General features: G+C 39.8%; 6 protein-coding genes, 2 long non-coding RNA genes, 2 other non-coding genes and 2 pseudogenes across 12 annotated transcripts in view; 6 read left to right on the plus strand and 6 right to left on the minus strand.

Annotated features, from left to right (window-relative positions):
• Positions 1-16,293: 16,293 nt before the first annotated feature.
• Positions 16,294-19,160, plus strand: LOC139649261 (uncharacterized). The gene is made up of 4 exons (XR_011695598.1): positions 16,294-16,380; positions 17,199-17,424; positions 17,825-17,913; positions 19,037-19,160. It is a non-coding gene; the product is annotated as an uncharacterized lncRNA (long non-coding RNA).
• A 2,190-nt stretch (positions 19,161-21,350) lies between these two features.
• LOC139649267 (uncharacterized) lies at positions 21,351-24,488 on the plus strand. Its single transcript, XR_011695600.1, has 4 exons — positions 21,351-21,390; positions 21,506-21,547; positions 22,670-22,774; positions 23,881-24,488. It is a non-coding gene; the product is annotated as an uncharacterized lncRNA (long non-coding RNA).
• A 3,919-nt stretch (positions 24,489-28,407) lies between these two features.
• LOC139649268 (C-type lectin domain family 4 member M-like) lies at positions 28,408-39,621 on the plus strand. Its single transcript, XM_071525623.1, has 7 exons — positions 28,408-28,491; positions 35,059-35,210; positions 35,395-35,484; positions 37,208-37,495; positions 37,701-37,846; positions 38,672-38,778; positions 39,159-39,621. The coding sequence occupies exons 1-7, from the start codon at positions 28,460-28,462 to the stop codon at positions 39,343-39,345; spliced, it is 1,002 nt and encodes a 333-aa protein (XP_071381724.1). The 5' UTR covers positions 28,408-28,459; the 3' UTR covers positions 39,346-39,621.
• LOC139649272 (small nucleolar RNA U3) lies at positions 33,802-33,926 on the minus strand (annotated as a pseudogene).
• Positions 39,622-44,069: 4,448 nt separating the features above from the next.
• LOC139649266 (NLR family CARD domain-containing protein 3-like) lies at positions 44,070-65,669 on the minus strand. Of its 3 annotated transcripts, XM_071525619.1 has the most exons (13): positions 65,589-65,669; positions 64,859-64,961; positions 64,630-64,746; positions 64,218-64,331; positions 60,786-60,864; positions 60,367-60,595; positions 58,307-60,107; positions 58,006-58,179; positions 56,824-56,997; positions 50,778-50,951; positions 48,307-48,480; positions 47,648-47,694; positions 44,070-47,412 (listed from the first exon to the last, which is right to left on the minus strand). In XM_071525619.1, the coding sequence occupies exons 2-13, from the start codon at positions 64,945-64,947 to the stop codon at positions 46,832-46,834; spliced, it is 3,753 nt and encodes a 1,250-aa protein (XP_071381720.1). In that variant the 5' UTR covers positions 64,948-64,961; positions 65,589-65,669; the 3' UTR covers positions 44,070-46,831. The 3 variants fall into 3 exon arrangements, with proteins under 3 accessions (XP_071381720.1, XP_071381722.1, XP_071381723.1); XM_071525621.1 differs by lacking the exon at positions 50,778-50,951; XM_071525622.1 differs by lacking the exons at positions 44,070-47,412; positions 47,648-47,694; positions 48,307-48,480; positions 50,778-50,951 and adding an exon at positions 54,997-56,332.
• Positions 65,670-69,917: 4,248 nt separating this feature from the next.
• On the plus strand, positions 69,918-70,114 carry LOC139649271 (small nucleolar RNA U3; annotated as a pseudogene).
• Positions 70,115-72,037: 1,923 nt separating this feature from the next.
• Positions 72,038-76,243, plus strand: LOC139649259 (CD209 antigen-like protein C). The gene is made up of 5 exons (XM_071525615.1): positions 72,038-72,130; positions 73,854-74,141; positions 74,347-74,492; positions 75,455-75,561; positions 75,942-76,243. The coding sequence occupies exons 1-5, from the start codon at positions 72,058-72,060 to the stop codon at positions 76,126-76,128; spliced, it is 801 nt and encodes a 266-aa protein (XP_071381716.1). The 5' UTR covers positions 72,038-72,057; the 3' UTR covers positions 76,129-76,243.
• Positions 76,244-78,687: 2,444 nt separating this feature from the next.
• On the minus strand, positions 78,688-95,664 carry LOC139649263 (NACHT, LRR and PYD domains-containing protein 12-like). The gene is made up of 14 exons (XM_071525616.1): positions 95,498-95,664; positions 92,104-93,913; positions 91,779-91,955; positions 91,321-91,569; positions 91,067-91,237; positions 87,918-88,091; positions 87,300-87,349; positions 86,623-87,191; positions 86,488-86,543; positions 84,171-84,385; positions 83,746-84,011; positions 83,089-83,208; positions 82,731-82,872; positions 78,688-80,573 (listed from the first exon to the last, which is right to left on the minus strand). Coding segments are annotated over exons 1-14 (4,311 nt in total). The 5' UTR covers positions 95,499-95,664; the 3' UTR covers positions 78,688-80,262.
• Positions 95,665-98,070: 2,406 nt separating this feature from the next.
• Positions 98,071-98,286, plus strand: LOC139649270 (small nucleolar RNA U3). The gene has a single exon (XR_011695602.1). It is a non-coding gene; the product is annotated as a small nucleolar RNA U3 (small nucleolar RNA).
• An 854-nt stretch (positions 98,287-99,140) lies between these two features.
• Positions 99,141-99,356, minus strand: LOC139649269 (small nucleolar RNA U3). The gene has a single exon (XR_011695601.1). It is a non-coding gene; the product is annotated as a small nucleolar RNA U3 (small nucleolar RNA).
• A 4,785-nt stretch (positions 99,357-104,141) lies between these two features.
• On the minus strand, positions 104,142-109,625 carry LOC139649264 (uncharacterized). The gene is made up of 5 exons (XM_071525617.1): positions 109,467-109,625; positions 108,074-108,158; positions 106,010-106,339; positions 105,568-105,714; positions 104,142-105,210 (listed from the first exon to the last, which is right to left on the minus strand). The coding sequence occupies exons 1-5, from the start codon at positions 109,623-109,625 to the stop codon at positions 105,152-105,154; spliced, it is 780 nt and encodes a 259-aa protein (XP_071381718.1). The 3' UTR covers positions 104,142-105,151.
• A 17,553-nt stretch (positions 109,626-127,178) lies between these two features.
• Positions 127,179-144,179, minus strand: part of LOC139649265 (large neutral amino acids transporter small subunit 3-like) — a 20,748-nt gene continuing 3,747 nt past the window's right edge. Inside the window, exons 4-14 of the mRNA XM_071525618.1 lie at positions 143,011-143,087; positions 134,476-134,568; positions 134,069-134,202; positions 132,952-133,094; positions 131,584-131,730; positions 130,486-130,521; positions 130,051-130,183; positions 128,851-128,980; positions 128,566-128,639; positions 128,295-128,418; positions 127,179-127,421 (exon numbers count right to left, since the gene is read on the minus strand). Of these exons, the coding sequence (XP_071381719.1) occupies positions 127,179-127,421; positions 128,295-128,418; positions 128,566-128,639; positions 128,851-128,980; positions 130,051-130,183; positions 130,486-130,521; positions 131,584-131,730; positions 132,952-133,094; positions 134,069-134,202; positions 134,476-134,568; positions 143,011-143,087 (1,334 nt within the window). The remainder of the gene's footprint in view (positions 127,422-128,294; positions 128,419-128,565; positions 128,640-128,850; positions 128,981-130,050; positions 130,184-130,485; positions 130,522-131,583; positions 131,731-132,951; positions 133,095-134,068; positions 134,203-134,475; positions 134,569-143,010; positions 143,088-144,179) is intronic.

Here is a 144,179-nt window from a genome sequence, read left to right on the forward strand (position 1 = left end):
AGAATCGTGTTCTTGTGAAGGTGAAAAAGCCTCTGAATTAATGATTTAAACCATCATGGGACACTAAAACTCTCCACTGAAACTCAGACGGATGAAATTCTTTTAGGAGGCGGGGTGAGGCAGGTTTAATTGCAGACGGACACCCAGGAACCTGTTGAAGAAAATTAATTGGGATCTTCCATCATATCGGCGGTGGGCAACACCGATATCTGACTTTTATTAAAAAGCCAATATTGGCCCGATGTATCAGTCTGGCCCCAGTCTGTTTAAGAGGTTTTGGGTGCTGTATCTTTGGTCACCTTGTATTCACGAGCTACGACTTTAGTTTCATAAGCTCATCCAACCCTGTTCAGTGATGAGACGCATCACAGTCCCAGACAAATACAAAAATTAACTCAACTTTATTTATACAGCACCTTTCATACAAGCATGCAGCCCAAAGTGCTTCACATAGCAAAATTACAACAATAAAATGTTAAAAAAATCAATAAATAAGAGTCAATAAAATAAAATAAAAATACAATAAAATAAACACCAGGGATAAAAATAAAGTAAAAATCAATGATTAGAACTTAAAAACTAAGGCTATAACATTACTCCAAATTAAAAGCCAGATTAAAAAGATAGGTCTTTAATTTCCTTTTAAAAACACAGAGAGCTTTCCATTCTAATACCCAGAGGCAGTGAGCTCCACAGTTCAGGGGCAGAAAAACAGAAGGCGATCTCACCGGGACTTTTATGGGACACATAAGGAACATTTAAAAGAAAAGCGGTGGAGGACCTCAGTGATCTGGCTGGAACGTAACATGAAAGAACATCTCTGATGTAGGGACATAACTTTGTATCTTAGTGCTGTTTATATATGCAGACCCTGTACATTTACATACATCCAGTGTTTGAGATGAGATGAACCTTTAATGATTTCTGCGGGGAAACTTGATTGTTCCAGCAGCAGATAGTAATAGGATACAGCAAAGAAAAATAAAATATCAATTAGAATACATTAAATGGGAGGCCATACACAAACGACAAATATACTTTTGATGGTGAAATGCTTAAATGAAAATCATGAGAGGTTTGGATTACAGCATTATTAGGCTGTGCTGAACAACAACAGTAGAAGTTAGTGATACCAAGAATAAATCGAGTGGAGGATCAGATCAATATGAAGATATACCAAAATGTGGAGAAATGATAAGAAATGTCATATGTGCAATATATAACAAATATGAAGGAAGCAAATATGTGAATTTACTGTATTATATACTGTATATAGAGAAAGTGAAAATGTTTTCATGCTGAAAAGTCTACAGAAAACGTTTAGATGTTTAGTGTTATAAAAGATTGATATACAGTATTTAACCCAAAATTATGAATTCAGTATTTCTTGGCTGCTGCTAGTATTAATTTCTCTTCCGCTGTAGCCTGTAATATGTTCCCTCTGCATGTAAACATCTGTCTTAAAGCTGCTTCACTGATACTGTCCTGCACTGTTGAATATTACTGTGAAGGACAAAAACACTTGCACTTGCTCAGTGTGAAATATAGACTTAATAAAGTACACATATATCAAGTTATTCCTGTGTGAAGAGAGAGAAGTTGTGGGTGAATTTTTTTTTACATCACAAGGAAATTCGAACAACCTGAGCATTATGTGGCATGCATGGGGTTTCAGAGGCAAAAACTGATTATCACACCCACTTCTGTACATGAAAATACATTGTGTGGACTTTCATTAAGCACTTAGCTGGTTGACAGACAAGGAGAATTTTCCCATCGAAGGTCACTGTCAACGAATGCTTATCCTTAATTTGAATTTGATACGCTTCAAAGCAAATTAAACAAATGTGACTGTGCTTGAGCCTTCAAGGACACAGAGGTCAGCTCGGGATGCAAAACCCATTTTAACAATTCACATATGTTCTTCATTTGACAGTTCAATCAATATTTGTGTACTCGCACCACTCTTCCCTAAAGCTAGAAACTGGAGAACTGACTCTTGAATTTCTGATGTCACTGGGATGTAAAATCTGCTCTGGTCCAGACACAGTGAATGAAGCACCAACTTTGTTGATGCAGCAGGTTTTTGTGTTCTTGTTCTTCAGTTCTTGCACCCAAATGAGATTTAAATTATGATTCTTACCTGTTAGCAATGCTAGAATATAAACTTCATTAATCTAGGTGTGACAACTCAACTGAACATATTATGGCTCCACAAAGTCCCTGCTGCCCCATTCAATGGAGCAGCTGCTGATTTTACATCCCTGACATCACAAATTCAAGGGTTTTCTCTCTGATTTCTATCTACAGGAAAGAGTGGCGCAAGTTCACTGACTGAACTGCACTGGGGCACAGGAGGAACATGTGAATACGTAAAATGGGCGGCATTGCCCTTTAAATCCAGGGACAAAGTAATGATTGGTTGTTTAATCCCTTGAAGAAAAGAGTAAGACTAATAAAAAACAGCAAAAATGCCAAAATATTATCTTAAACAAAAGAAAACTGACTAAAAATGATTTGCAGTGACCCAGTGGATACAACCCAGTTGAAGAAACATCTTCAATAACGATAGTAGAATACATGAAATAAATAATAAAATAAATATCATCGGCCAGGGCAGTAAAGTAAGACTAGTAAGGATACAAGTCATCAAGTCAAAGTAATTAAGTCAAATCAAGTGTTGACAGCAGACTGACATTTCTGATTAAAACACAGACTGATAGAATAACAAACAACCAGCCAGTAAGATTCCCTCATGATGATGATGATGACAGCCGCCCTTCATCTCCATCCGGAGGCACATTTGTGTTGTAAATTGACTCTGCTGGCGTGACGGGAAGAGGCCAGATGCCTGTTGCTTCACCTGAGGGAAAAAAAAAAAAGACCTGAGAAACTACATCCAGACAGTCAGGCAGCTACAGAGTCCCCAGTGAAAACAGGACACTTCCACCTTTCTACCAACTAGATGGAAATAAACACTGACCATACAGGATGATAGAAGATTAAGATCATAAGTGGCATCACTGAAGTAGAGACTGGCATTGGAAATACAATAAATTAGAATATGACAAAACAATTGATCTGAACAGGAGATAATAGAACAGGATAGTATAGAAATAGACATTTTGCTGTGGACATCACAGGGAACTTTTAAACATCATGAAGAACAACTCCCTTGTACCGCTCTTCATCTTCATCATCGTCATCACCACCGGTGTGTGTGTGCTGGGTTTAAGAAAGAAGTTCAATCTTGTTTTGACAGCAAAAAGTTGGCAGGAGGCGAGAGATCACTGCAGGAGTCATCACACAGATCTGGCAACAATCAGGTTGGTTTTGCTGTAATACTGTCAGCATGATGACTTGTCACCATTTAAAATACACTTCCATAGTTACAGTGTAGGAATTTGGAGACAAATGCCACAAAATTATGCGACGATAACTTGTGAGCACAATCAACTTCAGATTAACAGATTTAAAAACATCAGAGTAATCAGAGTAATTTGTGCATTTACGTAATTAAAATGTCATTGGACAGTGACAGATTGAAATACAGTAAATTATATGGGGTTATACAGAAAATAAAAAATACTATGACTGCAAGAAAGAGGAAGATTGATTACCTGTTATAAGATCGATTCATAGATAGACATTTTGATAATGTGTGCCCCTCAAAACAAAACAAAACAAACAAAAAAAAAACACAGGCACCACTGCTTCATCACTATAACTTAGGGATTGTTAAATGTAACCCATCTTATTAAAATATATTATTTAAATTACTAATGAAAATATACTGTTTAGCAACTCTTTTCATGTGGGAGCCCACCAGAAACAGGCTGATGATGTACCTTCTACCTGTGACATAATTTGTTCAAATGAGGCCTATAACATTTGTTACCCTTCTTAACTGATGAATTACTTGGCTCATTGGTTTTGTCAGGAGCCAGGAGGAGGCTGACCATCTGCCCAGTCTCGTGGTTGGTGCCCACTATTGGTTTGGGCTGCACCGCGACGGCAGAGACCATACTGTCTGGAGGTGGACCGAGCTAGTCGAAGCCCCCCAGGTCGAAGCCTCAGAGTATACTAACTGGGCCGGACGACACGAGCCTGAGAGCAGGAACTGCACCTGCATGGTTCTGCGCAGTAAGTTGTGGTACAGCCTGCCGTGCCACGTTCACCGTAACGCCCTCTGCTACAACGGCGGCACATTTCACCTGGTGGAACGGGGCAGGAGCTGGCAGAGAGCTCAGGAGTACTGTGAGAATGAAGACCAAGACCTGGCCACCATCACAGCGGAAAACATCATGGAGGTTGATGTTAATGACCATCATGTCTGGATCGGACTGTTTAGGTATAAAAAAGGTTAACTTTCTTTTACACTGTCTGTTTGCGTGCAGTGGAGAGTACATGTATTCACCTTTAATGTGACAGATGCTGTCTCTTTATCTCTGCCTTGTGATATTGTGTATTGCGCAATAACTACAATATATATTCAGGAAAACACAAGAGGGAGCAGCATGTTATTCAAACTACAGGACTAGTTAGATATGTACAGTAGAGTCTGGAGTTTGAATAGGACTGATGTCTTTCAGTTTCAATTCATCTTGCCCAAATAAAAAATACAGCAGTACAACAGGAATCTGTAGTTAAAGATTAAATCTAGTTGTTCATCCTAAAACCTTGGAATCCTGAAAATTCCCATTCCTGTGATTGTGTTCCTCAGAGACGTGGATGATGCGTGGAAGTGGGTCGGAGAGACTCGGTCAGACTTCAGAAACTGGGAGTCAGGGCAGCCAAACAATGAAGACTGTGGCCTCATCAGAGACAAAGGTCCTGCACCTGCTACCAGTTCGGTCAGGTGGCATAGCAGAATATGTCGTACACAACTGTCCTTTCTCTGCTACGAGGAGAAGCTGGTTCTGGTGAGGGAGAACAAGACATGGGAGGAAGCCCTGGACTTCTGCAGGACTCTGGCTCTGGATCCCAGTGTACATCCCGCTGCGTACCGCAACCACCGCTATGACCTGGCCAGCCTGCTGTCTGACGACGACCATCTCTACGCCAGAGAGAAGATCCCGGCAGCCACGACTGATGAGGTTTGTGTGCTTGGTTGCGTTTGTATCTAAGCACTTTGCTGAACTCATATAAAATTAGATCTTTTAGACCTGGTTAACACTGAGAAGACGGGTGTGTTATTGCCTGAAAATCTTGTCTAGTGCAGCTTTCACATTTCAACTTTAGCAAAGTGATGCTGCTATTCTTTCAACACTTGCATGCTGACAGGTGGAGCCATTGCTAGAATTTTCCCCAAGCGTCTGCTGAGCACTAAGAGCTAAGCGTTGGTCAAAGTCAATCTAACATGGATGAATCTCTGCTTCTGTTACCTTGTTTCAAGCGACTCGGGACAGTACCAGAAGATAGTGAGGAATTTGTAATTTGCAGAATAACGGGACTGACCACATTGAAGGCTTCGTTGAGGAGCCTAACAGATGATGGGATGTCTTCTCTGTTGCAGACCCACTTCCTTCAATTGTCTAGTACAGCTTTATAGCTTTTTCAACTTCACTAAAATGCAGCTGCTCTTCAAATGGCTTTCAATACTTGCATGGTGACAGGTGGAGCCATTAGTAACATTTTCCCCTAGCGTCTGCTGAGCACTAAGAGCTAAGCGTTGGTCAAAGTCAATCTAACATGGATGAATCTTTGCTTCTGTTACCTTGTTTCAAGCGACTCAGTATTTTGGATGTGCGTACACTAGCTCTGTGTGTTTTGTCTTTCTCCAGGTGTGGACGGGCCTGCGCTTCCTGGCTGGCCAGTGGCTGTGGGTGAATGGGGACGAGCTGCAGTACCAGGGCCCGCCTCTCCGCCCGGCCCGCTGGCAGCACTGTGGCTCCCTGCCCAAAGGCCGAGCCCGGCCCGGGGAGGTCAGGGACTGCAGGGACAGGAGGAACTTCCTCTGCTTCCAGAGGAAGTGAGCTTCTTGTTAAAATCAGGCTCATTTGAATTAGAGGGAGGGTGGGGAGGTAAAATGATGTTTCCATTTTCTTTTTCCTGAAAATATGCACACTACATGGCCAAAAGTACGCGGACACTTGCTTGTCGAATTCCAAAATCATGGGCATTGATGTGGAGTTGGAACATTGCTGCAGAGATTTGTTTGAGCATTAGTGAGGTTGGGCGCTGATGTTGGGTGATTAGGCCTCGTTCGCATTCGGTGTTCCAGTTCATCCCGATGGGGTTGAGGTCAGGGCTTATCCCTCCTCCACCAAACTTTACAGTTGGCACTATGCATTCGGGCAGGTAGTGTTCTCTCTGCATCCGCCAAACACATATTATGGTGAAGTGTGATTTACTGCTCCAGAGTCCAGTGGTGCTGAGCTTTACATCACTCCAGCCAACATTTGGCATCACACATTGTGATCTTAGGCTTGTGTGCAGCTGCTCTGCCATGAACACCCGTTTCATGAAGCTCCAGATGAGCAGTTCTTGTGCTGACGTTGCTTCCAGAGGCAGTTTGGAACTTGTGTTGCAGCTGAGGACAGATGATTTGTACGTTCTTCAGCACTCGACGGTCCCGTTCTGTGAGCTTGTGTGGCCGACTGCTTCAGCCTGAGCTGTTGTCGCTCCTAGACTTTTCCACTTCACGATAACAGCAGTTGCAGCTGACCGCAGCTAGCCTGGTTCCAGACTCCTGAATCGCGACCCGCCGACTCTTCAGATTTGTTCTAGTGATTCAGGGTCTGGTGTTGCTCTATTCAAAGGTGATTTCTTGATCGGAAAAACGATCGGCCAATCGGCGCCTTTGTGGGCGGGACTAAAGTTTGAACCGTTTGTACAACGGTTTCTGCAGAATAATATTTGTTGAAATCATTCCTTAACATATTTTCTTTGCAAATACGATATTTTTTGTCAGAAACTACTGACATTTTTGGTAAAGTTATTAAATATTCCCAGCATCAGTGTAACTGAAAATAACATCAGAGTGGCCGAATACGTCAGTCACTAGTGATTGGTTCAGGGAAAATCCCCCATACTGAAAACGGATAACATGGAAGCAATGTCAGACTGAATAATGGAGTGGAAACAAAATGGCCATTCAGTCTGAACATCAGGCTAGACTGCAGCTCTAGCAGGGAAAACTTTTGGAAAGTTGGAAATTCATAGGATGGAAAGTTGCCATCCTATGACGGAGCCATGTTGAAAGTCACTGAGTTCTTCAGTATGGCCCATTCTACTACCACTGTTTGTCTATGGAGATTGCATGGCTGTGTGCATGATTTTATATTCCTGTCAGCAATGGATGTGGCTGAAATAGCCGAATCCACTAATTAGAAGGGGTGTCTGCATACTTTTGGCCATGAAGTGTATAGCTAACCATGATGCAGGGTACAGTATGTCTCCCTAACCTGACTTCAACTCTCTCAGTCAGGCAACAATATCTGAGTTCCTTATTTCATCTCATTGGTCCGTTTACATCTGTCCAGGTTGTTGTAGTTAGGGCTTCCCCAGGCTTAATGCCGACATTTTTGAAAAAAAAAAAAAAAAAAAAGAAACATTTTCAAATGGCTGAAAGCAAGTTTAAAAATGAAATCACATTAACTAAAAAATAAAACAAGTATCAAAGATGCATGTATTAAATTACCATCCATCAAAAACACAGAAACAAATTTCACTGATCTGAAATCTATCATTGTTGTGTCTTCATTTAACCAAAAGGTGGCGACAAAACCCCTCCCCACTCCTCCCCACTCTACCACCATACTCTGTACTCTTTCCTACCCTCATTCTTCCACCAGCTTCTCTTTCAGTTTGCCTGACAGTGTCTTTTGCTGACCTGAGATCTTTTTAAAAAGATCTGCAGAGCCTCTCGTGGCTCTGTGACACAACGATAACGCATCCATTTAACATCTATTTATTTTGTTGATAAAACATACAATAACTTTGTCCTGTGTCATTTCTACGGAAGGGATTTCCCTCATTCAAAGGACTGACTGCTTCCTGTTAAAGATTCCGCATCTGGGGTATCCATGGCAACGAGTGAGGGGGGATGGCCCTTCCCGTTTGTCCGTTTTATGCAGTCTCGCACCCCTGCAGCCTTACCAACTCACATAGTCACGCTGAGCGCTTCAGTCAATGTCAGAATACGTAAAACCATAGTCCACGAGTTTGTAGTCCGCACATTCGGATTCAGCATCTATCCGAGTTGGCCCTGTGATGGACTGGGTGTTTCCCTTCCTTCCGCCCAATGCATGCTGGGATAGGCTCCAGCCCCCTGTGACCCTGAATATGGAATAAGCAGGTAAAGGCAAGGCAAGGCAAGGCAGCTTTATTTGTATAGCACATTTCATACACTGGGGCAATTCAAAGTGCTTTACAGGGTGATAAAAATACAGTAAAGGTAAAAAGTGCAAAAATACAGACAAGAGATACAAAAGATAAAAGACTTAAAAAGTAAACTAGTGCAGTTCAAATCAAATGAGATAGAAAGATGAAAGAACACAACAAATACAACAAATACTTCCACTTTTAGATGCACATTGTGAGTGAACCCAGATGTTTTTCTGTCATTTTCTTTTCCCCTGTCCTTCCTGATTCTTGATCTGATATTTACGTCAGATCTCACTGCCTAAGGCAGACGAGAATCACAGATTCTCCTCTTGGTCAAAAACCTCACCATCCAGAGATGGATGAGAATCATACAGGGTAAAGCTCTGTCCCCCCCACATATAGTGTTCACTCATGAGCAAGTAAGCATTACCTGGACAAGACGAATGAAAATTCGTACTTGCCCGTGTCAGCTCTGTTGGGATCCTGAACAGAAAGAGTTAAAATTAAGGTTATTTAAAAGCTGAGCTGAAAAGATACGTTTTTAGCCATTACAGGGTAGAGTTGGCAATGTAAAATAAGAAAGTTTTTAGCTTTGACTTAAAAGCGGTCAGAGTCGGGGCCTGTCTAATATCATCTGGGAGGTTATTCCAGGTCTGTGTTGCATGATAACAAAACGCTGCTTCACCGTGTTTTGTTCTAACTCTTGGGACAGCCAGTAGGCCAGCCCCAGATGTCCTAAGGTTCCTAGAAGGTTCATATGGCACAAGCATGTCAGAGATGTATTTGGGCCCAGAACCACAGAGTGATTTGTAGACAAGCAGCAAGATTTTGAAATCAATTCTCTGAGTGACTGGTAGCCAGTGTAAGGATTTTAGAACTGGTGTAATGTGGTCGTATTTCTTAGTTTTCGTCAGGACCCTGGCAGCGGCGTTCTGAATAAGTTGGAGTTGCCGAAGAGCTTTTTTTGAAAGCCCTGTGAACAGACCATTGCAGTAATCCAATCTACTGGAAATAAAGGCGTGGGTAAGCCTTTCTAGGTCTTGTTTGGACATTAGTCCTCTGACTCTTGCAATATTTTTTAGATGGTAGTAAGCTGACGAAGTTACCGATTTGATGTGGCTATTGAAATTTAAATCTGAGTCCAGGATAACGCCAAGATTTCTGGCTTGACTCTTAGTTATGAGGGACAGGGAGTCAAGGTGAGAGCAGACATTCTGTCTTTCTTTCTGTGCTCCAAAGACAATTATCTCGGTCTTATCTGCGTTTAGTTGGAGAAAATTTTGCCGCATCCAGTCATTGATTTGTTCGACGCAGTGACACAGAGTTTCAACAGGTCCATAGTCACCTGGTGAAAGTGATATGTAGATTTGCGTGTCATCTGCATAATTATGGTAGGCTACTTTATTATTTTGTAGGATTTGGCCTAACGGAAGTATATAGAGATTGAACAGGAGAGGTCCCAAAATGGACCCCTGTGGAACCCCGCAGGTCATGGCCATCTGCTCGGACACACAGTTTCCAATGGAGACAAAGTACTTTCTGTCATGAAGATATGACTTGAACCACTTAAGGACAGTTCCAGAGAGTCCCACCCAGTTTTCTAATCTTTGTAATAGAATTGTATGGTCCACAGTGTCAAAGGCAGCACTAAGATCCAACAGTACTAAAACAGAGACTTTACCTGCGTCATTGTTCAGGCGAATGTCATTTAGTACCTTTATGAGTGCAGTCTCAGTGCTGTGATGGGGCCGAAATCCTGATTGAAAGTTATCGAAGCAATTGTTCAGCATTAAAAAGTTACTAAGTTGTTGGTGAACAACTTTTTCAATAACTTTACCTAAAAACGATAAGTTTGATATCGGTCGATAGTTATCCAGTACAGTTGCATCAAGACTGCTCTTCTTTAGGAGCGGCTTGATGACTGCAGTTTTCAAAGCCGTTGGAAAAATGCCAGATTGGAGAGAATTGTTAACTACAAGTATTAGTTATTTTGCCAGGCTGCTCAAAACTGTTTTAAGGAAGCTAGTGGGTAAAATATCAAGGCAACAGGTGGATGATTTGAGATTTGACACAGTTTCTTTGAGTGTTTTATCATCAATGGGATTAAATTGTGTCATACCTACCAAGTTACATCTGGGAGACTGCAGTGATGATGCTTTTTTGTTTGGCATTGAGGAGTTAATCGCATGTCTGATGCCTTGAATCTTGTCATTAAAAAAGGATGCAAACTCGCTACATTTGCTGGTAGAAACTAGTTCTGGGGATATTGGAACCGGAGGGTTAGTTAACCTGTCAACGGTAGCAAATAAGATGCGTGAATTGTTACTGTTCTTGTTGATGATCTCAGCGAAAAATGATTGCCTAGCGCTTTTCAAGTTCAGACTGTAAATATGTAATTTTTCTTTATAGATTTCAAAGTGAATCTGGAGGCTTGATTTACGCCATTTTCGCTCTGCTTTCCGGCACTCCCTTTTCTGTGCCCTTACAGAATGAGTGTTTCTCCATGGTGCCTTTTGCTTAAAAAAAAGCCAATGAATGAATAACAACCAGGCTAGAAACAGAGAGCAGCTGAGTCAGCTTGTTGTGGTGTGGCTGTAGATCCATTCAGTGACGTTCTCAGTAAAAGTGAATAGTGTGATAAGGTGGATTTGTTTCCAAATGTAGGTTACTGTGACACAGTAAACTGTCTTGTCTTTAGCCCTAGTCTCTACATGTGGGTCTAGTTAAAGTCAATATCACAAATCATATAAGAATTCTTGGAAACAGTCAATTTGCCTTTAATTTCTATGTGCCCTTTGCTTTAAAAGTGTCTTGTTTTTGCAGTAAAAGTTACATTATAAGGGAGGGGCTTTCTCTTAAGGTTAATGTTTTCATGTAGGCTGTACTGTTTATATATACAGTACATTATAGTGTGTGCCTCTGATAATGTTTACTAATGCCTGCTATTGTGAGGGGAAAAATATGTTTAAATAATAGAAATTATTAAAATGAGTCAATTTATCCTTAATCCAGAGTGTAATGTCTTCCTGGATTATGAGCATGTATATGGTTTCATTCACATTCAGAGATGTTTTGTGGTTATTGAGTGATTTTGATATCAGTTCAGATTTCCGGATGTCATAGTCACACCGGACTTTGAGAAAAATAAAAAATTCTAAGTTCCTTATTCCTAATAAAGAATATCTGTTTCGCCGATAAATCGGGTATGATGATGACTAATGACTAATAATCAACATTCAGTTTCAGTTTCAGTTTAGGTCTTTGTCATAATTGCTCCCAGAGAAGCCAAATTAGAGGTGAGGGAGCGGGGGTGGGTGGGAGATTAGAGTCGGCTTTCTCTTTCACAACCACAACAAAAGAAAAGAAAAAAAAAATCTCAGTATTCTCCCTCTCCAATTATCAACATTCTCGGACTCAGATTTATCAGTCGGGACTTAGTAATATTCTCTTCTAACACTTGATACTACTAACATTATCAGTCCCTATATGTGTGGGCTGCCTTGCCTGAGTAGTGGGGGACCATAGTAGCCCACCTGCCAAATATGCTGAGCTAAGAAAGAAAGAAAGAAAAAAAAAATAAGGGTATCTAGAGGTCCAAGCACCCTAGATACAATAAGTAAATACTAAAAATAAATATTGTCGGCCAGAGCAGTGAGGTAAGATAAGATAATCAAGTCTTGACAAACAAACTGGGGCGGCAGACTGACATTTCTGATTAAAACAGATTGACAGAATGACAAACAACCAGCCAGAAAGATTCCCTCATGATGATGATGATGTCAGCCGCCCTTCATCTTGTCCCTGTCAAATAAACAAAATAAAAAAATCTCCATCTGGAGACACATTTGTGTTGTAAATTGACTCTGCTGGCATGACAGGAAGAGGCCAGATGCCTGTTGCTTCACCTGACAAAAAAAAACAAAAACACACAATGACTAGAAAATACATCCAGACAGTCAGGCAGTGAAAACAGGACACTCCCACCTTGCTGTCAACTAGATGGAAATAAACACTGACCATACAGGATGATAGAAGATTAAGATTGTAAGTGGCATCACTGAGGTAGAGACTGGCATTGGAAATAGAATAAATTAGAATATAACAAAACAGTTAATCTGAACAGGAGAGAATATAATTAAACATTTTGCTGTGGACATCACAGGGAACTTTTCAAAATCATGAAGAACAACTCCCTTGGACCGCTCTTCATCTTCATCATCATCATCACCACCGGTGTGTGTGTGCTGGGTTTAAGAAAGAAGTTCAGTCTTGTTTTGACAGCAAAAACTTGGCAGGAGGCGAGAGATCACTGCAGGAGTCATCACACAGATCTGTATTATAGTAAAAATAATTATAAATAAATCAAACATCAGATTCAGGACCAGAGTAATCAAAGTGATGATTACTAACTTTAAATTATGTTTTGTGCAGTTACAAAATGAAAATGTCATTGGAAGTGACAGATTGAAATACAGTAAATTATATGTGGTTATACAGAAAATAATACTAATGATTGCAAGAACGAGGGAGCTCCAGCAGCTTCAGCACTATAATTCACGGATTGTTAAACCTTTTGAGCCCAGCTGATAAAAATATATTCAAATTACCAATGAAGACATACTGATTTGCAAATCTTGTCATGTGGGAAGGTCACAAGTTAAAAAGACAGTCTACTACTCTGGAGCAACTGCAGGAGTCAGTAATACCAGTCGTAAATAGTGTAAACAACAATACTTAATGCTTAATACTAAATGCAATTAAAGGAATAGTTCACCCAAAATGAAATTTCTGTCATCATCTCCTCCCCCTCATGCCAGTTGAAACACAGGTGAAGTTTGTCCATATAACACACAGGGAGGCTGCAGCACAACTCCATAGCAGCCTTCTCCAAAACAACTGAAGTCAGTGGGGACCAGTTCTTCAGAGTTCCACAAAGACCTACAGTATATTTACACCATCATTTAGTGCAAATCTGAACTACAGCTGATTGATTTGCAACAAATAATGGTGTATAGGTCTTTCTATTCACAGTGTGATTGTTTGTCTGTTTTTGTTTTGGAGCTCTAAAGAACTGGTCCCCATTGACTTCAGTTGTTTTGGAGAAGGCTGCTACCAAGTTGTGCTGCAGCCTCCCTGTGTGTTATATGGACTAACACATTTCACCTGTGTTTCATTTGGCATGAGGGGGAGGAGATGATGACAGAATTTTAATTTTTGGGTGAACTATTCCTTTAAGAAATGACAAATGGTAAAATGCTCTATTTAAAAACAACGAGTTTTAGTCCAGTCCAGTCCCACTCAGCTTTAATGTCCTTTTCTCCACCGGTGTCCTGAGTGGCAGGTGCAGGCAGGGACTGGAACAGCCTGTCTGGAGGCAGTTGACACCTAGCAGTTTCAAATAAAACAAAAGGGAGTGTAGTCAGGAGAGACACACTCTTCTCAGTCAGCCATTTAGTTCAATAGGGCTCAATCCTTCACATTAGCTCCAGTCTCATAGGTAGGTAGGTCCTTTGTTCAAATGAAGGCCATAACCTTTGTTACCCTTCTTGGTTGGTTGATTAACTGATGAATTACTTGGCTCATTGGTTTTCTCTTTCTTTAATTAGATAATGTGCAGTGTACATATAGGCCTATTCACCATATTACAGATGTAGTGGCAAACTCATAGCAGACTCTTCTTTTGCCACTCTTGTAGGATGTAATGTTTTTTGACTCACTATGTTTCCCAAAAAATATTCCATAAAGTGTTAGGCTAATAATCCAAACATGAAACGAGGCCCATTATTCATGGGATCCGGGTTATAATGGTGATATTGCCTTTGAAATTTAGATTATATACTAGGTGAAGATGAAAATCTTATTTTTTCCTTTATTGCATCTCAATTTACTCTGGAATGGTAATAGATATAGGTTTACTTAGAATGGATTCATATTCCTTAGCTTCTTACCTATCAAAGGAGCCTTATGGTTGAGGAGCTATTCCTGATTCATTTTGGGTATGTTATTTTAGGCGTTTTTTCCTGAATTTTGGCTAGGGTCTTTTTAAAACCCTGGCTGCTACATTTTGGACAAGCTGCAGATGAGAGACTTTTTACTAATGCCCGAGTACAGAGAATTGCAGAAATTGCGGACCAGTTATTAGGATCTACGTCGTTTTGGCATTCAACTGCAAGAAGTTTTGAGACATCCAATTATGAATGACCTGGAGACAGTTTTGGACAAAACCGATTTCCTTAAAACTATTATTAGGACGACAACTAGAATATATCTGTGTATTGTCCGCATAAAAGTGAAAGCAGAGTAGATATAAGATGTCCCAAAGGCAGCATATAAATAGAGAATAAAATAGGGCCAAGCACCAAACAATGCAGGACCCCACAGAGCAGCCTAGAGCCCGGAGGACCCGGAGTCACCAAGGCCCATCCTAAAGGACCTGTCAGGGAGATAAGACTTAAACCAGTCCAGAGCTGTGCCAGAGATGCCCATCCAATACTCAAGACGGTCAAGAACGATAGAATGATCCACTGTATCAAATGCCGCACTGAGATCTAGCAGGATGGGGATTGAAGGTTTCCCGCTGTCAGCTGATAGCAATAGATCATTCATTACCTTGAGAAGTGCAGTTTCAGGACTGTGATGGGCTCTAAAACCCAACTGAAACCTCTCAAACAATTCTCACTCATAAGGAGTTGATATTTTCTAAAGAACCTTAGCAAGAAAGGGGAGTTTTGAAATTGGTCAGTAATTGTTGAGGTCATTGGGATGAAGTCCTGGCTTTTTCAGGAGAGGTTGAACTGGAGCATTTTTGAAAAGCATTGGGACAGTACCAGAAGATAGTGAGGAATTTGTAATTTGCAGAATAATGGGACTGACCACATTGACGGCTTCGTTGAGGAGCCTAACAGATGATGGGATGTCTTCTCTGTTGCAGACCCACTTCCTTCAATTGTCTAGTGCAGCTTTAACATTTCAACTTCACTAAAATGCAGCTGCTCTTCAAATGGCTTTCAATACTTGCATGGTGACAGGTGGAGCCATTAGTAACATTTTCCCCTAGCATCTGCTGAGCACTAAGAGCTAAGCGTTGGTCAAAGCATCAATCTAACATGCATGAATCTTTGCTTCTGTGACCTTGTTTCAAGCGACTCGGTCAGTGTTTTGGATGTGCGTACTCTAGCTCCGTGTGTTTTGTCTTTCTCCAGGTGTGGACGGGCCTGCGCTTCCTGGCTGGCCAGTGGCTGTGGGTGAATGGGGACGAGCTGCAGCACCAGGGCCCGCCTCTCCGCCCGGCCCGCTGGCAGCACTGTGGCTCCCTGCCCAAAGGCCGAGCCCGGCCCGGGGAGGTCAGGGACTGCAGGGACAGGAGGAACTTCCTCTGCTTCCAGAGGAAATGAGCTTGAAATGAGCTTCTTGTTAAAATCAGGCTCATTCAAAGTCGAGGGAGGGTGGGGAGGTAAAATGATGTTTCCCTTTTCTTTTCCCTGAAATTTTAAATTAGATTTGATTAGAAAATATGTAGTTAACAAGGTTGCGGGGTACAGTATGTCTCCCTAACCTGGCTTTGTCTACTCCAAAAAACTCTTGAGTTGTAGCTTGAGAAGAGTCAACTCAGTTAAAGCTGCAATAAGCAAAATTTTCTGACCACTAGAGGGTGACAAAACAGCAACACATTAATAAATAAACTCACAGCAAAGCTACTTCTCCCTCCCACCCTTGAACTAATGGTATATGTGATACACTGTAAAAACGAATTTGGGCTTTTAGTTACCTCAATTCTTTTTCCTTAGTCAGTTCAACTAAAAATGACTAAAACATTGGGCCTACTTGAAATTTTAAGTTTTAATGTGGTCAACTCATCAGTCAAATCAGAACTGTCCAGGTAACTTAAATTGCTGAGTTGACTCAATTAAGTGTGAGTAGTAGCCCCTGCAAAACTGCCTTGGACAACCCACACACGCCCACATGGACATACCCTCCTGCTCCACATGCATCATCCAGAAAAAAGGACCATTGCAGTTTGAGAGGACAGCAAGACAGAGCAAATCATTTCAGGTAAATATTTTTGTAAGTTACAACATGCAATGCCATCCTACCTAATGTTAAAATTGTTGCCAAATCCTCATATTATTTATAGCTAGCTAGCTAACTACAGAATTCTTTCCTCATTGATTTGTGTTCAGAACATTTTCCTCCTTGCCCCTCACTGATTAAGTTACCGATTTGTTACCGACCGGTAACCAGCTGGGGAACATTAACCAGTCCGGGGCAACGAGGAAAACATCTGCTGCGATTTTATTAATTTTCTAGAAACAACTGACTGCACTACAGTGAAGAATATGAATTCTTCCCCCAGGGTCGCAATATTTTATGGGACATCAGAGTTGCTAAAGGAACCATGGCATGCTTCCCTCAAAACTGGCTAAAATTAGGTCCCTTGAAAGGATGCTTTCTATGGATCCTATACATTTGAGACAACCTAAAATGTGAAAAGTTTCACTTCCTACCAAGAAATGCTACCAAAAATATGTTTTCTTCCATTTGGGACAGAGCCACTGTTTATCTAGCAAGCTTATCAACAGATAGCTTAACATGGATATAATATAAAACAATGTGTTTACTGCTGCATTACAAAGCTTCACTCTTTGTCAGTGCATTGATGTTTAAATTAATCTATGATGATATTAAGATAAAATTTTCTCACTTATTGTCTATCCCTGCATGATATTAGTCAGTGATGGTTTATTTGTTAAAAGGCTGAATTTAGTTTATTAACAGTAATTCTGTATTTGCTGTGGGTGACTTTGTGGATTTGACTGAAATTACACAAGATATGGAGATATCAATCTGACATTGACTTGTTTTCTTTACAGGGCTGGAGGTCATATTGAGTGGTCTGGAGCAGCCTGTCCTGTCCCCTGTTGGATGAAGTTTCTTGTTCTCTTTGCAGATTGCTGCAGAGTTCTGGTTTCTGTTGATCTCCACCAGTCTTTCTTAGATGGACTTGACAAGTATTTTCCAACACTGCTGGAGTTGTACAGAGTGTGAGCCAGCAGCAGGACCAAGCTTCACAGTCTGCTTCAGTCCCTTGATGTTCAAGTAAGGATAGTCTGATCTTAATCAAATTCTTTCTCACCACTGAACAGAGATTGAAGTTGTGACATCACTTGTAAGCGTGGGGCGATGTTACCTTGTGATTATCAGAAACTAACAAATGTCTGCCGGCTCAGTTGCGTGTGTGTTCTCAATCGGTGCTCAAATCACGTTCTGGTTGCGGATGCTTAGGTCCACCAGCTGTGTTTACAGCGCGGCTAGAGCAGTGACAGACAGACTTTAGTTTGTTTGAGGTGTTTTTCTCCTGTGTATTTTGTTATTCACCTTATTGTTACTTATCCTGTCAAAAATAACCTACACAAGCATGCTTACATTCCATCTTCAGGTCTTGATTGCCACAGTTGGGACACAGTGCGTCTTCCTTTACTGTTCTTCTGTGTTATAGACTTCCAACCAGAAGAGCAGAGCTGCAGTGTTGCTTGGACTGCCTCACTACCTGAGAAAGGATCCCTCCAACTTCACAAAGTCTGAGAGGTGCGTTACACATAACACTTTTGAAGAGCACACTAAGAAATGCATATGGAATTTATTTTTTCTTAAAGGTAAAATGTTAATATTTCTGGTTTACTGAAGCATAATATGACTAGAAAATAAAATCAGCAGGTTCCTGAATGGTAGTGAGTAAAACACAGTGAACAGCCACGGCACACGCACTGTGGAGATTAACTACACACGGTCATTTTGGTACTCTATTGGTTGATATTTTCACCCTGCTCCACAATCTGCCCCACCCCAATCTGTGATGTCAGTATACTTCTGTCTAGAAAAAAAAAGGTACTCTGACATCACAGACTGGTGTGGGGCAATATATCAACCACTAGAGCACCAAAATGACCATGTGTGTAGTCACTCTTTAAAACTGAGTTTCAAGGACCACAAAAACCCTCTCCAGTTTCTATTTTCTCTGTTGGCTAATCAGGCGATTAGGATAACTTATCATTGACTATACAGAATTAATATTTTTAACTCAGTAAATGTTGCTAACATTACAGTAACTAAGTCAGCCATTGTTTATATAGTTACAGCGCTAGCTTTTATACCCTAATCAGGCAGCTTTACAGCAAATATGTTTTTACATGACATCTACATGACATTTACCTATAACTTGATGGTACATGTGATCAACTGTCTAGAAATTGAAAATATTTTATTTACCTACAAATTCAGTCAGTCATTCATTCATTCACACTCCATGTTAAGATGAGGGATGTTTTAGACCATGGAGCGGCACCAGTCGACTTTTGTTTTTTTACAGTCTTGTGGTGGATTTTGTTTTTTGCGCTGTCACCCAATGGATGTAACGGCCATTACACAATACAATGAGGGACAGTGATAAAAAAAGACATATAGACTCTGTGTCTTACAACTATTTATTTTCTCATGAAAAAGGGACATGTGTTTTCTCTGCTCGTTAAAGGGTTTTAACTCTAGTCTCTGTGTTAATATAAAAATGTATCATATCGCTCTCCTTCGGAGTAGTCATTTGGTGTTAATTTGAGGATATATCATAATGCTGTCCTTGTTGTGCCAGAGTCTTTACATGATGAAGTTTGGAAAATGGTACACACACAACAATTTAATACATAATGATCTTTAGGCTACTGATTCGGAGGAGGAAGCTGTGAAGGGAGTGGACGTTGGCCTACTCTTCATCACTAAAGAGCCTGGAGGTGAACAAGACCTGCTCGCCAAGGACGCCGTTAACTTTGCTGTGATCCTGGAGGAGAGGATTCTCAATTTGAAAAAATCTTTTAAGATTTGGCATTTTTCTGCATGTTGTTAATAATCTTATAATGCCTGAACTCTGATTTGGAAAAAAACAAAAAACATTTGTTATGAACTTGAATCAAAATAAATACTTTTTTTTTTTTTTAAGTGATTTCTTGTTTATGAATGCATTCCACTCAGTCCTGTTAGAAAATAAGTGATTTAGTTGACTTGGCAAATAATGCTATTCAAGGTATTGATCAAACTTAAGATTGCCAGTTAGGCCAACTTATACTGGAAAAAGTAACCTGGCTGCCTTAAAATATTATGTTGATTAAACTAAGGTGCTTAGTTGAAATAACCTATGTTTCCTTGTTTGTGCAACAAAAGATAGAAATGCATGTTTGTTGGTTTGACTCATAATGTAATGTCACCTCAACTAGGCATTTAGTTCCTACAACTTGAATTTCCTTGTTAGTAGTACTAAAAATGTTATTGATTGAACTTTAAATATCAAGTTGATCTAACTGTTTATCAGTTTCAGATTAGTCACTTTAACTTATTATTGTGAGTGGTAGGAACTTACATGGAAGTGGAAAGAACTAGACATCCTTAGCTCTCTCAAATCAAGATTTTAAGGCAGTCGGGTTACTTATTTTTTTAAGTTGAGCCAACGTGTTCGTTTTTACAGTGTAGAGCTTCCGCATCAACATGTTAATGCTTAAACTTAGGCTGCATGACTGATGTTTCCAGATACCCCACAGTTTTTTGATCATTTTTTGTTAGTGTTCTTAATATTTTTTGATATGTTGTATACAATTTCTGTTTTTTGTACATGTTTAGTAATGTACAAAGCACAAATGCGTCAACATCAGGAATCACATGTTACATCATGTCTTGAGCCGAGTATTTCAAATTTGATTCCTTCACACAATGATCCTTGATATTATTTAGATTAGATCCTGCATGTTTAAATGATATAAGGTATTTTGAAAGTTGTTTCTGCATATATGAAATACTGTGGAGCTTCTTCTTGTGTTGATTCTATGTTGTAGCAAGATCGTGTTATGATGATGAGATCACCTGTGTCTTTCCACACACCTGTGACAATTAAGTCTCCCTAGAGGAAAATGATTAGTTACTAGTAGACACTGAGGAAGGCTGGAGGGCCGAAAATGTTCTGTCCATCATGACATAAAATAAGTGCTTAACAAAGTAACTTTCCATTGTGTGCAATCCCATATTTTTAATTATTTTTCAACTTATAGAGTCTTACTACCTTCCCCAGAATGCAACAGAGACACCTACAAATTATTACTACTAGCTATTATTTCCTATTTATGTCTGAATATTATCTACCAATACAAGGGACAGCTATGGGCGGTAGTATGGCCTCTTATGCAAATTTATTTGTGAGTAGATTGGAGGAACCAATGATCTGTCTGAACACTGTTAAGATTTGGGTTACATTGACTGATTATATGTTTTTCTTTTGGACAGTTGGGAGTGAAGTGAACAGTGAATAATGAGTCAGTTCATATGTTCACTGTTGATTGATGTCTGCTGTTTGGTTTCTAGTTCCTAGCTTTTATTTTTCCCTGGTTCCTCCCTTTAATCTCAGAATTCTCACTTCATTTTCAGAATTCTGACTTTACTCTTAGAATTCTGATTGTAATCTCAACATTCTGACTTTATTCTCAAAATTTTGACTTTAAACTCAGAACTCAAATAACAATCCCCTAATCCTCTTCCGTACAGTCAAGATGTGAAACATGATGTTGCCATATGTGTGTGTGTGTGTGTGTGTGTGTGTGTGTGTGTGTGTGTGTGTGTGTGAGAGAGAAAGGAGAAAGAGACGGAGAGGAGAAACCAGTTTGCCCATGACAACCTTTCCCTTCATTTGTTCATGATGTCAGCACACTGCAAAACATGCTGAGCTCGGAGAGGTTTTTATCTTCCACTCTGCCTCATCGAGCCTTTTTCCATCCAGTTATCATACAATTTGCAGGATTCAAGAAATTTCAGCTGTTTTTTATGACAATATGTCTGGTTTTATGGAAGAAGAATTACATTTTAAGATAAGATGCTTGATGAATCTAAAAACAAGCAAAGCTTAACTTCTCATTTTTTGTTGTGTAGTAAGATTATCTCTTACCCCACCTACTAGAAGAGCAAAGTTAAAGACACTTGTTTTTCATTCCGCAGGAGCCTTCGATGAGAAGACATTCACCAGGAAGTACACAGGTAGGTTAAATAGATACGTTTTTATTATTTATCCATATATTTGTTTTGCTATTTTCCATCCATCAGGAAGTCAACATTTTTGTTTCACTTCAGCTACAACATTTTCTTTTCCTAGGGTTGGATCAATCTTGTACTAAATGGGGGAAATTGATGAAAAGTAAGTTTAACTAAATACTAAACCTGGATTTAATGATGGAGAAGCAATTAAAAAAAAAACATTCCTTTTTCACATTCCATATTACTGCTAGTATTTTTTGGATTATGACATATACTCTATAAATAGAATGAATATGTATGGGTATAAGAGCATAGGTGCACAGGTGAGGTGAGGCTGAGCTATATAGATATATCCACTGTGTATTTTTAGATTTTCACTGAGGTTTTTTCTTTTTTGAAAAAACATTCAAATATACAAACAGGGTTGACATGTGCTCAGCATAGTAGTATACAAAGAAACAAGAATATGAATATAAATAAACAAATAAAAGTAATAATAATAATTATTTACCCCCCCCCCCCCAAAAAAAAAACAACAACAAAAAAAAACAAACAAAGTTGGGATAATTATTCTTCTTTAAAGAGTCCACCGTACAGTTTGACAGTTTCATTACTTTTTTTAGTGTTTATAAGTTTGAGAGTCTTAATATATTCATTAAATTCACATAAAAATCTAGTGAAATTAGGGGTAACTTTTGTTATTTTGCATTTATGGATGTGAAATTTACCATATAGAATCAATAAGTTTACAATGAATTCCATGTTATGTTTATCCTGTTCAAAATGTGTAATGACATTTTTACACTCAATTTTAATATTATGATTAGTTTTACACAATATAATCTTCTATTTGTGTCCAAAAAGTAATTGAATGTATACAGTGGTAAAATAAATGCGTTAAGGATTCTGGTTCATCATTGCAAAAATGACACTTGTTTTCAATATCTAAAAATTTGGAGAAATATTGATTTGTTGGATATATATTGTGTAAAATTTTGATGTGTACTTCTTCAATCTTATTGGTAATACAGAATTGATATGGTAATAGCCATGCCCTCTGCCAATCAGTACTTCTTCTGCTGATTCCAAACAAACCAGAAATGTAAAACGCATCACTTCCTGTGCACCAGAGGATTTTTCCTGAACTGGCTCTAGGTTGAATCACTATTGTGTTATAGCAATCAGATAGAAAGGAGCATATATTTATATGATGTCACCGATTATTACATTAATCGTATTGTGCTCATACATTGTAATAGTAACTTAAAACACCTTTTTTCAGTATAACATGGCCCCTTGCTTCAGACTCCAAAGTTGCTGATCCACCACCACCCATGAGGAAAACCACATCCATGCCAATACCTCCAGTCCTCTTCAACAAGCCAAGGTAGTCTGTCAGCTCTACATCACTGTTTTACTTTCACATCTAGGGTATTATGACATGGAAAATTAGCTAACAACGTGAAAAAGTAATTTTCATTTATCATGTTATAGTAGTGCTTGAGCTATTAAGTAAGGGATAATGTACAGTGAGTTAAGTCTGACAGGGTGAATCATGGCTATGTAGCACAGACAATCATTTGACATGAAATATTGATTTAAAATTATTTCATTACAAGCTAAAGTAATTTACAAGCTTCTGTCCAAAAACTAGTCCAGCAGAACTCTCTGCAGTAAACAAGCAGTAACGTCTTTTTGGCACAAGGTGGCGCCAGTTAAATTGATGAGAAGATTTGACACTTTGCTTGACTGTGGAGTATGATTAGATGTGAAACCTTGGGTTGATGCAATCAGAATTGGCCAATCAGAACTGAGTGTTCTACAAAGCTGTGTAATAATCAGGTGTATATTGTTACGTCTTTTCATAAAGCAAAGTAACTATCAAATTAACTACATTAACTATCCCATCGTGTTTGTAATTTCCTCTGGTGACCAAGCAAGGTTGATGCATTCATTTGCCAATCAGAAATGGCCAATCAGAACTGAGTGTTCTACAAAGCTGTGTAATAATCAGGTGTATATTGTTATGTCTTTTCATAAAGCAAATTAACTATCAAATTAACTACATCCCATTGTGTTTGTAATTTCCTCTGGTGACCAAGCAAGGTCATTATGAGTTATTGTGTGTGCTAACAACCACATTCATAATGCCTTATATTAAATATGAAAACCCTTACATTTATACGGATGTAGTGGAGGGTAAGCCCAAATAAACTCAGTCTACCTTTTTTAATTGGACATGACAAATTTGTAGTGTATATCAAATGAAGTAGTATCAAACTGATGTCATGTATTTGAGGACAGGGTCTTTTAAGGAAAAAAAAAACATAATGCTTTTTCTGTAAATATAGATTTTTTTTTGCATATGGGCACTTGTTTGCCTTCTGATGATTAAAAGTCATGTTACCCACCTTTTGATTTACTACTCCATCATTGGTATATTAATATATATTTCAAGTATTGCCAAATGAGATACAGTTTTCTTCTTGTCAGGCCCAAACAACATGTGAAGAAACCTTCTCCTGACCCACGAAGCCGCACCGGTCAACCACCACCTTCGCAGTATGGGATGAAGCCTGTTGCACTGCCTGGTCTTGCTGATGGGAGGTTGTTTAACATTTACCCTCCCTTGGTGCAGCCGCCAAAAACCAGACGACATTAAATTTAAGGAGAAGGATGGACTCTTGGCCCAGTGTTCCACTCTGGAGGGTTGCTGGTCAGGAGCCTATAAGGGCCTCCCTGCATTTGAGTTTTCTGTTTGGTTTCTGTTAAAACTGCCTTGTGGTTTAGCCTCTATGTTTCTCTGCCCATCCATTTTGGGTCAGCTTTTAAGATTTCCTTATAAACCTTTTTATTGTTTTTGTTTTTTTGTAACTTCTTGTTCGTTCCCCCTTGGAGAAACACTTCTTGTTTTGGGGTTTGGCTAGGGAATGTAACAGTTGTAGCCAACATACTGTATTTCTACTATTCTGTGTTTAATTTGCCAACCCAGAGGCCTCTGTAATGTCATGTAATAATCTCAAAATTAAACAAAACTTTTACATATGAACTGTGTTGATGAAGTTTGTAGATGAGGATGTATGTTTTGTATATGCAATATTAAATTCAATTCAATGGTGGAAGTAACAAATTACATTTCCTCTCATTACTGTAATTGCATAACCTTTTTGTGCACTGTGTACTGTTTTGAGTAGTTCTTAAAGTCAATGTTTTTAAGGATTGTACTTTGTTACATTTTAAATCACATCCATTACAGAGTACAAATATTGTGGCTCTCCATAGACATTGCATTAGAAACCTTTACCTGCACCTTTATCACATGTGTTCAAGCTTGTAGAGGAAGTGAATTTGCCCATGATAGTAGCTGAGTTAACATGCGTCCAGTTACAGTATTTGTGTTTAACTGGTTGTTGATAGCTAAGAGCAAAACAAACAACAATGGAGAAACTCAATAACTTCTAGTCTGAATACATTTTAAATGAGCTACTTTTTACTTTTACTTAAGTAGATTTGTACACCAGTAATTATACTTTTACTGCAGTAATATTTCAGCAAAGTAACAGTAGCCCACTTCTACTCTACCTAGAAGTTAAGTGGAATAAATGCCAATTAAATGTAATAAATACATAAATAATTTTGTTAGATCAATACATATTTGCACTAAGTGACACAAATAAACTGAATGAATTCCCTCTTTGCACACTCACTCCCTTTAATAGATATAGGATAGATAGGAGGGCTACATTAAATTATTAAAACATCTATCAAAGGACTGCAGCCTACCTACTGCATATACTGACTTCTGGAGAACATGACAAAGCAAGAAAAATAGAAGATTGATAAAATAAAGACACATGCAATATTGAGATTTTGAAATAACAATGGTAATCACTATACTCTGTAAAATCTTTAATATTTAGAAGTCTGAAAGAAAATAATACATATTACAAAGCAAGAGAACACAAGCAAAATATGACATCAAACGAGAAAAGAAACTAAACAAAAGAAATATCAGAACAGGTAAGTGATAATATCAGAAAACATATGTCAGAAAGAAAAGCTGTACACAAACATATCAGCAAAGTGCAAAATTGATATCACAGGCTATAATTTGTTAGAAATAAGAGTGCATGTATATAGAGTGTACAGTCTGACAGATAATGTTCCCCAAGTTATAGGTACACAGAAATAAAACACTGTATAGTACATTTGTAATTGTTTATACAAATTCATTTTACCCAATGTTACCTCCATGAGGGTAGATCTCAACTGAGTTAGACAATATAGTTCAAACATAGAACTTGAATGGATAGAACAGTCCTTCCATTGTTTGCTATGGTAATTAACTCAACTATAACCGCTTCCACTAACTGTGCAGAGATGTCAAAACTTTTGACCTAGGCTACTTAAAAAGACAGCAGCAACTGGAGCTCCACCTAGTGGTGGAAAGACTGACAACTTCATTCAGCTGCAATGCCAGTTTTCCACTGCTTTGGTCCTTGCTGCAAAACGTCTCACCTCAGTGACTTACTGTGAGTCGGTTTATACAGAAGCTACTCCAGCGGTTCACATAAAAATGGCCGCCGCTCTGACCATCCTGGAACGTTAATTTGAATGGGAATGACCGTTCTATCCATTCAAGTTCTGTGAGTTGAACCCTTTAAGATATGACATCTTGAATTGTGACTTAATGTAACGTGAATGAAACGTCCTTACAAAAAAAACCTTGACTACTTTAATAGCCTAGTACTTAGTCTACTCATCCTATGTGGCAGGGCACTTTTTCCAGTTTCATACTGTCTAGTCAGCTCTGATATGATTACATTGTACAATTTATCAATACTACACTGGTTGTCTATGTGAAACCCTTAATCTTAAATGATAGTGACACATTTTGATTGGATTCCATACAAGAAATAATGTTAGATTAGTACTATTATTATCATTGGTATGAGTATTAATATCAATAGTAGCAGTGGTAGTAGTAGTATCCTGTGTTTCAATGTTGAGTTTTAGTATCTCATGGTCTAAATGCTGCTTCAGAGGCTTTTCCACCCTGACAAGAATACAATTCTGGGGGAAACACTGAATACTATTTTTGGAATAAAAATGGTCAAATATCTATATTGGCCTTCAAAATCCTAAATCACTGTAACCCTAAATGTAACATGATTATATCTTAGTAAATCTTCATAAGGTCACCCTTAACATATGCAGCCTATCTTAGTGCCCACTATGCTAACTCTCATAAAGGTTTCCTTAGCCGAGGTACCAGTTGAAGGGATGATGCTTAGTTGTGTCCGTGGTTGTCAGCTATGCTTTTCTGCTCAGCCGGTCACATGGACGAACTTCAATTTCAGGCCTGAAAAGCAGATGACAGAGAAATTATTCTTACAGCAGTGAACATAGATATACATAGAACATAGGATTTCCACTGGTTATCTGTTAGCTTCAGAATTGATTTTCAGATTTTACTGATCACTTTTAAGGCAGTGATGGGTCTGGCATCAAGCAATCACAGACCTTTTAACCCCATATGAGCCATCTCACACCCTGAGGTCCTTGGACACGTTCCTATTGGTTCCTAATGTCGCTTAATAACAAGAGGTTCCTATTGGCTGTTCCAAAGTCTAGGTTAAAAACAAGAGGTTCCTATTGGCTGTTCCAAAGTCTAGGTTAAAAACAAGAGGTGTTGGTTGTTTTCCATCAGGACTCCTGGACTTTGTATCAACCAGTCTGAGGAGCTCAGGCTGCTAAATCTGTATAATCTTTTAAATCACCTCTTAAAACTCACTTTCACAGACTTGCTTTTATGAAATAACCTTTATTAATTGTCTTTGACAACAAACAAAACAAATGAAAAAAGTAAACTAGTTTAAAAAAAAGTAAACTACTTTTGTTTCTTCCCTTGTTTTTGCTATATTTGTCAATTTTATCTGTTTTTGTTTGTACTGCTTTGTAAAGCACTTTGCAACTGTCTATAAAGATTATGATGATTATGATTATGATTATTGTTATATAGGCTGTAATATTTAATACAATTTAATGTATTTAATACAAGACAAAACCAAATAGGGCAAGAGGGCACAAATGTATGAAAAAAGATGAGCCATGATTGCTGTCAAAATGTTCCTACATGGCGTTACAACTGTTAATGTAATAACTTCCCATTGTCCCACTTTTTTCTGTAATAATTATTACAAGGGATGGGATGATATGCTTATCTCATGATATGATTTGATACGCAATACGCGGTTCACGATTCGATACAATGATACAATGTAATAAATAAACGTTTAATGACAACAAAGTATGACTGAATATGACAGAACTATGTTTTTGTCTGAGCCACAAATCTAGCCATTATTGCGATTCATTTTTCTACCCCATGATACGTATTGTCCCATTTTTGTATTGTGATAATGGCTAGATTTCTGGCTCTACATTTAACAGGAAGACTGACATTTTGTATGTGATCCATGCACATGTGATCTTCACCAATGTAGAGCCTTAGTTAATGATCAAATTTGTGAATGGGTGACAGTTGTGTATTGAATTTTGACCATCATTACACTATCAGTTGAATATTAAAATTTTGAAAAAACAAAATTCAGCCAACTCATTAATGTAATAGAAACAAAGCATCCCAATCAGTGCTCAAAATGATTATTTAAACAAAATGAATAGCAGAATTTGCCTTTGTAAACATACACACTTTGTTACAGGGTCATTTTTGACAGTTTTTCCAACATAGCAGGTCAGGTATACCCATGCAGGCTGGGGTTAACAGGATTATCACACTATTAACTGCAAATTGTTACTGCCTTAATGGTTTATTATGGGAATGTATGGTATTAACAGTTGTAACATGCATTGACTCCAAAAGTTATGTGCTGTATGGTGGCTGTTAAGAGTAGAGCGTGTGAGGAATGCTGCCAAGCCGGTAGTTTTACCTGGTTTCAGGCAACGTGAGGCAGTGAAGAAGAACAATACAGAGCATGAATTAAAGGAAGAACAGGTTACAAACCACAAGTGTGGTACAGTAGGCTACCACAAACTCTGTATTCTTCAGATGGAGGAAACAGCTCACCACACAAAATGCTGGTGAGTCAAATAAGAACAGAAGAGCTTGTACCCAACAGAGAGAAAGAAGAACAGTGTGTGTTGTCCAGCGCTCACAGAAACACACTTGTGTGTGTGTGTGTGTGTGTGTGTGTGTATACAGCAGTATCCATTAGTGTCTTTACACAGTTCTTCATTTCTTTGGAACGGAACACTAGCATGACAATGTGATTCTTTGCTGAGGTGCCATCAGAGTGATTCAACATGACAGAAGCATCTCCACGTGTGTGTGTGTGTGTGTGTGTGTGTGTGTGTGTGTTAAAATAAGTGCAAATTATGTTTCAAAAAAGCTCCAGATGACAGGGAACTGGCAGCACCTAACATGTCGCTGTTCCAGGTGCAGCACAAAAGCAACTGTGGGTGAAAGTGGTACCGAGGAGGCGGAGATAATTCATTAGAATGGTGACTGCGCAAATATAAGCCAAACAATGCGCACAATAGCCTATTTGCGGCAACGTAACGATGGGCAAAAGAAGTGCAAATGTCTCTCCAGTGGAGCTGGCAGTGTCAGCGGCACCAGAAGTGTGATTTAGCGGAGGTAAAAAGTGCTGGTATGATATGAGGAGGTGAACCAAATAAAGCCAAAAAGGAGCCTTAATTCCATTGGAGGCTTAAATGGTGCATTTTTAATTCAGCATACTCGTTTAAACCTAATTGTAATTGTAATAGGGATGCGATCTAATGAGCGCATGTTATTATGTTGTGTAGATGACTGTGTGACTTTGCTCATGGAGCCGGTTCCAGAGACAGTTTCGGCAGAGCTATCCTATGTGCAAAATGATAAGACAGGCTTTTCCTAGGTCTTAAATTACGTGCGCAATCGACAGGTGTTAACGGCCACCGCCACTTGATAAATCACGTCCACTGCCAATTTCCATAACTCACTCCCTTTATATTTTTATTTATGACTCACTCTCTCTCTCTCTCTCTCTCTCTCTCTCTGTGACAAACTTTATTTACAGATTTGTATTTTTAAATACAAGCTTTCCTTCACTGTTCCAATCATATAAACTATTGATGATTAATTTACTTGTCGATCACTTTCATTGCTGAGTACAACAAGGTCAGAAAAATCCAATACTGATAGTTGACTGGCTGAACCGACATCAATGTTTTAATTCATTATTTCTTTATTCTTTAGTTTACTCATATTTATTTTTGTAAACATATAAATGACAGCAGTGTTTTTATTCTCTGAAACTCACCAGGCTCTTATCTACTTCCTTCAGTCTCTGCAGGTTAAGTTTGCCTTTACTTTTGTCTCACTCCTTCCTTCTCTATGCCTACTGAAGGGGGTGGGACTGTTTAAATGATTACTGGAAAACAAATACCTCCAGCATGCTCCACCCAAACACACCTCATGGCCAAGGTTTTGTAAAAGCACTTTGTAACAATTGTTTTGAAAATGTGCTATACAGTTTTATTATTATTATTATTATTGTCATTATTTAGTGTGTGTCTCTGTGTGTGCGTGTATGTGTCCATTCTACATTTTTTAAAATTTTATAATCCAAATGTCCCAACAAGCCAAGGTCCCAGGATGTGACTCAATTCACTAAATTTGGGTCCCAGGATGAAAAAGTTCAACAATTCCTGTATCACAATAAACAGCGATACAAAGTCACATTTATTATATGAAAATGTTGCCAATTATTACTTTAAGACCTTTAGGTAGACAACAGTAATATTTTAGGACTTCCCAGAGATCACCTGTCAATCAAACAGTGTGTCCAGTACTGTGACGTCTTTTTCCTTTTCTGTTGATTAAGTTTGAGTTTCTGTAAGTAGCAGCACTCTGTTTTCTTTCTGAGATCAGTCTTTGGTGTGACAGGCAACAACGTGATGCAGCGTTACAGATCACTTTAGATCAGTTTCTATATATGACCTATCGGCCGCCTTTGACACGGTGAACCACCAAATCCTCCTCTCCACACTCGCAGAGCTCGGCTTCTCAGGATCTACCCTCTGCTGGTTTGAGTCCTACCTCTCAGGGAGATCCTTCAGAGTGTCTTGGAGAGGGGAAGTGTCTAAATCCCACTACTTGTCCACAGGGGTACCTCAAGGGTCAGTGCTTGGACCCCTTCTCTTTTCATTATACACCACCTCATTGGGTGCAGTGATCCGCTCACATGGCTTCTCTTATCATTCATATGCTGACGATACCCAGCTCCTCCTGTCGTTCCCGCCAGACGACCCCACAGTCTCGGCGCGGATATCGGCATGCCTCGCCGACATCTCGGCTTGGATGAAGGAACGCCACCTTCAGCTTAACTTGTCAAAGACTGAGCTCCTTGTCATCCCAGCCAGTCCCTCTGTACAACAACAGATCAGCATCCAGCTCGAATCAACTGAGCTCATACCCACAAAGTCTGCCAGAAACTTGGGTGTCATGATTGATGACCAGCTAACCTTCAAGGAGCATGTGACTTCTGTTGCTCGGTCATGCCGATTTGCTCTATACAATATCAGGAAGATCAGACCCTACCTGTCTGAGCATGCAGCACAACTCCTGGTACAGGCTCTTGTAATATCACGCCTTGACTACTGCAACTCCTTACTGGCAGGGCTCCCGGCCTGTACTTTCAAACCTCTGCAGATGATCCAGAACGCGGCGGTGCGTCTGGTCTTCAACCAGCCCAAAAGAGCACACGTCACTCCGCTATTCATATCCCTCCACTGGCTCCCAGTTGCTGCCCGCATCAAGTTCAAGTCCTTGATGCTCGCCTACAAAACAATAACCAAAACGGCTCCGACCTACCTGAACTCCCTCATTCAGGTCTACGCTCCCTCCCGCTCACTACGCTCTGCCATGGAGCGGTGCCTGGTGCTGCCACCTCAGCAAGGCCCTAAGTCTCTAGCCAGACTCTTCTCTTCTGTGGTTCCCCGGTGGTGGAACGAGTTGCCAAACTCCATTCGATCCGCAGAATCCCTCTCTATCCTTAAGAAAAGGCTAAAGACCCAGCTCTTTAGCGAATACCTCCTTTCATAAAAAAAAAAAAATTTTGATGCACTCTACGCATTACCTCATAGCACTACCTTGTAGCACTCCCTCGTAGCACCTATGTCCTGTTGGACCAGAACTTAGCTTGTTGCACTGTCTCGTAGCACCTTTGTCCTATTGGACCAGAACTTAGTTCTATAGCACTTACTCTCGTTGTTCTCTCCTATCTAGAAACTTGCTTGTGTTGTATGCAAATCTCATGTGTAAGTCGCTTTGGATAAAAGCGTCTGCCAAATGTGAAATTGTAATTGTAATTGTATATACTGACCAACTTTTGATTTTGTAAAAAAAAACTACCTCTCTTTGATCCCATACATTTAGTACTTAATCCATTTGATCACAACACAAAAGTTCTAAAAGTTATTAAGTACTCAGTCATTACAACTGCCATCAGCCATTTAACCCCCATAGACAACATAGTGTAAAGAGGCTGAGAAGTAAAGAGCAGGAAGTGCTGCTGGGAGGCTGATGCAGTAGTATGGGTGGAGTTACTGTAGTCACTACCACTGCTAATGTTCAATCACGTGATACACTCTGCCAGTCTTATGTCTTTAGCAGGAAATCATTCATAAAGCAGTTCCTATTACAGCAGCAAACAGACAGAGAGCCCAATCCAGCCCTGGTACTCATCTAATCTACTATCCAAACTGTCAGGATACCACAATGTTGAACTTGAAAAAAATCATATTCAATACCACAGCAACAAATAAATAAAAACACACACTTCACCCTTGAAAATAGTTTCAGGCAACGTGAGGCAGTTGGCCAAGTTGTTTTAGTTGCCTAACCATAACCATAACACAAGTAATTTTATTTGCCAAAACGTACATTTTCAAATTCGTGGTGGAGGAACATAATTCAGGTCGTGGTGGGGGCAGGCTTTTTAGGTTGTGTTCATTTCACACACAAAAAAAAGGGCAAAAGTCCATGTAGATTAAATTTCCGTGACTACTTCACAAACTGCCGTGAGACCTTGTTGGTGTGTGTGTGTGTGTGTGTGTGAGAGAGAGAGAGAGAGAGAGAGAGAGCATACACCTTGTTGTTTTGGGGTATAGCATTATCTCTGCTAAAAGTGGTACTAATAGCATATGGCGAGCTGGAAATTAAGTTTATGTTTCTTAGATTCCCTCTGGGTACTTGAGGCATTTTGTGATGTCACAAAAAAAAAATACATATGTGTTGGGTTAGGTTTAATAGATACTAGTTACTGCACACTGAAAGAAGCTGAGCTACAGCAGCATAGAAAAATATAGTTTTGTTAATTAAAGGAGACAAAGGAGTTCAAACTAAAATGATCATATCTATAACTGTAAGATCCAGAGTCCAAACCAATTATGTGTCTTCATCACAATGTTAACTTCCTGTTGGCTCTAACTTCCATCACTTCTACATTTAAACCCAAACTAAACTATGTGGCTTCTTCACAGAAATTTATCATACAACAGAAAGTTTACATACAACAGAAAATTATATAAAGAAATAAAAATCAAGGCATGAGAGGCAGAGATAAAAAAAATAAAAAGGTAAAAAATATGAATCCCTCCTTTTCTTTTAAAGTCTGCACAGCTCTATCCTGCTGCTGTCTGGAACTGAGACACTGAGTCTGTTCATGTTTTGTTCACTTTTCACACATCAGTTGTTCAGTCAGCAGGTCCGACTGGTTCAGCAAGTTTATTCACCTTGGGTTCTAACATACAGCCCATGCACCTTGCTGCATAAGAAATACAGTAAAGACAAGTAAACACAGAGCAGAAAGCTCTTCTGAATCTGACAGAAGCTAAACCTTCATCCAGACATGAATCCTTCCTTGTTGAGTCCAAATCTAACAAAGAAGTGAACAGTTGAGCTTTGCTCTTCTGCTTGCTTGTACATCTGATCAAGTACGACTCACCACACACACACACACACACACACACACACACACACACACACACACACAGCTGCTTGAATCTAGCAGACTAACATAGGAGTTGTTCTGGAGCTGCACACTATATTTCTAAACCCAATCCAGAAAGCCAAGCTGTTCCATGCAGTTTGTTCTTACCTGCAGTCAGATGAGCAGCAGAGCAGCAACTGGTTACAGTGAGGAGGAGTTAGTGATAATCAGTGAGGAGGAGTTAGTGATAATCAGTGAGGAGGAGTTAATGATAATCAGTGAGGAGGAGTTAGTGATAATCAGTGAGGAGGAGTTAGTGATAATCAGTGGAGCAGTGGCTCAACACGAGGCTCTGTCATCATCTCTTCACCTCTGTCATTGTGAAGAGAGGAGGGAAAGTGGAACTGCTTCTCTCTCAGCTCAACTTAATTTGGGGGGAGAAACATTTTCCACTCCTTTCACTGTAATGGTTTCAGTTTTCATGGTTGGTACATTTCTCCAGTCAGAAACTATAGAAATGATCCCTGAAAGTAAAGTCTTAACTGAACAGTGGATGAAACCTGGAAGTCATCATTAGGAACGTTGACCTCAGTGATGGTTACTGTTCACAGCACAGTTATGATGTCAGCATAGGACTGCAGTGTTATGTCAAGCTGCAACCACAACTAAGCCTCACACAGGAAGAAAGGAGTGTATTCTCTGAAGCCGCTGCATGACAGAGAAATACATATTGAATGGTGTCAACTTTCCTGAACCCTGTTTATTCCTATCAAAACGTCTCTTTTTGAAAATCTCCTTCTTTTCATTGAGAGCGGTGAAGATGAAACTCCTCTTTAATAAGTGTTGAGCTCTTCCAGGATGAAAACACTGAAATATTTGGTGCTGCAACTGATCTTGATACAACTGAATCTTTTCTTGCTAAATCACAGAAAAAGCGAATGAACTTCTCCCTCCATCTCTCCTCTGCCTTATTGCTCAGCTGCACATTTTCATACTTTATCACTTCCTCAAACCGTCATTTGTTTGCCTCTCCTTTGGAGTGTTCTTCTTCCCTGAGTGAAAAGTAAAGTTAATACACCAGTCATAACCTCAGCCAGTGGTTTCTGACACAGCGGCCACAGCTCCATGATGAATCATTAGAAAACCAAATCAAACATTTCTGACCATTTGGTATTAGCTTCAAATATCAGAGGTCTTGACATTTTGGACATTTGTTCACAAAGTCACTGTTAGAGACATACAGACTGTAGTAAAGAAAAGGGTAAAAATCTAGTCAATTCTGTTCAGTCTGTGCAGTAATAGGTGGGGACTTTTGTATCTTTAAATGTCTTTAGTAATGTTGAACTTGTGTAATATCAGAATGTAATATCTTTTTAAATAATACACCTAAAATGTACGTGTCTGAGTCAATGTGTATGGAGGCAAAAAGAGAAAATGGATTCATGTTGGGTGCAGATAAACACACCTTATCCTCATCTGGGATCAGCATGAAGTTGTTCTTAACCAACTGAAGGGGAAACATGAGGAGAGATTAATAAGGTCAAGTTATCAGACTTCCTGTCTTAAAGTCGAAACAGCCAATAACCCAAGTAAAGCACCCTGAGTGTAGAGGGAGATGTGTATCTTCATGTTTTAGAGAAAACCAGGCTTAAACCCAGACTGACACTGCCAGTCCAAGCAGTACTCTCTCCATACTGTATCAGCTGAAGGTCATGGCACGGTCTGCTGGGCCTGGTGGATCTGACATCATCGAGGAATATGACAAAAATCCTGAAGACTCAGCCATCGATATGACTTTGAGGACCAGCAAGGACCAAAAATGTAGTAGGCAAATGTTTTTTTCTTCCGCAAATTAAGAAAAGAAATTATGAAATGACATTCGATAGTATTTCAGTGAAGATGCGAAACATGAGGTTGAAAAAAGGTTAGTGGTTATGGTTTTTCATATAATTTAGTTCACTTGACATATTTGTGTGTGTGTGTGTGTGTGTGTGTGTTGGCCTTACAGGGAAGGTCCTCTACAGAATGCTTGCTGGGAGCATTGGGCTGCTATTTATCCTACAAGCTTTGCTCAACATCTCTCTAAGACTTCTCCACAGTGAGTAAACACTTTTCTAAGCATTTCACTCAAATGAACACCAGTTGTGGCACTTTGCTTTCAAACTATATCATTTTTCATCATTCATTCATCATTGTTTCTCACTTCTATACATATGAGTATCTGCAGCTGAGGATCCCCATCAATGTGGATCTTTAATCAAACACTACATTGAATACAGTGAAGAGTAAATGCTCTCAGCTCACAGTCTACTTCTACAGTGGATATCAATAGTCTACACACCCTTTCAAATTTTCTAGCTTTTACTGAAAACATGAAAACATGTTACATCAATCCACTGTGTATTACTGCACTCTGTTGAGTAAGTTTGATGTTTCCGCTGCAAATCGCTCTTCCTCTTTAGCTTCCTTTAATTGATATTAATCACCTACACAAACATAAATTAGTCACCCATTCTGCGGTGAGTCCTGTGATAAAAATTCTACACAATAATTAAACTTGTCTGGGTCTGTGAATTATAATCCCTCAAATTAGCATTAGTTATGACCACAGAACTTAAATGGATACAACACTTCTTCCACTGTTTGCCATGGTAATATATGGCTAGTAAGCATAAAATGTTGACTATGACTAGTCTGTTGCACGAGTGTTTAGCAAACTGTCAAAACTCAACTGAAAGCTGATGTTAGTGAGGAGGCTAACATAGCATGGTCAAAGATTGTGCTTCTCTCACTAGCTCCTCTAGTCAAAATCAGCATATTAGCAAGCTGGTAAGCATCATCAACTTAACTTAATATAGCCACTTTAATGCTATAAACTAACGTAGCTTAACACATTTGCTAAATTCCAACAGCTAACGGACATCGGCAGAAACAGATTAACTCACTTTTGACCTATTAAAAAGACAGCAGCAACTGGTAAAAGAGCACCACCTGGCATGAGTGACAACTTAAAAGTCCCATATCATGTAAAACAGGATTCCCCTTGCCTCTGTGATCATAAAGGAGTTGGATGGTCTATCTAAACATGGTGAAAGTATCAGAACGCACGGTCGCCAACTAAATCCACACAATCCATATTAGAAAAGCAAGCCTCTAAACGAGCCGTTTGGACTTCCGTAACTTTGTGGTTCGCTCATTATCATTTTTGTAAGAAATAATAGACTAAGAAAGTGTTTTTTTCAAAGCGGTTGAGCGGTTGTCATTGTTTATTACCAGAGAGTTTTCCCTACCTGTAGCTGCCAGGCCGCGGCGTCTCACGTTTCACTCTTGAAACGGTTAGCCAATCAGAACAGAGGGTCGTTAATATCTTAAAGACATGGCAACAGAAACAGCCTGTTCTTGGTAAAGCTCAGAGAAATGCCAGAAAATGAACGTGTAAAATGGATTGAGAGTGTTTTTGGTTCATGACACCACACACACAGCTTTGAATGGACCTCAACACATAAAATAAAACACTGGAAAGTGTAGAATATGGGACCTTTAATTCAGCTGCAATGCCAGTTTTCCACTGCTTTGGTCCTTGCTGCAAAACCTCTCTCCTCAGTGACTTGCCATAAGTCAGTTTATACGGAAGCTAGCCCAATGGGAAAATGTCCGCTGCTCCATCCAGGAACATTGATTTGAATAGGAAAGACCGTTCTATCCATTTAAGTTCTATAGTTATGACTACATTCCTGTCAGAAATACAGATTCCTGTTTCAAATTTAAGCTCAGTTCAGCTCGGTTTGTCATGTGACCACTTCCTCTCTCTCCCTTCCCAGCCAGCACCGACACCCAGTGGGACCGAAACTGGACTGAACAGACTGGAGACAACAACCTGACTGAAGAGAGAGACCAGTTGCTGACCAGTTACAACCAGCTGATTAAAGAGAGAGACACGTTGCAGACCAGTTACCACCAGCTGACTGAAGAGAGAGACCAGTTACAGACCAGCTATAACAATGTGACTAAAAGTAGAGACCAGTTGCAGACCAGTTACAAAGAGTTGCTAACCATTTGCAACAAATTGACTGAGGATGAAGATTGCCAGGACAAGCTGCTTTGCTCTGGTAATGGTTATATATTCCTTCCTTCCTTTCTTCCTTCCTTCTGTTCTTTCTATACAAACTCACAAAGGTTTCGATTTTGACATGAACACTGTTCCCTAGGCTTCATGGTTTGACACTTCCCTTTCCATTCCTTTTAGTTTCCTCCTAATGAATCTCCTGTTGTTTTTTTTCCACCTGCCACTGTATCTCATGTGATGTTGACCAGAGGAAGCCAGCTGTCCAGAGGGCTGGCTGAAGCTTGACTGTAGCTGCTACTACGTCTCCACTGGGAAGAAAAACTGGGACAAGGGCAGACAGGACTGTCTCAGCAGGGAAGCTGACTTGGTCATCATCAAGGGCTACCGGGAAAAGGTGTGTGTGTGTGTGTGTGTGTGTGTGTGTGTGTAAGCAAGAGAAAGGAAGATGTGAAAGCTGCGATTGTCATGTGAACGCCTTAGTCTGATTATCTTGGCCAGAGTAAAGTCATAATCAATGTAAGAATAACCTGGTTGAATACCTGATACTGATGATTAGATTTCAGAGCAGATCTTTCAATTAATTTCTCTATAGAAACCTCTTAGTCTGATTCCAGTCTGTTTTTTAAATGTTCCCATGTGTCCAAAAGGTCAGAACAGTCAAAACAGCAAGTGGTGATGCAAAAGCGACTGTGAAACCCTCTTCATGCTGAACCAAATGACAGAAATGAACATCTTCAAGTTTTTACATGGGTGTAAACACCAAAATGGTGAAAGCTGCACTATGCAACTTTGCACCTTGGCGGCTCCAAATAGCAGTGAGATGTAACTGTTGGAAAGATTTGAACTTCAATACCCAGAAATCCTGTAAGGTGACGTCAGTGAACTGCACACGGCTCGCTCATGTTTACCAACCGGGCCGCTCTGTGATGCTTCATACCAAAGATACCAAAGAGACGAGAGAGGGAAAAGATTTCATGTTTAATGTTGAGATGGCTCAAATCTGACAAATAAAACTGCAAAACCCACACAGCAGGGCTTTTATTGTGTTTTATTAAGGGATTTGACAAGGAGTCAACATAGGACGAGTTGGGAATGAGAACGGGGTGCAATAACACAAGAGTCTCTGCTGCCATCTACTGGCAGCCTGAGGTAGGAGCAGGAACTGCCACTGTGTGCATGTAAACAAACCCACAGAGATCTTTGTAATCGTCTTTGGCAGGAGTTTCTGAATAGACTGAACAAGGATGCATGGCTTGGTCTGACTGACAGAGAGGAGGAGGGAAACTGGACATGGGTGGATGGGACACCAATGAGAAGCCCCAAGAGGTATGGAAGATGAATTTCAGACATTAGTTGGTGTTCAGCTCACATGGGCACACAAAGAGGTCTACCGCACTGAATGAAAGGCAGAACTAGTCAATGAGCTTTGGCATAGCAATGTCATTATTTTCCACAACTGTTCCTCTCTATACCACATACCAGATTTTCAGTCCAGCATAGCTTTGTTTAACAAAATCCTCTAGCATTGGAGGTCAGAGTCATGAAATTGTTGCTGAAAGAAGAATGGGGAAATCATTTTAGAGCCCTTTAAAATGCTGTTTGGGACCATTTCTTTTATGTGTCTTTAACTTATGGCCTATAGCCTCAATGAGGATGTTAAAGCTCCTGTGTTGTAATGTAATGTAATGTGCTCTAACCCTTTGTAGCTTCTGGAGTATTAATCAGCCTGATAACGGCGGGATCGGTGATGCTAGAGAAGAAGACTGTGTCCACCTTCGTCACTTGGTGGTGGAGAATTTCATTGGCTGGAACGATGCAGTTTGTCACTTACCCAAACCTTGGATCTGTGAAAAAAAGATTGCCATTTCCAGAAAGATTGGCATCAATGGCTGAGCTAAAATGTGTTGGAGCCCAAACTGGTTTCTGTGTTTTCACATACAATATATTCCCAACTCTTTTCTCCCTGTCATTGTCTTCTCACTTGCTTGATTCTCTATAAAGAGAGAACAAAGACGCTTTTAGCAGTTCTGTATTTCATTTCGTGTTTGCAAAATGAATGGCAACTATGTAATGCTTCATAAAATCTCATAGCAAAGTAAAAGTGAACTGGATTTGTATTTTTGAATCAAATGTATTATGTGTCTGTTGATGAAGTTTGAGTGTTTCTGTAGGTGGCGCTCTTTGGAAAAGCTTTCATGAACTGGCTGTAAGTTGAATCACTATTGAATTATAAGAAAGATGTATTATTAAGAAAATGTTGTGGATTACTACTTTCATCATGTTTTCTTCTCATGATTTCACAGTAGCCAAGCATTTATCACAAAGACTATTGATATAATATATTTGAACATTAGAGATACATATTTGTCCCACTCCTTAAATCACTTTCTTTTTAATTGGAGGTGTTACCATCACTACAAAGCGCTCCACAGTTTCAGCTGCTTCATTCTCTCTTCTGACACTGGCTACATTGGCATCTTGTCCATTTGTGTGTGCTGTTCTGCACTATTGTGTGTGTACATTTCAGGGGTGTGTGTACATTCTACTTTAAGGGGCGGAGGGATGTTTAATTGTATATTTATTCCGGTATTTTCCTCTTGGAGGGGGGCACCAGGTGTGGCAGTTCATGTCCCTCCAGCTTCACCTTAATCAGGTGATTGGCCAAGGCAGACTCCTCACCATCAAGCATCCCATCCTCATCTATATCTGCCAGCTTCCAGGTCTTTCCCACCACTGTACCGGGCAGTTTCGACTTCACCATCTGCTTCTTGGCCTCCAGGAGTTTGGGTTTCAGAGGCTGGAACTTGGTGAGATCCTGAGCTTGGAGCCGGTCCTGGGAGAGAGGCGGAGATGGAGGACAAGTCAACCACATCACAGCTGGATTAGGTCTCCCAGCTGACACTTGAAGAACTCTCCTCTCTCTGTCCTCTCTCTGTCAAGATCGATCCATCTATCTATCTTCTTCAGATTAGGAAAACCTCCAGGTGATATCTGATGCTCCTTTTTCTTGTTTTCCTTCCCAAACACAAAGGACATCTCTTCCTTCAATGAGCTGATGATGTAGGCATGGACCCTCATATGGAGATGAGATAAAGCCAGAGATGCACATAGCCTACTGTAAAGTCAGTGGAAATGCACTGGGATGTGAAAGTATTTGAACAGTGAACTAAAGCCTAATTATCAGTACAATGAGCTAAAGTTAACATCTACTTTTTGTCACCTGATAGTTGGTTGAGTATCAACATTGGACTGCCCAAATACAGTGTTACCATAAAAACCTGCATTCAACCCTCAGGGATGTGACTGGGTCATGATGACAAAGAAAGTGGAAAATCAGCGGCGTTAGCAAAGACTAAGAAATGAGACCTTAGTCACATGGCGGCCATTTTGAATAATCTCTACCTGAAAGAGCAAGTCCAGTCCGCTCTTTCCTACTGTTGTGTACCAAGATACATGCATTTATCATTTCACAGATTCCCCACTGAAAAACATATCTGAAACCAATAGAGCAAGAATCCAGAAAGACATGTTTACATTTTAATATAACGCTAGCTACCAGAGTCTAGCTGAGGTGACTAGCTAGTAGCCTAGCTTACCAACTAGCTATCTTACCTGCTGAATTCAAAAAGTCATTGTTCTCAAGATTGTTAGCTAATTTGCTAACTGTTTATCTGTATTTTGTCCTCACTTGTGTTTAAGGTATACTGTGTTTAGTCCAGTCTTCTGGGTGGAGTTTCATACCCCAAGTGTTCAAAATGGCTGCCGTGTGAAAAAGGCCATAGCTCCTGCCTTCCCCCTGGGATGCAGCACTGGAAGTTATAGCCCCCTAGGACTGCTGGGAAATAGGGAGTTTGTAAAACCAATCAGAGGGAAGTGGTCAGTGTATACAGTGTGTTGTGTGTTGTACACCCGTTGGTTCACAGTACAAAGTATTGTAATAAACCTTATGATAAGGGTTGAGGCCAATTCAATTAAGCTGAGCAGCGTTTGCTGCCACCACCTTTTTACCGGTATGGCCTGAGGTTAGATCCAGCACACAACAACCACGTTAGAAAAATACAATGCTTTATTAGAAATGCATACTGTACAGCAAATAGAGCAACTGGCCCAGACAGCTATGGGAGACAACACCCCGGGACCGACTACACCCCGCCCCCACTCAATGCATCCCCTGGTTAGCCATTACACACAGGAAGCATATTAAAGTGTTCAAACTATACATCACTACACACAGGCACACCCACTACAACCAACGGCCTATCCAGCTTAGACTGACAGGCAGAAACCTTCAATGACGTGCAACACACGTGATTCAGAGCACACAGGGACCAATGGATCTACAGACTAAGGGCTGTGCGGTCAGCTGATAGGGTCCCCTCCCCAGCTATCCGACCACCTCCCACCTGCTGTAACGGCCTTTAAAAACTCATCGGAATACAATTAATAAACTAGAAGACGCAGACTAATCAATTAACATACAGTTTTGTTTAAAACTTTGGGCTACTTAACTCCCCCGGCTGACAAGACCCTCCCGCAGGGTCTGAGCTTTGGCGCTGGTCCGACCTGGCTCTTCAATAGCGGGAGCCCGTGGGGTGGAACCGTCGGTCCAGCGCGGAACTGGAAGCACCCGGGCACGTACAGGGAGCCTCCACACCACACTAGGGAGCGGCTGGGCACTCCTAAAACCCCCGGCCTGGCTGCGCTTTTCCTACCGCTGGAACGTCTCCCTACCTTGGCTATCTTCGCCGCCGGCAGCCCTAACCGACTGCGAACGGCACCCACCCCCCGATATGAGTGCAGAGCTCAGCTTGGCTGGGTGAACAGACCCCGTAGCGTCCACCAAGCACCACTCCCTAGAACCCTCTGCCGGGCGCCCGGCTCTGTCCTTTATTTCCCCCAGAGTCACTGACAGTGCCCGCAATCAGACGCAGGTGAGCTCAATCAATCATTAGATTGTCAATCAAGTTCAGCAGGGCCACTAAGCCCATATACCCCACATACTCACGACAGTATCATAAGTGGCCTGCTTCTACATTCTACTGTCCTCTTCCTCCACTCATTTCAGTTTAAGACATTAAAGAAACAAACTGACATGAAATCAGCATGATGCTCATTTAAAAAGAGACTTTTTCTCTGTACTGGGCTAATGTAGTTTACTTTAATATGAATAATGTAGATGTTTATTTTATTCCAATGAACGTATATCTCTCATTTTTGTCTTTTATCTTGTATAATGGTAAAAAAAGTTAGTTTCAGCTGATTTCATGTATCCTTTACCTATGTATTTATAACTAGGATCTGTGGAATAAGAAGGCCATTGTTTGCATTATCCATCATCCATCGCACGTTTCAGCACCATACCATGGTGTGTCTTTGTCTCGCTGTGTCTTCTTCTCGATCATAAACAAACATTTACATGATTAAGGTGGGGCGTCTTCTCCTTTCTTTCCTTTCTCCTTTCTCCTCCTCTATTTGCTTCACGTACATTTCACATTTGTACATTTAAATTTGTACATAAATTTGTACATTTCACAGTGCAACCCAGTCAGCAGAATAAAATGTTGGCATTGTACGTTTCTGCAAACCACGGATACGTTGAATCTCAACGTTCCTGAACCAAAAATACGTTTCATATCAACATTTCTAGATACGTGTATATCAACTTTATAGTGTTTTAACCACTCGTGGTGCTTTTGAGGCGCTTTTGGCGTTTTGAGGGAATAGAATTAGGGTAGGCTATAATAACATAAATTATATATTTTATTACACACCACGTATTTCGAGCATGTGGAACAATGAGATACATTTTTGTTCGGAATCCCCCAGCCCCCCAGTTCTCGTATATGCGCTTGTTTACGGCCTATGGCCATAATTTAATTTTCTGTGACATGCACGCATATTTCCTTTACGAAATATGAACACAATATTCTTAACAACCCCCGAAATGATTGGTTCGTGGTTCCTTAATTTTATATATTGGACCTTCAAAGTGCTCTCTGAAACTAGGCCTGATACGGCTTCTGTCCCTGAAATGAGAAAATTCAAACTTTGTCATAGAACTAAACCAAATACATCGTTGGAAAGGTCTCGACCTGGAGAGTAATTATGTCAGTATGAAGATTCTACATGGCTCCTGCTTTGAAATACTGTCCTTTGAACCTTGACCTCGGTGTATGTTTGAAGGCTTATAATTCAGCAACCAAAGGGGTTACAGACATGGGACCAACTTTTATAGAGAGCTTTTGCCCTCAGCTATCATGTGAGTATAGTTAACAACTGGGGGCGCTGTCAAATATGGGTAAAACATGGTTAAAATAAATTTTCACCCATTTAACAATTAGATATTTAAAATCTGATTGCACAAATGTGTTTACCATCCCCTTAAACTCCTCAGTGTACTCTCAATTCAGTATTTAACAAATGACGTCACACTTGAGAGACAATTTGACAATGTAAATCAGTGATGTCATACATTACATTTCCCATGATTTTGAGATGAAATGACTCACAACTTATAAAACAACAGAACAACAAATTACTGTTTTGTATTGATATTTTAAAACGGACCCAGGAAGACTAGTCTGTCGCTTGTGCGTCGACTAATGGAGATCCACAATAAACAATAAACAATAAACAATAAACAGAACAACAAATTAATTTATTTTATAGTAATTAACTGCTTGTTGTAAAAGATGAAGACCAAACAATGTTCATTTAGGCAAAACCTTATTTCTGAGAAACAATTATAGAAAACTAGATAAATGTTTAGCTTGGAATGATGAGATGAGAATAAAATACCAAATAAAACAAATTTACAAAAGAAAGATATTTTGTGTGTGTAGGCACATGTATGTGGGCGTGTCCGTGTGTGTGTGCATGTTTCTGAACATGACTGACCATGGATCGTCTGTTCAAACTGAAGTGGCTGAGACAAAGTATAATATGTGAATGTAATGTTAAAACTGGCAGTTTGAAAACACTTCTGTGAAGGAGCTGTAATGAGTGTCCAAGTGATAAGTAATAATGTTAGAAACTAAAATATTTGGGAAGGCATATTTGTAAAAGCTGGGAGGTGGCAAGATTATAAATAGTATGAAGAGTAGGTGTATTTTGATTTGAAAAAACCTGAAAGTATGGAAGTGACAAGTAATAATGTTAGAAATGTATTAAAATGTAACAATAGTGAGAAGAAAAGCATAAGAAAATGTGAGAGACAGACAGAAGTATTTGAAGTAGTAGTAGCTATAGTAGTAGCTACAGAAGTAGCTGTAGTAGTAGCAGAAGTACTAGAAGTATACAGCCTCCCAACAACGTGAGAAAGAGAGAAGAGAGACACAGATACAGATAGATAGATAGATAGATAGATAGATAGATAGAGACAGAGAGATATATATAGAGAGAAAGAGAATGAAAAGTACTTAGTAGTAGTAAACTGTAGTAGTAGTAGTACCAGTAGAAGTATTAGAAGTATAAAGCCTCCCAACAACGTGAGACAGAGAAAGAGAGGAGACACAGATACAGAGAGAGAGACAGAGAGAGAGAGACAGAGAGAAAGAGAATGAAAAGTATTTATGTATATTTATTTAGTAGCAGTAAGCTGTAGCAGCAGTAGCTGTAGTAGTATAAGTAGCTGTAGTAGTAGCAGTAGAGGTATTAGAAGTATAAAGCCTCCCAACAAAGTGAAAGAGAAAGAGAGAGACAGAGAAAGAGAGGTAGTGGAGCCAGTGTAAGCAGCCGATAAGCAGGAAGAAAATATTTAGGAAGGCTTGTGTGTAAAAGCCTTGTCATGGAAATCTGTTGAAACACTGGACACATGCACAAAATAAAGACACAAGCCACTTACGACTTTGAAGATTAATGAGATTATTATTGAGTCAACAATAAGGAGACATAAGATCACACCCAAAGCTTACATCAGTATATCAGTAAGAAATTATCTGTGGTTGGTCAATGCATATTTTGATTAAGTATTTTCAACCAATTGGCACAAAGCCATGAGAGAGGGCATCCCTTGATCACGCGTCTACCACATGTGTATGTCATACATATAGTCATGTTACAGGAGACCTTCAAAACAGGGCCTCAACATCTGGTTACACTTAAATGTCTCTACCAAGGTCCCTTTGCTTCACAATATAGGTGAAAGGTAAATCAGTACAAAATGAATAAATGATAAAACTACATATTTAACTTAGTTTACTTTCACAGCCTGAAGGTATAGGGAGTACAAATGTTGAGTATAATGTATATTTTGAGTAGAATAAAACTGAAAGTAAGGAAGTGACAAGTATGAAAATATGTAAAAGACATGTTAAAATGAAGAAGACTGAAAAAAGGAGAAGTGGAGAAGAGCTGCATGTGTAAGACAGCAGCAGTGGAACAGAAAGTACTGTGACAGAGTGGAGCCCTAGTGTCGAACAAACGTTAATAACTCAAAAACTATACATCATATTGCTTATATATTTAGGTTACATTGTGAGTGAGAGCAGAAGTAGCTGAAGAGTTTAATATATAACATATGTATGTAATGTTAAAGTTGTGGAAGTTATTGAAGGTTAAAGGAAAAAATCTGTTCAAAAAAAGGCACACACGGTATAGCACTGGTGCCGAACAAACATCCATATCTCAAAAACTACAAATCCCATCACTTAGATATTTACATTATGAGACAGAAGAAGTATGTGAAGATTTTGATATATAAGTATGTAGAGTGAAAATTGTGGGAAGTACTACAGTTTAAATACTGCAAGTGTAAAAAAAAAAAACTGTTTAAAGTAGGCAAAATTACTGTAAAGCAGTGTGTTGAACAAACGTCTCTCACTCAAAAAGTATAAAAGCTATGCCTCTACTCACGTGCTCTAGTGTAGCTCCATAGGCTGCCATTATAAAAGTTGAAAAAAGTATAAAAAAAACATTCCGCCCATAGACTTCCATTATAAAAAAAAAGTAGAATATCTTAAAAAGTAAAAGTCAGATCACTGAGAAAAGTAATAGCACACCATTCCTAATGAAGCTGACCATTTTAAAGTTTGAATAGAGTAGGTGCAAGTATGAAGGAGTTGAAACTCGGCAAAAAACGTACAGAATAATAATAAAGAGCGAGAATATTATACCTGTGATTGCTGACTCAGCAATCACACAATGAACAACCATAACTAGATTCTGTCTGGTTTCATTTCTCATTCATTTCATTTTCACAATAAAATGTTCATGTTCTTGTACGTGTGTTGTTAAAACCCTGTTCAGTTTCACACAGAATACACTCTGTTTACACTGACTGATGGATGTTTGTTTACAGTAATCACATGAAAATACAAACATTACTATTCTCACATTAAGATGTAGGGGTGTGTGTGTGTGTGATCCTGTCCAGAGTGATCTATAATTTCAGCAGCTGTCTTTGGTCAGCAGTCTGAGTGTTTCTCTCTCCCTCCCTCAGAGACACTGAGGAAACAGTCGACCAAAGCCCAAACCCAGGGTAGAGTGGTTCAGTGAATGTGGAGTGGAAGGTGTGGATGTGGATCAGTGTGTCAGAGGAAACACTGTAGAAGGACAGAGAGCCAGCAGGCCAGTCCAGATACACTGCTACTCTGTTAGAGCCAGAGGAGGAGGGGGAACATATGAGTGTTTCTCTGTTATTGTGACAGACAGAGTAACTGTTATTATAGCAGAACAGACTCCAGGACTTTTCATTCCTTCCAAGCCTGCAGTCAGCACCCTCTCCTCTCCTGCTGATTCCTCTGTAAGTCACTCCTATATAAACATCTCCTTCCCTCTCGACCTCCCAGTAACAGCGACCAGTCAGACCATTTCTACACAGCAGCTGTTTCCAGAAGTCAAATCTCTCTGGGTGATCAGGATATGGCTGCTCCTCTCTCACTGCTGACACCTTTCTGTTGTCTTCAGACAGGAGCAGCTCTCTGTGTGCTGTGTTTGGGTCCAGTGTGAGTTCACAGGCATCTGATGGAGAGAACAAGACACAATACGGCATCAGCTTCTCATCTAATACACCTGTTGTGTTTATTATTTGTTGATTTATTAACAGATTGACATTGATTGATGGCACATTTTGTCAGCCATCTCTTTTCACAGCAGGATTTGAATAAATAGATGTCACATACATGAGCTTTCTATTTAAATAGGAATTGAATGTGCTGCTTTGTTTTCATGAATATAAAACTAAATACACACTTACACTTCCTCAGGCCTGGTTTCAACATCTGCACTCCACCATGGTCCACACTGTGGGGTTAAATAAAGTCAGATCAGCATAATCTCTTTATAATGGAAACAAATAACCTTCATATCCTTGAAAAGTGTTTTTCTGATTTTCCACACAACGTCACTCATATCCACCATTAAACATTAAACAGTATGTGTAAGAGACATCTCTTGTTAAAATATATAAAGATTATATAGATTTATTGATTGTTTTTATTAATATTGATAATATTTAACATTTACTTGTGTAACATATAGTTTATATTGCCTTAGATTGATGCTTGTCACTCTTTAGCTAATAACTGTCAGCAGAGGAGCATCAGGTGGATTGTGCATTTACATTTTCCTTCAATAGAGAGAAGCTGTTGAGCTAGAGCACAAATTAGTTTTGACCGTGGCTTTGAACATGTCCTTTACTGTGCCTTTTTCCCCATCCCTTTGTTTGATTAAGTAAATGGTAAAACAAAGACTGTGGAGTGAAGGGCCTTTTTTAGAGTCACGAATCAACAGTTTAAGTGAGCTTGATACATCAAGAATCAAGAAAGCTGAACTTTCAGTGTTTCTCATCTTCTCACTGTCACAGAGAAAATGTGTGTGACTCTCAGCCTTCTAGCAGACATTGCCTCTCCATACCTGAGAGAGTCCAGTCTCCAGTGTGGATCCTCCAGACCAGCAGAGAGCAGCTTCTTTCCTGAGGCTCCTGGATGATTGTAGCTCAGGTCCAGCTCTCTCAGATGGGAGGGGTTGGAGCTCAGAGCTGAGGCCAGAGAAGCACAGCCTTCCTCTGAGAGCAGACAGCCTGACAGCCTGTACACACACACACACACACACACAAAACAAGGTACATAGGTAGATGTTTTTTAGTATACAGCTGTGAAAATACTTGTGACAATGCAGTCAAATTCTGGCAAAAAGTGTAACTGTCTCAGATGCAAACAGTTGACCCAGTGATCGGCTCCATAGGCAGATTATGAGACAAAGGGCCCCTGGGCACCAGTGTTGGGCGGTAACGCATCAGGCTACTTATTGACACGTTACAGTAATGTGATTACTTTTTCAGTAACAGTAGTGTAAGGGATTACAATTTAATTACATTACAGTTTTTAATCCCAGTAACGCTCTGTTACTGCGTTACTTAAACCTGAACCTCTGTCAACGTTTTCTGTTCTCTCCTTTGAAATTTTCAAAGGTTTTTTGTTTTTTCAAATCCCTGTTTGTTTTTTCGTCATATCTTCAGGACATGCAGCAGGTTTACGTCGCTACTCGCTAAAAAAGCAAAACAAAAGGGTGGGTGGTGGAGGGACACAGACTTTCAGCAGCTGGAAGTTTTCCCATTACTTTGAATTTATCTCAGTCAAGGATGCAAAGAACATTATCGTCCATTGTAAACTTTGTGTGGCAGCAAAACTCTTTCCACAGCGCAAAACACAACATCCAGTTTATCAAAGCATCTGATACACAACACAGCAATGTCAATGAAACTCAGGGAAAAACAACCTGACAAGGAGCCTCCACTGCCAACAACAAACACACTCCTACTAAACAACAGATCTGGATTTCAGAGCAGGACGCTGGTGGACAAACAGCTACTCAGCAGGAGAAGAAGTGGTGGATTATTTGAGGTCAGGAGGATCTGGGATTGAGACCCTCAACCAGTTCTCAAACATCCAAAACATTTACATGAAGTACAAAACCCCAACCCCATTTAGCGCCTGTCGAGCGGCTGTTCAGTTCAGGAAGTTTGCTGCTCACCTAGGACCCACCACGTAGGAATTCCTACATTATGGCTATAATAAATCAATAAATATAAATAAATAAACATACAGCTGTTTTTTTTTTAATTCAAACAAGTCATTACGTTAAGGGACTAGTAACATGGGCCCTTTAGTAATCTAGTAGTTAGTAGTTATCTAACGGCAGCCACAGGAACTACAACAACATCGGCAGACGTGTCCCAAGGAGGTTCTCCTCCACCAGTCACACAGCCCAGCTCCACCCTCTCTCACCCCTCCTGTCCCACTGAGCTACGGTGGTCTGAAACTGACAAAGTATGAACTGCTGTTTTAACGGCACCTAGGCAAGTAGTGTTAAAGTTCAGCATGTCAAGTGAAGAGGAAACATATCCCATTGTAAACTGTTACAAATGTTTAAAACATCCCACAGAGTTACAGAACTATCATGAAGTCAAGTAACATGGAATCAACAGATAGCGATGCTCTGTTATCAGCTAACCCAGAGGTCTAGCAGCTCAAGCTAGCTAACGCTAACCAACCACATCCTTTAGCCGCTTACTAGCAACATCGTGTCATCATATTGCTTGACAGATATTTATGTGCAGTGAAGTCATTCAGTAGTGCCGCTGCTGCTGAAAATCCGCTAGATTTTTTTTTTCATCAAATGTATTTCTGCCGAGACGCATCTTTATGGTAGAAATGACAATTAGCGACATGTGGTCGTGGAAAAAGCGTCAACGCCCCCGCGAAATACAGGGGAAACACTGGAGCTAAAGTTTGCCATGTGGCCCGTGGCTGACTTTAGCTACATCATAAGTAGTTTACCTGTCCAATAATCACAAGGCCAACTCCACATCGCTCTTGTTTTCAGAGTCCAAGCTCCTCCACCTCCGCTGCAATATTCACTCTGGTTTTGGAGCAGCTTTCTTACTACGGGCTGTCAGGCTTTTTAAGCTTACTGCAGTTCGTTCTGCCATGGTTGCACAAATGAAACTGAAAGGAGTCCCAACCTCAAGCGGGGCGTGGATCATCTCCACCGAAACAGAGTATGGGACTGGACTGCTTGTTTAGGTAACATTGAGGAAACAGTGGAGTGACTGGCATTGATCAACAACACTTGCAAACCCCCTCTGATATATTATAGTTATTTTGTGCAACAAGCCAGTAAAATATTACTCAGTATTGCTAAAATGATAAAGGTCTTAATTTTCGCAACATTGTTTTTTTTATGACCCGCGGATACCCTGCTGCATGTAAAGCAGGATTTAAATCTGTTGAACAGATTGAAGAATCCTGACCTGAGAGACTGTTTGAGAGCACAGACCTTAGTTTGGAGAAATGTGTCAAATAATTAAAAAAAACTGTTCTTACCTGAGAGTCTCCAGTCTACAGTGTGGACTCTCCAGTCCAGCAGAGAGCAGCTTCACTCCTGAATCCTGCAGGTCGTTGTTACTCAGGTCCAGCTCTTTCAGACTAGAGGACTGGGAGCTGAGAACTGATGACAACTCCTGACAGCATTTCTCTGTGAGTTTGGTTTGATTCAACCTGACAAAATTAATAGAAACATTTTCCATTATATTTTATCTTTCCAGAGCGACTCACTGTCAGTGAGCAGGAAGGGCTCAGTACCTTATTCAAGTTCATTTGGACAGGAAACATTTTGTTTCAGAGCTCAAATATGATGCTCTAACTCTGTCCATCCTTTTAATAGAATTAAAAGAACAGAGTAGTAACGCTAGCAAGAGGAATACAACACAATACATTTTTATCATACAGGGTTTAAACCATACAAAATGATTTTGTTTGATCAATGCAGAAAATGTATATGACCACTGTGGCATCCCAGGGGGAACTAAGAGAGAGGAGCCCAAAAGCAGACAAGGGGTTCAGTACCAAGGCCAGTACCGCAGGCTTCCCCTGGGACAGGTATGCTGCAGAATCAAAAAAAGGAAGGATGTCCGCACAACCAAATGAGGGTGTTTTCATACTTGGTCCCTTTAAGCCCTCCAAACGAACTCAGAGCGATTAGTCAGCATGTTTTGCGCATATGTGAACACTCCAAAAGAACTCAGACCCCTCTGAAACGAACCGTACTCAGACCTCCTCGGGAGGTGGCCTGAGTGTGGTTCGCTTCAAGTCCGCGTTGCGGTTCGCTTACCCTGTGCATTGTGAACACAAAGCGCTCCAGGTTCGCTTGGCTGTTTGCCATTGTATTTTAGCCCTCTAGGCTTGCCGTAGACAAATCACATGCTATTGCGCCGGGACACTCGAAAAAACAAATAGATGTAACCATGGCAACCATGGTAACGCTAGCAAGACTAGTGGACGAGGAGTAGTTTGATCTGAGGATGGAACTACTGCACTTCTCCAGATATGGAACGAAGAACACATCAAACGGCAACTGTCTACAACACAGAAACACTGAGGTTTTCCTCCAATTTTCAGTTCATATGAAAGTGAGGGGCTTCATTAGGACCGCACTGCAGTGCTGTGTGAAAGTAAAAAAAAAAAAAAAACTACGTCAAAAGTACTTTACCACATGTGATCAAATGAGAAAAAGCGGAGAATCTTCTGAAATAAAAGACACATCTCTCTCTCTCTCTCTCCCTCCCCCCCTCTCTCTCTCTCTCCCTCTCTGTAATTATAAGTCATAGACACAGACCCCGTAATCTCTCTGTAACATACAGGAATCTAAACAATTTATTACTGGTTCGGACTCCAATTATCAATCCCCCACAAAGCCATGCACCTCGAACAATAAAAATGGCTTTATTAAACGTCAGGTTGCTAACGAATAAGTCATTTTTAGTTAATGATCTTATAAGTACACATAACCTAGACTTCACTCTACTGACCGAGACCTGGCTGGATAGAAATGGCGCAGTCGCGCTCATTGAGACTGCACCTCCTAACTTCAAGTTCATCCATACCACTAGATCTGATAAGAGGGGCGGTGGAATAGCTACTGTCTTCTCTGATATATATAGCTGCAAGGAAATCTCCCTCTGGGAATTCACGTCTTTTGAATACCTTGCTGTATCTATACACTGTAGTGCTGCGATTTTAATAATTACTGTCTATCGGCCACCAAAATCTAAATGTGGCTTTCTTGATGAACTCTCTGAGCTACTGTCCAAGGTCTCCACTGACTACGATTGTTTAATTATCTCAGGTGATTTTAATATTCACGTTGACAATCAAACAGACCCTGATGCCAGAAACTTAATTAGCCTACTGGAGGCATTTGACCTCACTCAGCATGTTTCTGGCCCCACCCACAATAAGGGGCATACTCTGGACTTGGTCATATCATATTTTTTGATGTGTCTGCTTTTCCTGTACAACAGAAGAGTACTCGAACAATCAAAAAACGTACCATTGATAATAATACAATTGAAACCTTTAAGAAAACTGTAAATGAGTTACCATTGTTCATGGCATCACCAACTGAGGATCCTGTGAACAACTTCAACTCAAAAGTACGAAATATCATTGACAGCATTGCACCTGTTAAAACTAAAAACATAAAAAAACAAAAAGCCCCCTGGAGAAATGGAGTGGTTGTTAGGCAGTTTAAGAGAAAGTGTCGCCAGGCAGAACGACAGTGGAGAAAGACAAAACTTCAGGTTCACTATGAAATCTACAAGGATAGACTGAGTTACTACAACAAAGAAATTAAACAGGCCAGAGAATCCTTCTTCTCTAAAATCATTAATGAAAATATCAACAATAGTAAAGTGCTCTTCTCTACTGTTGATCGACTTATTAATCCACCATGTCCAACCCCATCAGAGATGCTGTCCACTAAAAAATGTGAGCAATTCGCCACATTCTTCAATAACAAAATTATTGCCATCAGACAGAACATTACTGCCTCAAGTTCTATAAATGAACCTACCCTCCAGTTCTCCAGGAATATTACTTATGCCATGTCTCATTTTGACCCTCTAGACCTACAACAACTAGACAATTTTGTTGGGCAGCTCAGGTCCTCCACCTGCTGCTTGGATCCTCTCCCTACCACATTTTTTAAAACTGTTTTTGACTGCTTAGCACCTGAGGTATTGGAAATGATTAACTGCTCTCTTCAGTCAGGTACATTTCCTGCAGCGCTTAAAACAGCTGTCATTAAACCACTTCTGAAGAAGAGTAACCTTGATGCAACAGTTATTGCTAACTACAGGCCCATCTCCAACTTACCTTTCCTCAGCAAAATACTTGAAAAAACAGTTTATTCTCAGCTTAATAATTATCTAACATCAAACAGCCTTCTAGACACTTATCAATCTGGTTTTCGATCCCACCATAGGTTCTAAACTGGTTCAGATCCTACCTACAGGATAGGCAGTTCTTTGTGTCCATTGGTGACTTTGCCTCGGAAAGAGTGAGTATTATGTGTGGAGTACCCCAAGGTTCGATTCTTGGACCACTACTGTTTAATCTCTATATGCTCCCACTCGCACATGTCATACAGAAACACAAAATAAACTACCATAATTATGCAGATGATTCACAACTGTACATATCCCTGTCCCACGAGGACCTAGATCCCATACATTCCCTAACTCAGTGTATTGATGATATTAATCTATGGATGTCACAGAACTTTTTACAACTGAACAAAGACAAAACAGAAATACTCATCTTTGGTGCAAAGGCTCAGAGACAGAAAATTGCAGCTCATCTCAGTTCTCTGTCTCTGGAGAGCAAAAGTGAAGCTAGAAATCTGGGTGTAATCATAGACGGCGATCTAAATTTTAAGAGCCATATCAATCAACTCACAAGATCAGCCTTCTACCATCTAAAAAACATTTCAAAACTGAGGGGCTTTCTATCAAAATCAGACTCTGAGAAATTAATTCATGCATTTATAACAAGTAGACTTGACTACTGTAATGGTCTTTTCACCGGCCTCCCGAAATCAGCTGTGCGGCGACTACAGTTAATTCAAAATGCAGCTGCACGCGTTCTCACCGGAACTAAAAAGTCTGAACACATTACACCGGTTCTTAGATCCCTGCATTGGCTCCCTGTCAAAACTAGAATCGATTTTAAAATTCTACTACTTGTTTACAAAGCTCTAAATGGCCTTGCACCTCAGTATATAACAGACATGCTAATTAGATACAAACCAGCAAGAACTCTCAGGTCCACAGGCAGCGGTCTTTTAACCATCCCTCGTACTAACTCCAAAGCAGGGGATGCTGCCTTTTGTATTTATGCCCCAAGTAGATGGAACGCCCTGCCTGAGGACCTGAGAGAGGCCCCGACACTGAACACCTTTAAAACCAGGTTAAAAACCTTTCTTTTCACAACAATCTATGGCTAAGTTCTTAATGTGTATGTGTGTGTGTGTGTGTGTGTGTGTGTGTGAGTCTGTGTGTGAGTGTTTTGTATATTTTGACATTGGCATATTCTGCACTGATTCTTGTGTAACTGCACTAACACTTGTTGATGCATATTGCATATGCATACTGTATTGTCTTTTTATGTAAAGCACATTGTGTTGCCCTGTGTATGAAATGTGCTGTATAAATAAATTTGACTTGACTTGACTCTCAATGTATTTAATCTACTTTTATTGGCATGAAGTACAATTGATTATGTCAGAGGTTTTGTGATAAACGAGGATGATGGTAAAAGTAATAAATGAATAGCAAATAAGTAATAACAGTAGGCTAATAATAATACATAACAGTAAATACATAGGCTACATAGCAGTAAAGGTCTGAGCTCCAGAGGAACTACTATAGTGTGAACAGAAAGAGGACTGAGGCCCCATCAGAGCTGAAGTGAACCAGAAAGAGAACTGAGTCCTCTTTCAAATGAACTGACAATGTGAACGCAAAAAGAACTGAGTCCCTTTTCTGTTGGTCCACTTTTTGGTCCACTTTAAGAGGACTGAGTTCGGTTCGTTTAAAGAGGACTATATGTGAAAACACCCTGAATTACAAAAGTTTATTATATGCACATCAGCAAGCTGAGAAACGAACGTGTTTCAGCACTAAGCCTTCATCAACGCTTCCACTCCCATGGGGAAGTGACCCATATTTATAGACAATTCCCAATATTCATATATTAGCAACCATGTAATAAATTAAGATGAACAGTAACAATATAATATAGAACAGCAAATATATAGAGAAAATACAATATCCAACAACAACAAAATACATTAGAAGATAATAAAAAAAAGATGAAAAGAAAAAAAAAGCTCCTCAAGTTAGAAACGCTCACTTTACAAAAAACAATTTAGCAGTAATTCTTCATTGAGAGCCCTTGGACACTCTCTGTAGAGAGTGGATCCAAAAGGCCTCTCTTTGTAGCAGAAACCAGTCTTTGTCACCCCCTCTCCTTAAAGGTTTTACCACTTCCACACCTTGGAATCTCAGTCTGCATACTTCATGGCCAGTGGCATTAAAATGTCTAGCCACCAGAGATTTTTCATCATGATTTCTGATATTGCTTTGTGTTCAGATATTCTGATTTTCAACTCCCTTCTGGTTTTACCAACATAGTAGAAGCCACATGGACATTTAAGTATGTATACAACATACTTGGTGTCACATGAAAACCTGCCTCTTACTTTTATTTTTCTGCCAGTATGTGGGTGTAGAAAGAAATCCCCATTTATCATGGCATTACAGTTGTGGCAAGGAAAGTTACCAGAGGGAGGAGAAGATCAGAAGTGCTGAGGTGGTATATAAGTGTCATTTTTTACCAGTGTGTCTCTCAGATTATTGGCACGCTTATTGGTGAATCTAGCTGGGGAGAGAAAGCAGTAATTTCTATACCCAGTTGAATGGTGACCCCACCATCAGATTTCGTAATGAAATTAAGAGTACACTTGATAGAGCATTGGCTGACCAGCTGGTTGTGCGGACATCCCTCCTTTTTTTGAATCTGTATGCACAAGAGTCTGCACCCTAAAGACAACAAGAAGAGTTTGGAGTTGAGCGAGCTATTTCTTCCTTTTGTTACAGGTATGCTACATTCCATTGTACTTGGAACTCGGGGAAAAACACGACTTCCAACTTGGAAAATTGCAACAGAACAGTCGTTGAAGTCAGAGCTCCCAGAAGGAAATTCGAGCAAGACTTTCCGACTGGTAGCTCTGTTCGCCGACATCAACACACCTGATGTCACAGCAGTATGGCGGCGCTTATGGTGAAAGGTAAACTGAATTCTAATAGAATTTTAATAGAATTAAAAGGAACGGAGTAGAAAAGAAGAGAAATACAACACAATACATTTTTATAATACAGGGTTTAAACCATACAAAATGATTTTGTTTGATCAATTCAAAAAATATAAAAAATAATAATACAAAAAAAAAACAGAATACAAAGACATAAATCAGCATGCAGGTAACAGTTGCAACATATTGTTACACAAAAGCATCATAACCTGATCTTACCTGAGAGTTTCCAGTCTGCAGTGTGGACTCTCCAGTCCAGCAGAGAGCAGCTTCACTCCTGAATCCTGCAGGTCATTGTTACTCAGGTTCAGCTCTCTCAGACTAGAGGACTGGGAGCTGAGAACTGAGGCCAGAGCTTCACAGCATCTCTCTGACAGCTGACAGACACTCAGCCTTAATGGACATGAACAGAAATACAAATTTTATTCTCTTATATTTTAATGTCAATGTTGTCTGTGTTTTTTCTTTCAGATTACTACTAATAATAATGATAAACTTTATCTAAAAGCAGAGGTTAGAGGTAGTGTACTTTGCATGGTGCTGTAGCTCACTGAGCTGAGTGTAGCACTAACAAAGCCAGGGATGCTGGTTTGATTCCCACTGGAGTCACCAATGATAAAAATGTATTCACACATGGTACTGTAAGGTGATTAATACATCCACCAAATGGTACATGCTATGTTATGCTTTACAAAAAGCCATAAAGAAGAATAGTGAGATATATAAAGCAGATTTAAAGTGTTTTAACAGATGAGCCTAATCCCTCAGGAAGGCATTCCACAGTCTAGAGGCCCTGATGGGAAAAGTGTTTTCACCTTCAGTCTTGAGTCTAGACTGAGGGAAAGTCAGAAGGACCTGAAGATCTCAGCTTGCTATCCGGCTCACAGGGAACTAAGAGCTCTGCAGTGAAACTCATGGACAAAACTAGCCATGCTTTAAATCAGTGAAATCTTAATATTAAATCTGTATCTTAGTGGTAACCAGTAGAGAGATGGTACAAATGGGGATATATGATCTCTGTTTAACACTAGTTAAAATCCTAGCGGATCTATTCTGAACAAGCTGGAGATGTGACAGTGAATTATGAGACAGGAATAGAGAGAAGTGCAGTAATCTAAATTACATGATATCAGAGCATGACTGATCTTCTCTAAATCCTTCATGTGCATGGCTGTGTATTTGAATTTGAATAAAACAAGTGCTGGAAAATGTCCAAACTTTCTGTAAAGTTAAATTAAAATTGAAGATGCCGATGTAAAATGGCTCTGAAATCCTGATGTAAAACTGGCAGAGTCACACTCTGCAGATTCAGGAATCCTGACCTGAGAGACTGTTTGAGAGCATGGACCATAGTTAGAAAATGTGTCAAATCAATTGAAATAAACTGTCAACTGATCTTACCTGAGACTTTCCAGTCTGCAGTGTGGACTCTCCAGTCCAGCAGAGAGCAGCTTCACTCCTGAATCCTGCAGGTCATTGTTACTCAGGTCCAGCTCTCTCAGACTAGAGGACTGGGAGCTGAGAACTGAGGCCAGAGCTTCACAGCTTCTCTCTGACAGCTTACAGTCATTCAGCCTGAAGGAGAATTAGTGAAAAAGACAAACAATAACTTAAAAAAAACTTTAAAAAATATTCATTTTTTTTCCTCTCTATAAATATTAGATTTAGTAAATTGAATCTATCCAGTTTTCTATGCACTTACAAAGATTTATTGGAGGCTTTGACCACTGGCAGCAGCCTCAGAAGAGTCTCCTCTGAAGCAGAGTATTTCTTCAGGTCAAACACGTCTAGCTCTTCTTCTGATGACAGTAATATGAAGACCAGAGCCGACCACTGAGCAGGGGAGAGTTTCTTTCTGGAGAGACTTCCTGAACTCAGGTGCTGTTGGATCTCCTTCACTAGAGAACGGTCATTCAGCTCATTCAGACAGTGGAACAGATTGATGCTTCTCTCTGGAGAGGGATTCTTCTTGATCTTCTGCTTGATGTACTGGACTGTATCCTGATTGGTCTGTGAGCTCCTTCCTGTCTTTTCCAGAAGGCCTCGTAGGAGAGTCTGATTGGTTTGCAGTGAAAGGCCCAGGAGGAAGCGGAGGAACACGTCCAGGTGTCCATTTGGACTCTGTAAGGCCTTGTCCACAGCACTCTGGTAGAGGTGACTTACCTGAGATTTGTCTCTTGGTTGAGATGTTGTGGAGGTTGATTGTGGTTCTGACAGCAGATTGACACCAGAGTCGATGAATGAAAGGATGACATAAACAGCAGCCAGAAACTCCTGAATGCTCAGATGGACAAAGCAGAACACCTTGTCCTGGTACAGCCCACGCTCCTCTTTAAAGATCTGTGTGAACACTCCTGAGTACACTGAGGCTGCTCTGATATCAATGCCACAGTCTGTCAGGTCTGCTTCATAGAAGATCAGGTTGCCTTTCTCCAGCTGCTCAAAAGCCAGTTTTCCCAGAGAGAGAATCATCTTCCTGCTCTCTGTATTCCAGTGTGGATCTGTCTCAGCTCTCCCATGATACTTGACATTCCCTAGTTTGGACTGAACCACCAGGAAGTGGATGTACATCTCAGTCAGGGTCTTGGGCAGGTCTCCTCTGTCACTGGTTTTCAACACATGCTCCAGAACTGTAGCAGTGATCCAGCAGAAGACTGGGACGTGGCACATGTTGTGGAGGCTTTGTGAAGTCTTGATGTGGGAGATGATTCTGCTGGCCTGCTCCTCATCTCTGAATCTCTTCCTGAAGTACTCCTCCTTCTGTGGGTCAGTGAAGCCTCTCACCTCTGTCACCATGTCAACGCACTCAGGAGGGATCTGATCAGCTGCTGCAGGTCGTGTGGTTATCCAGAGGCGAGCAGAGGGAAGCAGTTTCCCCTTGATGAGGTTTGTCAGCAGCACGTCCACTGAGGTTAACTCTTTAACATTAGTCAGGATCTTGTTCTTCTGGAAGTCTAGAGGAAGTCGACACTCATCCAGACCGTCAAAGATGAACACAACCTGGAACTTGTCAAACCTGCAGATTCCTGATTCTTTGGTGTCATTAAAGAAGTGATGAAGAAGTTTCACCAAGCTGTACTTTTTCTCTTTCAGCAGATTCAGCTCTCGGAAAGTCAGTGGAAATATGAACTGTATATCCTGGTTGGCTTTGTCTTCAGCCCAATCCAGAGTGAACTTCTGTGTTAAGACTGTTTTCCCAATGCCAGCCACTCCCTTTGTCATCAGTGTTCTGGTTGGTTTGTCTCTTCCAGGTAAGGGCTTAAAGATGTCTTCACATTTGATTGTTGTTTCTGGTCTCGCTGGTTTCCTGGATGCTGCTTCAATCTGTCTGACCTCATGTTCATCATTGACCTCTCCACTCCCTCCCTCTGTGATGTAAAGCTCTGTGTAGATCTGCTTCAGAAGTGCTGGGTTTCCTGCTTTAGCAATCCCCTCAAACACACACTGAACCTTGTCCTTCAGATTAGATTTGAGTTGATGTTGGCAGATGGGAGCAAACGTTTCTGAATGAACAAACAACAAATAGAATCAATGAGTGGATTTCAGTGTGGATGTATATATTTTCCCACTCCATGATATCTATTCACCTCATCAGTGGTGGACAAACATGTTCTGACTGTGTGTGAAGCCCAGAAGAATTGTATAGATCTGATGCAGATATTTGTACAGCATTATTTAAAGCAGAGTTTGGAAATGTAAACATCTCTCATTTTCCCACCATTTCCTCTTTCCATCATGTTAAACCTGTTAAAAGCCTCTTACTGCTCTGCAGAGAGTCAGCCAGCTCCTCCTGCTTCATTCTCCTCAGGAAGTGCAGTGTGATCTCCAGAAACGCCTCTCTGCTGCTCCTCCTCTGCTCTTCCTCCTCACCCTCCACCACCTCCTCATCCTCCCTCTGCTTCTCTGAGCATTCTGGGTAATCTGGACTCAGAATCCTCTGGATCCTTTTCAGCTCATTCTTCATAAAAGTGGCAATGTTCTCCTCAAGAAGCTGGAACAGAATATTATATAAATTCAAAATTCATATATAGAAATCATGGAACACAACATCACATCCATCTTGCATGGTTTGAAAGCCCACTGGTCTAAAGAGAGCAGCATGGAGACTATGACCGGTTGGAATGGTTGTTTTGCATTTTCTTTGCAGCTGAAGTAAAAGGTGTTGTTGTACATTTACACACCATAAATATGGAGTCCAGGTCTGTTTGATGCTCCTGAGCAGACTGACCACTGGGAACCTCTTTCCTTTGATGGTGAACTCTGTGGAGAAAACATTAAGTATTAGGTCTCCAGATATCAACACACACACACACACAGGTTGTTAAAGGTGTTGTGTTCTGTCATGATGAATCCTGGCAAAAACACAAGGTGAACTGCACTGTAAATGTTGGCGTGGCTTTCCCAAAGCATGTCCTAGCACTATCTTGAAGTCATTCTTTAAGACATTTGTTCATTTGAGAAGGCTTTCCCGAACTTTATTTGTGTAACACTTTTCTAACGTTTACAATAATAATAATAATAATAATAATAAACTTTATTTGTATAGCACCTTTATACAAGAAATGCAGCTCAAAGTGCTTTACAACAAAGAAATTACATACATGAAAATAGACATAGAATGAGCATAACATAAAATGGAAAATAAAACCCACTGAATAATAATAAAAATAAAGTCAAATAAAATAAAGAGTACATAGAATAATTAAAATCAAGTAAAACACAACATTTTAAAAGAAGTGCAGCAGTGCATAAGTGCGAAGCAAAGTGTAAAAAAATAATAATAATAATAATAATAATAAATAATAATAATAATAATAATAAATAAATAAAAAAAGTTTAAGGCCTGTATCAGGAAAGTCGTAGCTAGTTAAAGGCTAAAGGGAAGAGATAAGATTTTAGCTTTCTTTTAAAAATACTTGAGCTGGCTTCCCTGATATCTATAGGCAGAGTGTTCCAGAGCTTTGGGGCGTAATTGACAAAGGCTGCATCCCCGATTTTCTTTCGGCTGTTGCTGGGAACCTCCAATAAACCAGCAGCAGATGATCGCAGTGTTCTTGAAGGCAAGTAGTGAACAAGGGAGTTAGCAATGTAGCTTGGTCCTAGCCCATTAAGGGCTTTGTATATAAGGAGGAGGACCTTAAAATCAATTCTAAATGTTACAGGAAGCCAGTGTAGAGCAGCTAAAACTGGACTGATGTGCTCTCTCCTCTTGGTTCTGGTTAATAGCCGAGCTGCAGAGTTTTGAATAAGCTGAAGTCTCTCAGTGTTTTTTTTCGGGAGACCAGTAAAAAATGCCTTACAGTAATCGAGTCGGCTTGAAATAAAGGCATGAATCAATTTTTCAGCATCTTTTTGATTTATAAATGGTCGTACTTTAGCTGTGTTTCTAAGGTGGAAAAATTATGTTTTTGTCACCTTGTTAATGTGGGACTTGAAGCTTAGATCTGAATCTAGGATAACACCAAGACTTGTAACCTCAGATTTAATCCAGGGAGTCAGTGTTCCCAGATTATTAAACAGCATTTCCCTTTTTGTTTTAGGGCCGACTAGTAGGATTTCAGTTTTGTCCTCGTTTAACTTTAAAAAATTTTTGCTCATCCATTTATTTATTGCCAAAAGACATGTAGTAATGGAGTTTATAGCTGCAGCATAATTTGGTTCAGCAGAGATGTAGAGTTGCGTGTCATCCGCATAACTATGGAAACATACTTTGTGCTCTCTAATGACAAAGCGCTTTACATACAATAAAACCCAGAGACAGTGATGTAAAGGTATCACAATTAAATAAATAAAATAAAGTTGAATAAAAAAGAATAAGTAAATAAAAAATAGGAATAAAAGGTAATAGAAAAGAAGCAGATACGACTAGAAAACAGATGGAAATTTACATAAAAGTGTGTGACAAAACACATGAATGCCCAGACAGTACAAGCTGTCCCCAAAAAGGACAGTAATAAATAACAAAACAAGTAAAAAAGTAATAAAACGAGAAACACAATTACAAAAATGAAAAATAAAATGGAGATACAATTATAAGGAGCAATTCACATAAAAGCCTGTCTATAAAAGTGTGGGGTTTTTTTTGTAATATTTTTTTATTACAGCCTTATGGTACGCACTCTACTCAGTGAGCCACCAGGGCGCCCTAAAAGTGTGTTTTTAGAAGGGATTTAAAAGATGAAACTGATTTAGCTAGCCTAACTTCCTCAGGCAGGTCATTTCAAAGACTAGGGGCTCTAATAGAGAAAGCAGAGTCACCTTTAGCCTTGAGCCTAGACTGTGGAACCTTGTCTGAGGAACGAAGGCTGCGTTCCAGCTCATAAGGAGTTATAAGGTCAGCAATGTAGCTAGGGGCTAGACCTTGCCGTGCTTTAAATGTAGTCAGTAAAATCTTAAAATCAATGCTAAGATTGGGGTAATATGGTCTCTACGTGTCTATGTCAAAATAAATAAATAAATGATGTTACCTCTCTTTCACCAATGTATTTATTGATAGGCTACATCAAATTTCAGCGTATGCTTTAGTCTACATTAATACCCTATGCCTTATGCAGTCAGCTATTTTGCACTGTTCTAAGCAAATCCCAGACAACAGGCCAACAACACAAACAATGTGGTTTATGAGCCTGCAAATTCAGTAAATATTTTCCCTCAACAGGTGAAACTATAATGGTCAGCTGGGTCAATATTACACACCAGCCTACATCCACAAGGCAGCCTGTCAGTCACAGCTCTACTGAAATGGCATTGGTGTCCCCCTCCAATAAAAGTAATAAACAGAACAATAAAATCTTTCTGAGCTAAATTATTAATTAGATCATCTTATGGTTTCATATTATCCAAGATATAAATTGCAAAAACAATTTAATAAATTTGTTAAAATTTAACAATTATACTCATACCCCCCATGTTTAAGACAGCTGTCCCCACTATCAACCCTTAAATTTATGTTCAGAATTAATATCTAAAAATGTTTCCATTTTTGACATGTCTCATTGAACAAAGCATACTAATGTCTAACAAATTTAAGTTGAAATAATGCAATCAATTTTGTAATAATTTTTATTATTTATAATTTAAGGTTTTGGCATTTTTTATATAATTGTCCTTCAAAGTCTGAAAATCAGTCTGTAGTTTTAAGAGATGTCACACCCAAGTTTTCATAAAAGACAATAAAATTTAGATTTCATAACAATTTATTTGATTAAATTGAAGGTGCATCAGTGTAGAGAAGTTGTTGCTAACTATGTGCTAGCTAGCTGTTTTGTGGCCAAAAATAGCCAAAAATGTCCTATCAAGTAGGGCCTAACACATATGCAGTTCCCAACATACAATTACCATTGTGACCAAGAGTTACAATAGTCTGCCATTGTGACCAAAGGTCAACTCCTGTTCTTTAGGCCTACTCTTGTTCAGTAACTAGTGCGTGAAGTATGTTGTTAGTTTTCAAGATACATCGTTATCAGGACATTCAGCCCTGATTATTGGATGTGATGTTTTGAAAGAGGAAACCTAATCAACAGAGTATGAAGGGCCAGACCAATTCTATATCTCATGACTTGATACCTCTCATGACTTGGATAATAACAAACTCATCTATTACAAATTCTTACGTTTGCTTAGCGGAGTGGTGTCCATTTTTGAAGTCAATAAGGCGATGAATAGACCAGTCACTCTTCATGGACACACAGCTGGGTTCAGGGGAGTCTGGTCTCTCCTGCTGGATCCTGATAGAAACAACATGATCTCATAAAAAGTTGTGAAATGAGCACAAACTCTGAAAACCAGATTTAAGGTTAGGCAACTAGAACAACTTGGTTAAGGTTAGAGAAAGGCTTTGGTCATGGTTAAATAACAAAAACTTTAACAAAAAATGTTAATTTGACTCACAACAGTGAACAAGTTGTGTTCATTTCACACATTTGTGTAAGATCAGGTTGGATAGAAACATTATGAACACAGTGAAGGTATCTGTGTCCTTATGAAGAAGACAATTTTACACACTCATCTGTTTTAAATTCTTACCTTTGCTTAGCGGAGTGGTGTCCATCTTTGAAGTCAATAAGGCGATGAATAGACCAGTCACTCTTCATGGACACACAGCTGGGTTCAGGGGAGTCTGGTCTCTCCTGCTGGACTGGGCTTCAACACAACAAAGACAGAGTTCTTACTCTGAATAGTGATGCTGTAATGATTTCACTGCTGAGCTCTGAGATGGAGAACAGTCATGGACAGTTAGAGATCCTCAACTTACCTCTCAGCTTTGGTCCGGCTGTCATGTTCCCCAGACAGAGTGGTTTTAGAGGGAGGGAGCCCCTCCTCTCTCTCCTCAGACTGACTCATAGTAGAGCCAACACCTTTACACAAACACACCCAACATGCTGTTAGCTGGACTGATTCATTACAACAAGGTTTCCATTACAGGATATATCACTTCTGCTGTAAAATATATAATATTCACTCCTGACTGTAAAATGCCAAAGGAATGTGTGTTAGGAATGTAATGAACATTTGTGACACAAAAATGTGAAAAAAAAATGTTTGCAATTTCAGCTGCCTATTATCTAACAAATGAACTTCAGAACGGTCTTTTCTCTTTTGCATTGTTTGAAGACTACAGAGTGCAAGGCTAGTAAGTTTTAGCTTTGGTCATGAGAGGTCCAAGTTGTTTCTGTTCACATTACTTTTCTAGTGAGAAATTTCCCTGGAATTTCCCTTTTGTTTTCTCTAATTGATTTTTTCACTCACTCACACATGCAATGTAGATTACAACCTAACTAGTGTTTATCAGACTTCCACTAAAAGTCACAAATAAAACACTGTTCTTTATGGCCACAAAGAGAACAAATGTTGGATATCATGGCACTATGAACACCATCTACAAGCAGCAGGTGCATGATTTGAAAGAGTTTAGCCTCTTCACATCGACTATACAGTCACATCATACAATGTCAGCTAGTGTATTCATCAAACAGTAATGTTACCGTGGAAGATGTTTGCCTGGTGAATTCACATCCAGAACAAGTCAGGGAGACTTTCTACCTTCATCTGTAGAGGAAACACTGACAGAGAAGACGTTGCTTATTCTCCTTCGTCAGTTCTGGGTGTCTGTGTTCATTTGATCTGAGGCTGCTGTCACATCCTTATAACTTCACTATCAAAGTCTAGAAACATCAGTCTGACACCAAACCGGTCTAACCTGAGGCCAGAAACCAAGTCTGAGGCAGAGAAATCACAGATCAGGTGATGTAGTTCTACTGTGTGTCCACTAGATGGAGACATTAACCACATCATCTACAGTGAACTAAACAGCAGAGTAGCAGAGATGTAATGCATGGAGGAGGAGAGGTTTATAGCCTATCGCTTTAAAATTCAATGACAGAGTGAGACTGAGAGTGTAGATCTAAAATCTGTCTGACTTCACACAAAATGACAACTGCAATATAATTTTACTGTCTTTTGATTACATTGTTTTACTTTGCACTTTATTTTATGTGACATTTACTATATTTTAACGTATGTAGGCTATTGCTTCATGTTGTTGGTTGTAACTTGCTTCCTCAGGTCTTGAAAACAGGAAGTCATGAAACCAGCCAGGTTAAATAAGTAAATATAATACATGAAAATATAGTTTCCACAAATTGTTGGTGAAGCATCTTTAACCTTATTAACCTAATTAATTAACCTTATTTTAACTTGTGTTTTAAAAAATCCCAAAAATCCACTAATTTCTGTTCAGAAGACACATCAGGGAAGCTTGCTTATATGAAATTATAGACCTTGGCATGTTTATCATCTAGTCATTAATGTAACTAAAGAAGGATACGTTCTTTTTTTTAGCTTAAACCAAATGTTCCCTGTCATCGAGGAATTGCAATTTTTGTGTCAGATCACAAGGAAATTATTTGATGTGCCATGCCTGTGAAACTTTATTTGAATAGTCGGTAGTAGGAGCTCAGTAGGATATGCTTACCTCACATGCCGCCCTCTAAAGATAGACTACATGCTGGTTGTAAAACATGAAATTACATTTTATATTTCTCTACCTTGACTATAGGGACATACGATGGTTATTTTGCGCCTCAGCCTTGGAACACCCACAAATGCACATGCAACTACGAGCCTAAAGCAGTGCTGCTGGAACAGGCTGTGTGGCTCTGTGCAGACTTATGGCGCTTTTCCGCTGCATGGTACCGGCTCGAAGCGACTCAACTCGCCTTTTTTGGTTTTCCACTGGCCAAGTACCAGGTACCAGGTGCCATGTGCCATATTACGTAGTACCTGATACTTTTTTTGGTAGCACCTCCGTCGAGGTTCCAAGCGAGCTGAGGCGAGCTGAGGCGATACCAAACGGTGACGTGAAAACACTGCAGACCACTGATTGGTCAGAGAATCGTCATCGCGACACGGGACGTATATGCTAACGTTAGCTACCAGGCTAGCTTACCCTCTTGCGTCGCCTTTAGCAGCCAGAGAGCAGTCTGCTGTCTCGCTGCCTTCAGCCTCTTCTGAAATAAAATCTGTTCCCAAAATCTGTGACCAACAGCCACACACCGAGAATCAAGAACACCATCGCTTCGATATCCTCCATTGTAGCTGTGTGTCGCGTTTCATGCAGCGTCGCAGCGTCGCTATGACGACCAGTTTGGGGGGTGGGGCACATTGAGGGGGTACTATCTGCAGGTTACCTACAGGTTTGATATTCCCACTGCTGACTCCCCCCCCCCCGCCATGCCTCCGACACCCATGCATCAGACGCGCCCCTGTGTCTTTGTCTTTCTCCTCCCCCCCTCAGAGTTCAACACCATACAGACTTGGCACTGCCAGTCATTATCAGGAAATGATTCATGAAGCAGAGCAATACTGCAGACCACATTCAACCCAGAGCTGATTGTCATCTAATCCACTAAACACAACAGTAAAGCAAATAGAGCTGCACTTTCTACCTGAATGTGACACACAATAAAACAAAAAAGATTTATTACCGTCAGCACCTGCAGAAGATAAGCTTCCCTATCTGCTATGACCTTGTCATGAACTTGAACTGTCACAATCAACAACTGCTCACAGACAATGAATGGAGTTTTCATTCTGTGGACTGACAGATTGTTTGGCTTTATATACTTACAATATATATATATTATATTCATTCTGTAACCTTAGTTTGGAGAAATGGGTCAAATCAGCTGAGAAAACTGCTAGAAAAACTGCTATGTGTTTTGGGGAGTGATGGTTGGGCACAAATATGGAGGAGATCAGTGAAATAGAAACATATAAGCAGGCATGGTGTTTAACTGCCAGAGGAAGCAGGCAGAGAGAGAAAGTAAGACAGAAAATAATAATAACCTGAATAAATAGGAGAGAATGTGTTCCACTGAGAATGAAGAAGATTAGAAGAAATTGTAAATGTGAACAGTTTATCATTATTATTATTGATATGATTGTGTGTCTCACACAAGGACAACTCTCTCCCAAAGCTAAACTATGATCTTGTCATGAACTTGGCATGGATTGGGTATGGCAGTGTATGGCAGTGGCCATACCTTGGCTTCATTAAGCAATTCAGATAAAGTCTATAGTAATTAAACAAACAAAGAATTAAATCGACTTTCCTCTAAATGAAAAATAGATCAGCCCAAAATAAATTACTTTCCTTCCCTTCACTGCAATTAGTGTGCAATTTCCCTGCAGATGGATAAATCTTTTTCAGGCTTCTGTACTGTAATCAGTTGACAGAATAGGCGCGAGTCTGCAAATCGCATGATGAAATGAAAACAAATTCATGTTAACTAAGGTATTAATTTATACATTATTTAATAGTCATCTTTATAAACTATTAAATAATTAGTTAACTAATTAGTTAACTGTTAATTAAGGGTTAGTTAATGCTTGATAAGCATTGACTAACCCTTAATTAACAGTTAACTAATGTGTCTGGTAATCATTTACTAATGGTGTTCATGTTAACTAAGGTATTAATTTATACATTATTTAATAGTCATCTTTATAAACTATTAAATAATGACAAATATAACAAATAGAAGAAACATGACATATTCAGTTCTTCATTTATGCCAAAAGGCTAACATGTCAGAAACAAAAGAACACAAACCTCTCTTAAAGTTTTTTATGAACAATCATCTATAAGGCCAAAGTGCATGCAGGAAGTGCTGCTTGTTGTGGTATAGTTATAAAACCTGTTGCTGAGGAACGTTTGCTTCCTCATTTGGTTATAATTTGCACAGCTCTATCCTGCTGCTGTCTGGAGCTGAGACACTGAATCTGTTCATGTTTGTTCACTGTTCACATCAGTTGCTCAGTCAGCAGGTCCGACTGGTTCAGCAAGTTTATTCACCTTGGGTTCTAACATACAGTCCATGCACCTTGCTGCATAAGAAATACAGTAAAGACAAGTAAACACAGAGCAGAAAGCTCTTCTGAATCTGACAGAAGCTAAACCTTCATCCAGACATGAGGCAGCTGCACCCTGGCTGAGTGCAAATCTAACAAACAAGTTGGAAGTGAACAGTTGAGCTTTGCTCCCCTGCTTGCTTGTACAGCTTATCCAGTATAATGACTCACCACACACACACACACACACACACACACACGTTTAGACTTACATTAATTTCCTGGAGACTAACCCTAAACCCTAACCATAACCACTACTTGCCTAAACCGAACCCTAACCTTAACCTAACCCTAACCTTAACCTAACCCTAACCTTAACCACTGACCCCAAAATCTACTTTTTACCAATTAGGGACACAGCTTTTGTCCCCGATTGCACAAGCCGTCCCCAATCAACTGCTCTTAAGTCTGGTGTGTGTCACTGAAAGTAAGTTAAGTCATACACACACACACACACAGCTGCTTGAATCTAGCAGACTAGCATAGGAGTTGTTCTGGAGCTGCACACTATATTTCTAAACCCAATCCAGAAAGCCAAGTTGTTCCATGCAGTTTGTTCTTACCTGCAGTCAGATGAGCAGCAGAGCAGCAACTGGTTACAGTGAGGAGGAGTTAGTGATAATCAGTGAGGAGGAGTTAGTGATAATCAGTGAGGAGGAGTTAGTGATAATCAGTGGAGGAGTGGCTCAACACGAGGCTCTGTCATCATCTCTTCACCTCTGTCATTGTGAAGAGAGGAGGGAAAGTGGAACTGCTTCTCTCTCAGCTCAACTTCCCTTCATGTTCTTTATTCATTCATTTGGGGGGAGAAACATTTTCCACACTAACCAGACAACGACAGAAACCGTCACAGAGAATGACTTTCACTGTAATGGTTTCCAGTTTTCATACTTGGTTCAGTTAAGACTTTACTTTCAGGGATCATTTCTATAGTTTCTGACTGGAGAAATGTGTTTCTAAAGTGTTTGGTCTCATTAACTACCATGATGAGTTGTGGTATTTCCTTCTGATAGTGAAGTGGACAGTGAATAATGATTCAGTTCATATGTTCACTGTCACTGAAGAATATTTATCTTGAAGGAATACTGTTCTCCTAAGGATAGTCTGGTTCCAGGAATATCACCAACTCAATGGCTTGTCTGGTAGGACAGATGAACAAAGGCAGGAGTTCCAGTCCATTCTTTTATTATGGGATATAGTTTAAACTGATTTCTCTGATAAGAGAAGAAAAAGGGATAAAGGATATTAATCTAGACATCATAATTCCTAATTTCAATAATTAACAATCCAACAAAGGTAATCTAACTCCAAACACAATTAATATAAAAACCTAGGAATGAAATAATAACTTTACCACTATTAGAACTTAGTCAGTACAGCAAATAAATCATAAACTACTAAAGCTGCTATAAATGCATTTCAAACCAAAGGAAACTTACATATCATATACACAGATCAAACTATTGGAGGGATGAGGCATCCACATGCAGCCAGCCAGCTCCTTTGTTCTCAAACATTTGCCATAGGTGAGCTGGCTGTCTATATTGATTCTGAGGCTCCGCCCATCCAGGAAGCAGTGAGGCAGGTAGAGGAAGGTTAAAGTGGGAGGGGATTTTCCACAGTCACTGATGACTGTTCTTTGCTTCCTAGTGGAACATTGAGGAAGGGAATATAAACAGGGTTTAGGAAAGTTGACACCATTCAATATAAATATTGAATGGTGTCAACTTTCCTGAACCCTGTTTATAGTCTCTTTTTGAAAATCTCCTTCTTTTCATTGACAGCTGTGAAGATGAAACTCCTCTTTATCAAGTGTTGAGCTCTTCCAGGATGTTTCAGAATGTAATCTAACTGATGTGGAAAAGTTTGAGAGACTAACTTCAAACACTGAAATATTTGGTGCTGCAACTGATCTTGATACAACTGAATCTTTTCTTGCTAAATCACAGAAAAAGTGAATGAACTTCTCCCTCCATCTCTCCTCTGCCTTATTGCTCAGCTGCACATTTTCATACTTTATCACTTCCTCAAACCATCATTTGTTTGCCTCTCCTTTGGAGTGTTCTTCTTCCCTGAGTGAAAAGTAAAGTTAATACACCAGTCATAACCTCAGCCAGTGGTTTCTGACACAGCGGCCACAGCTCCATGATGAATCATTAGAAAACCAAATCAAACATTTCTGACCATTTGGTATTAGCTTCAAATATCAGAAGTCTTGACATTTTGGACATTTGTTCACAAAGTCACTGTTAGAGACATACAGACTGTAGTCCAGAAAAGGGTAAAAATCTAGTAAATTCTGTTCAGTCTGTGCAGTAATGTGTAGGAACTTCTATATCTTTAAATGTCCTTAGTAATGTTGAACTTGTATAATATCTGAATGTAATGTCTTTTTAGATAAGACACTTAAAATGTACGTATCTGAGTCAATGTGTATGGAGGCAAAAAGAGAAAATTGATTCATGTTGGGTGCAGATAAACACACCTTATCCTCATCTGGGATCAGCATGAAGTTGTTCTTAACCAACTGAAGGGGAAACATGAAGTGAGATTAAGGTCAAGTTATCAGACTTCCTGTTTTAAAGTCAAAACTGCCAATAACCCAAGTAAAGCACCCTGAGTGTAGAGGGAGATGTGTATCTTCATGTTTTAGAGAAAACCAGGCTTAAATCCAGACTGACACTGCCAGTCCAAGCAGTACTCTCTCCATACTGTATCAGCTGAAGGTCATGGCACGGTCCGCTGGGTCTGGTGGATCTGACATCATCGAGGAATATGACAACATTCCTGAAGACTCAGCCATTGATATGACTTTGAGGACCAGCAAGGACCAAAAATGTAGTAGGCAAATGTTTTTTTCTTCCGCAAATTAAGAAAAGAAATTATGAAATGACATTCGATAGTATTTCAGTGAAGCTGCGAAACATGAGGTTGAAAAAAGGTTAGTGGTTATGGTTTTTCATATAATTTAGTTCACTTGACATATTTATGTGTGTGTGTGTGTGTGTGTGTGTTGGCCTTACAGGGAAGGTCCTCTACAGAATGCTTGCTGGGAGCATTGGGCTGCTGTTTATCCTACAAGCTTCACTCAACATCTCTCTAAGACTTCTCCACAGTGAGTAAACACTTTTCTAAGCATTTCACTCAAATGAACACCAGTTGTGGCACTTTGCTTTCAAACTATATCATTTTTCATCATTCATTCATCATTGTTTCTCACTTCTATACATATGAATATCTGCAGCTGAGGATCCCCATCAATGTGGATCTTTAATCAAACACTACATTGAATACAGTGAAGAGTAAATGCTCTCAGCTCTCAGTCTACTTCTACAGTGGATATCAATAGTCTACACACCCTTTCAAATTTTCTAGCTTTTACTGAAAACATGAAAACATGTTACATCAATCCACTGTGTATTACTGCACTCTGTTGAGTAAGTTTGATGTTTCCGCTGCAAATCGCTCTTCCTCTTTAGCTTCCTTTAATTGATATTAATCGCACCTATACAAACATAAATTAGTCACCCATTCTGCGGTGAGTCCTGTGATAAAAATTCTACACAATAATTAAACTTGTCTAGGTCTGTGAATTATAATCCCTCAAATTAGCATTAGTTATGACCACAGAATTTAAATGGATACAACAGTTCTTCCACTGTTTGCCATGGTAATATATGGCTAGTAAGCATAAAATGTTGACTATGACTAGTCTGTTGCACGAGTGTTTAGCAAACTGTCAAAACTCAACTGAAAGCTGATGTTAGTGAGGAGGCTAACATAGCATGGTCAAAGATTGTGCTTCTATCATTAGCTCCTCTAGTCAAAATCAGCATATTAGCAAGCTGGTAAGCATCATCAACTTAACTTAATATAGCCACTTTAATGCTATAAACTAACGCAGCTTAACACATTTGCTAAATTCCAACAGCTAACGGACATCGGCAGAAAGAGTAACTCACTTTTGACCTATTAAAAAGACAGCAGCATCCGGTAAAAGAGCGCCATCTGGCATGAGTGACAACTTAAAAGTCCCATATCATGTAAAACAGGATTCCCCTTGCCTCTGTGATCATAAAGGAGTTGGATGGTCTATCTAAACATGGTGAAAGTATCAGAACGCACGGTCGCCAACTAAATCCACACAATCCATATTAGAAAAGCGAACCTCTAAACGAGCCGTTTGGACTTCCGTAACTTTGTGGTTCGCTCATTATCATTTTTGTAAGAAATAATAGACTAAGAAAGTGTTTTTTTCAAAGCGGTTGAGCGGTTGTCATTGTTTATTACCAGAGAGTTTTCCCTACCTGTAGCTGCCAGGCCGCGGCGTCTCACGTTTCACTCTTGAAACGGTTAGCCAATCAGAACAGAGGGTCGTTAATATCTTAAAGACACGGCAACAGAAACAGCCTGTTCTTGGTAAAGCTCAGAGAAATGCCAGAAAATGAACGTGTAAAATGGATTGAGAGTGTTTTTGGTTCATGACACCACACACACAGCTTTGAATGGACCTCAACACATAAAATAAAACACTGGAAAGTGTAGAATATGGGACCTTTAATTCAGCTGCAATGCCAGTTTTCCACTGCTTTGGTCCTTGCTGCAAAACCTCTCTCCTCAGTGACTTGCCATAAGTCAGTTTATACGGAAGCTAGCCCAATGGGAAAATGTCCGCTGCTCCATCCAGGAACATTGATTTGAATAGGAAAGACCGTTCTATCCATTTAAGTTCTATAGTTATGACTACATTCCTGTCAGAAATACAGATTCCTGTTTCAAATTTAAGCTCAGTTCAGCTCGGTTTGTCATGTGACCACTTCCTCTCTCTCCCTTCCCAGCCAGCACCGACACCCAGTGGGACCGAAACTGGACTGAACAGACTGGAGACAACAACCTGACTGAAGAGAGAGACCAGTTGCTGACCAGTTACAACCAGCTGATTAAAGAGAGAGACACGTTGCAGACCAGTTACCACCAGCTGACTGAAGAGAGAGACCAGTTACAGACCAGCTATAACAATGTGACTAAAAGTAGAGACCAGTTGCAGACCAGTTACAAAGAGTTGCTAACCATTTGCAACAAATTGACTGAGGATGAAGATTGCCAGGACAAGCTGCTTTGCTCTGGTAATGGTTATATATTCCTTCCTTCCTTTCTTCCTTCCTTCTGTTCTTTCTATACAAACTCACAAAGGTTTCGATTTTGACATGAACACTGTTCCCTAGGCTTCATGGTTTGACACTTCCCTTTCCATTCCTTTTAGTTTCCTCCTAATGAATCTCCTGTTGTTTTTTTTCCACCTGCCACTGTATCTCATGTGATGTTGACCAGAGGAAGCCAGCTGTCCAGAGGGCTGGCTGAAGCTTGACTGTAGCTGCTACTACGTCTCCACTGGGAAGAAAAACTGGGACAAGGGCAGACAGGACTGTCTCAGCAGGGAAGCTGACTTGGTCATCATCAAGGGCTACCGGGAAAAGGTGTGTGTGTGTGTGTGTGTGTGTGTGTGTGTGTGTGTGTGTGTGTGTGTGTGTGTGTGTGTGTGTGTAAGCAAGAGAAAGGAAGATGTGAAAGCTGCGATTGTCATGTGAACGCCTTAGTCTGATTATCTTGGCCAGAGTAAAGTCATAATCAATGTAAGAATAACCTGGTTGAATACCTGATACTGATGATTAGATTTCAGAGCAGATCTTTCAATTAATTTCTCTATAGAAACCTCTTAGTCTGATTCCAGTCTGTTTTTTAAATGTTCCCATGTGTCCAAAAGGTCAGAACAGTCAAAACAGCAAGTGGTGATGCAAAAGCGACTGTGAAACCCTCTTCATGCTGAACCAAATGACAGAAATGAACATCTTCAAGTTTTTACATGGGTGTAAACACCAAAATGGTGAAAGCTGCACTCCACTTTAAAGCTGCACTATGCAACTTTGCACCTTGGCGGCTCCAAATAGCAGCGAGATGTAACTGTTGGAAAGATTTGAACTTCAATACCCAGAAATCCTGTAAGGTGACGTCAGTGAACTGCACACGGCTCGCTCATGTTTACCAACCCGGCCGCTCTGTGATGCGTCATACCAAAGATACCAAAGAGACGAGAGAGGGAAAGGATTTCATGTTTAATGTTGAGATGGCTCAAATCTGACAAAAGAGTTGTTTTTCTCCACCCTCAAATACCCCAGTAACAATATCAATTCCATGTTTACAACATCCACTATGGGAGAAACAACAATAAAACTGCAAAACCCACACAGCAGGGCTTTTATTGTGTTTTATTAAGGGATTTGACAAGGAGTCAACATAGGACGAGTTGGGAATGAGAACGGGGTGCAATAACACAAAAGAGTCTCTGCTGCCATCTACTGGCAAGCTGAGGTAGGAGCAGGAACTGCCACTGTGTGCATGTAAACAAACCCACAGAGATCTTTGTAATCGTCTTTGGCAGGAGTTTCTGAATAGACTGAACAAGGATGCATGGCTTGGTCTGACTGACAGAGAGGAGGAGGGAAACTGGACATGGGTGGATGGGACACCAATGAGAAGCCCCAAGAGGTATGGAAGATGAATTTCAGACATTAGTTGGTGTTCAGCTCACATTGGGACACAAAGAGGTCTACCGCACTGAATGAAAGGCAGAACTAGTCAATGAGCTTTGGCATAGCAATGTCATTATTTTCCACAACTGTTCCTCTCTATACCACATACCAGATTTTCAGTCCAGCATAGCTTTGTTTAACAAAATCCTCTAGCATTGGAGGTCAGAGTCATGAAATTGTTGCTGAAAGAAGAATGGGGAAATCATTTTAGAGCCCTTTAAAATGCTGTTTGGGACCATTTCTTTTATGTGTCTTTAACTTATGGCCTATAGCCTCAATGAGGATGTTAAAGCTCCTGTGTTGTAATGTAATGTAATGTGCTCTAACCCTTTGTAGCTTCTGGAGTATTAATCAGCCTGATAACGGCGGGATCGGTGATGCTAGAGAAGAAGACTGTGTCCACCTTCGTCACTTGGTGGTGGAGAATTTCATTGGCTGGAACGATGCAGTTTGTCACTTACCCAAACCTTGGATCTGTGAAAAAAAGATTGCCATTTCCAGAAAGATTGGCATCAATGGCTGAGCTAAAATGTGTTGGAGCCAAAACTGGTTTCTGTGTTTTCACATACAATATATTCCCAACTCTTTTCTCCCTGTCATTGTCTTCTCACTTGCTTGATTCTCTATAAAGAGAGAACAAAGACGCTTTTAGCAGTTCTGTATTTCATTACGTGCAAACTGAATGGCAACTATGTAATGCTTAATAAAATCTCATAGCAAAGTAAAAGTGAACTGGATTTATTTGTATATTTGAATCAAACGTATTATGTGTCTGTCGATGAAGTTTGAGTGTTTCTGTAGGTGGCGCTCTTTGGAAAAGCTTTCATGAACTGGCTGAAAGTTGAATCACTATTGAATTATAAGAAAGATTTAGATTTAGAAAATGTTGGATTACTACTTTCATCATGTTTTCTTCTCATGATTTCACAGTAGCCAAGCATTTATAACAAAGACTATTGATGTTGTCTGACACAAATAACAGAACAATGATCTGACAAAGACTGACTGGGGAACAAGACTAATATACACATGGGGGGTGATTACAAATTAGACATAGCTGGGGCAGACAGGAAACATGGTACACATAGAACTAAAAGAACTAGACAGGGAAAGACACAAAGAAATACAAAACCTAGACAAGGCAAAAAGTCACAACCATGACAGATATATTTGAACATTAGAGATACATATTTGTCCCACTCCTTAAATCACTTTCTTTTTAATTGGAGGTGTCACCATCACTACAAAAAGTTTCTACTATTTATCTGTTCTGGTATTTTCTTCATTTCTCTCATCAAGGCCTTTTTTTTTTTTTGCTATAATGCTACTGTGGTAGATTCCATTATATGGAATGATATGTTTTTCCTGGGGGGGGGGTCTACTTTAAGGGGCGGAGGGATGTTTAATTGTACATTTATTACGGTATTTTCCTCTTGGAGGGGGGCTTCTACATTCTACTGTCCTCTTCCTCCACTCATTTCAGTTTAAGACATTAAAGAAAGAAAGAAACTTTTTCTCTGTACTGGGCTAATGTAGTTTACTTTAATATGAATAATGTAGATGTGTTTTTTATTCTAATTAATGTATATCTCTAATTTTTGTCTTTTATCTTGTATAATGGTAACAAAAAGTTAGTTTCAGTTGATTGTATGTATCCTTTACCTATGTATTTACAATTTTCCACCAAAATGAGATGGAAACGTGTCAGTATGGCTTTTATGAAAAGAAATGGTCAGAATACAAAAAAGAATTAAAAGGAACCAGCAGAATAAAGAATAGAGGAGTTGGAGCTTGTTGTCAGAGTTGAAGTGTTGCTCCTGCCCTAGTTAAGGTGGTTGTTAGTTTTCAGCTGTTTTGATGGCTGGTGGTTCCCCAACACCTTATTGATGGTGTAAGTCAGTTGGTGATTCGATTACATCTTTATTGAGTCAGATCCATGATAGGCTGCATTTGCACAAGAGCAGAAAAACAGTGTTTTACCTCTTTATCTTTCTCTTATGTCCATCCATATGTGAGAATAAATAAATAATGAAATAGTGCCAGTCTGTGGCATTTATGATTTTCACCAGAGGGGTCAGAGTGCACCGGCGGCCAAGTGGAGCTCCACTGGGGCAGGTAGAGCTTTAGTGTCTTGCTCAAAGACACTTCAGCAGGCAGCAGTCAAACCTGTCACACTCCAGATACAGGACAGTCTCTCAGCTTTAGCCCACCAAGCTGCCTTCAGCATGTTGGCTCAAACAAAGCTTGAAGCCCAGAGCCCCAGTTAACCTATCGGGGCTCTATTACTGTTAATGAGAAAGGATGTTACCTATAATACAGATTTCTTGCATTCATTGGGCATCGAGTCATTTTTGGTGAATCTAATTCTATTTATAATAACGCCGCTGCTAATACTCATTACTGAGAACACTGATGTTAATGATCTGATAGTGGGAAAAGATAGAAGTATAAGATTTCAAGTCAATGATGTTCTCTCAATTCCCATATTAAAAATGTATGCATGCACAGTATTGTAAGTTTGTATTATGATATATATATAATAACAATATAATAAATATAGCCGCAAACGGCCATGAAATTGTCCAAATATATTCCTTGATATATCTGCCAAGTTTCGCAATCATTGAACAAATGGGTGTGGAGTTACGGCCGTTTTTGTGTTAGGCCACGCCCATTTTTGCCGTTTGCAGCGCCCCCTTTTGGTCGAATCGCACAAAATTCGGTACGCATGTTACAAATGCCATTCCAGACGAGACTGAGAAGTTTCGGACCGATTATGGGAATGGGCTTTGATTTACCGGCTGTTACATTGTTATTACACTTTAACCAATGATTACAAAACTTCTGATTTTGACTAGTACAGCCCTTAAAGTAAAACCTTTAACTATAGCGCCCCCTTCAGGCCGATTGGGTAAATATTTCTTGAGCAGAAACTAGCCACCAATATCTGTCATTGGGCCAAATTTCATGTCCCTGCGACGTACCAGCTCACAGGAATTTGTGTTGTGGCAAAAGAACAACAATAAACCGGCACAAAAACAATAGGGTTTCAGCCCTACAGGTTTGAACCTCTAATTAAAGCCCCAATCCAGAGTTCCTTTGACAATTTAAAGTACATTCACATCAATTGTTGAAGAGTTGGACTTTTGCATGGAAAGATTTTGCACCTCTAATAACCAAAATACAGGTCTGTTTTATCCATAAAAGGGTTGATCTGGTTGATCCAGTGCACATCAGAAGACAGACAGACACTTTTTATTAATAAACTACAAAGTCAGCGAATGTCACATTTTGCAGGTCTGCTCCACACCTGATCAGCATCAGGTGTACATATAAAAAGGTAGGCAGGTGGGTTTAAAACAGACATGTGACCAAAGCAATTCATGTGACCACACCAAATATCCTCATATTCAAAATGGATAAACTCTTTGTGGCCTACAATAAAAAATAATCCAGTTCTACATCAAGGAGAACATCCAGCACATAGTATTCTCAAATAGTATTCTCTCTATATGAACATGGGTAACTATATTACTCTTCTATTTGATATTTTATAATACACTGATTACAGAAAAAAACATGTAAATTAGAACTTGCCATCTGATATGAAAGGATGAACCATTACATTTTATATAAAAATATACATTTATATCTTAGAATAAAAAAAAATACATTGAAAAATATAATTTAAAAAAATCTCAGAAAATACTGAAAATATTGAAAAATGTTGGACATATGACCAAAGGAATTTATGTGGCCACACCAAATATCTTCATATTCAAACTCTTTGTATCCTACAATAAACATATTACTCTTCTATTTGACACTTTCAAATTGATTAGAGAAAAAAAACATGCAAATTGGAACTTGCCTTCTGATATGAAAAGATGAACCATTACGTATTATATTGAAATATCTGTTTATATCTTACAATAATATAAAAAACGACACAGAAATTACACAGAAAAAGCTCAGAAAATATTTCGAAAAAATGTCAGGAAGGATATCAGACAATTCTATTAAAAAAACTATATGTAAATATATCACACTTAAACAGCTATTATTATACCTTTACCTTTTGGAAACTTGATAAGGGGGGGATCATAATTCAGGATGATTATATTCTGACACAAAGGTGACCCTACTCTTTTTTGGCTTCTGAGAAGGATGTAGTGACTTGTACCCTGTTCACTTTTTTAGATTTATTAATAGCTTCATCAATTAATTTCTCATTACATGACCCTCTTTGGATGAATGGTTCTTTCATTTCACTGGCTTTAAAGTGGATACAGACAACTTTTCAACTTTCCCCCCATTGTCCCCCCCTAGCGTTTCCAAGTGGTATTGTTTGTTGTTTGTAAGTTAAAGCAAAAAAGTTGTCTATAGGGTCTTTAAGTTTTAAATCTTAATATCTTATTTCAGTGTTTGAAAACACAATTACTGCACATATAAAACATAAAAAATAAGGTTGAGCTTTCCCATAGTGTCAGTCTTGTATGAAAAGGTCAGTAAATCACTTTCAGAGTGAAAATCCACTGACTCAACAACATGGGCTTCAAAGGCAAAGCTTCTCAATAAAAGACTTAAAGATGTGTTGATATACGACTGTCTCTGCTGCCATGTTTCATCATCATACTCCGTACAGTTTCTCATTTCTTCAGCTTAAGTTCAGCTCTTTGGAAAGGTAAGGGTCCCGCTCACAGAAGACAGCGATCATATTTGAACTGGCTTCTGTTCCTTTCCTTCGCACCATGTCGATCACTTCTCGTGCTTTGTCTGGCCTGGCTTTTGTTCTGGCCGACTCCATTTCTTCATCATTTATTACCATCCGTCGCAGAAGTTCATCCAGCAAATTGTCTAGAACGGGTTCAGACACTCGCTTGATAAACTCTGGTCGAGCTGAGTCCAGCCTCTCCTCTGCTGAGAGACTCGGAGCCCTTGGTAGATTTTCCCTACCTGGACAAGGACCTGGAAGGTAAGTTGGAAGAGGACTTTTATTCAATAACCAGAAGTCCCATTTTAACAGAGATCTCTTAGAAATGAGAAGAATTTGAATAGGACCAAATTAAAATATACACTACTATGTTAGATATAATATAGTATTTAAACCACAGGCTAACAGCATAACTAAATTGTAGCACTTGCATGGCCTAAAATGTTCTTCCTTCCTGGTTTGTTAGTGTTGATTTTCTAAAGGGATGAACAGTTTGTGTCCACTTGGCTTAATTCCTACTTATCTGATAGAGCGCATTGAGTTTCTCACAACATTATCTCTGAAAGCTCTAAAGTTAACTTTGGTGAACCACAAGGTTCTGTGCTAGGACCTTTGCTTTTCTCTAATTACATGCATGGCAAAATTTTCCGTAGCCATGGTATTAAACTTCACTGTTACGCAGACGATACCCAAATCTACCTGCCCATTAAGCCTAATGACCGTTCACAACTCGCAAACTTAGAAGTATGCCTATCTGCTGTCGAAAAATGGATGTTATCTAACTTCCTGCAGCTAAATGCCAACAAAACTGAGATGCTAGTTGTTGGCCCAAAAACACAACGGCCCCTTGTTGCAGATGTAAAGTTTGGGGACGGCTTAATTACCCAGAGTCCCACAGTTAAAAATCTTGGCGTTACATTCCACCCGGCTCTCACATTCGACTCTCACATTGAGGATATCACAAAGATAGCACTTTTCCACCTTCAAAAATCTATCCTTTGCTAAATATGGCTGATGCCGTGCTTTTGTTTAATCAAAACCTGATTATTGTAACGTCTTATTCTCTGGCCTACCCAACTACAGTATTAAAAATCTTCAACTTGTACAAAATGCTGCCACAAGAATATTAACCAGAACTAGAAGATTTAACCACATTACACCCATCCTGACCTCCCTCCACTGGCTCCCAATTCAAGCCAGGTCCAACTTTAAGGTGATTTTGTTAACATATAAACCGTTGCATGGGCTTGCACCACCCTCTGATTGCAGGACGCTGGTTACCTTACTGTCCCTAGAATCAAGAAAAAATCAGCAGGCAGCAGAGCGTTCTCCTAGTGAGCTCCAATCTCTGGAACCAACTCCCTCTTATGAACAGGGAAGCTAATTCTGTAGAAACCTTCAAATCCAAATTGAAAACCTGTTTATTCTTGCAATCATACGACCTAGCACTATCTAGCTTGGGATCAACAGTCTCTTCCCCTACTTTAGCTTAGACAGTATTAACATAGGAATCTGCCGTTAGGAACCCAGGATAGGGCTGCCTCCTGGTTACTGTCTGTCTTTCCTCCTTGTCAGACCCTGGTCCAGTGTTTCTACCTGGCAGTGGACGGGTGCTGCCCTCGCCCTTACAGTCATCAGCACTGGCCAAAGTCCCATCTTTGATGCTGTGTCTACCTGGATGTGAATCGTGAGTGCTGTTGTTGTGTCTATGGTTATTAGCACTGATCTTGGGCCCATCATTGTCATTGTCACTGCGTCCAAAGTTTTCTTCCTTTTTTTTTCAACATTTTTTTTTCTTTTACACTTTTCCTTGTATGCATTGAGGGTCTAAGGCTGGTGGTGCCAGGTAAGTTAGGCTATGTAGACTAGGTGGGCTGTTATGTCTAAATCTGCTTTTGTGTCTCTTGTGCTCTTCCTGATGTTTGTCCTATATTATTCTATTCTATGGTTGATTGATGATCAGTTAGATCTAGTATGCTCATTCTCTGTTCAGTCCTTTGAGACATACATGTGATAAAGGGCTATATACATAAATAAACAAACTTGAATTTGAACTTGCACTATTGTTGGGCTGAAATCCATCTAATGCAATGAATGTGTGACACAAGTTGGAAGATACATTCTTCTATATTCCTGTAACGTCACCCATTTGTAAAATTCCCTCAAACTTGCAGGCAATGTGGTGAAAAACTGGTAAACATGTGGATTGTGAATTGAATGCAGCCTGAGTGAAGAATGATCTAACACAGATCATGATGGTCCCAGATCTGTATCAATCACTATGTGCACAAGACCCACACACAAGCATTACTTCACACACTATTCTATTCTATTGTTTCTATTCTAGTCTATTCTATTCTCAACTTCTCTATTCTAACAGACTGAGTGGTGCTGGAGGATTAAGGCTTTACCAGTCAGATCAAGCTCATGTTCCCAGACTTGTGTCTTCTCTTGATTTTGGACCATCAGAGTCACTTCCTCTGTGCTCGTATTCAGGAGAATCTCAAATGTTGGGTGGTAATTTGGTCCATAATTTAGATAAAATGGTGCACGCTGAAAACAAGGAGAAATAATGTTGTTGCAATAACAATAATAATGTTTGTGTTTTGCATTTAAAACAACTGAATCTATATTCAACATGTAGCCAATGATATATATATATTTTTATAATATCCAAAGTTAACCGGAGGAACTGATTTCATGACTTGTGTTTTTCAGCACTAACAGAGACATTTTGAAGGCACCAGAAGTTGTATTTGACACACTCACCTTAGGCTGGACTTTATACCCCTCAGGATCACAGTGGAGACTGTAACTTTGGTCTTTGGTGAGATGACAGTAGGAAGGAGTCTGGATATACTTATCATCATTTTCTTGTTGCCTTCCCACCTTCAGTGACATCAGAACATTTTCATTAGAGGGTTTATGCTCATATATAACACATTACATACATGCACTGCTTATACAACAGTGTGAACAGTATGAACAGTTATTGTAAAAAGCATGTCAGGATCATAAAAAGATGTAGTTATATATGCCACCATACATCACTGTAAGGCAGCAGTCTAAAATAAACCTAAAAACTAAACAACTCAGAAGTACGTTCTCCCATCATGTGTTATCATAAATTAATTTGCATTCAAGAAGGGGATTTTGGTAACATGAAAAATTGCTGCAAAGAGGTGAAGATTTAAAGTTACATTTCGACAACAATATGTTTATTTCCTTTTATTATGTTCAGACTGGATTTGTAGAGAATGATTCTTACCACACCGTGACAAATTTTGATAGCAGGTATAGAGGAGTGAAGTGTCTCACTGACTGATCAACCTGAATTTAGCTTTTCATGAAAACGCTGCTGTGATTACATTAAAAAAAAAAAAAGTGTGGACTGATGGTAAATTATTATGCGACAGGGAGCTTTACCTCCTGAACAGGAACGTTGTTTGGCAGCAGAAACAAGTTGAGTTTTCGTCTCTGCTTTCTGCCTGGTGGTTTGAGGAACAGCAGAACTTGGCCACAGATTGGCTTGGTGAAAGTCAGAAACCTCTTAATGTAATCCCACACTAGGCCAAAGGCAGAGAGGTGGGGGACTTTCACACCCACATGAGTTTCTGTAATCTCCAGTGGCTGGAGGATGCTCATTCCATCATCAGTGATGTGGACAACAGACAGGCTTTCAGGAAGCGGTGCTGTGAATACACAGAGACATCCAAGATTTAGTTTCACTGGTGTCAACCCGTTACAATTTCATGTTATGTCCATGTCAGTAACTCTAGGTCTTTTTCATTAAAAAGGAAATAATGTTCAACAATAATCACTTCATAATCTTCACTGAATAATGTGCCTACCAGGGTGGATTTCACAGTGTGGGAGGTGGAGCTGACGGACAGAGTCCTGAGGACACTGGATGCTGAACAGCAGGCCTGCAGGTGTCTTGCCAGCTGAGTAGAGGAGGCTCTCGTCCCACTGGACGGTCCTGTACAGCACCTCCCCCTCCTGAGCCATAGTAAACACCAGACCAGTCAAAGTACACCGGAACACACCGGGACCAGGGGACTTGAACCTGTAGGACACACAATGGTTAAAGGAATACAGCCGTTTCTAGGAGATAGACCGGTCAACTTACCTGTTAAATGATGAGAACATAGACACCAAAATCATCCACGTGTTCCTGGTAGATCATTCACTCCGGTGCTCCACGCTAACACTGTAGCACACACTATGTTGAGTGATAGTGTACTCCATGCCAACACTTTAGCACAGAATATGTTGAGTGATAGTAGCCCACTAGTATTATCCAAAGTAAGAAGACATACTTTTTAGAAATAAAAAGGTTGATAGCGGTTTTGATTATGTGGCTTGTTGATTCATACATTTAAAAAAAATTAAAATCAACTTAATATAGCTGATAAGTTAATTTTTGGAATTATTTCAGGTGAGCAACCATGTTTTCATCTACTGTGCAGTGATTTTTTTCCATGTACACCGTAGTCTCTGAGTAATGGAGTAGTGTAACGAGTTACTGTAAGTGAAGTAATATTATTAAGTGACTTCCCCAACACTGCCCATCACCCCTTTTCACTTCCTATATAAACAGGGAAAGTAGTCCCTGGTAATTAAATTTTTGTATGGTCTACTGTTACTCAACATAGTGTATGCTGAAATGTTAGCATGAAGCACTGCAGCCAATGATCTACCGGTGACTTATGGATGATTTTGGTGTCTATGTTCTCATCACTTAACAGGTAAATTGACCAATAGAGACAGTGCATGAAATAGGCCACGTCCATCGTGGGGGAAACCGCTGCACCGCTCTCCATTCACCTTGTGTGACTAAATGTACATCATTGTCATTATTGCCCAAATTAAACATGCCTAAAAGCTGTTGTGTGGTGGGCGTCACAGCCAACAAACTTAAAAACCAAGAATTACAGTTTTTTGTGTTCCCGAGCAAAACTAGGAGCCGTTAAGAGGTGCTGACAGTGGCTCATGGTAGAAGAGGTTTCCCCTCTTCTACCTTGGGACCCCGAGACTAAGTACACTTATAATGTGGCCAGTATTTTGTCTCTGGTCAATAATTTACCAGTAATTATCTAGTTATATTCTTGTAAGATAACCTGAATGTTAAAATGTGTTTAAAAGCTACCATGCTGTCCTAACGTTAGGCTGCTACTAAGCTAACATTACTGAGCCAGTTCCTCTCTATACAACAGATGAGTTGTGTTCATGTGTGGGTCTCAGGATAGTTTGTTGTTGTTGCAAAACTAATGAGAAATCTCACTGACTTGTTAGCTAATAAGTCGCCGCTTTTGCCGGTTTGTTAGCGATATCGTTTTGCCCCACGGTGGGCGTGGCTTTTGAAGTATGACGTGCTCCACAGTGTGTCTATGGGATAATCCACCAAAACTTGGGTATTCCTCTAACAGTTATTAGAAAGAAACAACCATGATGTTACCAGGGATGTAGTAGGAGGCTAAACCCACCTAAAGTCAGTTTACCCACCTTTCTATTTGCAGAATAGAGTGTACCACCTTTCAGGCCGACGTACCTTGGGATATGAAATTCATAGTATGGATATTATAGTAAGTAGTATCAAACTGATGTTGTTTAAGGAAAACAAAAGCATAAATTAATTATATTGTGAAAATAGAAAAAATATTTTGTTTATATTGGTGATTGGTGACCAACCTTTCTATACTGCTACATCACTGGTCTAAAATATAAAGCAAACATAGGCAATGATTTAATGTAGTGCTAAATAAAAAGTGGGTACACTATGATCTCCAACTGGTGATCACCATATGGCAAACAGCACCATTATAATGAAAAATCAAAAAATGGTTTTAGAAAAGCATTTATAGCAAGTATTTTTATTTCCCTTAAAAGACCATATCCTCGCCTATCTTACACCAGTTTGATACTACTTTATTATGACATATACTATGAATTTTATATCAGCCTGAAAAGGTGGTAAAATCTATTTCTGCAAATAAAAAGGTGGGTAAACTGAGTTAAACTTAAGGAGGAGCTTACCCTCCACTACATCCCTACACTATTAATGTATTAATCAGTGTTCAATATACATGCTATTGCTCATTTAGAATAACAGTTTGATAATCATGAAAGCAGGGGAAATAATCTTTTGTCATTTTATGATAGGATTACCTGTATAAAGTGTTTGCAGATTCAGTGAACAGTTCAGGTGTAAAGTTTGTTTGGGCCTAGAATGCAGAAAGGCACAAAATTAGTTGTTTTTTCGATACACACTTGCAGTGATTTAAAGCAACCATAAATACTCACCCTATCCGTATTCAACTCAAGTACATTGGACAGAGTCAGAGAGGATCCACCACCAAGGCTGAACGCTGGGTACAGAGGCTCAGTGAAAGTGGTGTGGAAGGTGTGAAGGAGAGTCTTCTTGTCAGAGGAAAGCCAGTAGAATGACAAGATGCCAGCCGGCCAGTCCAGATAGACTCCTAGTCTACTGGGTCTGGCCTGGAATGCCTTGACGTCAGTGATCAGGGCAGGTACAAAAGTCTCTCTACGTTTATGTCGGAAAGAGTAACCATTCCACACATGCATACTGAAACACCAGGTCTTGTCATTTAATCCAATTTCTACGTCCCTCCATCCTTTCCTCTCAATACTCTTATATGCCAGTCCAATTAACATAAATCCTTGCCACTCCACCTCCCAGTAGCAGCGCCCAGTCAGACCCTCTCTACACAGCACCTGGTTCACTCCATCAAATCTCTCTGGGTGATCAGAATATGACTGCTTCTCTTCTACAAACTCCACTCTCCTGTTCCCCTCTGAGAGGAAAAGGTTTTCATTTGCTGTGTTGGGGTCCAGCGTGAGTTCACAGGCATCTGTCAAGAAATAGGTCATAATTTATCATCACTTATGCCAGTTTAACAGTCCAGTTAAACAATTGGGTGGATAAAGGGGTTCAGTGAATTACATCTTCAGTAGCTTACACTTGTTCAGTAGCTGTGGGTTTACCCAGTGCTCCTCGTCTTGGTCCACACTGAGGCAGAGGAACAGACAGTGAGACAGTGATTTCAGCTTGGATGAAGAGCAGTCTGAGAAGCAGCTATACTAATAAGCTCATCAAAAGTGTTAATAATAATAATTTATTTGTAGAGCACTTTTCAAAACCAAGTTACAAAGTGCTATAAAGGTGCAAACAAATGAACAATGTAATTGATACACACTAATTGATAAAGAGCACACACCTGTCTTTCCTTTCCTGTGGTGTCAACTCAACAGCAAAAAGGCAGTGAAATTGCTTTTTTATTTATTGCACTTCAATGAGTAAAATGATTGAAGCGAAGGTACATGCATTCTAAGCAAGCTATTTGAAGTCAGTAGCGTCAGCTACCCATTATCTTGTAATGGAAATATATACTTGATAACCTTAATGACTTTTCTCTAACATCCAAATCAGGTTTCTTCAGATATTATGTTTTAGTAAATGCTTTGGCATCATGGTCATTTTTTTTAATCATGCAACCTCCCCACCCAACCATCGTCTATGAACTGTAGTGGAAATAGGCATATCTGCACAGGTATCTGCAGTTCTACACTGTACTAACTTGAGTTTTTCCAGTCTACATGTTGGGTCCTCCAGTCTTTCAGACAGCAGCTTCACTCCTGAGTCTCCTGGGTGATTATAGCTCAGATCCAGCTCTCTCAGATGGGAGGGGTTGGAGCTCAGAGCCGAGGCCAGAGAAGCACAGCCTTCCTCTGTGATTCCACAGCCTGACAGCCTGCTCGGAAAAGGACACTTATTAAACAAGCACAGATCCTGTAGAGCAGGGGTACTCAAACTTTTTTATTGAAGGTCCACTTTGAAGGTCCAATTTTACACAAATTCAATGGTCCGGAACAATGCTAGTAAAACGCACCTACATCAACGTCCATAACTTGTCCATAACATAACTTAAACATAACTTTAAGTAGGCCTATATACATCCAATAGTAGGCTACAGAATGGTGGCTTGAATCAGTGGGAGAAATGGCTGTTTGCCTGTAACCAATTCCTTGAACCTGGGCACAAAGGTGTGATTGCCAGGCCGAGGTACTGACCCAAGTGTTCATTGATCAAACTGCTGTGGTAGAAATCCAGACTCATATCGATATGTGGAACCAAACATGGTGAACACATGAATGGCCTTCTGAAGGTGGGGAACATTTGCTGCAATAACACAATTGGCGGCCTTGTTTTGAAAAAAGTGGCAGAAACAAAGCGGTAATGTGTTGTTTGTTGCCAGGCAACCAAAGTAGTGCCTTGAGTTGTTCTCTTGAGAAGTGACGCATGACGCGCGGATCTTATCCACTCAAGTAATTTTCAACTCTTTGCGCGACCAACCACGGTGGAAAAATCGTGGCTGCACAGCCGGCGGTGAGCCGGCTGTGCAGCGGAAATCAAGGATGGGCTCGCAATGTGTCACACATGCGCTCGCACACAAGTAAATATATTCCTACATTAACTAACGTTACATTACCTTATGTCTAATATGACACAAGGTCTGGTCCGGATTGATGTGTAGTTCAGCCCAGATCTGGACCTTGGTCCGGAGTTTGAGAAGCCCTGCTGTAGAGGCCCACGGCGCATGTGTTCAATTTAATTCAATTCAATGAGATGCACTGAAACATTAGGATGGTTCAATTCCTTAATTCCACTAACGTTACTTAAAGGGCAACTTCGCCGATTTTCAACCAGCTTTGTATCATTACAATGTCGGTAGTAGATGCAAATGAACAATGTTTAACTTCCCTCCATGTTGCCTGCAGCCAGAGCTCTCAGTTCATTTGCCGGCAAAAGGCCCCCAGGTGACGCGAAACGCGTCATCCGGGGGAACGTTTCCGCATTTTCTGTAGTGGTGCCTTCAAGGACGGTAAAATGTGGGTCTCCCAAAACACTCCCGTCCCATGCTACGCTAGCGATAGGGAAAAGCAGACACTAATATAGCATACTACTAAATACTTCAAAATATCAGTATATTTGGAAGAAAACTAGTTTCATGATACGAGGCCAAATATAGCGCTATTAAATCAGACACAACAGAGTCTGGAAGAGGAAGCGACCACCGGAGCGACATTTCAGCTGCAGCTAAACTAAGCTAAGCTAAGCTAAACTAAGCTGCTAAATTTCTCTGTGATTCATGCAGAAAAGCTGAATCTAACACAAAAAAACAACTAGCTATTAATGTCAGAGCAGAGATGTGGCGCCACTATTACAACTTATGAGGCCGAATATAGTGCTGTGGAATCAGACAAAACAGAGTGTGGAGGAGAGGGCGACCACGGGAGCTGTGACAGCGTCAGCCGAGAGAGACGCTCTGCACCGGGGGCTGAACACCTGTGAACGCCCGGTGATGATCGTCAGGGGGACAGACAGAAAACTCTGCGCTGCCACAAACTTCACGGTGCTTTGGTGAACCTGACTTTGTTTTCTGAGAGAATATTATATCGGACTTTGCCGACTCTGAATACAGAACGACAGCGAACAGCGACTGTGTTAACTTTACCTGTAACGTTAACTTGCGGCTACATCCAGCGGCACCGTTCAGCACTCGGTGAGTTGATCCACAGAACATAACTGACTCCAGCCCGCTGGTTTGTTTTATGATCCTTTGAAAACAGGTGCGATTTATCCAGACTCCATGAGGAAAAACGTTTTGTAAATGAAAATAAGCCTGAGTAAAGAGATATAATGCTGCTTTCTCTCTGCTAACTTTGTCTTTGGTGCTACACTGACCGTGAACGCACCGTCAGAGTCAGTGATGCGCGCAATGCATTCTGATTGTTCTAGGATTCCCCCTTAACAACGATATGGGGAATCTACAGCCGTTTTCTCAGTTTTCTCTGGTCATAGGGCTCCAATTTCAAAAAATAATTGCACATTTCTACTACATGGGTGACTTAGTTTTAATAAATCATCATATTCACAGCAGTGAAATAGGCCTTTAAAGCTGCACTAAGCGATTTTCCGACCACTAGAGGGTGACAGAAACAGCAACACATTTGTAAACACACACAGCAAAACTTCTGGGCTTCGGAAGCCCTTAAAGACAAACCGTGCATAAAGGAGACCGGTACCAGTTTCGCTTTGCCAGATTTTTCTCCTGCGGAAGGTCACATACCCCACAATGACAAGTGAAGAGGTAGGTAGCCAGTTTACAACTGGAACAAGTTTACTCGCTCGCTTCATTGATTACGCCATTACGAGATTTCTTTCCAGGGATGGGAGGGGGAGAGCGCTGCTTTCAATCAGCGAGGGAGTTTTAAAAAAAGGAAAAGCTACTGCTCGGTCCAAACATGACAACAAGCTTTAGAAAAGAGGTGAAAACAACAACACAGCTGGCCCGACTGTGCGGCTATTTGTTTATATCATTACGTCTCATGGAAATCTCCACATAGCACACGTTAGTTTCAAGATTGGTTATAGGGTCTGAAATCGCTTATTGCAGTTTTAAATACCACAAGGTGATGATGTTGCCTACCGTTATAGTTTGTAGGGCAGCAGAGGATGTGTTATCAAGTCACTGTTTACAAATACAGTTACTAACACATGCAAGTTTGGAGTTAAAGTTTCACTTTAGATTTCACAACAGGACGCTCTGTTGGATTGAGTACTATTGCAGTGAATTGTTGGTATGTCATTTTTACTGCAGACAGATATTGTACAATATTTGATCATGCTGAATTTGTTATCTAATACCAGGATGTGTATTAGTACCTCAGTATCTCCAGCCTACATTTAGGACTTCCCAGTCCAACAGAGAGCAGCTTCACTCCTAAATCCTGCAGGTGGTTGTGACTTAGATCGAGCTCTCTCAGGTGGGAATTTGAGCTGAGAACTGAGGCAAACACTTGACAGCATTTACTTTTCAGGAGACAACCAGACATCCTAAAATAAAGACAAAAATTAATAATAAAGAATATGTAAAGACAATTGTGATGATTGTCCCATCACCAAAGACACTTACTTACCTGAATTCCACCAGTTTACAGTCTGGACTGATCAAGACAGAAGGGATAATAATCAACGGGCTCTCATCATTGTCATCGTCATATTTTTCTTTTTTTTCCACCTTTTCAGAAAAATAACCAATGAAATCATACTGGTAATTTCTATATGGGCAGTATTTCAAGTCCAGCGCTCTCAGGGACAATTGTTTTGATTGAAGGACAGAGGCCAGTGCGTGACAATATGCAACACCTAGCGCAAATCCAGACAATCTGTGGAAACATGAAGGCATATCATTCATAAACAGAGCTGTAGTGCAAGTCTATCAGATGTTCTGATGTGCTGGGATGATGAGGATTAACTGCATTAAGTTAAACATAACATACTGTAGTTGAGAATATCTATGTCTAATATTCTGAAAGGATTAATCTCCATAAGTGAATGTCTGGACTAACAGTTCAGACTTTGATCTACCACTGACCTCAGTGTCTCCAGTTTACAGTCAGGATTTCTCAGTGCATCAAAGAGACGGCGAGGGAGAGGAAGGTTGCAGTGAGCAACACACTGCAGACACAGCTCTCTCAGAGATGAGTCCGTCGATTGAAGAATGGAGACTAGTACATCAAGGCATTCATTTTGTACATACTCATTCTTCAGTCTGTAAAAGTAGAAAAAGTCATTACAATAATATTGGTAATGCTGAGACTCAGCATTTGCCACGTAGCTGTCATGGTGTTCTTGTTCAGGTGTAATGAATGTGCTACAAACCAGAAGTCATGTACTGTCTTTTCTAAGGTGTTACTTACGCTGCCCGTTTGCAGTTCTTTATTGGCAGGAGAAGCTTCTCACTCCCCACTAATGGTGTACGACAGTTTGTCAGATCAAGTTCATCAATCACTTCTTCTGACATCAGCAGCATGGTGGACAGAACTGAACAGTCAATGGGTGAGAGCCATACTCCTGACTTAAGAAACATTTGGATTTCATTCTGGACTCTGTGTTCTTTCAGCTCATACTTGCAGAGGAAAAGATTCATGCACCTCTCAGGTGGGATGTTCCCTGCGTTAAAATTCCGAAGGTATCTCTTCATCTCCTCCACAGTCTCTGAGCTGTTCTCTGTCTGTGGCAGTAAACCTTGTAACATAGCCTGATTGGACTCCAGTGTGATGCCAAGTAAGAAGCAAAGAAACAGGTCCAAGTGACCATTCTCACTCTGTAAGGCTTTATCCACGACCCTCTTCAGCAGGTCATGCAAGGCCAGATCAGTAGGGTCAACCTCCAGAAAAGACTTCAAAGTGCTGATGTTCTTGGTCACACAGCAGTGGAACATGTAAACAGCAGCAAGGAACTCCTGAAAGCTGAGGTGCACAAAGCTGAACATCTTCTTCTGGTACAGCCCGTACTCTTGCTTCAAGATTTCTGAGCAAAATCCACAAAACACTGAAGCTTTGTCAACATCAATGCCACATTGCCTAAGGTCCTCTTCAAGGAATAAGATGTTCCCTTTCTCCAGTTGTTCAAATGCCAACTTGGACAGTTTAAAAAGCATGGTATAATTCCTTGATTCAAACGCCTCTTTTTCAGTCATGTCACCTGGCCTATTCTCCTCATATTTCTTTGTTGTTCGTTGTGTTTGAATTAGTAAGTAATAAATGTACAACTCTGTCACCGTTGTGATCATTCTACTCTTCTGGTCGCTCCATCCTTTCTTAAAAACCTCAGCGGTGATCCAGCAGAAGATTGGTATATGGCTCATGAAATAAAAGCTTACCATCCCGTTGAGACAAGATATGACTTCTTTGGCCTGCTTAGCATCACTGAATCTCTTCCTGAAGAACTCTTCCTTCTGTTGGTCAGTGAACCCTTGCACTTCTGTCATCTGGTCAATGTATTGAGGAGGAATCTGATTGGCTGCTGCAGGTCGGGAAGTTGTCCAGAGGAGAGCATTGGGAAGTAGGTTCCCCTTGATGAGGTTTGTCAGCAACACATCCACTGTCGATGTCTGATCTATATCACTCACTCTCTTGCTATCAGCAAAATCCAGTGGAAACCTACTTTCGTCCAAACCATCAAAGATGAACAGAATTTTCTTGTTACCAAGTTTCTGTGGTTCTTGAATCTGTTTCAGTTCAGGGTAGAAGTGAAGTAGAAGTTGGATCAGACTGTACTCTCCCTCTTTGAGCATGTTCAGCTCTCTAAAAGGAAGCACAAAGATGAAATCAATGTGCTGGTTGGATTTTCCTTCTGCCCAGTGAAGGGAGAAGTTCTGGACAGCAACTGTCTTTCCAATTCCAGCAATGCCCTTTGTCATTACTCTTTTGATGGACCTTTCTTTGCCAGGTGGGAGTTTGGGGTTGAAGATATCAAGGCAGTCGATCTGTTGATTCCACAGACTCCAGTTTAGTGACTGTGATGAATTCTCATCTGGGAGTTTAAACTGATGGAGAATCTCATGTGAATTGCAACCATGTCCCTCAATCTCTTGAGTAATGTAGAGTCTTGTGTAGATCTCTTCAAGTCGAGATCGACTGGCTGCTGTACCTTCATATATACATGTCAACTTTTCCCTCACATGGGCTTTAAGCTCCTCTTGAACATTCTCCATGATGTCAGCCACTGGAAAAAAGCAAAGTTCTCCTCATTACAGTGTTTCTTTAACAGCTGTTATTAACCAATAATATACATGGTTTCTGCACTTCCATCATCACATTCTCTAAGTATTTCTTTATTGTTAAAGAGAATGAATAGTAGCATTCCTAACCGATTTTTACCATGGAATGTTTCAGGTAAAGAGGCTATTTTTCACATAGGAGGACTATCCTATCCTTTCAAGTGAGTTAATCTGTCTATTTTGTCTCCTCATTCATTTATTACACATGGCCTGCATCCATTATCATCTTGGTGCTGCACTGGGGGTAAATGTGATATAGTCTATGAATGTATGAAAGCGAAATTGAATCTACAGAAGGAGAGGAATAAGAAAATTGTGTGGGGCCACTTACAACATGAGCCGTATTCATTCATACGAATAGAGAAGAGAGAAATGCACTATATCTACATTCAGCTATTGTTGTAAATGGCCCCACACTTCAATGACAATAGGTTTCTTAATATCCATACATTTTCTTATTCCTCTCCTGCAGATTCAATTTCACCCCCATTTCAATGGGGCACAACTTGTAGTTTTCCCAGCCACACTAGTTGAATGTGGAAATGGTGCTTTATGTTTCACTCTATTTGTATGAATAGACAAACATTGTAAATTAGCTTAGGCTATAAATGTTATGATATGTGACATCAGACTATTTTCGTTTAAATGTTTTATGTCTAAGTATCTGTCCCTATTCAAATAAACATTGAAAATGAATACATTAGGCTACATGTTGTTAGTGGCCCCACACTTAAAATGACAATGGGTTTCTTAAATAGTGCATTTCTCTCTTCTCTATGAATACAGTACATGTTGTAAGTGACACACACACATAAAAACAAAACGTTTAGACTCATGCTGCTGTATATACTTACCTCTTGTACCAAGAGCTCTATCAGTGAATTTAAGAATACAATTACAATTAAATCACAATTTTTGGTTTTGGGTGGTGGGGTTATTCGTAGTTCTATGGGATTCTCCATATCCAATTGTAAAGACTTTTGAAAGTAAAAAAAAATTGTTTTATTGTTCTACATTGTTATTTCAAAATCTATTTGACACTCTGTTATATCAAAGTGACAAGGAAATGATAGACCTACTATTAATTAGGCTACAATAAAACTCTACAGTAGGCCCCCAACTCTCTATTTGTTATTCCAGCTCAGCATTAACTTGATTCGTGGACATGAAAGGGGGGTTTCTGCACTCAGAAATAGCCTACGTCGTCCTCTTAAACATTTCACTAGGGAGCTTTCACGACTCACAACCGTGCTTTAAGTGGCAGTCTCGTTGGGCCGTTTTTTTTAAAAAAGAAAATGCGCTTCGGTGACAAAACCCGGAAATTAAATTCTGGCCAGTTTCACGAATTTTCACGAATGGAAATGGCAGAAGCTCGAGCTTCTGCCATTCTACCAATTCTGCCAATGGGAACCGAATACTGAAGTATTTGAGGAAAAAACACTTGGGACCGAACACTAATAAAAACAGAGACGAGTAGGAGAGATAGGCTATGACCAAAGTTAAGAGCGGTAGGCTAGGCATGCACTTACTTAAGGCTCCAGAGTAGTTTTCAGTATTTCCATCCGTTGTAGGCTACAGTGGAGAAGTTAGCTATAGTTATGCAAACCAGTGAAAAAGACGCTTTAACTCCGTAAATCTTCTCTATGAAAACAAGAGGCCCAGTTCGTCTCTGTTGTCTCCTTCTGTGTGGACTTTCGACCTGTGCGTGACAAGCTCGCTGTAATATGATTCAACCCCGCTGGTTTACAGTAGAGTGACAGCAGTATTGGCTAGTGACGTGACGACGCTGCAGCCATTTGCTGCTTCACGTGCTGTCGGAAATATCGCAATTCAGAGTGGAGCGCACGTGAACGTCTCCACGGAGCGGTAACCTGTGCTGCCTTCAGGTGCTCCTCATACGCTCATATTCAGGCTGCTCTTACCGGATGATATACCGTGTCTCATATGTTCCTCGCTTTCACAGTCAGACCTGGTTTTATAGCCCATTGTGATCTAATTTTACATATTTAAAAAGATGTTGTCATCATCAATGTTGTAGTTGGCTCTGCGCTCAAGGAGTTGAATTTCTAAAGCAAGTTTGCGCTTTTCAAGCTCCATTTCTCCTTTTCCACTCGCAACTTCTCCGTCTCCGTCTCCACTCCCAATATTCCTTTCTCTGTTCAAATCTGGTGGAGATCCTGACTTGGTCTCTTCGTTGCTTGGGGTTTAGGTGAGGGGCTGCTGTGTCGGCCTGAGTCTGTGTCGCCGTCGCTGTCCTTGGTGCTGAAAGCGGGCTGGCGGGATTAGTAGGGGGGTCACCGGCGTCTGTAATGGATTCATGCATTAATTATCATTCAACATAGGCCGACCAAAAGGCTACTTTAGTGACTTGTGTCCACGAGACTGCCGCCACCAGTTTGGGAATCCTGTAGGAGGTCTTTCCATTTTTCTTGACCTCCTCTGTCCTGCACCCTGCTATCTCCATACCGCCTGGCATGTACTTACTGTATAACTGAATAATTAAATTATCTTTCTTGTTTCTGTATCACTATAGCTCATTTTTATTTTTATTTTTTATTCTGTGTCCATTTTTAGTATTAACATAATCTAATCTGCCTACCTGCCACAATCAAAGCTTCAAAAGAAACAATGTCCACAATATCCAGAATTACCACCAGGCCTACATGCAGGACTGGCCTCAGATTGGACATGTCTGTCATATTCAGTGCAATATAACTATTTCCTCTTTCAGCAATTATTGTTAGACTCAAAGAATATTCATGAATACTGACTCAGTCCCTATGTAGAATTTTTTTTAGGTGTTCAGTGAAAACGTGTCTTTTGTGAAATGCCAACGGAACATTATTAAGCAAAAATTTCCAAACTGAAGTCAATCTTGGCAATTGTCATTTTTAACTGAGAAATATGGCTTGGCTTCAGCCATGAAAGTTTGGGTTTTGAAGCCTGTTTTCAGTATTATATGCTGAGGTGGCATATTTAGGTCCCAACCAACGTCTTCTCTTTTCAGTCAGGGCAACTGGCCACTCTGCCCACTGCCTCAGACGCTGCTAAAAACAGCAGCCAGAAGCTACTAACTGGCTTGAATAAACTGGTTGTGGCTACAAAGCCATATTACATTATACAGTACTGCATTCTTAGCTACAAGTTGAGTGAATCTAAGCTTTTCTTCTTTCATATACCTCATATCCCCCAGATACAATGAGCAGATGCCCTGAAAGTAAAGTCTTACCTGAACAGTGGATGAAACCTGGGTCCTGCGGTCCTCACAGGTTGATGTTAAGATTTGGTGAAAATGGCTCAAGACTTAGTAGTATTAGTATAATTTATAGACTATATTGGCAAGCCTATATGAATAGGATTTTTGAACAAGAGTATATTGCAGATGATGCGGACATGTGTCTGTCAGTGACCAGACAATACAGAGAAAACTCTCTAGATCCATAGCTGCTGTTCTGCTGATGCACGATGATTTAGGTTTATGTAACCACATAGTAGAATAATCACACAAACAATCACAGCTCCTTCACAGACTCATACTGTGATACAACCTGTTTAATTCCAACTGGCCGGTTGCACCGTGCACCAACAGAACAGCAGCTATGGATATATAGAGTTTTCTCTGTATTATCTGGTCACTGACAGACACATGTCCGCATCACAAAAGATTTTGTTCAATGAGGTCTATTTTTATTTTGTTTTCGATAGTATAAGCAAACCACGCGTTAATATCGAGTAAATTGTGTTTTATCTTGTGTGATTCCTTGTGTTCATTCTGGATGACAAAAAGAGGCGTGTTGATTTTTCTTGATCAACCAATGACAGCGTCCAAAGAGAGCATCACACCTACCAACGGGGTCGACCACACCTCCTCACTGAGATAAAAGTTCTTGTCAATTCCTCGTTCAGAGTCGCTCTGAGATCTTTCCTAAATCACTCCTAAGCTAGGACTCCTTGCTAAGGGATTTTAGGCGAAGATAAGAGTCTCTGAGAGGACTCTCAGAATGTTTGTGGATACGGCCCCTAGTGTTTAATGAAGAGCAGAAACCCCGAGTGAGAAGGACTTTCCCATGAATGACTTCCAGGTTTCATCCACTGTTCAGTTAAGACTTTACTTTCAGGGATCATTTCTATAGTTTCTGACTGGAGAAATGTGTTTCTAAAGTGTTTGGTCTCACTAACCACCATGATGAGTTGTGATATTTCCTTCTGACAGTGAAGTGGACAGTGAATAATGATTCAGTTCATATGTTCACTGTCATTGATGACTGTTCTTTGCTTCCTAGTGGAGCATTGAGGAAGGAAATATGATCTGAGTGGCTACTTTCAGTGATGTGGAAAACAAAAACTCTTTAGAAAACACAATCTTTAGTTGGATTCAACCCAACACTGAAACAAAACATATACATATATATATTTGTAACATATCCAATATGTAAGCTATAAAAGTTGTAATCAGTATAAAGTGTTAACTGTGCAGCAGGATTTGAACTCTCTAACTTGTCAGCACTTGAGTTGACATTATAGTTGATGAAGCTCTGAATGGATCAGTGTTGAACTGCCTGCTCTGCATCATCAAACAGTCAAACAGCAGACCAGTTCCAGTTCAGTCATCAGTATCTTTATATGGAATGATTTATATTGTCAGTATACAGTTTCTTTGCCTGCTCCTGACTCTTTGACTCTTTGAGCCAAAGCTACAGCAGCTTATTTCATATGACTCTCAGCAGCTCCGAACAGCTTTTCATACAATTGATTATTTTATATTGGCTTCATTTCCCTTAACAGTAACAGGAGGCTGTTTCCCTCGATGCTCCACCAGAAAGCAAAGAACAGTTATTAAAGACGGTGAATTAATTAAATCATTTTCACATCCTCCCAGTCTTCAGTTTGATTACTGTATGTTTCTGATGGTGTAACAGCAGTTCAACACTCATTCATTCAAAGCATCATCCAACTATAATGTCGTCACAACTACTGAAGATTTTCAGGATAGTTGAAGTACAACTTCTCTTATTGAAGCTACGGTTAATCAACACTTCAGGAGTTCATATTCCAGTTACGGGATTTATGAGCTGGTTTAAATTTAGTGAAATAGTTAAACACCTTATTACACACAAAAGGATTAAAATCACTATCTGCATCTGGGATTTCTTTTCCACAACATTGTACATAACCACTCAGATCATGTTTCCTTCCTCAATGCTCCACTAGGAAGCAAAGAACAGTCATCAATGACAGTGAACATATGAACTGAATCATTATTCACTGTCCACTTCACTGTCAGAAGGAAACATCACAACTCATCATGGTGGTTAGTGAGACAAAACACTTTAGAAACACATTTCTCCAGTCAGAAACTATAGAAATGATCCCTGAGAGTAAAGTCTTAACTGAACAGTGGATGAAACCTGGAAGTCATTCATGGGAAAGTCCTTCTCACTCGGGGTTTCTGCTCTTCATTAAACACAATCCATCTTAAGTTTTCCATACAAGTACAAAGTACAGTGCTTCACTCTCAATATAAGCTCAATAATGTAAGTCCCAAGCTTTGAATATTTATGTTAAGTGACAAAGACAAGCTGATTTCCATGCAGATCACATGTTGTAACAATTACAGTCATTAAAAATTTCAGCAGCTGACATTTGAGCTGTGTTGCTTTTAAACAGCTTTATGTTACACTATAATTTGCAGGTTTATACTTTGTTTCACCTTTATTAAAGAAAGATATCAGATTTCATTTTAACACTACTTAAGAGCTGACACTGATCATATTCCCTACCTCAATTTTCCACTAGGAACCAAACAGCAGTCATCAGTCAACAGTGAACATATGAACTGACTCATTATTCACTGTCCACTTCACTCCCAACTGTCCAAAAGAAAAACATATAATCAGTAAATGTAACCCAAATCTTAACAAAGTGTTTAAATTTAGAATTTATATATCAGACAGATCATTGGTTCCTCCAATCTACTCAGAAATAAATTTGCATAAGAGGCCATACTACCACCCAATGCTGTCCCTTGTACTGTCTTGGTAGGCAATATTCAGACATAAATAGGAAATAGTAGTAATCATTTATATGTATCTCTGTTGCATTCTGGGAAAGGTAGTATTTCAGATTCTATAAGTTGGTTGAAAAATAATAAAAAATATGGGGTTGCACACAATGGAAAGTTACTCTGTTAAGCACTTATTTTATGTCATGATGGACAGAACATTTTCGGCCCTCCAGCCTTCATCATTGTCTACTAGTAACTAATCATTTTCCTCTAGGGAGACTTAATTGTCACAGGTGTGTGGAAAGACACAGGTGATCTCATCATCATAACACGATCTTGCTACAACATAGAATCAACACAAGAAGAAGCTCCACAGTATTTCATATATGCAGAAACAACTTTCAAAATACCTTATATCATTTAAACATGCAGGATCTAATCTAAATAATATCAAGGATCATTGTGTGAAGGAATCAATTTTGAAATATTCGGCTCAAGACATGATGTAACATGTGATTCCTGATGTTGACGCATTTGTGCTATGTACATTACTAAACATGTACAAAAAACTGAAATTGTATACAACATATCAAAAAATATTAAGAACACTAATAAAAAATGATTTAAAAAAAAACTGTGGGGGATCTGGAAACATCAGTCATGCAGCCTAAGTTTAAGCATTAACATGTTGATGCGGAAGCTCTATCACATATACCATTAGTTCATAAAAATCATTTATCTTTTTATCACTCATCACATGCAACACCACCAATGATACATCGATTTTTTTTTTACAGTTTTTTGTTACTAAAAGGCAAATGTTGAAAGATTTATGCCCCAACCAAAAGTGTCAGCTTGACTTAACTGAACAGCATAAGTCTAGCAGTTAAAGGTTGCTATTAAGATCAGATGGAGAGAGGGCCAACAGGAGGAAGAGGGCCAAAGATGAAGACTTGGGTGGTGAGTGTGATATGTGCCCATTGAGTTGACCTGCAGAGGATTCACCAACCACCAACCTTTATACATGTTGCTGGTACACAGCCATGCACAAGACTGCAGAGCCACCATAGAGCTTGCAGGGACGGCCTCAAGATGAAGAGACATCATTGACTATCCATACTACATGGACACAAGCTGGGAGCTGATCTCCCTGACTGGGTTGGCTGGGAAAGAGACAAAAAGAGCCAAAACATCCACCCAGGTCACCTCACTTATGATGCGTTCAGGTGCATCAGAAGCATCTATAAACCAAACAAAGCTCATCATGCAGCTGTCTAATTTTCAACAACTATCTTCCAAATTTAATTTACCAAGAGACAATCTCTTTAAATTCCTTCAAATCAGACACTGGGTCCAAGATAACTCTATAGACTTCCCATTTATTCCAAATAAATCCCCCCTGGAGGATCATTTGCTTAACATACCACTCTCCTCCACTAGGGGGCTGATATCCTCCATATATAACATTCTGAATGGTAATCTACCAATTTATGACAGGCTGTCTATTAAACACAAGTGGGAGACAGATCTAGGACGCAATTATGATGACGCCGATTGGCAAAATATCTTGGAAAGAGCTCAGACAGTTTTAGTCTCCACAAAACATCGGCAAATGCAAGTCAATATTTTTCACCCCGCACAGGCTACACAACATCGATGGGAATATATCTGCCATGTGCCAGAGGTGTAAGATAGCTGAAGGCAATCTGTTTCATATGCTCTGGAGTTGCCCTTACTTGGAAGATTTTTGGAAGTTCGTTATAAGCCACTGTTTCAGATGTCACAGAGTCCGAAATACCATGTGACCCCGGGATTTGGCTATTGGGGGATGTCGATATGCTTAACGTAACTCACCATAAAGAGCATGTTGTGTTGCTTGCCGGCACGGCTGGGGAAAAAAATGATTCTTATAGACTGGAAATCAGAAAACTCACCATCACAAAAACACTGGCTGAATGAACTTCCGTCGTATTGCGCTCCAGAGAAGATTTTGTACAATGTCAGGAGAAGACCTGCAATATATAACTAAATCTGGGGCTCCTTTCTGGTCTCTCTCCCTTCAATAAATCCCCTTAGTTGATGCCATATTTATTCACTTAGTGGACCTGCTATCTTATTTTTCTCTTTAACATATCCTTAAAGGACTTGGTGTTGCGAATGATGTTGATTATTGTACCATTCTCTCTCCTTTATTTTCTTTTTCTTTTTTCTCCTTTCTTTTTTTTCTTTTCTTTCTCCTGTATTGTTATTGTATTAAGTGTACTTGTTTGGTGCGTTGACAACAAATAGACTTAAAAAAAAAAAAAAAAAAAAAGAAAAGCTCATCATGCAGCTGAAACACTGCACCTCCATCACCAGGTACAATGTGCTGCTGTCTACTGAATGTGTGCTGCACTGCACTTCATCCTCTCAGACAGATCATTTGCCATATTAATCTGTTTGGCAGTCAATATCATTTGCATGGGAAACAAAAAGTTGATCTGGATCGACTGATCTGATCTAAAAATCCACCAGAGGGAAGCATTGGACTGTATGCAGCAAGAGGAAGCATCATGCAGACACACAATATAACGGATATGATGAAATAATACCAGCTTCTCTGTAAAAGACTTCTTTATTTACTGTAAATTATATTAACAGCTCTCTTACCTATAAATGTGTTTGATCTCTCACTCCAGATGGTTCACAATTAAATACAACTGAACAAGAAAAGAAATACAACTGTCCTCCTGTCAGTTTTACCATCATACAACTGTCCGTCTGTTTTTATGTCACCCTTTCTTCTTCATGCTGATAAAGGCAAACCCAAAAAGGAAAAAAAAACTGAAGATTATGCCTTATGATTATGCTTCATCAGTGAGTCGTGACATAGGCTACCAGTTGCTAGTAATGCTATATCAGTAGCACATGCTAACATGAGTGTTGTAAAGTTACTGTAAGCTAACAGCACTGTTTGCCATCCAGTTAGTTGGTCTCAACTCTCCAGCTAACTGTGTTAACTTTCATTGAGTCACAGATAATGCTAACAGTGGGGTGAAGAATAGACCACAGAAACTAATAGTAGACCTAGCATACTTTTGCAGCCATGTAGCAAGCAGGGCGTGATAGCCTGGCTGGTCCAGTATGGGTTTATAAGGCCTCAATTCCTTACACACTAAAATGACTAATGCTATGTTGCAGTAGCACATGCTAACATGAGTTTTGTAGCCTGAATGTAAGCTAAAGCACTGAAGTTTGCAAGCAAGAGGGGAATTAGCCAAACTTGAACTTGAATTTTCTGTCCAGTTGGTCTCAGCCAACCGTGTTTTTTTCATTGAGTCACAGATAATGTTATAGAAGGCTGTGTGGTGTGAAGAATACAGACCACAGAAAATAATATGTATCTAGTAGACTTATGCTGCCATGTAGCCAGACCAGGAAGTTGGCAGGAAGTTGGTAGGTTTCAATATTATCCCGTCAATGTAAGAGTGGTTGTATGCTAAGTAGCTGTAGCTTTAGCTGTAGCTTTAAGTTGCTGTTGGTTGCTGAGTAGAACAGATTTCTGTGAGAGTTGGCCTATCTGGGCTAATGTTGTTTTTTTTACTGTTCAGTTAGCTCAAATAACCTCAATATGCCACTATCATTTCATTTGTACAGTAGATACTTAAAATCAAACAAAGCTCAAGTTGGTTTCTGAGCTTCTTTGTGAGTTAAAGGGGGGGTATCCTATAACAAAATGATTTTTACTGAAAAAAACTTAACAGATGTATTTTATAGACACCAGGTAATTATATAAAATTGCTGAAAAAGCAAATGTTACCCCTCCTTTAAGGGAAAATTCAAGGGGAAAGCTAACCCGTTTGTACATATTTTTCACTTACTAAGTAAAATTATGTTACATATCAATAAGACAGGTAGTCACCATGATGTTAATTGTGTTTTCTGTGTAGGAGGAGAGGATTTGGTTCATGAGGCTGGAGAGGAGAAAAAAGAGTTTTTACGTTTTTTTTAAATAGTTTCTTCATAGATATTTCCCAGTTTTGAATCCACAAGCAGTTTGATCTGGGATTTCTCATCCACTGTCTTTATAGCTGAGCCTTCTTCACCTGTAGGAATCTTGTGCTCACATTTAAACCCACTGTGTCGTGCTTGTGTTAAATCAAGGGACAAGAGAGGCTTAATTTGGTTTTTTGTTTTATTAAATAAGACATTGTCCAATACATTTTCATGCACATGATGAGAAACTATTAGTGATTTGAACCCAGCACCAGAAGATGTGCTACAGTTGCAGCGCTTTTGAAGACAAAACTTCAAAGGAAATTAAGACTTTATTTCTCTCAACCTTCTACTTTATCACTGGGTCTTCATTACCTACCTTGCTGGAAATTGACTCTGGTGTAAAAACCCAACTCCCAAACAATAAATGAGGACTGTGTTTTATTTTATTTATCCTTTATTTAGCCAGGAAGATCCCATTGAGATACAGGATCCCTTCTTTCAGGGAGTCCTGGTCAAGATGGCTATGGAAGCCCATTTCCACCAGTGTGATGAAAAAAACGGTCCTGTAAGTCATTATAATGAGAAACTTTCTCAAAATAATGACTTAGTATCTCAAAACAATGAGTTAATATCTTAAAATAATGAGAAATGTTCTCAAAATAATTAGTTAATATCTTTGAGATACTAACTCATTCCATGCCCAAGGTGCATAAAAGGAGAAAGCGGTGTCATGTTCCTGTTGGTCCAAAGGTGAACAGTAGCCATTTTGGATGAATACACCAGACATTATCCTCTACTAGAAGACCCACTGGCTTCCTCACTGCATATTTCAACTGTAAGTCCCTCTGAGATGTAACACCTAATGCAGTATATAGCTATTTAGATAAGGTGAGACTTCAGACATCACATTGTGACTTCATTTTCTCCAGACAACATTCCTTGTGACACTGTATGATCACTGGATAAAAACACTCCCTTCTTCAGTGCATTAAGGATACTGTATAACAGCAGCCGCATACTACACAAAGCCCTGAAGTTTGTACCTAAAAGTACATTTTGTCTCACATTACAGCAAATTAGATTACAACATAATAGTAAACAGCAGGAACCATTTGTAAGATGGACTCCACTGTAATCCACAGCTGCTCTTTGCTTCATTTCCATAGAAAAGTGATCTGAAGCACAGGCTCACACTCTGACATCAGACTACTTCCCTGTCTCCTGGACGGTTGGTTCTGCTGGCAGAAGAGAGACAGTGTCCTGTGCAGAGAGAGGAAACATGAACAAAGCAGATGTTAGCACTGCTGCTGAAATGAAAAGCTTCATTTTGAAGACTATCTTCTTCTAAGGGTGTCATGCCAGAGCCCAAACTTTTATCGAAGGAAGCATGTTAATGTTATATTTTAAGATAAATCACGACTTCATGTGTATGATACATTACAAATAAACACTGATAACAGAATATCTGCAGATTTCAGAAAGCCAAATTTAAAACTTTTTATACGGAGAAAATGTGATAACACATATTATATGTGTTAATAATATTGATGATAACTGCAGTGAGAAGAAGAACAGCTTCTAGTTTCATACAAAGGTCAGAAATCTCTTAATACTAACCTCCAATTTTCTCATGTTTTGCTGCATAGAGCAGCAGCACTATGCCAACAACAGCAAAACCAACTGCTAGGCCGGCTGCTAGATGAGTCCGGGGAGCAGCAGCAGTGCTAACTGGGGCTGCAGAGGTTGGTGGTTCAGGATCAGGCTCTGTGAAACAGCAAACAACAGAGTTTGAGGTCAGGAGGGGGACTGGACTCTTTTGCTCTATTCCATTGGAGCAAATGAGTCCAGTCCAGAGGATTATATGAACAAACAACACAGACATATTAACATAGAAAAAAATGGAACTGCACAAAAAAAGTATGGGTTCAAGCATTAACAGGTTGTGCAAAATAGTGGCAGTAGTATCATATGCAGCGTGTCAGTTGACTTGCAGCTTTAAAGGTCATATTGTTCTTTGGGTGAACTGTTCCTTTGAGAATTCAAGTCTCCTACTACTCACCTGAGACCGTCAGATTAAAGCGGTGAGTTGATCCGGCTCCATTGATGATCTGTCCGAGGTAAAGTCCGCTGTCGTCGATGTTGAGGTTCTTGATGGTGAGAGATCCGCTCCCTGGGTCCAGCTGGAGTCTTCCTCTGAACCTCTCCATGTAGTCTAGCTTCAACTTGCCCTCATTATAGTTGACTAGGACAGATTTGTCTGAGTCATCTGACCAGAGGATCTGAGAGTCACCTTGCAGTCCACTAACTCCAGTTTGGAGACTGATGGTCTCCCCAACTTTCCCCGACACATTCTGGATTTTACTCTGTCCCTTTGACTGCACAGCTGTAACTGCAAAAAAAAAAAAAATGAATCAGATGCATGAAATACACAGCATGAATGATGAAATTATATCAAATAGGCCTATATGCCTGTAGAGATAAAGAGACAGAGCGAGACAGAGAGAGAGAACTTATTCATCCCACTGTAGTGAAAGTCATAGCTAGCATTATTATAATATTCATTATTAGACAGTATAAAGAGTGACAGGAAATATGGCATGTCTGTGACATGACATATGGCATTTGATGTAATCATTTGTCAGTCATTTCATGAAGGGTTCAAAAGAATGGAATTAGTATAAAAAGCACGGTAAGACTTTATTTGGATCGTCCAATGTTGATACTCAACTATCAGATGACAAAATATGGATGTTCAGCAAAGTGCTACTAGCTGATTCACTGCATATCATATCATATAATCACTTGATAGTAAGTTGAGTATTAACATAGTAAGTTGAAAAACATTCAGAATGAAATGTCAGATGATTATTTCACATATGTTATTCCTGTGCCCCAGGACAGCTCAGACAATACTGCACCACTCTTTCCTTCTGATAGAAACTGACCCTTGAATGTATGATGTCAGATACACAAAGAAAGTGGCGCTGACTTTTCCACCATCAATGACTCATCAATGTTGATGAGTACTAGGCCTAGTAGCCTAGATCAAAGATCACTGACAGGATTTTTGACAGGACTTTTTATCCTTCAAGTTTCCTTTGAGTTTCTCCCTCAGTTCAATCCTTTCTGCTGAGGGACTGTACTGTACGTCCTGGTTATCATTTGTCCCATCAGCAACAACATAAATAACAACATAAATGTCTTTACAGAAGCTGTTTGACTGGTAAGTTATTGTGTTGCTATTTATTGTATCTGTGTACAGCTGCAATAACCTGACAGATACTGTTGGTAATATTCCTTTCATGTACCCAGCTGGCTCCAATAGTGTTTTGGTAAGACCAAGACCAAACCCTCTCTACTACTACTACTACTCTCTGTAAACCACATGATAATGGTCTGCAGACTCTATCAGTTGCTTTTTGTAAATCACCGCAAAGATTTGTGTCTGTTTAAATATGGAACAAAAGTGGAGTTCACACACTGAAAATGTATTAGTGTATTAATGTATTACAGTAACAGCTAGACAGACGATTGATAAATGTAGGCATTTTAGCAGAAGCGTTCAGTGTGCAGACTCTAGTTGTGTTCCATGTTTTGCAGGTTAATGTTGGGATGTTTGTGCTGCTCTTGTGTATTCAAATAACTCTACTGTTAGTCAGTTAACACAGACACACAATGTGGGTGGCATGGCTGAGTTTTGAGCTCAGAGAGAAACACACACATGACTCATCAGTCAAGTAATGGTGAAAGCTTGTAGATCCTTATCAGTTGTGGAGGTCCACACACACACACACACACACACACTCACACCATCCTCCTAACTCCATTTAACACTGTACATCTAGTAGTGCATAGAATAATAATGTCACCTGAGTTCACTGCACATATAAATTCTACTATGAAGCAGAAATACAGCCTGGCTCTAACTGAACTAATCTGATAACTTAACTAATGTGAAGACTGGAGCTGGAGCTTCTCTGCTCATTTTGTTCACTGAACTGTTTGACACAAACTACCAGCCTCTGTTTGATCAGACAGACAGAGGCAATGGCATCTCAATAAAAAGACCAGTACTCACTCAAGATCTATATGATCACAATACAAAAGATCAGTAAGTACTCACTCATTACAACTGTGATCATCCCCATAGACAACATCATAGTGGAAAGAGTCCGGCTAGAGAAGAGCAGTGCAGCAGACAGGAAAAACTAAACCAAAGTGCTGGGGGAGAGAATCTGAGAGAGCGGTTCTAAATGCTGTGGGTGGAGCTACAGAGAGGGTGACACACACCGTCTCTCCTCCCTCTCACTAAATTCCCTGACATGTTTTTAATACGTTTAACACTTGAGACACTCTGCCAGCCTTATGTCATTAGCAGGAAATTCCTATATTTCATAAAGCAGCTCAGATTACAGCAGCAAACAGACAGAGAGCTCAATCCAGCCCTGGTAGTCACCTAATTTGATTTGATTTTGTCAGGATCCCCATTAGCTGATGCAGAAAACATCAGCTACTCTTCCTGGGGTCCACACAAAACATATGACAAGGAAGAAACCATCAACACACAAAAAAGAAAAAAAAAACAAGTAACAAAAAAATAATAAAAATAAATAAATAAAATAATAAGTCAGCAATGCACACTAAGATCTAATGCGAACAAAGCATATGACAAAGAAAAAACCAACACACAAAAACAACAAGTAACACAAAAAAAAATAAAATAAATAAATGAATAAAATTAAAATATTAAGTCAGCAATGCACACTAAGATCTGATGCAAACAGCCATGAGGTGTTGCTCCACTTGTTTTTTTGAAACTAGCTTTATTCTGAGTTTTAGAAATATGACCTGGAAGGGAGTTCCATTCAACCATAGCTCTATACAGCACTGCACATTGTTTTGAGTTTGTTTTGGTTTTTGGATTTGTGTAGTTACCACTGGTGGCATGTCTGGTGGGGGGTGTGTGTGTGTGTGCATTAGTCTACTAATCTACTATCCAAACTGTCAGGATACCACAATGAACATTGATACAATTACAGTACAAAAAAACAAATCACATTCCAATACCATTTTCAATGGCACAGCAACAGATAAATAAAAACACACTTCAGGCCTAGCTTCTATCCAACAGAGAGAAAGAAGAGCAGTGTGTGTTGTCCACCGCTCGCAGAAACACACCTGAGTGTGTGTGTGTGTGTGTATGTGTTCAGAGAACTGCACTCCCCTGCTGTGTGCCTCTCTCCATGAGCCATTCAAATCAACCGCTCTGCTCATCTGAAGACAGACATCTGATGTTTTATCTGAAGGTTTTGTTGTATGAAGTCTATCAGTCACAACACATTTCCCTTTGTGATGAACATTCAGGGCGTTTTCAGACCCGCAGTTCGTTTGCTTTGTTTCCGAATCGGCGACTAATTTGTTCCAACGTTGCAGGTCGCCCCTTGGTTCGGTTTCCTTTCACACCGCAGTGTTTCTAAGCGGACCGAGATTTGTACAAACGCCACGTGCGATCAAACTGGCCCCTCATTGGTCAGAGTTTTCGTGAGGGGAATTCTGTACTTCCTGGAAAACAAAACCCCAAAACGGAACACGGGAACACAACGGAGCAGAGGCTTGCGCACCAGCAGCGTGGACAGGTTATCGTCTTTGTAGTTGTTCTCTGGTTTGTATACCATTGTTTATTGCGTGAGCAGAGTATTCATTTCCAACGTGAATCAAGGCTGCCTCTGGGAAACAATGCGTTGCTCCATTTGATTCAGCTGCCACCCACCAATTTCTGTTCAGAAGACACATCAGGGAAGCTTGCTTATATGATATTATAGACCTTGGCATGTTTATCATCTAGTCATTAATGTAACTAAAGAAGGATACGTTCTTTTTTTTAGCTTAAACCAAATGTTCCCTGTCATCGAGGAATTACAATTTTTGTGTCAGATCACAAGGAAAGTATTTGATGGGCCGTGCCTGTGAAACTTTATTTGCATAGTCGGTAGGTGGAGCTCAGTAGGATATGCTTACCTCACATGCCGCCCTCTAAAGATAGACTACATGCTGGTGGTTGTAAAACATGATTCATAAAGCAGAGCAATACCGCAGACCACATTCAATCCAGACCTGATTGTCATCTAATCCACTAAACACAACAGTAAAGCAAAGTTGCGCCTGTTTTGAAAAAGCGAATCATTCTGTTTGGCATGATGGATTATTTTTAAGGTTCTTAGACAGCAACATGTTAAATCCATGTGTACAAAAAGTAGCTCTGCAGTTAAAACTGAGACCAGATGAACAGATTTCTTCACTCGGTGGAGTGAGACAGAGCTTTTTAACATTTATACTGACAATCTGGCACAATGAATAGAAAATTCTCATCCTACAACCCAAAGTAAAAACCTACTGTAAAAGCTCCAGATATCAGGGAATTAGCAGTACACTTAGTGTCTGACACTGTGACCTAGATCAGACCACAAATGACACTTATTTAGGTTTAAAAACTAGTTCAGCTTCTCTTTGGCTGTGAATGAACACAAGGAGAAAGCAAGAAGGGCTTTCTATGCTATTAAAAATCTATAACAATGGATATCCTACCTAACATGTCTCTGTCTGACACAGCAGCAAAGTGTCTGACTAAGGTGAACTAAGGTGAAGAGTTGAAGCAGACCTTAACAAAGTACACACTCAGGAAGTAAACCTCAGAGAGAGCGCGGATGATCAGAAACAAACCCGAAACACACAAACAGAAGCATCTCTTGAAAATAATCCCGCTAACGCATTAATCAGTAACAGCAGCATAATGTTACGAAAGACTTGTGCAAGTACAACTTCAAAATAAAAGGCACCAGTTCCATTAAATGTACACATTTACAAATTTACAAAGGTTGAATGTTATAAATATGAATAAATAGATGTTAAATCCTTGTGTTTCTAAGTTGTGTTGTGGTAGGTGTGTATGTCACAGTCCTTGATACAGTATATGTGTGTGTGGTGCAGGTTGTTATTGTCCTGAACCGTTTACCGGATGGCAGCGGGTCAAACAAGGAGTGGCCGGGGGGTGTGGTGTCCTTGATAATGCTGCTAGCGTTCTTCCTCAGTCCACTGGCATAGATAGCAGATATTCAACCAAGCTGATAAATGATCATTCCTGAGTCAGTACCTGCTAATGTTCTACGTATTCTTATTCAATCAGTTTTTAATTGCAGTAACACTTTAGATTAGGGAACACATATTAACTATTAACTATGGATTTTCCCTCAATAGATAAGATAAAATAAAATAATCCTTTATTAATCCCACAACGGGGAAATTTATGGTGTCACAGCAGCAAAGGGGGATAGTGCAAAAGCAAGTAAAAAAAAAAGGCATCAGTAAAAGCAACACATAATAAATAAATAAATAAATAAGTAAACAGTTATTACCCCAATATTGCACATAAGGAAACATCGGTATTGCACAGTTGGTATACATTCAATATTGCACATGAGTGAAATTGTCAGTCTTGTTTAGTTTAATAATTTCTCTCAATAATGTGTGATACTAGCACCTTATAAGCCCTATACTGAGCAAAGCAGACTAAAAGCCCAATTCATATGCAAAAACTTCTTTACTGACTCTGTAAGCACTAATTAGGATGATTGAGGGAAAAGCCATAGTTAATGGGCTATACTTGTAGAATATGATAGTACAGAATAAGGTGCTAATAAGTGGTTTGTAATGACTAATAATGAACCCAAACACTACTAATATGCATGTTAATAAGCAACTCAGTAATAGATAATATGTGTTCCCTCATCTAAAGTGTTACCTTAATTGAATATTAAACCAGGTTTAACAATGTACTTTTTAGGCATTATGTAAATGTCAAATATTTCAGATGGTTTACTGCTTCTGCAAGATATGCATAACAACAAACAAACAAACAAAGCCGCAATTTCCCTTCAGTGGGCTGACACTTGAACAGGCTTTTAGGGCTTTGACAGCTCTAGAGAATCTCTCAGTTTTGTGCTCAGTCAGGTGACAAACCGACTGGACATGGTGGACTGCACTGAAGGGTTTGTGTGAGTAATAAGTAAAAGTGGATGAGTGAGTCTCTCTGCTCTCCTGTCTCTCTGCTGGGAACTGTGGAATGAAGCAGAAGAGCCGTGGAAATAGTCTTAAAGTCTCTCCCTGAGCACGAGAAGAGAGACAAGACTCACTTTCCAATGAACATGGCACATGTCATGTTCTGCTTCACAAGTGTCATTACTCATACAAACGCTGCAGTGCAGTCTACCATGTCCAGCCGGTTTGTCACACAACATCCAGTCCTGTTCAGAGTCACGTACCTTCAAACTGCTTGGCATTCCATAGGCTACACGGGCAACAGTTCACCCAACAAAGTTCATCATCATTATGACACCCATAACTTTAATGATGCTGCAGAGCCATGGTTAGCCTGTGCATAATGTCGAGCAATAGCATAGTCCATGTTTTGTGTGTGTATTGCAGTCTTATGTTCAGATATGCAAATCTTTAAAGCTCTTTTTGTTTGTCCGACATAAACCAGACCACAGGGACATTTCAGCATAAAGACAACATGTGTGCTGTTGCAGTTAATGAAGGATTTAATGGAGTGTTTTTTACCAGTACGTGGATGTGTAAAGCACTTGGTGTCTGACGAGTTAGAACAATGTGCACAGTGGCCACAGCGGAAAAAACCTATAGGTTGATTAGGCAGCCAGGAGACAGTGTTAGGTGTTTTTTCTTAGTGTCAGAATGAACCAGTCTGTCTCTCAGATTGCGGCAACGTTTAAACATGATCACGGGAGGCACAGGGCTGATATTATTTAGAGATGGGTCACTTTTGAGTCACATTCCAGTGTTTAAGGATAATACTCTTGACTCTGCTAGCCAGAGGAGAGTACTCAGTAGAGAAAGTGATCCGTGAGGAAATAGTAGTAGCTCTAGTTTTCTTAACTAACAGGGATTCCCTCTCTGTGTGTAGGGCCCTCTAATAGGCCGAAGAGATATATGATGTAGGGTAGCCCCTATGCTGGAAATGCTCATACATTTCAACAGCTTAAGACTGGAAATCTGTAACAGTACTGCAGTTTCTGCGCAATCTCAAAAACTGACCAACAGGAATATTGCGAATGAGTTGTTTTCGATGGTTACTCTCAGCTTTTAGAAGTGCTGGAATTTTGCTGGAAGATGCGCTGAGAACCCTGTTTCAACTGTGATATATCTCCTCTGATGGCTTATGTTTATTATTTTTCTTATTAGTACTTTTTTTATGATGCCTGTTTGGATGATTTGTATCGGCTGGTTGCAATCACCAGCAGGTTTCCTGGCTGCTGTTTAGGGTCACACCCACAATTGTTTCAGTAACGCTAAGGAAAGCCTATACGGCTGAAACGTTTTTTTTTTTGCTGCTGTGCATCATTAAAGAAGTGATACACTTGTGAGTGCTGACAACTTAATTTGTTATTTTTGTGATGGTAGGGCACAAACATGGAGGAGATGAATGAAATGGAAACATAAACAGGCGTGGTATTTACTGGCAGAGAGAATTAAGAAGATTAGCTGTAAATAGTTTATCATTATTATTATTGATATTATTTTATCACTGCAAGAACACCTCTCTCCCAAAGCTAAAACTATGAAACTATGATCTTGCCATGAACTTCTACTGTAACAATCAGCAGCTGCTCCCTGACAATGAATGACATGTTACTGTTTGACTTTTTATACTGATCTTATTCTATAATAGTGTTATTAGTTATGAACCCAGACAATCTCAGTCACTTTGACCTGAGAACTAAGACTTGAGCCTGTGTTGTGATAAAGTTGTGATCCATACAGAATGAATTGAGACGGATGTTAAGTCATTTTCTTTTAAGTCCAACTCATTCAAAGGGTTAGTTCTCTTCCGCTCTTAAAAGTCTCTTCCATATGTTTTGCTTTACTCCATATACTCATATGTACTCTAACCTGTCCTTTCCATTGAAGTGAGCATGACTTCTGCCGCCGCTGTGGAACTGCAGCAGTAAAGTCAGAACTGAAACAATGCTGCCATCTAGTGGCTTTACAGAAACACTGCTAGTGAATATATCATACTAAATAAAAACCCAATATGTACAGTGTTGGGTAAGGTGTACAAGGTACTAGTTACTGTGCACTGAAATAAATTGAGCAGCTTCACAGAAACTTACCATACAACAGAAAATGTACATACAACAGAAAATTATAGAAAGAAATAAAAATCAAGGCATGAGAGGCAAAGATAAAAAATAAAAAGATAAAAAAATATATAAATCCCCACTTTTCTTTTCCAGCCAAAAATAACTGGCAGTTGCAGTAGTCACAAAAAGTACAAAAAAACCCTAACCCTAACCCTAACCCTAACCCTACAAAAAGTAATAACCTACAACACAATCCACGTTTGAATTGAGTTGAACTGCTAACAAGCTATAATACAAAATACACATCAGCTACTGATCTAAATCCATGTAGTGGAACTTCTCTTCAACATTAATAAGTATTGAGTTGAATTCTTTCACATCAGTTCCACACATGCCCAGAATGACAAACCGTATATTGGACCCATATATCACTTTATGAAATATGTCATATCGTCCATCTGCTCCCTCACAGCTACAGAAAACACATTTAATTTGGTTTAATTTAGTCACTTCATTGTTCAGTAATGTTTCAGTGAATTCACTCTTCATGTAAAGGCAGTAATTGATCTATTGAACAGGTGCAGATAGAGAGCTGCTAACACTAAAACACTTTCATTAGTCTGGTTTCAGTGGAGAGTTTTAGTGTCCCATCAGGGTCTAAATGCTGTTTCAGAGGCTTAAGTGAAAACTCCTTGTATATGAGTGGCTGTAACTGCACACTCAAGGCTCAGGACTATAGATTCAATACAAAAAAGGATCTTTATTGAAGACTGTTACAAGCTGCATGTTTCACATACAGCTCCATCAGGCTCATGTGAGGAACAGAAAGTCAGGTGTACAAGTAGGACACCTCATCTCATTGCCTAATTTGCATACAAAATTCAATTAATTCAATCAATAATATTACATTGACAGAACCAGTGTTCAAGATGATCAGACAGCTATGTACAAAATATAAATGCATATAGACACTACATTAGTATAATATTAGAGATTACATCAATATCAACACATTAGACATGCCAAGCATAAAGTCAGCTAGTATCCAACAATGCAACAATACAATAACAGGTTCATCTACTGAAGCTTCATCATCAATAAAACATACAAAATATGCAAAATATCATCAAAGAAAGCAGCTACAGTCCAGTGTCTCATTGAAACCTCCGACTCAACAAATCCTGAATCCATTTGGATATGAGAATAATAAACATGGTACAAAACCCTAACCCTAACCCTCCAACATGGAGGACACCTTGATATTCAACACAAACAATGCAGCAGCTGTCATGTGACTTCACAGATTGGTTTCAAAGGTCAAAGTCACATGCTGTTTGGACCTGACTGGAACCTTTTCCTTACCAACAGTCTGTCAATCAAAAATCCTTAGAGATGGAATCTAGTTATGAATAGACAAAATGCAAGTTGTGTCAAATTAATTTATTTCCATGAGAGATAAATGCTGTTAATTAAATACAACTGCAGACTTTGCTACTCACCTTTTCATTTCTCATAGCAGACACACTGTACTAAAAACAACAGAGGAAGACAACAGAGTGTTTTCATAAAAACACAGTGGATCTTACTGCACTGTAAGCTTTTAACACTGCAGATACCTGACTGAACATTCATCTATAAGGCCAAAGTGCATGCAGCAAGTGCTGCTTGTTGTGGTATAGTTATAAAACCTGTTGCTTCCTTAGTTGGCACAGCTCTATCCTGCTGCTGTCTGGAACTGAGACACTGAGTCTGTTCACGTTTGTTCACTTTTCACACATCAGTTGTTCAGTCAGCAGGTCCGACTGGTTCAGCAAGTTTATTCACCTTGGGTTCTAACATACAGTCCATGCACCTTGCTGCATAAGAAATACAGTAAAGACAAGTAATCACAGAGCAGAAAGCTCTTCTGAATCTGACAGAAGCTAAACCTTCATCCAGACATGAGGCAGCTTGCACCCTGGCTGAGTGCAAATCTAACAAACAAGTTGGAAGTGAACATCTCAGCTTTGCTCCTCAGCTTGCTTGTACATCTTATCAAGTGCAACGACTCACCACACACATACACACACACACACACACACACACACACACACACACGCGTTTAGACTTACATTCATTTCCTGGAGACTAACCCTAAACCCTAACCGTAACCACTACTTGCCTAAACCTAACCCTAACCTTAACCTAACCCTAACCTTAACCACTGACCCAAAAATCAACTTTTTACCAATTGGGGACACAGCTTTTGTCCCCAATTGCACAAGCCGTCCCCAATCAACAATGACTCAAGTAAGTTAAGTCATACCCACACACACACACACACACACACACGCACAAACACAGCTGCTTGAATCTAGCAGACTAACATAGGAGTTGTTCTGGAGCTGCACACTATATTTCTAAACCCAATCCAGAAAGCCAAGTTGTTCCATGCAGTTTGTTCTTACCTGCAGTCAGATGAGCAGCAGAGCAGCAACTGGTTACAGCGAGGAGGAGTTAGTGATAATCAGTGAGGAGGAGTTAGTGATAATCAGTGGAGCAGTGGCTCAACACGAGGCTCTGTCATCATCTCTTCACCTCTGTCATTGTGAAGAGAGGAGGGAAAGTGGAACTGCTTCTCTCTCAGCTCAACTTCCCTTCATGTTCTTTATTCATTAATTTGGGGGGAGAAACATTTTCCACACTAACCAGACAACGACAGAAACCGTCACAGAGAATGACTTTCACTGTAATGGTTTCCAGTTTTCATAGTTGGTTCAGTTAAGACTTTACTTTCAGATATCATTATCTCCGCCAAGGAGGTTATGTTTTTGGTGCTGTTTGTTTGTCTGTCAGCAGGATTACGGAAAAACTACTGGCCTGATTTTCATGAAGCTTGGTGGAAGGGTGTAGCATGGGCCAAGGAAGACCCCATTTTTGTAGCGGATCCGGATCTGACTCACAAGCAAGCAATAATAGCACAAACCTTGACGGAGGTCTGCGCTCTCCGAGTGCCCTTCTAGTTTCTATAGTTTCTGACTGGAGAAATGTGTTTGGGCCATCCTTGGCTTGTCTATCATAATCACATAGACTGGCCTACAGGCACCATTTTAGAGTGGGGCCGTTCCTGTCCAAGCTAGATGTCTGCTTTCTGCCTCCTGTTCTCCCGAGTTTCTCTCTCCAGATTCCTCTGAGCCACCAGATCTGTCTAAAGTGCCTCCTGAATATGCTGACCTCTAGCCACTACATTGCCTCCTCACAGACCTTATCACTGTGCCATTGACGTGCCGCGTGGCACAGTCCTGCATCGACTATCGAGGTTTGAATAAAATCACTGTCAAGAATCGTTACCCTTTACCCCTCATCTCCTCTTCCTTCGATCTCCTAAAGGGGGCCACTGTTTTCTCCAAGTTGGATCTCAGGAATGACTACAACCTTCGGATCTGTGAAGGCGATGAGTGGAACACTGCCTTCAATACCCTCACAGGCCATTATGAATGTCTAGTCATGCCTTTTGGGTTGACCAATGCTCCAGCTGTGTTTCAGGCCCTGGTTAATGATGTCCTGAGAGACATGCTTAACAAGTTTGTGTTCGTCTACCTAGATGGCATCTTGATTATCTCCAAATCCCATGAGGAGTACATCCATCACCTCCGGCAGGTCCTGCAGCGCCTTCTGGAGAACCAGCTTTATGTCAAGGCTGAAAAGTGTGATTTTCATGTTGACACAATCTCTTTCCTGGTGTCGGCTGGCAGTGTCAAGATGGATCCAGTTAAGGTCAAGCCTGTCTCCGAATGGCCCCAACCCACCACCAAGAAAGAGCTTCAACGGTTCCTGGGGTTCTCCAACTTTATAGAACGTTCATCCTTTGGTGAGTTAAAGAGGCTCTTCGCTACTGCCCCTATTCTCACTCATCCTGATCCTGTACTCCCTTTTGTGGTTGAGGTTGATGCCTCAGATAGTGGCGATAGCTGAACACAGCTGAACACAACTATGATGTTGGTAATGGAGACTTGTTGGCTGTTAAAGTGGCATTAGAAGGATGGAGACAATGGCTGGAGGGGGCAGAGCATCCATTCATCATCTGGACAGACCACAAGAACCTCGCTTACATCCAGTCATCCAAAACACTAACCCCAGGCAAGCCCGGTGGGCCTTGTACTTTGTCCGATTCTGTTTCACCCTGTCTAATCGTCCAGGTTCTAAAAATAGGAAGCCTGACACCCTCTCTCGTTAGTTCAACCCCTCCGAGAAGGATCCTGAACCCGAGCCAATCATCACCAGTTCCCGTATCGTTGCTCCTGTTTCCTGGGCAGTTGAATCAGTGGTCCAAGAGGCTCTTCATTAAAATCCTGGCCCCACTGGAATACCTCCCAATCGCCTGTTCGTCCCTGACACTGCCAAAGCTCAGGTTCTCCAGTGGGCTCACTCATCCAACCTGGCGTGCCATCCTGGGGTCTGGCACCCTCTATCCCTCACCCATCGATGTCTCTGGCGGCCAACCATGGAGGCTGATGTCTGCTCCTTTGTCTCGCCCTCCTTTGCTCTGTCTGTGCCCAAAACAAGGTCCCCAACCAGAAGCCACCAGGCCTCCTTCATCCTCTGCCAGTGCCTAACTGCCCCTGGTCACATATCTCCATAGATTTTATTACCGGCTTGCCCCCCTCTGACGGGAACACAGTTTGTCGTCTTTTGAAGGTGTGCCGTCGGGGCAGAGGAGTCCAGTACCTGGTCAACTGGGAGGGGTATGGACCTGAAGAGCGTTCCTGGGTTCCGGCTCGTAAGATCCTGGACCCTCAGTTGACCTCTGCTGTCTCCCCTGACTCCACATCTGGCCCTGCTCCAGTTTCCCTTGTTTCCCCCTCATCTGTCCCTTAGTCTGCCTTAGTTTTCCAGCAATTGTCCAGTATTTAAGTTCTCACCACCCACCTTTCTATGCTTGTTTGTTAGTCTAGACTTATGTTCTGTATCCTTTGCTTGCTGAGACTACCACTAAAACCCTTTGTTGATCTGCAAGCCTGTCTCCTGCCTTGCTGTTCTGCATTTGGGTTCACCTGATCTGCAAATCTCTGACACCGAGCCTCTAAACGAGCCGTTTGGACTTCTGTAACTTTGTGGCGTCACGAATGTTCTCTCATTATCATTTCTGTAAGAAATAATAGACTAACAAAGTGTTTTTTTCAAAGCAGTTGAGCGGTTGTCATTGATTATTACCGGAGAGTTTTCCCTACCTGTAGCTGCCGGGCTGCGGTGTCTCAGGATTCACTCTTGAAACGGTTAGTCATTCAGAACAGAGGGTCATTAATATTAATGAGCCTTAAAGGCACAGCAACAGAAACAGCCTGTTCTTGGTAAGGCTGGAAAATGAACGTGTGAAAATGGATTGAGAGTGTTTTTGGTACATGACACCACACACACAGCTTTGAATGGACCCCAAGACACAAAATAAAACACTGGAAAGTGTAGAATATGGGACCTTTAATTCAGCTGCAATGCCAGTTTTCCACTGCTTTGGTCCTTGCTGCAAAACCTCTATCCTCAGTGACTTGCCACAAGTCGGTTTATATGGAAGCTAGCCCGAGTCCATTCAAGTTCTATAGTTATGACTACATTTAAGCACAGTTCAGCTCAGTTTGTCATGTGACCACTTCCTCTCTCTCCCGTCCCAGCCAGCACCGACACCCAGTGGGACCGAAACTGGACTGAACAGACTGGAGACAACAACCTGACTGAAGAGAGAGACCAGTTGCAGCTCAGTTACAACCAGCTGACCAAAGAGAGAGAGAAGTTACAGACCAGCTATAACAATGTTCCTTCTTTTCTTCCTTCCTTCCGTTCTTTCTATATAAACTCACAAAGGTTTCAATTTTGACGTGAACACTGTTCCCTAGGCTTCATCGTTTGACACTTCCCTTTCCATTCCTTTCAGTTTCCTCCTAACGAATCTCCTGTTGTTTTTTTCCACCTGCCACTGTATCTCATGTGATGTTGACCAGGAGAAGTGTACTTATAAGTTTTTTTTTGTTACTCTTTAGGACTAAATTGGCCCACTTTTTAGTTTAGAAAGGTAAACTTGTAATTATACTTAAAGTTAACTACCAGTATAATTGATGGGAGTGAAATAGTCAGTTTTAGTTTATATCTGTAAGCTAAACTTTTAGCATACTTTAGGTTTACTAACACAAATATTTATGTAATTTATGTTTAGCAGAGATTAAAAAAAAAAAAAGACCCAATTTTCAAAAGGCAAGTGATAATTCAAAACCAGATAGATCATCATGCTACAGTGTGTTGGATTTCAAACTTGCATCAGTGCAGATGGATTAATCAACAAGAGTGAAGACCCTGGTAAGTTGATCATTTAATATATTTGTGCTTCTGTGGTGATATAATGGAGATATGACCATCTGTAGTGTTTCCATGTTCATAAGTGCAGTTTGTGTTGCCTATGTGTGATTTTAACATGTTTAATTCCAACAAGTAGCCACTATAGCCTTTATTAGGGCTCTGTTCCAATAAAAAAAAAAAAAATGTTAAGTAATATTGAGTTGTTGGGGAATACTGAAATGGCTCACTTTGCCCCAAAGTTGCTCAATTTACCCACTTGCTAGGATCCACTTACCCCCACCCTGGGGCAAGTTTTTAAGAAGTTGTATTTTCATTCTCCTTTCGTTTAGCTGCATTCTTACCAGTTAATTTGAAAGTCAACATCCTGAAATATGGGTGGAAGCATTTGCTTTAGTTCTGTCTCATGTTTCCTTGCCAAGATCACCAGCTGTCATCCCTCCAACGGTGTGCCAGGCCAGCCAGTAGAGCTAGGAAGTCATTGATCTCAGCCTGAGTGTAAGAGGTTCCTTTGAAATGAGCTTACATTTATGGATGACATATTTTATGGTGCCAAGCATAGACGGTCGAAGTAGGGTGCAGCAGCACCCCCTATTGACAGCTTCCCTTACTGCATCTAACTTTTTTTTTAAATAAAAAATTGGTGCTTAAACTTTCATTTCTTTCTTCGACATTTCCCTGCAATAAATACTGTATGTTTCCATAGCATTATGTGCATGATCTTATATATCCTCTCTGCAGAGAAATGATAAGCCTTTCTCCTGCTAAAAGCACTTCACATGTCTAGTGTAGACTACGTTTACATACACACAATAATGATGCTTCTCTTTCTTATTTAAATCTCCATCATATCTACCCACTCCCAAATGTCACATCTATCTGACCCATTCCCCCTATATACTGGTGGTTCCTTGGCATCAGAAGTTAGATCATCAGAAGTGTCCCCAATGTTACAGCCAGACTGGGGACCCAGTTGCAGCCAGATTACTGTAACTGTGTCTGTAACTGTGTCCCCATTGTTGTTCCCCATCTCCTGTTTCGTGGGTCAACCTCACTCTGCACACTGTCAAGATTAGTAAAATCAACTGTGACGTACTCAGTGTTTGGGAGATTCAAATGTTAGTAATATTGATTGTCAAATTAAACAAAAATAACACAGCTAAAAGAAATACAGCATTGAAAAACAACTTTTTAACACATAAATTGAGCTAATGAAACTACATAGGCTACCATCTCTGCTGCCATACGAAGGGACAGAGATTGGATTCTGCAATGCACTTGACCAAGACCATCACCAGTAGGAGGTGCTAAGTAAACGATGCCAGATTTGAGGACAAAATCTCATAATACTCTAAGGTAATATTACTAATTATACAGAGACGCTGTACTTACTAGCATTTAAGCAAGAAATTGCACTTACTAGTTAATACCAGAAATTACCAATCACTTTCTGATAATTGCTATGTAATTACACAGTTATCACCCTGCAATGTGTGTAATGTAATGTAAAGTGCTACCAATACTGCCCATTTGAAAGCGTCAGGAAAGATTAGGATAATCAGAGATACTTGCCTTCAAATTGTGACCCTTTTGGCTTTCCATACCCACACACACACACATTCTTTTTTGACAGTTTTTCCTTTATTGATTTTTCATTCTTTACATTTATCCACAACCAATCACAGCAAAATACATAAAACCAGAATCAAGTCAGAAATCAGATACATTCAACACAAAATGTTTATATCTCTTGAGAAAAGTTATTTACAGTGACCCATTCTTTTCTACTGTAGTCTGTTCATTTAGTTTTAAAAGATGAACATGGCTCTTTAATATTGATTATCTCTGACATTTTATTTGGCAACACTTTACATTACAACTGCCTTTTCATAATTACCCTGAAAATGGACAATAATATTACACAAGTTGACAGTTGATTCTCAATAACAAATCATAATTTGTCATATATTATTTGCACTCCTCACGAACACCTTTATTACAGAAATCACGCTGATGCTTTTGGCGATTTTTTTGACTAACATATTTAACATTTCTGTGACATGGCACATAGATTACTACACTGAGACAGTACAGTAGGCCTGTGTTACATATCTGTGCATAGGAAAAACTCTACAATATGAAAAAGTGTTTTTTTTACTCCAAAATGGGAATTTTAACTGTAGATGTCAAACACTGAAACAATAAAATATGTAAAAACAGCACAGATTAGAAAATAAATTAGTTAACATAAAGCACAGGAAACCTTACAGCCCAGTGAAAAGTCTTTTCCACCTGCCTTTGGACTCAAGGCACTTTAACTCCGCAGCACGCTCCTCTTCTTCATCTTTTCATGGAGTAACCGTCCCATTTCATTCTCCCCGTCTAGGCAGCCATCACAAGATCAGATGCATGCCGCAAAGAACACATATGTTAAAAAACTTATTATCTATTTTTGTGCATATGCTGCCTAATTAATCAAGGCACTTAAACATCAGCAGATTGCACTTTTTCGGGAGTTAACCCAAGGCGTTTCCAAAGCATGCACATCATGTCGCACACACAAACACACACTCTATGTATTGTACATACGCTTACATTATCATTAATTCAATCTAATGCTACATGTGCTTCATATACAATTTAAGCATTATCTATCACATTTTCTGTGAACACTGTAAGCTCTCTATTCACAAACTGATTCCACAAGCCCCAACGCATTCACAGCAAAGCACACCATATTTTCCGTTACTTTCTTCAAATCCAAACGCTTCTCAGAAGAGGCATACAGTCACACTTGACATAAAGTAGCTAGCTGCTAGCTAATATTTCTACAGTATTTCTTTGTACATGCACATCAGACTTTTTCATTCTTCTCATACGCATCAGTTCATTTGAAGTATTTCCTAAACATCTAGATTTTCTCCAAAATTATGGCTTATTTTCTCTTGGTTTTTTTGTTTTGTTCCAAACAAGTCTGTGCCTGCACAGAACCTCAGAAAACCTAGGAGAGGAGGAATAATTGTTGTCACAGTAATCTGCCGGGCTAAAAAGCGGACTTAACAGAAATTCAGCACTAGGACCAGCAGGTGTTTTGTTTTTTGAATTGATTGATAGCCGATATTTTGTGCCAGGATTCAATATCTTCAAATTTGACCTTTTCAATGCCCCAAAATGCCCAAAATACAAGGATTCTCTGAAGCATTTACTAGATTCTCTGAACAGCATTTAGACCATCATGGAACTCTATAACTCTCCATTGAAACCAGACTAACCAGCTCCTTAAGGCAAAGTGAGGCAGGTTTCACTGCAGGTTTTACACACTGCTGAGTAAAATCCTCCCACACCACACTGGAATGATTCCTCTGGTCAGACATCTGATAGAAAAATAATAATAAAAAGACTGGACCAGATCTGGTTTTTAATAAAAGGACAATATCAACCTGATATACTGGCAAATCGATATGTTTAACCCTCCTTGACTCAACCTTGTAACCCCCAACCTAGACGTCAGAGGGTATGGGATTCTTAAAATTTCTGCTCTAATTTCAGTAGCTGACGTACCCCTGATTCCTGTGACATCAATGACTCCTCCTTTTTTATACCCCCCCTAGAAAACACTGGCCTGAACAGAGCTGTGATTGGCTGAGAAATGTCCCTGGATGCTGATGTCATATCAAAACATTTCAAGATCAAGTGCAGCAAAGAAGAGCCACCACCAACACAAAAAGACAACAATCTTACTAAACTGACAGAAAAAAAGAAAAAAAACGCATAATGATATACAGGCAAAAAGGCTACTACACTACAAAACAATATAAACTAATGTACAGCTCATGGGATAATCTTTAAGTGTTGTGAACGGATAGAGTCAAATCCAAATCTAACAGAAATACAGAGAGATGTCAGTGTTGCGTTTTGATTGTCAAGGGAATAAACTGCTAGGCAAAGAGAAAACAGAAAAAAATGCTGCTATGGATAGCACCATATATAAACTTGACGTTAATCTACACTATGACAGGTGGCACATAGGCATACACCAGGCTGCTGAGTGCCAAGCAAGGTATTGAGAGGAATATGAATCCAATGAAAGAGCAGAGACGGCAACATCCGTAAGTAATCTTGGCATAGTTTGGGATAAATAGGGAAATTCAGTTGGCAGTTGAGAATAAAAGATTGCGAGGATGCCCCGCCTCAATTAGCATTTTGTTTCCCTTCATTCGAAAGAAGTGAGTGGAGCTGAAGAAAAACAAACGAGGAAAAACACTGAAGAATTAAATACTATACACAGAGCTACCAGGCTGGCAGCAAGGCCTAAACGAAAGGACCTTTTGATCGTTTTGGTGACAGATGGGTGGGGGAGGTAGTTCAGCGTAACACCGGCCAGCCCAGTAGATGAGAAAAACAACTTGCTGCTTATCTGGAGGGTTCATTAAGGATTTTTATGCTTCGTGTTTGGGTTAGGTACATCCAACTGGATTCAGTTTCTTCCATCTCTTGTAAAGTGACTTTTGGTCACAGAAAGTTGCTCTAAAGCACTTTTGGCCCATCTAGTTTTTAGTTTACCGCTTGATATTGTGCAATGAATGAAATTACACCACAAGTCAAAAGTTCCAGTGATTGTCAAGTTACATTCAAAGACGTTGTAGAAGAATTCTTGGTAACACTTTACTTGGATAGTCAAGTGTTCATACTCTAACCCTGACCCCATTTTTCAACCTAAACCCAACCTAGCCCTGCTGACTCCAGATTCTTTTTTACTGACACTCGAGTCCTGCTGCCGCAAACACTGTGTTTGGCGTTAGGAAATGGCGTTACGCAGAGTTCAAAATTCTGATGCAACGCTCTTGTAGTGTACAATTCAAATAGTCCACATTGGTATGAAGCATGCACTTGCCCGATTTCCATACAAAATTAAGGTTAAAAAGTGACTACAGCCACATTGTAGTCCAATGTGGGACTGCACTTCATAGGAAGGAAGGAAGGAAGGAAGGAAGCAAGGAAGGAAGGAAAGAAGCAAGGAAGGAAGGAAGCAAGGAAGGAAGGAAGGAAGCAAGGAAGGAAGGAAGGAAGGAAAGAAGCAAGGAAGGAAGGAAGGAAGTCACTTGACAGGAAGTTGAGTATCAACATTAGACTATCCAAATAAAGTGTGACCAAATTCTTTGGTAGCCCACTAGCTAAGGAGGTAAGGACTTGTTTGTAGGATATTATGTGTGATGTTGATCATAACTTTGTTATTATTATTGGCCATGAGAATGAGAATATGTGAATCAGCTACAGTACATAAACTTATGAATATAACCCTGTAATATTACTGGCCTATGGCCATTACAGTCATCGTAAAAGAAGCAGATCCATTTTTCACCTGATTTGTAATCTCAACTTTTGAGATCAAAACTGTGATTTCTAAAAGAAAAAAAAAAAGATGGTAACACTTTACAATAAGGGTCACTAAGTTAAGGGTTAGTTAATGCTTAATAAGCATTAACTAACCCTTAATTAACAGTTAACTAATGTGTCTGGTAATCATTTACTAATGGTGTTCATGTTAACTAAGGTATTAATTTATACATTATTTAATAGTCATCTTTATAAACTATTAAATTAATACCTTAGTTGACATGAACACCATTAGTAAATTACACATTAACGCTTATTAAGCATTAACTAACCCTTAACTTAGTGACCCTTATTGTAAAATGTTACCAAATAGATTTTGGTGCCAAAATGAGTGGGTTAAATAGATTTTTGCCAATATCTCTGTTAGATAATAAAAGATACAAAAGGAGCAATAAGTAAGATTTTTACTGTCCCATAGCACAAATTGACCCTTATATATTGGGGTTTTTAGTGTTGTTGATCAGTACTACTTGTATTGATTTCTGGCTTTCAAACTCACCTACCGGGCCACACTCTGAGCAATAGAGATAAGTTCTATCCATGTTGTTGCAGTTCCTACTGGTCGGCAATAGAGGTTGATAAAGGTCATAGATTACTTAATGCCCCTTTAAATTCTGCCTTCACCCAAGCTATGAATGCAACAGATGCTCATTTTCATTTTTATGTATAGTTTTTTTTTTTTTTAAATGATCGCATAATCTAATATTAGGAGCAAATGAGGTCCCTGACCTGTGTCACATACAGTAGGGTTAAACATCTGCCACCAGCAGCTAGTATAAGTCACTGTCAGTCAGTCGGTCGGTCCCAAAATAAAAAAAAATAAAAACTTAACTGCGCATGTGCCATTGCGGAACACAGCTATAAAGACTCTATGAGCCCAAATGCTGTCTCACTATGTGTTTAGCTCAGTTGGTAAAGCATAGGTTTGCCATACCACAGATCCTGGGATGTAATCCCCAATGAGTCGATTTAGCGCAAAACTGGTCACACTTTATCACAAATGACGTGCTTGTTTTTATACTGATACCAGGTTCTGATACCTCAGATTTGATGCGGGTTGTAAAACAGCATCACATTTTATTTTCCTCTTCTTTCTCTGTTGTATGAAAGTGCATTCTATAATGCAGTAGAGCTAATTATTTTCTGTTTAAAATTTGTCATATTATTTTCTGACTAGAATTAGGCTCAGAATACCCATAAACTAAAAAAGACTTGAATTCTCATTGTAAGAATCCGACATTTTGAATTTTTTTGATTTTTGTTACAGCACCAATACGCATCGTGTCTCAATACCCAGCCTTAGTTACAACCCAACACTATGTAACATTACACTTAAAAATTAGATCAAGTGACCTAGGCAGCGTGCCCATTTGCTGTGAGTCCATTTGCGGCATGTCCATTAGCTGTGTGCCCATTGGCCTGGTCCTTAGCATTTCCGCTATCTGATTGGGTTAGAGGAACTCTTTCTTTGGCTGATTGGTTGGCAGCCTGCCTGTCGCGCTCTGTCTTTTCCCTCCTCAGGTTTCTACGGTGATAGAACAGGTAGCCCGGCAACAGGAAGCCAGCCACTGAGAAGATGAGAAGGCCGACATTGATCTGTTGATGGAAGGAGAGTCACGTCAGTTGAGGTGTGTCAGTTTTGAAAAGATTCTTCACATTAGGGCTGAACAATTAATCGAAATTTTATTGAAATCGCAATATGGCCTACTGCAATTTTCAAATCGCAGGAGGCGCAATATTTGTTAAAGGCGAAATGTGTGTCAAAATACCATTTTAAATGAAATATTTTCGTGCTGCAGAGATGTCCTGGCCTACACATCATATTCTACAGACTTAAGAAAACATCTTTGTTTGGTACAGATCCCCGCAAAAATCACACCATAATCATTTTAATACGTTTTTCAATGAAAATGAGAATAATGATGTGAAAACTATCATTCCCTCTAATATCGCAAATCATATTGCAATTGCAATATCAGTCAAAATTTGATATTTTTTCAAAATCGTTCAGCCCTACTTCACATGCATCCATTTGTCTAAAATGGAAATGTAAAAAGTGAGTGTGTTCTTGTATGTAGCGGAAGTAGGGAGGGAGTACCACCCTCCAACCAACTGTATTAGGCTTGGGCGATACCCAAAATGTAATATGTAATATCTAATATTGCAATGCTGTTATATTGCAATATTATATATTTTACTGTATTCTGTTTCTTCTAAATTACATCAAATTTGTGGGGTACTGGGAAATATCACAGGAAATATCACGATATTCAATATTATCAAATATTGGCCAAAGCCTAAGGTGTATATGTGTTTATGGTAGTAAGGCTAGTAGGTGGTAGTCAGAGACAGAAGTGGGTGTACTCTGTATGTCTGTATGCCTGTGTATACTCTTGATTTCACTACATGCATAGGTTTGTTTGTGTGTGTGTGTGTGTGTGTGTGTGTGTGTGTGTGTGTGTGCCCTACCCAGTAAGGGTCTCCCTTGAGGTGCCCCACCATCAGTATGAACAGTGGTTGTTGGAGCAGAGCGAACACAGCACTGATCATCGACTGCATGCCTGTCAGTGTCCCAAAGTGGTTGGCTGGATAACTAGAGCGGTGCGGGATAAAGGAATTATTAACAATTATCAATCAGGATAAGAATAATAAATGTTTCAAATTTGGTAAATAAGTTAGAATTGGACAGCCAATAAATCATTTCTATTAGGGCAATAATGATTAGTGAAAAGGTACTTACACAGCAGCATAGAGACCTCCACAGCAGGAGTGGATGAACCCTCTGACTACGGTATGGAGAACAAAAGACACCACCTGATAGAGAAAAACAGACATGGATTTATAAATCAGTCAACAAATAAGTGTCCCTGTCTGTGTCTGTATGTTTTTAAGTTATATGTGTTTGTATGTATACTGTATTAGCACGCATGAGAACTTTTGTACGTTTTTGCACGTATACACGTCTGTAGAATTTTGATCTTTGTATTCCTGCATGTGGACATGTATAGATATATTTTTTTCTAACCTGAATGGCAAGGTTGTCAATCAAGGAAATGATCCCAAAGGTGACCAATAAGAGGTTGGTGAAGATAAAAGCTCTGATGGCATTGGTCAGCTTCTGGATTCTTCTGTCTCTCTTTGGGGGAGCTGATTGGCTGAAGGGGACAAATGTCAAAGGTCAAAAGAGGTGTGTGGGACAGGAAGAGGTGTGAATGTCCCAGGCTGATTATCAGTGAGTGCGTAGTATCTAACCGGCGAAGCAAATCAAAACGGCAGGACGGAGGACGGATAGAAACCCCGTTAGTTTCCTTGCCAACCTCAAAATATCGAGGATGCATCAGATGGTGAGTTGACCGACGAGAACAAAATGAAAGCCTCATCTCAAACTGTAAGGAAGCTTCTCTGTGCTTACTTTGATGAGAAGATCGTTCTCCCCAAGACGACTTGGGAAGAACGTTCTCCACAAGGACACCAGTATCGACTTGCCGTTCTTGGATTTAATAATCCCAGAGTCCCAAGAAATTTGCCTGGGACTTTAGTCAAGTCCAAGACCAGAGGGAGTCCAAACCAAGTCAGTTCCATCTTTACTATTTTATGGTTTCATTGATTTTATCCTCCTTTTACTCTGCTTTTATGCATCTTGAGCGACAGTGTTTTTATTGGATCCATTTCTTTTGGATGGATTAAGACAGAATCTGAACTGTATTGACAGACTGGCTAGTGTGGACTCTCCTTCCCAGGGCTACTGTCTAGTCCTCACACCAAACCGTATGGAAGAATTTAATGCCCGAGTTGGTGATTTCTGCAACTCCCAACTGGCAAGATGAAGATCAGGATGTACATGTAACCAGTTGAACGTGATCAATGCACTGATGCACTGCTATGGAAGGCTATGACCACAATGCATACATCGGTATGTATGCGTCCAAGGAAAAGTTTTTCCAGACAATCAGTCAGAAGAAGAAAGCTCTTCCTATTGACTACTTGTGCACAAACATATGAAGCCACATCCATTTTGCTTGATTTTTCAACATCCTCTGTGTCTTCAAGGGGGTAGAAGGCAAAAGTTGTTAAAATGAATTTACTTTTGCCAAGTTCCATATGCCGGTGGTAGGCAGCACTTGCGTTTAATATCATTCTCCAGTTAAAAACAATGAAGATGTGATTTGCCATCTACAATGTGAACCCTAAAAAGAAGCCTTTTCTCAATAAACTCTCTTTGTACCTCTTCTCTGCATTTGTGGTAGGGTTTTCCTCCTCACACTCCTTCATCTTCCAGTCCATGATGTAGCCAATCAGAGGACAGGTCAGCAGACACAGCAGTTGCAGTGTACCAAAGATAGATGAGTAGAAGCCAACTGGGTAAGAGATGTACAGACAGAGAGAGAGAGATAGGTACAGAGAGACAGAGGCAGACAGATCTAAATATTGTCTTAGAGGCTTTTTCATGCTGACAAGAGTAAAGGTCTAAATTTTTTTGTATTGCTGCCATGAAAATGATCAAATTTAGAGATGTTGAATACAAACACAAAACATCAACTATCTGCAGCTTAAATCCAAAAAATTCAGTATCTGTCTTCAAACCCCATGCTGGTCTAAACCCAGTATGTGAACATACAGAGACCATCTCCTATCCACCATTGACTATCTTGACTCTTACCTTGTTCCTCTGCCTCCTTCTCCAGCTCTTCAGAAGCTGAAACACACAACAGCTATAGGTCACAGTCAGTTTGATGATGGGAAACAAACCAGCACTGGGTCATTTATAACCCAGCATTTTTTCATATTGTCATTACTTATTACTAATTTCAAAATAATTTAATTACATTACTTATTACTTGCAGGGATCAATAATTGGTTACATTACTTTTGCTATATTACGTGTTTGGTAACACTTTACAATAAGGGTACACTAAGTTAAGGGTTAGTTAATGCTTAATAAGCATTAACTAACCCTTAATTAATTAAGGGTTAGTTAATGCTTAGTAAGGGTTAGTTAATGCTTATTAACCATTAAGTAACCCTTAATTAACAGTTAACTAATGTGTAATTTACTAATGGTGTTCATGTTAACTAAGGTATTAATTTATACATTATTTAATAGTTTATAAAGATGACTGTTAAATCATGTATAAATTAATACCTTAGTTAACATGAACACCATTAGTAAATGATTACCAGACACATTAGTTAACTGTTAAGTTAGGGTAACTAACCCTTAATTAATGTACCCCTTAATTAATGTATCCTTATTGTAAAGTGTTACCACGTTTTTTACACCTCCAACATTTATTTGTTTCTGTGTGAACGATCATGGAAACCAAATAGCACTGATGTCAAATGGTCTTGTCATCTTTTTGCAGAACGCACTCACTGATTAAATCAAAGTAGTGGGAATACTTCCACACAGAGAGAGCAAACTTTCCATTTTTTCAAGTGGTGTTATTTTGTCAACTGAGTGAAGGAGACGACTACCCTACAGAAGACGATTATGCGGAAAAGGAATCAGGGCATGTGGATGATAGTTTTTGGATGATTCAATTCAATCTGATATTTAGAAGGGTTGATAACAAAAGTAATGAAAATTGTTTTTGATTGGCAACTGTATTATTACTAAAATTGAAAAAGTAATTGATTATACTACTACTAAAATGGAAAACCTGAGTGTCATGTTACTACCTGACTCTGTGTTACTGTGTTATTATTAACATGTTGTTGATGTTTTCTATTAGCATTGTTTCTGTTGATGTGTTCTTACGGTGGGGGTCACCGTGGGTGACGAGGAACTCCAGCATCTTGTTCATGGCACCCATGAAGAAGATCAGCCTCAGCTGAGTCATCGCCATAGTGATAAGACTCCACAGGAAGATGGGAGAGCACACGGAATGACAGAGCGTCACTGAGCCTGCAGAAGGAGAAGGAGAGAGAGATAGAAGAGAGGAGGGTGAGAGAGGGATGAGGAGACAGGAGGAAGAGAGGATGAGAGGTTGAGGGCCAAATAATGGGGGAGAAGTGTTGTAGAGAGGAAGATTTACAAGTAAATTACAGTTAAGTTACCAGTACTTACTACTTAGTTACAAGTATAATTAGTTCCTTATAATTTAGTTACAAGTATATTTAATTACTTATTACCACTTAGTTACAATTACAGGTGGTTAAAGTTAGTTACAAGTACGAGTTATGACTTACAAGTTACCTAAACATCACGTTAGTTACAAGTACAGTTAGTTAAGTATTGCTAGTTAATTATTAAGTTAGTTACAAGTTAGTTAAAATTGTCGGTTAATTCCAAGTCGATTACACATTAATTACAAGTTGGTTATTTCCATTTAGGTACAAGTACAGCTAGTTTCTTACAAGTTCCAAGTTACTTACAAGTTAGTTAAAAGTTCGCTAATTACAAGTTAGTTACAAGTATAGCTAGTTTCTTACAAGTTCCAAATTACTTACAAGTTAGTTAAAAGTATAGTTCGCTAATTACAAGTTAGTTAAAAGTATAGTTTCTTACAAGTTCCAAGTTACTTACAAGTTAGTTAAAAGTATAGTTTGTTAATTACAAATTAGTTAACAAGTATAGTTAGTTAATTACAAGTTAGTTACAAGCATATTTAGTTACAAGATAATTACAAGTATAGTAAGTTGTTTACAAGTTAGTTAACAAGTATAGTTTGTTAATTACAAGTTAGTTACAAGTATATGTAGTTACAGGATAATTACAAGTACAGTAAGTTGTTTACAAGTTAGTTAACAAGTATAGTTTGTTAATTATAAGTTAGTTACAAGTATATTTAGTTACAAGATAATTACAAGTGTAATAAGTTGTTTGCAAGTTAGTTAACAATAAATAAATATAGTTAGTTAATTTCAAGTTGCAAATATATTTAATTATAAGATAGTTACAATATAGCAAGTTAATTAACCTGCTTATTCCTATTCAGGGTCACAGGCCCAATCCCAGCATGCAGCATGGAGCCTATCCCAGCATGCATTGGGCGGAAGGGGGGGAAACACCCTGGACAGGTCGGCAGTCCATCACAGGGCTCTGTCTCCTTGTCATTTGGCACAAATATATAAAAGCCTAATTCTAACAAAACTATAACCCTAACTATAGTATAATGTTCCTTACCTTGGGCTGCGTTGGGGGAACCTGGCTGCTCAGGTTCTGCCTGCTTGCCTCCCATCGTGTCCTCCATGACGGCCACATGGGTGACGAACCTGTCCCCGGTCATCTTGTCCTCTGTCACTACCCCGCTCAGCTTCACCTTTTTACTGTCGAGAGGGAGAAAGAGCGATAACGTGAATGTACTGTGTATGAACAATACACCTAAAATAACTAATAGCAAACTTGTTGATAGAGGGAGGAATGGATAGTAAAGAAGTAGAAGTAATTTTCTTCTTCCATCACCATCCCACTGAATTTTACCTTTCTTACCTTTCTCAACTCTTTTGTTAACTACAATGTGACAGACGGCTTTGCTACCTGGACAGATGTTCCAAAAAATAAGTGAGTTTTCTAAGATAGGTCTCCAAATGGTTAGAAATACACTAGCGGTGACAGGCTTTGAAAATTCTGAATTAAACTTCTATAAAGTACAACATTTGGTGACATGACCTGGCACCAAAGACCAGCCAATAGCAGATGGCTAGTGCAGTACCCTACTTTTCACCATTAGATGTCAGGCTTCACCACAAATTTGGGTTTGGTTTAGTTGCTGTTTAATCAGACACACACATATACATATAAACTTTAAATGGAAATTGCTGCTGGAACACTGCAACACAATAAACAGAGTTACAGATCTACAAAGAAACACATCCTCTCCGCCCGCTCCTTCCTCTCCCCTCACAGGCTTAGCCAGTCATTTTTAATTTGTTCAGAAGGTATTCTAGTTAGCATCACTCTTCACTCGTGTTCTCACCAGAAATCCCGGCAATTCCGCCTCGAAAGGCTCTAAACTTCCAAATCAATGTGTGCGCGTGAGCCTGAACCTTAAAGTGCTTTGGCGCCATCATGTGGCAGTAGGACAAATATTCAACAACAGTACAAATGCAAATCGTTTTCCTCTCTCCACACAAGTATCATGAGATTTCAAAAGGAAATATCATTGGTCTGGGCATCAAAGTGTGACCAAGATATTTTACAAAGTCAGTATGGTGCATGACTGGGTCTCCACCATTGAAAATGAACTGGAAAAAGTCGTATGGGTGCGTACAGTGTCTATATAGTGTCTATGTATACTAACGTGTATCTGACGTCTTCAGGGGCAGGGAAGGATTCAGCGGGCCAGTTCAGGAAGCAGTTGAGGAAGACCAGGCAGGCCATACCGGACCAAACCCACATGATGACACGGAAAGACACGCCCAGGTCATAGATCACCTGGAGATTAGGGGGGTAAGAATGGGTAGAAGATGAGGGTTTTGGGAGGAAGAGAGAGACAGATAGAGACAGAGATGAAGAAGATGCAGAGGAAGTAGGAAGGAGTATAATATAATAAGCACAATATGCAAAAAAAATGTAGGGGACTGAATACTTCACAGGGCAAGATATTAAACTGAAGGTAGTTTTCTGATGATTATATTGTGTGTGTGTGTGTGTGTGTGTGTGTGTGTGTGTGTGTGTGTGTGTGTGTGTGTGTGAGAGTGTAAGCACCTTCACGCCAGGGAAGGTGACTGCCGAGGAGGCGTAGGAACCAATCATCAGGGAAAGGATGGTCGAACGTACATTCCCAAACATGTTAGGCAGCTAGAGAGAGAGAGAGAGAGAGAGAGAGAGAGAGAGAGTTTTTAAGATGATGAAAGCTTTAACAATGTCAAATGAATTGTAATAAACAACCATCAGCACCATGTTGCATAACTTCCCTGAATCCTAGCATCTTCCAGCCTCGTGACTAATGGACAGTGGAAAGAAACATTTCCAAAAGGTCAAATCCATGAGTCACATTATTAAGTGGCCGGTGTGTTTACATTGCTGAGTTTAGACAGGCCCATGTAGACAAAGCTGAAGTTAGCTCCCGATTCCTAGCTCCTTATTTGCAGCTACTGATGTGCAGTTCGGGAACAATGCTTTGTTGCCACTGGTACTGCAACATGTTGACTGAACCAATGTATTTTTAAACTATTCAGTACCATGTCAAGTACTGTGCCATAGGATTCAATACAGTTAGTTAAAAGAATCTTTCCTGCCACTACTGCTGATAGCTGATATTCAAAACCTTTAAGTTTGAACATTTTCATTCCCAAATGTTCCCTAGAATTTTAGTCTTGTCAGGGTGGAAAAGCCTCTGAAACAGCTGATATTTTGTGCCAGTATTTAATATCTTAAAATTTGACCATTTTCATGCCCCAAAATTCCCAAAATACAAGGATTCTCTAAATCATTTAGAATATTCTCTGAACAGCATTCAGACCATCATGGGACACTGAAAGCCAGACTAATGAACTAGTTTCAGGTGGTTTAGCAGCTCCTTAAGGCAGAGTGAGGCAGGTTTCACTGCAGGTTTTACACACTGTTGAGTAAAATCCTCCCACACCACACTGGAATGATTCCTCTGCTCAGACATCTGATAGAAAAATAATAATAATAAAAACATATTGACTATCCAATGTAAGGGAGGAACCTCTATCATATCAGAGGTGGAAGACACTGGCTGGATCAGATCTGATTTTTAATAAAAGTCTGCAACTGGAGTCATAGTTTGCACATTAGTAATAATACAGTGGATGACACTGAATGCTCAAATGCTGCAAATTCATCATTAATTATTATATCTCAATGCATCATTATCATCACTCTAATAGTGGTAGTTTTGAAAGAAATGTTACATGCTCATAAAATCCTATATTAAAAACCAAAAACTACTAAAGGTGCTATGAGCAGTCACCATGGATTCAGATGCAATTTATAGGCTTAACCAGCAGGTGGTGCAATTGATTCTCATGGACACTCCAGCTTTTCAGCTGAGCAGCAGAAGTCAAGCTAACTACACCCACACACACACACACACACACACACACACACACACTAAACTGCAGCAACAACGTGGCAGACCGGCTCATGGTCAATCTGTATTCTCAGACGAAATACCTGTCATTGCCAGTATATACATACACACACACACACACACAGATTCTTCTTCTCTGAGCTTTGAAGTTTTGTGTGCGTGTATGCGCATGCTCATGCAAGTGTGTGTGTGTGTGTGTGTGTGTGTGTGAGCTGGGGTAACCAAGTTTCAAATTGATTCTACAGCTGTCCCTTCCTTTTTTACCTTGGATCAAAGCCAAAAAACATATAGCACACACACACCACACACACACACACATACACACACAGCTTCTGTGCTGATGTCACCCACCCACTTGTCATAACAGCCTGCATCAACGTATGAGTGTGTGTGTGTGTGTGTGTGTGTGTGTGTGTGTGTGTGTGTGTGTGTGTGTGTGTGTGTGTATGTGAACAGTAGCTGGCTATACAGATGGTTGGCAATAGTGTGACTATAACGTGTTTGTTTTGGTGTGTGTGTGTGTGTGTGTGTGTGTGTGTGTGTGTGTGTGTGTGTACAGCCCTCCAATCTAACTATAAAGGCAGCTGAGTTGTCTGGATGGCTCAGGATTAGAGTAATATTCTTTGTTTTGCAAATAATAAAACAATTCTTTAGTGATGTTGTGATGCATTACTGGAGTTAGTCTGAAACTGCCTGGACAGAAGGATGGATTTTTGAATATGTAGCCTGTAAATAGAGGGAAATTTGAATTCCTGTAATAGGGAACCTTTAATTTCCCCCTTTTTTTTCAAAGACTGGACAGGGATAAACCATATGCAAAAAAAACATACCCCCACACAGTCTGACATATACAGTATTTTAAAGTATGTTAATATATTTATGAATAATAGATCCTGCCAAACTATTCAAAATATAAGTAGCTAAATACATTTATGAGTAATGTATCCTGGGATAAGATACATTTAAATATAACTAATGTATTTGTTTATATACAAATACATACATACGCAAAATCACTACACGGCCCATCTCTTCCCATTTTAGTCTGTTGACAGTGGGGAGTATCAACTAAACTCTGACAGTTCTGATATCATGCTTGTGACAGGCTAACAAAAATACAAAATCGATTTTTAAGGTTTGGTTCACTGACAATCTAAAAAAAAGATTGGAGAAGTGGTGTGCCTCAACTTGCATCTAGCTAGCACCTCAGTGGTGTTTATCTATAGAACTGCCAGTTGACAGAGCAGGAAGCTATCAATCTCTGTGTATCTGATGGCTTAATAGCCCAGGTTGCTGATGGTCTGAATTTATTTTTACTTTTCCTCTCTGGAGTGGACTCCACATTCAGTCCCATTCCACACTACTCCTTTCAAGCTAGCCTAATTTCATTCCACCTGTACATAGTGCAAGGCAACATAACAGAGCCAGTAGCTTCATTCAAAATTAACAACCTTCCAGCCTTGCTGCTGAAGTCAGCACTTTACCCTGACTAATTTGGAGACCCATTTTAATCTTCCCATGACCCAACTTTTGACCCTGACACCCCCTTACTGCCAATAGAGGCTTGCAGTTGCATCAGAAATCTCCTGCCAGCCATCTTGGAGGTCCATTGGAGAATTGGCTGTGCACAAAAAATGTCTAAATATATAACAGCCAGTCCTCCTCCTCCCCTACACCTCACAGACACTCTTAGCAGAGGGAGGGGCAACACTGTGTGTGGGAAACACTGATCATCAGACCTCGGATTAGTCTAGTGCAAATCGGCATCAGCCATACCGATTTGTCGGCAAATGCTTTGGGAGTCGACACATAAACTATGTTCTCCATGGTCAGGAAAAGTCACCAGATTGCTAGCCACTTTTGATAAACAAAGTTGCCAGGGGGTGTCTGACAAGTTGCTAAGTCTAGCAAAAATAGTCGCCAAGTAGCCTAGGCTACATGTTTTTTTTTGCTTTGTTAGCTAACTGGTCAGCAGGCTAATTTAGCGAAGCAACTAATGTTACTGTGTACATGCAACTACAAGCCAGTATTAACACTACCTTCTAGTGTAGGCTATACATTACCGAATGTGCAAATCAGATGTGTTAACAACAAGACAGTGATGGCTAGCTGACCTATGGTTAGCTAGCTAACATGCTGATATTATCTAAACAAAGAATCAATCAGATGTATCAGTGGCAAAATGATCAGTTCCCAGTCGAAAACTGGGACAGTAATGAACCATGTTTCAATTCTGTTGATATGGCCAAGTTAGGTTTAGCAATGCAATGTTCACAGCTACTATGTTGCCCAACAGCTGTGGACCTCCAGTATGGCCGCCAGAGGCGGGGTTACATCACCTGAAAGCCCTCTGTACTTACGCCAGAAGTACAGAGGTACTTACTGATATGCTTGTTTTAGCAATGCTTGTTTTAGCAGAAAACAAAATGTGTGCTCAGTCAGCCTCCTCTGAGTAAATAAATGGCACGTCAGAGAGCGTTCCTCGAAACATGATTAATCTCTGTCTACGTATTCAAAATATCAACAGCTCCGGGTTACGCCCTCCAGAACACGGCTGCTTTAAGTGTGGCCACCGCAAAGGAATACTCTATATTTTGTATCTTTTAATGTGATTAAATATCTATAAATATTTTAGAGCGTGATTTAAGTGTCACATTTTTAAGTGATCAACATCATCCAATATTTTTAGGCTCTAGCCTTCCAACCCTGTTAAATGTCTGGTGATCCAGGACTGGCTGAAATGTAGTCCTAGTTACTCATCTCGGATAATGAATCACACTCAGTATATGAATTGTCTTGAGTGCAGTTTTGATATAAGTTTCACATTTTTCGGGGGCTCGACTAAATCAACCGAAACTGTTGCCAAGCCCCTACTGTAAATCCTGTTAACCATTATATAAACAAACCCCAAATGAACTGTCACTGTCTGTCCTTCTCTTTATCTATGTGTCGGCCTATCTGCCTTGGTTGGTCTGTCTGTCTATTTACTTGCCTGTGTCTACCTCCTACGGTTAGATCAGTATATCAGTTTGTCAATATCTGGGTTCTTTTTTTTAATTAAAAATCAGATCTGGTCCTTTCAGTAATTTGATTGATTACATATTTATTGTCGAATTGATCAATACTACTATATGGGAAGTCCTCTAATGAAACATTTTGATCAGATTCCACACAAGTATATAGTATTATTATTATTATTTTTATTATTATTATTATTATGATCAGCACCAAATATCAGTTACTTGTTGGGCTGCCTGTCTTCAGTCCTCAAGTTCAACTAATGTCACACCACTCTCTCTCTCTCTCTATCTCTCTCTCTCTCATTCTCTCTCTCCAGTAATGTTTCCATGTCATTTTCCTTCCACCACCGCTCTGTTTTTCCACTCTTATCTCTACTGCCCTCTTTTCCATCGCCCTCTCCTTCTCTTTCCATTGCTTGTTCCGTTTATTCTCACCTGCTGTTCTCAAACCCTCCCCTCTCTCCCTTCTTTCTTTCTTTCTTTTTTTCCCTCCTCCCCTCACTCCTCTCTCTTCACAGGTATGTTCCCTCTCTTTAGAACATGAGGTAAATAGCTGTAGTGTTGCCAGGTCAGGTGATTGCACGCGCACACACGCGCACGCTCGCACACACCTACACCCCCCCCCCCACACACACACACACACACACACACACACACACACACACACATATTAGCCAGCCAACCAGCCAGTCCGTGTATTGTTTTAGTATCCAGGTATTTTAATGAACACAGATGGGCCAAACAAAATGTTGAAAACATGTTTTGAACTGAAGCTGCCATTACCATTTACCATAATTACCATAATTACAAGTATTCAGTGTTTCCCCCAGAGTTTTATTCTTGGGTGGAAAAGCCTCTGTAACAGCATTTAGACCATCATGGGACACTAAAACTCTCCACTGAAGCCCTGGATAACAATACAAATGCAAATATAAAAACAAATATATTCTATATATCTAATATACTCTAATATACTTAAATTAAATATAAAATCAATCAATTAAATAAATCAAAATGTCTCATTAGACAACCAGTGTAGTGTTGATCAATTCTACAATAAATATGTAAACTGCATCATATCCATCCAATCTCTCATGTATTATAGTATACAGTGTAGTATTCAAATATTTTCATAGGATATCCTTTATATGGAAGTTGACAGTGCACGTAAGGTTTTGGTGGATGGTTTGGTTGGCTGGGAATTTACACAGTTTACATCAGTGGGTTACGTAACAGCTTATCAAAAAGATAACACACAACAACATGCGCGTGCACACACACACGCACGCACACGCACACACACACACACACACACACACACACAGAGATTAGGAAAAACAGAAGTCAGGCCAAAATGACCATGTCAAGTTCAGGACATTGTCTAGGTCATAAAGTGAGAGAGGGAGAGAGAGAGAGAGAGAGAGAGAGAGAGAGAGAGAGACATATGGTGGGTGAGGGAGGCGTGGCTATGGGAGGGTGTGGTGACCGCCCAGGTTTTTAATTGGCTTAGAGGCCATGGCAGAATTTAGAACGAGGGGAACAGCATGTGCCGCTGTCCGGCCAAAATACACACACACACACACACAGGCACACAGAGCAGAGCCAGCAACAGTAGAGTCACTTCCATTTACAAGCACATAAGTAGGGCTGGGCAATATATCAATATTATATCGATATCGTGATATGAGACTAGATATCGTCTTAGATGTTGGATATCGTAATATCGTGATATGGCATAAGTGTCTTTTCCTGGTTTTAAAGGCTGCATTACAGTAAAGTGATGTCATTTTCTGAACTTACCAGACTGTTCTAGCTGTTCTATTATTTGCCTTTACCCACTTAGTCATTATATCCACATTACTGATGATTATTTATCAAAAATCTCATTGTGTAAATATTTTGTGAAAGCACCAATAGTCATCCCTACAATATTGTCGCAATATCGATATTGAGGTATTTGGTCAAAAATATTGTGATATTTGATTTTGTCCATATCGCCCAGCCCTACTTACAACTGAACATTTAGCCCACTTTGTAGAAAATACCGAGATATAAATCGTGTATCGCCAGTCAGCCTAAAAATACCGAGATATGATTTTTGGTCCATATCGCCCAGCCCTACACATAAGTACACACACAACATTACAAAGCAGAAGCAGAAGTGCTTTTACAGTCACGCAATGTCACATCATGAAGGTACATGGCAGTGTCTACAACATGAATACTGTACTTGATGATGGGAGGTATTTTGAAGTCATGTGAAGAGGTGTCCTATGGTCAAACACTGATGGATTAGTGATGAAGACCCACCTCCTACTGTTACTGTGCTGAAATTTTACTTCCGTAGAAGTAGATTAATTGGTGTAAAAGTTAACTTATGTACAAAGTAGCTCATTTAAAATGGACTCAAACTCAAGTTACTTAAAAAAAAACATTGTTACATATATGATCTTCCCATCCAATGTAAAAAGGACTCAGGAGTTCAATATATGATATTTAATGTTTATTATGCTAGCCAGAAGGGCCATCATGTCTGTGAGACATGTCTAAGAGCCTGTAATATTTTCATTAGGTCCTCATTGAACTGCCATGTCTGAAATAGTAACCTTTAGAAACCAGCTGAGCGTAAGTTACTGCCCCTGCTGCTAGTTTTCACTGAAGTTGTGCTGAAAGATTGCTTTTTCCATTTCACATTTCTCTACAATTAAAACTACTTGTGGAAGTGTTGCGCTAGCTAGTAGATTCATTTCTGGTTTCCTGATAAGGTAAGTATTACAACTTTAGCTTGTTTGATTTAGGTTTTGTATATTGTTTGTTGGACTTAATGTTAGCATAGTAAGCCATACTAAGTGTATGTTAGCAGTAATGTTAGTTGTTGCAGTAGTGAGCTATTACTGGTGATTTCATTTGATTTTCCAAGATTATATTTTCATTTGCCAAGACGCTTACAGCTAGCAAGAATATAACAAGTGCTAAGCTAGTTTCCACTTTTTATAGACAATGTTAAACATTCTAAAAATAAGATTTTGTCAATATACATTTTTCATGTCAATATTCAAGCTGTAATAAAAAAAAACACAAAAATGCCTTTTCCCATTGTGCAATAATGTTGCTACAATGATGCTACAACTGGCATGCCTCTGGCTAGGCTAACACAATCCAGTGATACTTTAGCTGCAAGATGGTTTTTGGTTAATTGTCCCCCACAATGAAATCGTGCGAGGGACAATGGATCAGCCCCAGTCCGTCCGTTCATCCGTACATCACACACAATATCTTAGACACCACTGATCAGATTTTGACAAAAACCTGATGCCATAGCTCCGCTCCAGCATTTTCAAAATTACACTGATTGGCCTAAGGGGGGCGCTACAATGTTTGTTTGATTGTCTGTGCATCACCCACAATATCTTGGACGCCACTGATCGTACGTTAGTTAACGTATCATTTCCTCCTGCTTGTGCAGGTTTGATGAAGGTGACCAGATTTGTTTGAGCAAATCCGGGGTTTTTGCGAACAAGTGGTTCGCAAAAATCACTGGCCCTGTCTGGACAGCATTAGTATTACTAGAAGAGTTCTGGTGACAACATCATCTAATAAAAAGTCATGAAATTAGCACAAATTCTGAAACAAATTATGTGCTGTGGACACGGGTTATGTGAAAATGATCTTCCTCGACCACAAATTGGATTCTGTGAAAACACGAATTGGACACGACATTTTCAGCTAAAGGTTGGCAACTAAAACAACTTGGTTAAGGTTAGGGAAAGGCTTTGGTCAATGGTTAAATAAGAAAACTAAAAATCTAAATTTGACTCAATGTAAAAATGTCCTTCGTACAAGCTGGGAATTGAACCCTGTTCGCCGGGATTGAAGGCAAACTCGACCCCGACCAAAACACTCTTACTTTCCACTGCGCTACTTCAATGTGACACTACTACCTGTTTATAGTTGTGCCTATTTTCATTTGCTGGGAACACAGAATTTTTATACTTTATGAGAACTAAATGTCCACACAAGGATTGAAAGATGAGGAAAATCCTCTGAAGTGAGCACATTTTGGACTGTCCTCCCTACACCTATAAAAGGATAGTTCAGGGATAAGGGGTGCATGTGTGTGTGTGTGTGTGCGTGTTTGTGTGTATGCACACGTGCGCATCTTACTGTTAGCGACGTGAAGGTCAGGCAGATTCCTCCGAAGCCGTTGAAAGAGACAGCGATGAAGATGAGGGCAGACAGCACTGGTGGAGCAAATAGAAATTAATATGATAAGCTACGATTGAAACTTTAAAGGGTCCATGTGTATTTTCTGCGTCAATGCTGATCTCTATCGTTCGGTGATTGAATAACAACAACAAATCAAAATAGACACATGGCTTGGCCCCTTCTCAAACACATGCCGGCTGTGAACGCCCCACCCCCCGTGCTCTCTCCCCTACCTTTCCCTCCCAGCAAGCAAGGCCAGCAAATTCCCATAGAAAGGTAGCGGATATCCAACACAAGCAGCACTGTAAACCCGCTAACGATGGCAAGTGCCGAGGCCTCAGGTGCCTTTTTTGCTTCAGAGCGAAGCTTTTTTGGCTCGCTGGCTCCACTCTGCGACTCCAGAGTTGCACGTTTGCCGACATCTGCCATTGTCGAACACCTTCAGTAGCTATCTTTGGTCGTTGCGATCGCTGCATAGCTCGCAAAGGAGTGCGAGTGCGGGTCAAGTCTTTTAGGGGGCCTGGGGACAGTGGAGTAGTAGGAGGGCCTTCATACAACAATAAAAACACAGCCTCGTCCCGGCTCGCTCCTGTGTTTCTGAATGCAGAAATCTCTGCTGTCGTGCACCATGAGCAGTTTGTTACCCGCACTACCATTCAGCAACCCCTGCTGATAGTTGCTAGTCATATTGGCCCTCATTTTTCAATCTAACGTAGAAACCAGTGCAGACCCGAGCGCAGAATCATCTTACGACAGGGTTCACGTGTGATTCATGAAACGTTCGTATCTCGCCAATCACAGCGTAAGAATGATCGGGCGTTGATAAATGTGGCGGCTGAAAACAATCGTCATTTAAATATCACGCCCCTAAATATTATCGGTTTAGAGGCCTCGCCCCCAGAGTTTACGACATGGAGATGGGTAATACGTCCAAGAAGAGAAACTTCTCCGACCTCGAAATAGAAAGTCCAACTGAACCAATTAGTTCTGTTTGGCAGCCTGAAAAGTGGCATCAAAGGAAGTCGGAAAAATGCAGTATGTAAAGAAATCACTGCTGTGGTCAACAGCGTTGCCGTCAACAGTCGAACTCCAGCTGAGGTTTGAATATTTCATTTATACATCCATGA

Source organism: Centroberyx affinis, unplaced genomic scaffold (genome assembly GCF_046629955.1).
Source record: "Centroberyx affinis isolate AG114_WGS23_722 - 3 ecotype Tasmania unplaced genomic scaffold, CSIRO-AGI_Caff_v1 ptg001310l_1, whole genome shotgun sequence".
NCBI lineage: Eukaryota > Metazoa > Chordata > Actinopteri > Beryciformes > Berycidae > Centroberyx > Centroberyx affinis.

What these genes read in the sequence shown, in the direction of transcription:
- LOC139649268 (XM_071525623.1), top strand. Translation starts at nt 28,460, where the DNA reads ATGGAGGAAACAGCTCACCACACAAAATGCTG. An exon ending in CTCTCTAAGACTTCTCCACA is followed by an intron (nt 35,485 to 37,207) that starts GTGAGTAAACAC and finishes CTCCCTTCCCAG; the next exon opens with CCAGCACCGACACCCAGTGG. An exon ending in CCAATGAGAAGCCCCAAGAG is followed by an intron (nt 38,779 to 39,158) that starts GTATGGAAGATG and finishes AACCCTTTGTAG; the next exon opens with CTTCTGGAGTATTAATCAGC.
- LOC139649266 (XM_071525619.1), bottom strand. Translation starts at nt 64,947, where the DNA reads ATGAGTCAGTCTGAGGAGAGAGAGGAGGGGCTCCCTCCCTCTAAAACC. An exon ending in TGTAGACTGGAGACTCTCAG is followed by an intron (nt 48,481 to 50,777) that starts GTAAGAACAGTT and finishes GTGTGTGTACAG; the next exon opens with GCTGTCAGGCTGTCTGCTCT. An exon ending in TGGAGACTGGACTCTCTCAG is followed by an intron (nt 47,695 to 48,306) that starts GTATGGAGAGGC and finishes TTAACCCCACAG; the next exon opens with TGTGGACCATGGTGGAGTGC.
- LOC139649259 (XM_071525615.1), top strand. Translation starts at nt 72,058, where the DNA reads ATGCTTGCTGGGAGCATTGGGCTGCTGTTTATCCTACAAGCTTCACTC. An exon ending in GGACAAGCTGCTTTGCTCTG is followed by an intron (nt 74,142 to 74,346) that starts GTAATGGTTATA and finishes GATGTTGACCAG; the next exon opens with AGGAAGCCAGCTGTCCAGAG. An exon ending in TCAAGGGCTACCGGGAAAAG is followed by an intron (nt 74,493 to 75,454) that starts GTGTGTGTGTGT and finishes CGTCTTTGGCAG; the next exon opens with GAGTTTCTGAATAGACTGAA.
- LOC139649263 (XM_071525616.1), bottom strand. An exon ending in TGTAAACTGGAGACACTGAG is followed by an intron (nt 91,570 to 91,778) that starts GTCAGTGGTAGA and finishes ATGTTTCCACAG; the next exon opens with ATTGTCTGGATTTGCGCTAG. An exon ending in TCTGCAAACACTTTATACAG is followed by an intron (nt 84,386 to 86,487) that starts GTAATCCTATCA and finishes TGTGTCCTACAG; the next exon opens with GTTCAAGTCCCCTGGTCCCG.
- LOC139649264 (XM_071525617.1), bottom strand. Translation starts at nt 109,625, where the DNA reads ATGGTATACAAACCAGAGAACAACTACAAAGACGATAACCTGTCCACG. An exon ending in GATGATCACAGTTGTAATGA is followed by an intron (nt 106,340 to 108,073) that starts GTGAGTACTTAC and finishes TTTTTTTTGCAG; the next exon opens with TTACAGCTGTGCAGTCAAAG. An exon ending in CTTTAATCTGACGGTCTCAG is followed by an intron (nt 105,715 to 106,009) that starts GTGAGTAGTAGG and finishes GCTGTTTCACAG; the next exon opens with AGCCTGATCCTGAACCACCA.